Source organism: Amblyraja radiata, chromosome 1, assembly GCF_010909765.2.
Source record: "Amblyraja radiata isolate CabotCenter1 chromosome 1, sAmbRad1.1.pri, whole genome shotgun sequence".
In the NCBI taxonomy this organism is placed as follows: Eukaryota; Metazoa; Chordata; class Chondrichthyes; order Rajiformes; family Rajidae; genus Amblyraja; species Amblyraja radiata.
Genome location: NC_045956.1, coordinates 76490509 through 76625118, shown reverse-complemented (window position 1 = coordinate 76625118; position 134610 = coordinate 76490509). Strand labels below are relative to the sequence as shown.

The 134610-nt window shown below is 42.0% G+C and overlaps 2 protein-coding genes across 11 annotated transcripts; one reads left to right on the top strand and one right to left on the bottom strand.

Moving 5' to 3' along the window:
• The first annotated feature begins 17620 nt into the window (after positions 1-17620).
• Positions 17621-51712, top strand: ccni (cyclin I). Its single transcript, XM_033024903.1, has 7 exons — positions 17621-18071; positions 31590-31746; positions 35152-35286; positions 40135-40209; positions 41887-42027; positions 47936-48166; positions 50074-51712. The coding sequence occupies exons 2-7, from the start codon at positions 31633-31635 to the stop codon at positions 50521-50523; spliced, it is 1146 nt and encodes a 381-aa protein (XP_032880794.1). The 5' UTR covers positions 17621-18071; positions 31590-31632; the 3' UTR covers positions 50524-51712.
• Positions 51713-54689: 2977 nt separating this feature from the next.
• septin11 (septin 11) lies at positions 54690-129999 on the bottom strand. 10 transcript variants are annotated; one of them, XR_004412661.1, is made up of 12 exons: positions 129921-129997; positions 95726-95846; positions 85114-85309; positions 83979-84165; positions 77348-77509; positions 76729-76825; positions 73982-74150; positions 73055-73187; positions 70327-70505; positions 58692-59521; positions 57816-57886; positions 54693-55906 (listed from the first exon to the last, which is right to left on the bottom strand). XR_004412661.1 is itself a non-coding variant. In XM_033024844.1 (11 exons), exons 1-10 carry the CDS (start codon positions 129978-129980, stop codon positions 57862-57864), a joined length of 1329 nt encoding a protein of 442 aa, XP_032880735.1. In that variant the 5' UTR covers positions 129981-129999; the 3' UTR covers positions 54690-55906; positions 57816-57861. The 10 variants fall into 10 exon arrangements, 7 of the variants coding, with proteins under 7 accessions (XP_032880735.1, XP_032880772.1, XP_032880759.1 ...); XR_004412671.1 differs by lacking the exon at positions 129921-129997 and adding an exon at positions 129260-129574; XM_033024844.1 differs by lacking the exon at positions 58692-59521 and having other exon boundaries at positions 54690-55906; positions 129921-129999.
• Between the last annotated feature and the right edge of the window lie 4611 nt (positions 130000-134610).

Genomic DNA, 134610 nt, shown 5'->3' with positions numbered 1-134610 from the left:
CAGTATTTCTGCTTCTCTGTGTCCACCATTCTCTCAGGCTGTGCATTACAGGTACTCGCCTCTCTCTGGGTGAAAGAAGCCCTTGGGTCTCAATAGTCATTTTGTGAAAGGGACCCACTGTCTGGTTAGGATGAACATCTTTGTTACAACAGTGAAAGTCATTGGAGGTCTGCCCTCAACACCTTCAGAATGGGTAGCTTATGTGACAGATTTTAACTATTAGGTTATTGTTGAAGAAGCTAAAACGTATACACTTTGTACAAAGAAAATGTTTCATTTTCGGACTGCCACAACCTCACCAATAAAGTTCACAAACAAATAAAATATACACACAAGAATGCAAGAGGCTGCACAAAGTGGTGGATTCAGTCCGGTCTATCACCGCCACAGCCCACTCCACCATCAAAAGCATCTACATGAGATACTACCTCAAGAAGACAGCATCTATCTTGAAGGATTCCCCAACTGGGCCATACCTCTTCTCATTCCTACCATTGATAACAAACAGTATTTTGGCTTCCCTGGCCTGGTGTCCACCATGGGATGAGTGATAGCAGTGTTCCCACATGGTCTTCACTCATTCCTTTATGGTCAATTCCTGTTTTAAATAGCTTGGGACAAACTCACCAAGTCCAATCCAGCAGAGCCCTATTTAAATATTTAAGTAGGAACAAGATAGCATTGAGAACCGATGTACCATTTTCATTTGCACGCTCAAAGTACGTTTATAATTTTTTTTTGTTTCCTTGAGGATGAGGATGAGGATTAGAAATGCTATTCTGGATTTCTTAAGGAAACCATTGGGCTCTTCCTGCCCCACCCCAAATTAACAAGAATTCCCCACTTGACGGTTTCCAGACCAGAGATGAATTGACAGATCGTAAATGTTACTATCCAAATGTTGGTGAAGTTAAAATCCTGTTAGGTTTGGACATGAGTCTGATCTTGAGTACCCAAATTACAACATCCAAGAGTTAAAATCTTTCAGGCCTCTGCTTACAAGCTTGTCATTGTCTGGCTTTGGGGTGGGAGATTGCAACCTTCACGTGGTCCGCCCTGTTTGGACTAATGCAGTCAATCCGACGTGCACAATCAAATAAGATCAAGTAGAACAAGTCCTACAACTTTAAGCTATGCATGCCATACGCAAGAACAAGAAGAACAAGAAGAAGAAGATTGTCTGGTTTCATCCCCCAACAACCTCCCACCCTCACCATCCACCAACCCCCCTCTTCCCCCATAACCAACGTACACCTCACTCTGAGTTAATCTGTCCTTCATGTTACACAGGCCACTGACCTGAGCTTGATCAATGTGTTGTATCACTGTTTCATTGATCCTGCTCTGTGTAGTTACACATACAATGATTCTGCTGTCCCGGAAAGGGATGATATTTTCATGGTGTGCACGTAGGGAAAATATTTGTGATCTCATACACACACACACATTGTTTCTCTTTCCACAGATACTATTTGGTATTATAGCAGCATTTAAAAGATAACTTGGACAGGTACATGAATAGGAAAGGTTTAGAGGAATATGGGCTAAATGCGGGCAACTGGGACTAGCTTAGATGGGGCATCTCAGTCAGCATGGACGAGTTGGGCTGAATGGCCTGTTTCTGTGCTGCATGACACTCTGGCTCTATGACTCTAGAGGCTGCCTGAGTTGTTGAGTGCTTCCGGCATATTTTGCTTTTAACAAATTTTATTTTCCATTCTGAGAATGGAAGTCTGATGAAGTTATTTAAGAGCAGTCTGAAGAAGGGTCCTGACCCTGAAAGGTCACCTATTCATGTTCCCCAGAGATGCTGCCTGATCCATTGAGTTATTCCAGCACTTTGTGTCCTTTTATTTTCCATAATTTTGCCAGCTGACTTGAAAGGCAGACCTTTTTTTAAAGCACATGCTTTTAGATGCAAGATTGAAACTAAAAGCATTCAGTAAAAGTCGACAAATTGCAGTAGAATTGATAGAAAGGAGTAGGTAAAATGCTGAAACAATCATAATCACACTGAGGGCAGGATACCTATCATGCTTGTGAATACATCTTAGACATTCTTCACGATGCTGGACAAATCCTCTGGAAACTCACCAACTTTACTGTCAGGGTTCAGCATTTATCTTGGGGGAAATCCTAGCTTTCAATGGTGATGCAGTATAAATTGGCAGTGGGAATTTTTACACTGGTTATCATGTGCTATTCCAGTAAATTCCTCATAAAGACCAACTAAAGAAAATTATCTTCTACAGATTTCTCAACTTTGTACGCTGCAGATCTGCTCCAGATTCTTTGCCGGGTTAAATCTAGCACAAGTAAGTACAAGTGCATATTCAAATGAATAGGAGATGTCAGCTCCTGGAAGGAAGATGACTACATCGGAGAAGCCAAATGCAGATTGGCTGACCGCTTTACAGGACATTCCTCTTCAGACTGCAGAGAAAATAGAGAGCTTGAAATTGCCAGTCCATTTAATTCTCCATCCCACTCCCCATTACGTTCTCTATCTTTGGCTATAAAAACTGTTGGAATGAAGGCAAACGTAAGTGTGTGGAACAGCATCTTATCTTTCATTTCAGATAGACACAAAATGCTGGAGTAACTCAGTGGGTCATGCAGCATCTCTCTAGGTCATGTTTTGGCTCAAGACCTTTCTCCAGACTGAGAATTAGGGGAGAGAGAAACCAGAGGTATGGAAAGATACAGAACAGATCAGAGCCGGCACTGATGACCAAATAGTTCATTGTTGGCTGTGGAGGAGGTGACAAGAAGATACAAAAAATGAAACTAGCAGGATGACTGGGGTGGGGGAGGGTTACTTGAAATTGGAGAAGTCAATATTCATGCTGCTGGGTTGTAAGCTTCTCAAGCGAAATATGAGGTGCTGTTTATTCAATTTGCATGTGGCCTCACTCCGACAATAGAGGAGGCCCAGGACAGAATGGGAAGGGGAGTTAAAATGTTTGGCAACCGGGAGATCACATAGGCCAAGGCAGCCTAAGTGTAGGTGTTCAGCAAAACGATCACTGAGTCTGCGCTGGGTCTCGCCGATATATAGACCACACTGAGAACACCAGATACAGTAGATGAGGTTGGAGGAGGTGCAAGTGAACCTCTGCCTCACCTGAAAGGACTGTTGGGGTCCCTAGATGGTCCCTAGATGGTCGGGGGAGGGGGTATAGGGACAGGTATTACATCGCCTGCGGTTTCAGGGGAAAGTACCTGGGGAGGGCTGGTTTGCGTGGGAAGGGATGAGTGAACCAGGGTGTGCAGAGCGAACAGTCTTTGTGGTCTCACTTGATACGTTACAGCCCTCGGAGCCAACAATGAATTATACATTTCTGTTAACTAGTCCTTCCCAGGGCCGGATTTACGTATAAGCTTCACAAGTTTAAGCTTAGGGCCTCGAGATCTAGGGGGCCTCGGCAGAGCTGGATTTACCTACAGGTTGAAACCTAGGGCCTCAAAATCTAGGGGGCCTCTGGCCAAGGTGTTTTTTTCTCAGAGGAAAAAAAATCCAGAGGAAAAAAAAATTGGAGGACTATCCACTTTGACGGAAATTACCCGAAATTCTGGTACCGGCCGCTGGAATTTTTGGGGACCATCCGCGCCTGCGCAGTTGGGGGAAGCTGGTGACGCAGTAGCGACGCAAAATAACGCTGTCTCTCCACACGTGTGCAGTGGGCCCGGGCGTGTTCAGATCTCCATTTGCACTCCACACAATCACCTCGATGCCGCGTGTCTACTCCAGGTAAGTAGTGGAATATTGCATTACGGGAGTACCCGATTCTCCGGGCCGGGGGGGGGCTGTGGTGTCTGCGGCGCGGAGTCGGAGCCTCGCTGTGTGGGAGGGAGAGAGAGGGGGAGGGAGGGAGAGAGAGGGGGAAAGGGTGGGTTGAGCCAGAGTGCAGAGAGAAAGGGAGGGAGGGGAGGAGAGAGAGAGGGGGGAGGGGGAGGGGGAGAGAGAGATGGGGAGGAGGAGGGGGGAGAGGGAAAGGGGGATTATCTTTAGTGAGATTGCAAAATTAAGGTAGGTTTTAGAGCAATTATATTTTCTCCTCCATATGAATAATATCAAACAATTGGAACTGCTTTCTTTTCCTTGACTTTCATTTTGCATCATTTTTTTTATGTGCACACACTAACACAGTCGAATAGTAACAAGCAATCAAATCAACACACAAAACATTTTCTAAAAAAAGGTTATATTTACTGTAAAAACTTACAGTATTTTATTTGCAGTGTTTGCATGCTCCTTTATAACATTTTACAGTACAACTTGATTATTAAAACAAGGACAGCTTCAATTCTTGACTTTAAAAAATGTATACAATCACCCCAATCAATTCATTCCAACCACTCATTACTCTTGGCTCAACCAAAATTATTTCTGAAATATTGGTCATATATTTGGTGCAAAATGATCCAAAATAAGGCTCAGAATGCACCAGAGAGCATCTAAAACCCAAGAGCTTCCAGGGCCCTTAAGCAGGCCCTGGACCCCGGCCGCAAGGGTCTTTCAGCTTCACGCTTGTGATATGCGCTGCATGCACTTATTTCACATAACATTTTTGTAATCCTGCCATGCCACCCCCCTTTGTGAAAAGCTTCGTACGGGCCTGGTGTATAATATTTTTGACACTATCATAGGCCTTTCTTACATATGCTGTCACAACGCACTATAGTCTCTAAACAACACTTCAATAATTTTCCTTGCCCTCCATTTCAGAATAATATTGTTTTAAGCTGATAACTCGACACTAGATCTGGCAATAAATAAAAAGCACAACTTTCCAACCCTTATCTCATTGGCCACGCTCGGCTGCACATCGGTGTCAATCTTGTGGACTCTTCCATCATCCTCTCGTCGTGGGGGTGTGGGATTGGGAGGGGCCTCACAAGTGAAATAGCCTAGGCCCTCTCTTCATCTAAATCCGGCCCTGGTCCTTCCAGTCAGTTTTGATGAAAAATCAGCAGCCTATAACAGTTTTTCTCTTTCCACTGTCACTGCTTGAACTGATGGGTATTTCCAGCTTTCCCATCTATTGAGCATTATTACTTTCCTTTCCCTCTTTTTTTATTTGCATGTTTTCCAGACGGACCATGTGCATGCAATATACCATCAGCACTGTCTCTTAGCTGGCACCATCAGACCATTTGTCATTCAGTCTCTCTCCACCCTGACACAGACATTCCCATTGTTTTCTTCAACTCTCCCTTCTCTCTGCAACATAAAACATGTTTGATAGTGTTTCCATTAGTGTGAGAGTCTAGGACTAAATGTCATAGCCTCAGAATTAAAGGACGTTCTTTTAGGAAGGAGACGAGGATACATTTATTTAGTCAGAGGGTGTGAATCTGTGGAATTCTTTGTCCCACACAGCTGTGGAGGACAAGTCAGTGGATATTTTTAAGGCAGAGATAGATAGATTCTTGATTAGTACGGGTGTTAAAGATAATGGGGAGAAGGCAGCAGAATGGGGTTAGGAGAGATAGATCACCCATGATTGAATGGCGGAATAGACTAGATGGGCTGACTGGCCTAATTCTACTCCTATCACTTATGACATGATCGTATATCTAACTGTTTCTGCATTTTTGCAATAACACTGCATTTCGTTGTTACTGCATTTCGTTGTCTCTGTACTGTACACTGCACAATGACAATAAAGTTGAATCTGAATCTGAATCTGATCTTCTGGTTTTGTTGAAACATCGTCAATATAAGATGTTAGATCTGTTTCTCCTGATTCAGATGCAACCTGACTGCTGTGTATTTCTAGCACTTCCTGCTTTTATTTCAGGTTTCAAGCGTCTGTAGGTATGAAGCATAGTTTTCATCAAAACATTAGGTGAAATGTAACAATTTTAATTATTTTTCAGTGCATGGCAGTGCTTAGAGCATTTTAACTGTAAATAATGTTTACTACTAATTATTCTTTTTGAACTTTGGGTGTTCTGAGTTTCAATGAATTGTTTGTGAATGTTAAAGATGTTCACAAATATTCAAAGGGAGAGATCACGCTGAAAACGTTGACACCTGTGAACCTCCTTGCTCACCGGCTGTCAGTGGTGTCTGCGAGTTCAGCTGGTTGATAATGCTGAGAAAGCCCCTGTGGTGCATTTAGCTGTGGCATGGTACTGGGAACCAAGCCCACAGGCAGATTAATTTCAGACACATAAGATCTGCCCTACTATTTCCCTCTCATAACTCAGATGACTTTCATACGTGAATGCCATTTACTTTGCTTGCAACAAGTCTTTTTTGAGTAGGGCAGGATTAGTTGCGGTTGGGGTTGGGAGTGTAGGGATTAAGGCAAGGAAACGTTCAATTTCGGTGGCCTCAATGGGCCTGACTTTGGGGTGAACATGGGGTGGGGACTGGACATTGTGCCTTCCTCCACAGTGCTACCCACTGTGGGGGGATGATTTTTTTGTCTAATTGTAGTCTTGTAGGTCTGTGTCCAAGATGGCTGCCGTGAAGAGAGAGTGAACGCTGGCGCGCTTTGGCTGCCGCTGCTCCCTCTTCACACTGTTTTTGATTTTCTGTTTTTGGATTGAATCCTGTTTTTAATTTGTGTCTCTGTGATGTCTTTGTTACTTGTTTTATTCCGATTATATGTTATTCCGATATACTATGTAAGGTGTCCTTGAGATGTTTGAAAGGCGCCCATTAAATAAAATTTATTATTATTATTAATTTATACGAATTTATGGCACAGAAAGAGACTATTCGGCCCATCCAGTCCATGTCAGTGACCAATAGATTTATTTTGTTTAAAAAGCAAAAACCTGCAGATGCTAGAAACATGAAATAAAAACAGAAAATATCAGATACTCAGCAGTCTGAAGAAGGGTCTCGATCCGAAACGTTGCCTATTTCCTTAGCTCCATGCTTCCTCACCCGCTGAGTTTCTCCAGCATTTTTGTCTACCTCAGCAGGTCAGACACCTTCTTATGGCCTTTCTTCAAAAAGGATTATTTGGATCCCATTTTACTGCAGTCAGTGGCCTGTGGGTCACAGCTCTTCAGCTGCTCATCCAAAAGTTACATGTGATGAGAGTTTCTGCTTTCACCATCCTGTTCAGGCAGCAGGTTCTTGCCCCTCACTACCTCTTGTGTAATTTTTTTATCTTTCTGAGCTTTCCTCTAATCCTTCTACCAATTAACTGTAAAAGACACAAACTGCTGGAGTAACTCAGCAGGTCAGGCAATAACTCTGGAGAACATTGATAGGTGACGTTTCAGATCGGGGCCCTTCTTCAGATGTCACCTATCTAATTTCTCCAGAGATGCTGCCTGCCCGCTGGGTTACTCCAGTACTTTGCATCTTTTTTTGGGTAAATCAGTACCTGCAGTTCCTTGTATCCACCAATTAACTTAAATCTGTATCCCCAGCACAATAGGAAGCATTGATTAAGCTAGAGGCAATGCATAAAATGTTCGTAAGGATGTTGCTGGAACTGGAGGTTTTGTGTTATCAGGAGAATTTGGATTGGCTTGTTTTCCCTGGAGCAAATGAGGTTGAGGGATTACCTTAATGAAGACTTATAAAATCATGATAAGGTAAGTGGTCACAGTCTTTATCCACAGGGGAGTAGAATCTGAAACACAAGGGTGTAGATTTTGGTATGGGGGGGAAAGTTTTAAGGGGATCTGAGGAGTAAGTTATTTTACATCGAATGTGGTTGGTATATAGAACAAGCTACAAAAGAGGTGGTGGAATAGGTACTGTATGTAATAACTATATTATAAGTAACTATAATGTTTAAAATACATTTACTCAGGTACATAGATCTGACCATACATATGGACCAAACACAAGCAAATAGGAGTTGTGTACAATAGGAATCTTGGTTGGCAAGGAAGGGTCTGCATTTGTGCTGCATAACTCTATGAATTTAATTCACATCCTCACTGCTGAGGGATATAATTCCTTCTCCATCACTCTATCCAGACCTCTCATAATTTTATAATTCTCAATTCAATCAGCTCACCAGTCACTTTTGTTAACAATAATTCTCCAGTGCTGATAACAACCTGTGCTGTCACATCCTTGTAATATTAAATGTGCACAGTACTCTAATTGTGGCTTAACTAATGTTTTGTAAAGTTCTAGAATGACGCCCTTTCTCATATATTCCATAACTTCGCTGACAAAGGTCTTTGAACAATCTTTTATAACTTGCCCTGCTGAACACACACCTACAGTACTTCTTCCTTACTATCCTGACAATTATTATGTATTCCCTTGCCTGATTTGCCATCCCCAGGTGCTTAACCTCACTCACACATACTGCACACATTTCTACAATCACTAAAATGTTTCCCACAATCCTTAATCCAATTTGCCACTTTTTTCTGGATTTCATGAGCTTTTATTTTCCTGTTTCATTCATCATATATGATTTTGTCAAATGTTTTGCTAAATTCTATATATTACGTCAAATGCACTGCCTTTACTGAATATTTTGTGGGATCAAAAACGGTCGTCAAGAGCCTTTAATCGTCATATGTACTGACAACAGAAGAATAAAATTCTTACGCTGTAGCTCAACAGGCCAATAAATACCATAACACACAGGTAGTAATAATAAATATTAATCAAAAATATAATAAATTATTATTATGATGACGAGCTCAAGGGGCTAGTTCAAGAAGCTGATGGTTTAAGAGGGTGGTTGCTCGGATGAAGCTTCTCTTGAACCTGGTGTTCACCGATGGTAGTAATGAAATGAGAGTGTGGCCAGGGCGGTGTGGGTCTTTGATGATATTGGCTGCCTTTATGGAGCGGCACCTCCTTTAGTTCCCTTCGAAGGTGGGGAGGTTAGTACACGTGATGGATTGGGCATTGTCTGCTACCCTCTGCAGTCTACTTTGTTCCTGGGCCTTTGATTTGCCGAACCAGGCTGTGATGCAACCAGTTAGTATGTTCTCTACCGTACCCCTGTATAAGTTCAATAGAGTATTCGTCGACATATCAAATCTCCTCAGTTTTTTAAGGAATCTTTTAAGGTCAATTAAGGGCGACACAGTGATGTAGTGGGTAGATCTGCTGCCTCACATCGACAGAAACCTGGGTTCAATCCTGACCTCCGGTGCTGTCCGTTTGGAGTTTGATCGTTCTCCCTGTAACCGTAGGTTTGCTCTGGGTGCTCCGGTTTCTACCCACATCCCAAAGATGTGAGGGTTTGTAGTTTAATTGATCTCAATAAATAGGGCCTGTTTCAAGTTCAAGTTTACATTTATTGTCACAGTACCAATTGGTACAGCGAGATTTAGGTTGCCATACTGCCTACCAAATAAAAATAACACAATGCACGATAGAATTTAATATGAACATCCCCACACAGCGGAATCAACGTTTCCCACTGTGGGGGAAGGCAACAAAAGTTCAGTTATCTGCCTCCATGTTCACCTGTGGTCGGGGCCTATTGAGGCCTCCGCAGTCGCCGCAATGGCGGCCCGATGTTTCAGGCCCTCTCACCGGATGATGGAAGAACACTCTCAGCGGCTTGGAGTTCTGAATCGGCCGCTTCCTACTGGAGGCCGCGGCTTCCGAAGTCCACAGGCCGAGTTGGGCGGAGCTCCACATTGCAATCCTCGGCGAAGGATCCCAGGGCCTTGCGTTGTTAAAGTCAGCGCCGCTCCGCAGACCACAGCTCCACGGTGTTAAAAGTCGGCAGTCCCAGCACTCCGGAGCTCCAACACGGCGACTCGGGCATCGGCCCGCTTCGCGATGGTAATTCAGTGCTGCACCGCTGCTTAAGCTGAAGCTCTGGCCGGTCTCCGGCAGGAAGGGATGCGCCAATCCAGATGGTAGGCCGTGAGGAGGGGGGCAAAGATGCGGCTTGGAGTACAGACGCATTCCTCGACCAGTGACTAAGTGACTAAGAAAACAGTTTCCTCCTTCCATCTCCCAATCCCCCACATAAAAAGCTTTTTGACGGACTAAAAATAAAAATATAGGATGAAAGGATGAGCAGCTGTAGGCGGGGCAGCCATACTCAATGGCACCACTCTCAGCGTCCCTGCCGTACCTCTAAACTAAGCCAAATAAGATCAATCTTCCAACGTCAATTAAGTTAATCAGACATAAACTTCCCCAAAGAAATCCATATTTTCTATTCTTAATCAATCTCTTCATCTGCTCATATATGCTGTACCTCACAATTTTTTCTACAATCTATCTGATATTAGGCGGCTGGCCTTTGGTTACCTGGCCTTTCCACATATGTAAGCATATTGTTCCTTGGCTGTCTTACACTCCTCCCACACAGAAGAACAGATAACTATGTTCCAGCAAAGATGCCCCAATTTAAATACTGAATTCAAACTTTTCAATATTGTTTTTGTTAATGTTTCATATATTTTGCAATTTTTATTTGCAATTGCATAGTTTTAAGAAACTTATGTTAAACACATTTTTATCACTGCGCACCATTTCCAAATATGATTTTATTGTGGAGCGGTCGACAAAATAAGTTATCATGTTAAATATTTTTTGAGACTAACATGATGTCACACATTTCACGGACAAGGAAATTATTGGCATTATGAGTATTCAGATATACACCCCCCCCAAAAGATTCTTGAAGAAGACGAATTCAGTATTTTTTTACCACTGCGTGGCACCAGCAATGGCTGCCTCGCCAACAGTCTGTCTGTTCCTTCCTTCTTTGTTGTTTTATAGTACGTGTTAACTGTATTTTTTAGTGTTCTTTAGCTTGTTTTACGTGGGGGGTGGGGGGTAGGGGTTGGGGGAAACTTTAATCTCTTACCTAGGCGGAGATGCAAATTTTTTTCCCATATCGTATCTCCGTCCGCACTGCGACCTAACATGGAGGAGCTGGTGGCCTTTGCTGGAGACCTCTGAGCTCCAATCGCGGGAGCCTGTGGACTTAACATTATGGATCTTTGGTTAGAGACTGACTTCTGGAGCTCCAAGCCGCAAGAGCTTCGACCACCCCGATGCGGGAGCTTCAATCGCCCCGACACGGGGGCTTCGACCTCCGGCTGCAGGAGCTTCGATTGCCCCAACTGATAGTTTGAAAGTCCCGACCGCGGGAGAAAAATGAGGGAAGATTAGACTTTATTGCCTTCCATCACAGTGAGGAATGTGGGGAATCCACTGTGGTGGATGTTTATGTTGACTTTTATGTAGTTGTGTGCCTTGTTGCTTTTTTTAAGATGGCTGTATGGTAATACGAATATCATTGGTTTCAGGGTCAAGGTCAGGTTATTGTCACATGTACCAATTAAGGTACAGTGAAATTTGAATTATCATTTGCATACACGTGACAATAAAAGACCTTTGAAACCTTTGACTATTATATAACAGAAAAGGCCCATTAAGAGATGATGACAGCATGTCTATCTGTGCAGGCAGTGTTGACTTAATCACATCGTTGCCAGGTGTTTAATGTCTGTGAAAGTTCCAGTTTTGATGATAGGTTGTAGCAATTCTGATGGCACAGTAACAAGCAAATGTCATTTTAAATGATTTTCTGGGAAACAACCCAAGATAAGATGCTTTACAGACTTGGTTTGTCATCTGTCTGCAAAAATTAAGATTATTTATTTTATCTCTTTATCTCCTTATCTCACAGTCTTTACTATTATTTATTTTATTTCTTTATCTCCGTACTTCAGTCTTTTCATCTCTGGCCTTTGTCCAACCACCTGTCAATCAACCCCCGCCCCCTAACCTGTATCCACCTATCACTTAAAATAATACAAAGTACTGGAGTAACTCAACGGGTCAGGCAGAATCTCTGGAGAACATAGATGGGTAACGCTTCAGATACTGCTCCCATCTCTCTTCCAGCTTACTCCCCTCTACTACAATCAATCGGAAGAAGGCCCTGACCTCAAAAGTTGCCTATTCATGTTCTCCAGAGATGCTGACTGACTCGCTGAGTTACTCCAGCAGATTATGTCTTTTTTTTTGTCAACCAGCATCTGCAGTCCCTTGTGTCTACAAGATCATTTATATCATGCCCGTAGGCATTGGTTTGTCTGGTGTGATAATAACTGAGGAGGATGATCTTTACAGAGTTTGTGTGGACAGAAAATCTGTTGCAGAACTGTAGCTATGATACATTAGGTTACAATATAAACTACTGAGCTTGTGTCATGAAATGGTACAAAGGATAATTTTGAAATTTCACAACAATTATGCACAATGTCAGCACATTTGAAATGGGTTCACATGTTGAGCTTTTATATCACTTATTCCTATCAATCATTTCGAAAAATCCCACATGAATTTCTCAAGACAGCTCTCAGTTGAGATGCTTTTTAAGTAATCTAAAAATATATAAAGATCATTATCATTTAGTGATATATTTCAGTCAGTCTGCAGGAAACATACAACACCTAAACTCCGAGTCTTGTTAAAATTAAACATTATTTATACTCCTACTTTTATTTCATTTACTTTCAAAAACAAAAAAACAACAGCAATCCAGACAGCTTTAGAGCAGAATATCAGCAATTCCAAATAGGACCCTTTTATATATTTAGAACAGTGCAGCACACTGTGAACAGGCACTTCCCTGCCGGACATAATGCCTACTTAAACAAATCGCTTCTGCCTGAACATGCGCCAAATCCCTCGATTCCTGGCATAATGGTTCTTGGTTTCCTGGTCCTCCAAAAATATTCCAAATGGAATTTAAACTGGAGGTGGCGGAGGGTGGATTTAAGCAAAAAAGGGCTCTTGGAGAAGAAGAGCTGCCTTAAATTTAGTTGCGTCTGGTTGTGTAACTATGGTAGGGTGAAGACTATTCCATGCTCTAATTGTGCGGGGGAAGAATGAATTGCTGTACACATCTGGCCTGGTAGCTGGTATCTCAAATTAGATCGAGTGCCCTCGTCTGCTCCTAATAGGTTTGGGTTTGGTGTAGGTTTGGTAATCTATGTCGAGCTGGCCATTTAACATTTCATTTTAATATTCATACGTCTAAAAGTTTCTAAAACACGTCTATTGTATCTGCTTCCATTACCACCCCTGGCAGCGTGTTCCAAGAACCTTCCGCTATCTGTGTAAAAGATTTGCCCTACACATCTCCTTTAAACTTTCTCTCCCTGACCTTGTAGTTATGTCTTTTAGAATTTGACATTTTCACCCTCAGAGAAAGTTTCTGATTATCTCCCTATCTATACCTTTCATAATTTTCTAAACTTTTATTAATCGCCCCTCGGCCCCTTGATAGGCAGAAGAATGAAATATGAATGGAGACTCAAGAGACTGCAGATGCTGGAAGCTGATCAAACTTACTAATGAGTTTACATGACAGCCATTGATCATTGGATATAAAAATAAATAATACAATTGCTGTTAAGCACATGAATTACTGAATATTAATTAAATATGAATATCTTATCATAATGAAACAGGAAAGGCTCTTCAGCTCCTGCTAATGGAGCAATTCTATTAATTTAATTCTTCATCTCCCATAGACCCTGGCTATTTATTCTGTCTCACATATGTCTATGGATCCCTCTTTGATAACTTTTGTCACTAATCTACTCTAACAGATAATTTATAGTAGCCAAATAAACTGTCGGCATCTCTGAGGACATGGAGGAAAATCTTAACAGTCACAGAAAGTGCAAACTCTGGAATGACAACCCTCAAGGTCAGGATGAAACCCAGGTTTGGAGGTGTGAAGTAGCAGCATTAGCTGCTGCATCACTATTTCACCTGGTATAGTTTGCATAATATTCTTTCTTTCTTTGGCTTTTTTAAATTCCCAGCAATTGTGGGCGGGTGGGCGGTGCGACTCGCGTCGCAGCGGCCTCTGCAGTTCGTCTGTCGTTTTTTTTTGTTTTGTTTTTTGTCGCGTTTGAATGTTTGAATGTAGTTTAAGTGCTTTTTTTAAACTGGGTATTTGTGTGGGGGGCGGGGGGTGGGGAAACTTTTAAAATCTTTCCCCTGCACGGAGAACCCTACCTTTTCTCTGTCGGGTCTCCGTTGTCGTTGGGGCCTAGCACCCTTGAGCGGCCTCCAACCGGAACGACCTGGGGCTCCAGTCGCGGAGCTGCGGACTTACCCACCATCGCGGAGTTGGCTGAGTTCGGAGCGGGTGGAGCTGTGGTGGCGCGCGGCTGTGACCCGACCCCGGCAATTCGGAGGCTCCAACCGCAGGTCTGGTGGACGGTGACACCGGGAGCCCGTGGGTCCCTGCTGGGAGACCGCTTTTCGGGGCTTCTGCAACGGCGACTTCTCCCGCCCGAGTTGCGGGGTTGAAAATTACCTGGAATGGGGCCTTACATCATCGCCCGGCGCGGCTTTAAATGGCCGTGGGACTTGTTAGCGCCCGCCGAGGGTTCCAACACCAAGACCCGGAGCGTGGCCTTGCATCACCCTGCGCGGCTTTAATGGCTGCGGGACTTATTTACCATCGCCCGCCGGGGGCTTTTACTCTGACATCGGGAGGAGAATGAGTGCAGGGGAGAGATAAGACTTTGCCTTCCATCACAGTGAGGAGGAGATTCACTGTGATGGATGTTTGTGTAAATTGTGTTGTGTCTTGGTTCTTTTTCTTGTGTGTATGACTGCAGAAACCAAATTTCGTTTGAACCTCAATGAGGTTCAAATGACACAAATAAATTGTATTGTATTGTAATTTATTGCCTCACTTTTCTAATTGTGACAGGCAAGTGACTGAAAAACACTAGCAATGTACAACATATATCTACAATTTCCATGATTACTCTAAGTATATCCTTTGAGCTAGAAGTGAACATTAAACATAATCTATAGAATCTCTCCAACTAGTCCCTTCCCCACTCTGAACACCATCCACATAGTTAATGATTCTCCAATTCTTAAGTAATGAAGCAAAAAAAACATAAAATGCTGGAAATATCCAGTAGATCAGGTGGGAATTATGGGGACGTGTAGAAGTTCAGGTCATATAATAATAATGGATGGGATTTATATAGCGCCTTTCTAATACTCAAGGCGCTTTACATCGCATTATTCATTCACTCCTCAGTCACACTTGGTGGTGGTAAGCTACTTCTGTAGCCACAGCTGCCCTGGGGCAGACTGACGGAAGCGTGGCTGCCAATCTGCGCCTACGGCCCCTCCGACCACCACCAATCACTCACACACATTCACACACAGGCAAAGGTGGGTGAAGTGTCTTGCCCAAGGACACAACGACAGTATGCACTCCAAGCGGGATTCGAACCGGCATGGTTGTGCAGTAGTTAGCATTGTGCCTTACAGCTCCAGGGACCTGGGTTAAATCTAGACCTCGGGTACATAGAAACATAGAGAAATAGATGCAGGAGTAGGCCATTTGGCCCTTCGAGTAGCCATTCAATATGATCATGGCTGATCATCTAAAATGAGTACGTAGTTCCTGCTTTTCCCCCCATATCTCTTGATTCCTTTAGCCCCAAGAGCTAAATCTAAATCTCTCTTGAAAATATCCATGGAATTGGCCACCACTGCCTTCTGCGGCAGAAAATTCCACAGATCCACAACTCTCTGGGTGAAGACGTTTTTCCTCATCTCAGTCCTAAATGGCCTACTCCTTATTCTTAAACTGTGACCCCTGGTTTTGGACTCCCCCAACATCAGGAACATTTTCCCTGCATCTAGCCTGTCCAATCCTTTAAGAATTTTATATGTTTCTATAAGATTTCCTCTCATCCTTCTAAATTCCAGTGAATATAAGCCCAGTCAACCCATTCTTTCATCATATGTCAGTCCCGCTATCCCAGGAATTAACCTGGTGAACCTTCCCTCAATAGCAATAATGTCCTTCCTCTAATTAGTAGACCAAAATTGCACACAATACTCCAGATGTGGTCTCACCAGGGCCCTGTACAACTGCAGTAGGACCTCCTTGATCCTAAATTCATCTTCTCGCAATGAAGGCCAACATGCCATTAGCTTTCTTCAGTCTACTGTACCTGCATGCCTACTTTCAATGACATGTACAAGCACACCCAGGTCTCATTGCACCTCCCCTGTTCCTAATCTGCCTTCCTGATCTTGCCACCAAAGTGCATAAACTCACATTTATCCACATTACACTGCATCTGCCATGCATGTGCCCACTCACCCAACCTATCCAAGTCACCCTGTGGCCTCATAGCATCCTCCTCGCAGTTCACACTGCCACCCAGCTTTGTGTCATCCCTTTGGCTGCTTATGTTTCTTCTGGGCGCTCTCAATGTTTCCTCTCACATCCCAAAGATTAATTGGTTACTATAAGTTCCCCCTAAGTGTAAGCAAGTCGCAAATGAAAATGACGTTGTTGAGTAGGTAAGAACAGGGTAAATATTGCAGGGCGACAGGGTAGTAAGAAGTGGGTGAATGGAACAGATGGTTTCTTCTGCATGGAGTTTGAATGGATTTGATGGGCAAAAATGGCTTTCTGCACTGTAATCAATAAGAAGCAAGATATTAACGAATTCTTTCCTAAAAATATATATTTTGACCGAGATCCGCTTTTCATTCTGACAAGACTTTTGTCTTTCACTTTCTGTTAGTGTGCCTCTTGTCCGGGAACATTACCATCTGGTTTGGGAATTGCTCTGAAAAGGACAAGGCTCTGCAGAGAGTAGTGCGTTCGGCCGAACGCACTATGGGAACTTCACTTGCCCCCCTACAGGAACTATACATCAGGAGGTGCAACTCCAGAGCCAACAATATCATGAGAGACCCCTTCCACCCCTGCAACGGACTGTTCCAGCTGCTACGGTCAGGCAAACGCCTCCGTTGCCATGCGGTGAGAACGGAGAGGTTGAGAAGGAGTTTCTTCCCAGAGGCCATTCGGACTGTAAATGCCTATCTCACCAGGGACTAACTCTACTGAACGTTTTTCCTTCCATTATTTATTATGTAAAAGAATATGTGTGTTATGATTGTGTTTATAGTTTTGTCTTTTGCACAAAAGTCCGCGAGCATTGCCACTTTCATTTCACTGCACATCTCGTATGTGTATGTGACAAATAAACTTGACTTGACTTTATTTTGTTCACTTGCACGGCCTTGTTACTCCACGTCTTCGGACACTGATTGATTCTCTGCCTCAGGTCAATTCTCTGGATGCTTTCAAGAGAGTTAGATAGAGCTTTTAAAGATAGCGGAGTCAGGGGATATGGGGAGAAGGCAGGATTGGGGTACTGAGTGTGGATGATCAGCCATGGTCAGTGAATGGCGGTGCTGGCTCGAAGGGCCGAATGGCCTACTCCTGCATCTATTGTCTATTGATTCTGGACTGAAAATACTGTTTCATTTCGCAAAAATACGAAGTTCTGGAACAACTTAGCGAGTCAGGCAGTGTATGTAGAGGAAATGGACAGGCAACGTTTCGGATCGGGGCCCTTCATTCAGTTCCTCTCTCTTCACCGATGCTGCTAACCCTAGTGACTTTAAATAACAGCATTTGGAATATTTCAAATGCATTGCGTGAGATAGTTTGATGATCATCGGGATGTTTCCCCTCTGCCCAGCAGATGCAGAGACACCTTGTCCTTCCTCCTCCTCCAGCAGCAGCAGCTCCTCTGCTCTGGACCAAAGTTCTTGCTCCAGTATCTTAGCCCTGGACCTTGTTTACATCAGCACCGCGGAGCTTCCTGGGACCGTCAACCACCCTCCGCCGCCACAAACGAGTGCGGCGGCCATCGCTCGCTTCTGCCCGCTGCTCCCCCCGTCCCACCCCGCCGCGGCTACAGGGGCTTGTGCTGGGCTGAGGCGGGTTGTAGAGGCGGACAGCTGGGCGAGGAGGAAGGGGCTATGTCCGGCGGCGGCGGCGGCGCTGCTGCGCTGTGAGGCGGGATCCGTGCGCCGGCAGAGGGAGGGAGGGAGGGAGGGAGGAGCAGCGACACTGGGCCCAGCCTCAGCCCCACACACAGCCAGGCCAGGCCCGGCGCCGAGCGGCCGCGCTCCCCCCTCCCCAACCACGGCCGCCAGGCCTCCGTTTCTCCAGCACACTGACCGCCCGCCCGGCCGCCGACATGGAGCAGTGAGGCGAGCGGCTGTCAGCGGGTTCATGGACCGGGGGATCCAGGCCGACGGTCAAGAGCGCAGCTTCGCGGGGGAGGTGAGAGGATCGCAGCGCTCACAGGGAGGAGGAGGAGGAGGAGGATGAGAGTGGGTGGTGGGAGAGGAGAGAAGGGGGCCGGGGATGAGGAGAGGGTGATGGGGGGGGGAGAAGGGGGGTTCAAGAGGAGAGGGAGAAGGGTTGGGGGTCAAGAGGGGAAGGGGGGGTTAGTGGAAGGGGAGAGAAGGAGAGGGTGAGGGAGAGGAGGGAGAGAATGAGGGGGAGGTGAAGGAGAGGGTGAGAAGGAGAGGGTGAGAAGGAGAGGGTGAGAAGGAGAGGGAGGTGAAGGAGAGGGAGAGGGAAGTGAAGGAAAGGGAGAGGAGAAAAGGAGAGGGGGAGAAGGAGAGGGGGAGGTGAAGGAGAGGGTAAAGGAGAGATGGAAGGGGGGAGATGAGAGTGGGGAGAGGGAGAACAAGGGAGGGGTGGAAGGGGAGCGGGAGGGATGGGAAGAAGACGAGAAGGGGAGTGGGAACAAGGGATGGGGGGTGGGGGCGAAGGGAAATGGGAGAAGGAGGAGGGAGGGAAAGGATGAGTAGAGTGGAGGCGAATGGGGGGGGGGGGGGCGAGTGGGGGAAGAGGGTGATGGGGGGGGGGGAAGAAGGTGAAATAGTGGCTACTATAATGGAGGGAAACTGATTTTGTGCGTTAGTTATGGGGAGAAGGTTGTAAAATGGGCCTTGAGAAGAGGTAGGAATTGGGGAAATGAATTTTGAGACGTTGTATAGGCTGCAATGAGGAATGAATTTGAGCTAGGTAGGCTATGATTAAACTGACACCTACTTGTAATTTACAGATAATATTTTTATCCAATAGCTAGGAATAGCCAGCATTCATACACAGAGCAGTTGGAGGCCCTAGCTACATTATCTGTACACAATACTGATATTTCTGTTAAAAACTGTATGCTGTAAAATAAGTTAAAATGTATTTCAAATGTCCTGATCTTTGTATACTTGTTAATTGTTAAATTCAATTGGCCTTTCTTATTTTTATTTCCATTTCCTTGTTCTTGCCCTTATGTTTTGTTTTCCTGTTTGTTATTTTCATTTTTATTAACCAAACAAATTAGTGAATTGGACATACAGATTTTTTAAAAGTTCATTGTATGATAATTTATACCACGGTTATTTTGTGGAACTTGCTGCATCAAACATTTGTTTAGATATTCTGTTTAGTAAAAACGGCAGCTGCAGACCGCTGATTTTTTTAAATTATATTTTTTTAGAATAACCGTGTTATTGCAAGTGTTCCCTCTACAAGGCAGAGTATGAGAGAACTCTTCCTTTAAGTTTAAAAAAAACAAGATGGTTGGTAAGATTTGCAGACATAGTTATTGCAGTTATGTGTTGAACATTGGGAACACTGTTAACCGTCCAGTGGGCCTGTTTTTAAAATAAAACTATAAACGGAAATTGAGTCACAAGTTTGTCAAAGGGATTTCTTGCATATCTGTGCCAAATGATCCTTTTAAAATTGATTATTGTAGAGCATTGAACTAGATTCAAGAATGAAGGCAGTGCAATCAATTGTTCTATGATTCATAAAGCCTTCAACACCTATGGTAATAAGATTTTAGGAGCTGGAGTTGAGCATTTCATTCCTGTTCAATGCAGTATTGAGAACTTTGCAGCTATATATACAAACATTTTAGTTTGCAATAGTTTTTATTCTGTTCAATTGGAATTAGTTCAGTAAAGAGAATAAAGAATGTTAGTTTAAGTTAGTTTAAAGGTACAGCATGGAAACGAGACCGACCTAGTAGGTCCATGCTGACGATCCATATAAAGTAGTACTATGTTATTCCACTTTCTAATCTGCTCATTGCACATAAGGGGCAATTTTACAGACAATTAACCGACAGACATGCACCTGTTCGGGACTAGTTCACAAGTTATAGGAGTAGAATTCGGTCATTCGGCCGATCGAGTCCACTCTGCCATTCAATCATGGCTGATCTACATCAATGTTGTCATCTACATCAATGATTTTGTCATCTACAACAATGATTTGGATGAGAATATACAGGGAAAGATTAGCAAGTTTGCTGATGATACAAAAGTTAGTGAAGGTTTTGCAGATAGTGAAGGTTGTGAACGATTGCAGCAGGATCTGGATCAATTGCCCAGGTAGGCGGCGGAATGGTTGATGGAATTTAATACAGTGGCCGATTAGGAAAAGGGGAGATGCAACGAGACCTGGGTGTCATGGTACGCCAGTCATTAAAAGTAGGCATGCAGGTGCAGCAGGCAGTGAAGAAGGCGAATGGTATGTTAGCATTCATAGCAAAAGGATTTGAGTATAGGAGCAGGGAGGTTCTACTGCAGTTGTACAGTTGGTGAGACCACACCTGGAGTATTGCGTACAGTTTTGGTCTCCTAATCTGGGGAAAGACATTCTTGCCATAGAGGGAGTACAGACTGATTCCTGGGATGTCAGGACTTTCATTTGAAGAAAGACTGGATAGACTCGGCTCGTACTCGCTAGAATTTAGAAGATTGAGGGGGGATCTTATAGAAACTTACAAAATTCTTAAGGGGTCGGACAGGCTAGATGCAGGAAGATTATTCCCGATGTTGGAACAAGGGGGTCACAGTTTAAGGATAAGGGGGAAATCTTTTAGGACCGAGATGAGGAAAACATTTTTCACACAGAGTGTTGAATCTCTGGAACTCTGCCACAGAAGGTAGTTGAGGCCAGTTCATTGGCTATATTTAAGAGGGAGTTAGATGTGGCCCTTGTGGCTAAATGGATCAGGGGGTATGGAGAGAAGGCAGGTACAGGATACTGAGTTGGATGATCAGGCATGATCACATTGAATGGCGGTGCAGGCTTGAAGGGCCGAATGGCCTACTCCTGTACCTATTTTCTATGTTTCTATGTTAATGTTGCACTTTGGGATGTCAAACAAAGGTACGACCTACACTGTAAATGGTAGGCCTCTGGGTAGTGTAGAGCAGAGGGATCTAGAAGTATAAGTGCATGGTTCCTTGAAGGTCGAGTCGCAGGTAGATAAGGTTGTCAAAAAGGCTTTTGGCACTTTGGCCTTCATCAGGCAGAGTATAGAAGTTGGGAGGTCATGTTGCAGTTGTATAAGACGTTGGTGAGACCGCATTTAGAATATCATGTTCAGTTCTGGGCACCATATTATAGGAAAGATATTGTCAAGCTTGAAAGGGTTCAGAAAAGATTTACGAGGATGTTGCCAGGACTAGAGGGTGTGAGCTATAGGGAGAGGTTGAGTAGGCTGGGTCTCTATTCCATGGAACATAGGAGGATGAGGGGAGATCTTATAGAGGTATACAAAATCATGAGTGGAATAGATCGGGTAGATGCACAGTCTTTTACCCAGAGTTGGGAAATTTAGGACCAGAGGACATAGGTTCAAGGTGAAGAGGAATAGATTTAATAGGAATCCGAGGGGTAACTTTTTCACACAGAGGATGGGGGCGGGGGGGGGGGGGGGGGGGGGGAGGTGTGTATGGAACAAGCTGCCAGAGGAGGTAGTTGAGGCTGGGATTATCCCATTGTTTAAGAAACACTTGGACAGGTGCATGGATAGGACAGGTTTAGAAGGTTATGGACCAAGCGCAGGCAAGTGGGACTAGGGTAGTTGGGACATTGTTGGCTGGTGTGAGCGAGTTGGGCCGGAGGGCCTGTTTCCACACTGTATCACTCTATGACTCTATCTCTGTCTCCTAATCCCATTTTCCTGCCTTCTCCCCATAACCTTTGACACCCGTTCTAATCAAGAATTTTGTCTATCTCTGCCTTAAAAATATTCACTGTCTTGGCCTCCACAGCTTTCTGTGCCAATGAGTCCCACGCATTTACTACCCTCTGACTAACGAAGATCCTCCTCACCTCCTTTCTAAAAGAGCGCCCTTTAATTCTGAGGATATGACCTCTGGTCCTAGACTCCAACCAGTGGAAACATCCTTTCCATATCCACTCTATGCTTTTCATTATTCAGTAAGTTTCAATGAGGTCCCCCCTCAACCTTCTAAACTCCAGCGAGTAGAGGCCCTGTACTCCAGCGAGTAGAGTGAGCTTTCAAACACTCATCATATGCTAACCCATCATTCATTGAATCATTCCTGTAAGCTTCCTCTGGACCCTCTCCAGAGCCAGCACATCCTTCCTCAGATATGGGGCCCAAATTTTCTCACAGTACTCCAAATGCGACCTGACAGCTCCTGATAGAGCCTCAGCATCACATCTGGATGTGAGAGGAAACTGGAGCACCCGGAAGAAACCTATGTGATCACTGGGAGAAAATGCCAACTCCACACAGACAGCATCCAAGGTCTGGTTGAACCCGGATTTATGGCACTGTGAGGTGGCAGTGCTACCAAATGCACCACTGGGCCACCCAGAATTTTTAATCAGAACTCTGTATATATATTTTATATAGACATTGGAACATTGTCCTAATTATTTTAAAAAAACGTTTCTGATAGCCAAATTAAAAGATCTGGGCTGGCATTGCCACATTTAAATGTGCATCTCTTGATTTCCTGTAGGTCCATAGATAAAGCTATATGAAATTTTAAGCATGGAGCTAAGATATTCTGTTCAATAACTTTATGCTCAGCAAGAGCTTCCTCCTCCAACTTCATCTTTTTCTCACCCTTTCAACATCCAGTTGTTTTTTTCCCTATTTGGTAAATATATCAGTGAATTGGGGCGGCACAGTGGCGCAGCGATAGAGTTGCTGCCTTACAGCACTTGCAATGCCAGAGACCTGGGTTCGATCCCGACTACGGGTGCTGTCTGTATGGAATTTGTACATTCTGCCCGTGATCATGTGGGTCTTCTCCGAGATCTTCGGTTTCCTCCCACACTCCAAACTTGTACAGGTTTGTAGGTTAATTGGCTTAGTATATATGTAAATTGTGCCGTGTGTGTAGGATAGCATTACTGTGCGGAGATTACTGGTCAGTGCAGACGTGGTTGGCCAAAGGGCATGTTTCTGTGCTGTATCTCTAAACTAAACTACCGTATTTCCCGGCAATGAAGACGCACCCCCATTTTGAATTGCTAAATTTTGAAAAAAGGCTGGCGGGACATAGAATTTCTCACGCTCAAAAAAACCCCAAAAAGAAAGAAAGAAAGTAACAATTCAATTTGCCCAAGGCTTCCAGATCTCCTCCATTCTGAAGGATTGAATGGGTGGGGGGGGGGGAGGGGGTGGAGGGTGACGGCAGGTGGAGAGATGGTGGGTAAAATGGGAGCACACCGGGACAAGTTGAATCAGTTGTGATCTTATTGAATGACAATACTAGTTCAAGGGACCAATCAAGGCTACTCGCGCTGACACAGGAGTAATCTCCACCGCCCGCTGTCCTGTTATTCATCACCGGCTGACCCGCTCCCCTCTATGATCTTTGCTCTTGAGCTGGTCTCCGAGCCTGTCTGGTCTCCGAGCCAGGTCAAAAATAGGGATAACGGGTATTTCAAAAGTAATACCAACTGCTTTTGTGCACGTCTGTTGACAAGGCAGCAGCATTCTTATTCTCTCTGTTATTCTCACTTGACCGACAACCGCCACACACCTCCATAGCATGTCCCCTTGCAATTTTACATTGAAAGACACGAACCGGGCAGTGAATGCCATGCAGTGTCACCTAGTGCAGCAAGTGAGGCCATGTCCTGCTTCCAGCGGCAGTCAGAATTTAAGGATTTGAAGGAAGCAGCTGACATGAGCGAGCGGCAGGAGGGAGGTGTTTATTGGCGGCGCGACTCACCCGTTGCAGCGGCCCCTACAGCCTGTCTGTCTTTTTTAAATTTTTTGTCTAGTTAATGTAGTGTTTGGTGTTTTTTAACACTGGTTTTAAATGTGTATATGCGGGGGGGGGGGGGGGGGGGTGCAGGGGGAAACCGTTTAAAATCTCTTCCCTGTCTGGGAGACCCGACCTTTTCCCTGTCGGGTCTCCGTTGTCGTTGGGGCCTAGCACCGTGGAGCGGCCTCCAACCTGAACGACCCGGGGGCTCGGGAGACTGCGGAGCTGCGGACTACTCACCATCGTGGGGCTTGCCGGCCTCGGAGCGTGGGGAGCGGTGGTGACTCGCTGCTGCGACTCGACTCCTGGGGCTCGGAGGCTCCAGCAACGCAGCCGCAGGTCCGGTGGACTGGGACATTGGGAGCTCGCGGGTCCGGGGGGAGAGAGAGACCGCTTCCCGGAGCTCCCGCAACGCGACTTCTCCAGCCCGTGTCGTGGGGTTGGAACGACCCGGAGCGGGGGTCATACATCGCCCGGCACGGCTTCATGGCCGTGGGATATTCCAGCGCCCGCCGGGGGCTCCAACTTCGAGACTTTTAGACTGGGAGTGGGGCCGTAAATCGCCCGGCACGGCCTAAAATGGCCGTGGGACTTATCATCGCCCGCCTGGGGCTTCGACATCGGGAGAGACATGGAGAACAGGGGAGAGAAAAGACTTTGCCTTCCATCACAGTGGGCCCACTGTGATGGATGTTTGTGTGAACTAAATTGTGTGTATGTCTAGGAATTGTCTTTGTTTGTATGGCTGTGGAAACAGAATTTCGTTTGAGCCTCACTGAGGCTCAAACGACAATAAATTGTATTGTATTGTATTCAGATGGAGAGCACTGCCAGAGGTGAGTGGGCCGGCAAAAGGTGCTGTGGTTGCGGCCGGTTCCGCTGTCAAATCCCGGCGGCCGTTTGCAGCCACACGAGCTACTTCCCTCCCCGGCCACAATGCGGTGGCTCCGCGCCCGGAGCGCCACGGCAGCGGTGAGTGAGTGAATTGCTGGCATGATCCCCAACCCCCTCCTTCTCAACGCTCCTGCCCTCCCCGCAACTTTACCCCTGGCGGCCCAGCCAATTTGTGCAACAGGGGCCTTGCTGACCCGGGCCAGACTCCCCACACGCTGTGAAGTCTGGCCCTCCCGACCTGTCCACTAAGCGGAAGTCACAAAATGAGCGGGACTTTTGGACTAAACACAGTCGGACCTAATAAAGCATTTATTCCTTCCAAACACAGTTGGACCTAATAAAGCATTTATTCCTTCCAAACACAGTCAGACCTAATAAAGCATTTATTCCTTCCAAACACAGTCGGACATAATAAAGCATTTATTCCTTCCAAACACAGTCGGACCTAATAAAGCATTTATTCCTTCCAAACACAGTCGGACCTAATAAAGCATTTATTCCTTCCAAACACAGTCGGACCTAATAAAGCATTTATTCCTTCCAAACACAATCGGACCTAATAAAGCATTTATTCCTTCCAAACACAGTCGGACCTAATAAAGCATTTATTCCTTCCAAACACAGTCGGACCTAATAAAGCATTTATTCCTTCCAAACACAGTGGGACCTAATAAAGCATTGCAGTTTCAAGCACAGACAGGGCAGCAGGCCAAACAACTCATGGCATTGTCATTAAGGGCAGACTCACAATTCAGTTGATTCACAGCTTAGAATCACAGTTGTGAACTCTCCCTCGCGATCCTGCAGAGTGACTGACTCGGTCCAGGCATCTGGGGTTTTATAGTCCTGCCCCCTCCGGAAGGGGGCGTTACCTTCATCACGGTGATTGACAGGCAAGAGGACCAATCAGCTGATCTCAAGGTTTTTTAAATACTCATAACTTTTTTATTTTTCATCGATGGGAAAAATCCTCAGGGCTGGCTCAGCGGAGGAGGATTGTGAGTAAGATGTCCAAAAATCACAGCGATACAGGGTAGAGCTTTTTCTAAAATCAATATGCAGCGCAAACAGGAAGTGGTCAAGATGAGACTTTTAATTATGTAGATATTTATTTTAATTTTCAATGACTGTCTTCGGAGTAGTACATTTAAAAAAAATATAGGAAAATTTAATTTGTGTATTTGATATCTAATTCCCCTTGAATGTCCTGTGTGCCTTGAAGATGGTGCCAAGGCTTTGGAATTGCAGAAGCCGAGTCATTTGCTACTGGATACTCAGACTTTGACTGGTTTGTATTTACGGTATTTGTAGAAAAAGCAATGATATTGCATTGAATATCAGAGGTAGGTTGTTAGACATTTTCTTGTTGGTGAGGATTCTTCCAGTCCATGTTTGAATGTATTTTAGGCCTTGATGCAGGCTGGTGTGGTGCCTAATTTTCTGAGCATATGCAAAATGCAAATATTGTACAATCTTATCTGGTTCTAACTTGTGATGTTAGAGCTAAACATGGTTGACACTATCATAAGCAACTGTTGCAGTGAGCTCCTGAGGCTGGGGTAATTGCATTGTAACTTCCATAATCATCATCGTTTGTGGGAGTTATGAATCCATCCATTAGTGTTATAGCCTTGATGCCTATTGTAGACACCAAATGCTGGAGTAACTCTGCGGGTCAGGCAGCATCACTGGACAAAAGGAATAGGCACGTTTCGGGTTTCTATTCTGTAATTGGTGCATACCTGGGCACTCTTTCAAGTTATCAGGTATGTGTAGGAATGAACTGCAGATGCTGGTTTAAACCGAAGATAGACACAAAAAGCTGGAGTAACTCAGCGGGACAGGCAGCATTCCATCTCTCCAGAGATGCTGTCTGTCCCGCTGAGATACTCCAGTTTTTTGTGTCTATCTTCAAGTTATCAGGTAGCTGCTTGCATTGAGAGTGCTGTGGAACAGCCTAGCTAAAGGTGCAGTTCGGTTTGGAGAGCAAGTCTTCAGTGGTGCAGCTGGGATATTGTCTGGTCCCATAATTTTGCTACATCCCATGCTCTCAGATGATTCTTGATGTCTCCTGGAGTGAATGGAATTTGCAGAGGACTGGCTTTTATTTTGTGGAATCCTGGGAGAATGGAAGAACCATCTGCCGGGAAGGAAGGTGTCCTCGGTATGATAACTGCACTTTATCTACAAGAGGACCATGTAGGGCTTACATCTATCAATAAGGACAAGTAGGTTTATCCCTTTTGTTGGTTCACTTAGTGTACCAAGTCCGGCTTCGAGTCCCTCGGGATGCTGCCGTTGATTGAAATGCACTGTACAAGCAAAATAATATCTTATTTCATAGGATACTGACATTTTATCATTCTTAAAGTCATAATATTCATTCATAATTAATTCAGCATTCTAATACATTTATTATCTGCTCAAAAAAATCAATATATAATTTTAAGATGTGGGCTATAGTAGTAGCAAATCCAATCCAACACTTTGTGGCTTTCACCTATTTCAAATGAACTAAACGTAAGGTTCTTTGTGCAAAATTGTTAATTTCAATCATTGAACTAATAATTGTTATGTAATCATGCTTTACAAAAGTTTTACATTTCTTTTGTGGAAAAAATGTTGGACAAATTGTGGAAAATCTCAGATGACAAAGCAGCCTTTTGATAGGCACATAAATCAAGGATACTTGTTAAGGATTTGTCAAGGAAACGTAATTTCTGTTCAAGATAAATGATTTTTTTGAGGAGGTAACAAGGAAGTCAGAGGATAGAGTATTTGATTTAATATACATGGATTATAGCAAGGCATTTGCTCATCCTATATGATCAAGAAAATAAAAGACTGAGAATTAAAATAAAATTGTAAATTGGATTATAAATTAGCTCAGTGGAAGAAAGCAAATGTTCAGCAGGACTGGAGAGTAACAGTGACAGGAATACAGTTCATATTTTGATAGTACCAAGTGCCTTGTTTGTTGTGGTGTATGTACCTGATTTTAAATTAATTATGGGGCACCATAAAGAGTTTTGACAGCAACATTGGCAAGTAGAATAAATGTCTGCACTGCTTTCCATGCTATATCACTAAACATATCAGTGGTCTGTTAGACAGGTATATAAAGGCAAAATGGAATTCAGGTGTATGGCAATAAAGTGAGGAAATACAAGATAAATGGAAGGTGCTTAAAGTGCTGAAAACGGTAAAAAATAGTATGATTGTAGAAAAGGTGGTCAAGAAAAGGGATGGGATTCTTGTCTCTTGACTGAAGCATGGAATATTAAAACAACAAGGTTGTGCTAGATAGATAAGAAGAAGGGTCCCGACCTAAAACACCGCCTATCCATTTTCTCCAGAGATGCTGCCTGACCCGAGCTGAGATACTTAGCATTTTGTGTCTATCCTTAGTATAAACAGGCTTCTGCAGTTCCTTTTTATAGCATAAGGTCTTGATAGAACTGTGTGAATCACTCGTAAGGCCACAACTAACTATTATGTACGTTGTATTCTCTTTGCTAAATAAATGGTGTGATATCACTGGTGAGAGTGAAAACATTTTTTTTTATGTTGCAAGGGCTGAAGGATTATAGTTGAGATTGGCTAGACTTTTTTTTGAACAAAATTAACAGATGGGAGCTTTGAGTATGAGTATATGTATAAAAAAAGACATCTAGGCAGAGTGAACAGGAATGAGCCATTTCACATCAGATCAGTGGCCAACGGATTTGGACAAAGTAATTATTAGAAGCATCAGAGGGGAGTTGAGGGGGAGAAAAATCACTCGGTAGTGGGAGAGGGATTTGCTATTCATTGCCTGAAAAGAGTGAAGGTGTCTTCCCATGTTCAACAAGTATGAAGATGACGTTTGAACCATGATCTACAAGGCAATGGCTTGAGCTTGGAAGTATGATTAACCTAAAAATGTATTTTGCCAGCATGGACACGATGAGGCAAATGATCTCTTGTTGTGCTTTGATTCTAATTCTGATATATCATCTTCTCAACAATGTTAGTGAAGGCAAGGCAGTATAAAAATATTTTTATTTACCTGTAAAACTAGTGGCGTGCTGTTCTATATCCCAGCATGTCACTCTTTGAGATAGCTTGTGACACATTTTGGAATGCCATGCTTAAGGATGCTTGATAAATGCAATATTTTTCATTTTCTGTGACCAGCTACTGGTGGAATAAAATAATCTTTTTATTAGCATGAAGCGAGCGTATTCTGAGAGAAGTGGTAGGAGATTTATCAGCTGGAGCTGAGCTACAATTCAGTCTGCAACATAAAGTTGTCTATCAAGATTTTTTCAGAAATTCATTTGAGAGTATTCTGCCCTGAATTTTATTGTAAACTTGTGTTTCCAGGTTATAAAAACTGCCAGCAGCATCCTGTTAATTGTATTGCGATGCCTGTCATGGTACTACCACGCCTCCATTGCAAAGAGGTTGTATTTGTGTGACTGACTTGTGTAGTTTCCATTATAACTTTGATGTAGAAATTAAAAATGGAAAGAAATAACAAGTTGTGCAGACTTGTAAGATTCTACATTCAGGATATCGCTATGCACTTTCTGTTGTAGAATGTCTTTGAAAAAGGGCTAGATTATTTATATGGCTGAGAGTTCTGGTAATTCTGGAGATTTACTTTGCAACAGACCTGTCGGAATTCAGTCTTCCCAGCTCAGAGTCCATACAGCTGATACAAAACTGCAGATCATTCAAATCCTGAAGCCTTATCCTGGGATACAGCCAGATTCCCAGCATAAGGCTACATTTAATCTATCATTGTCAGTGTTGATCAAGGAGGATAGAGCATCTAGCTATGAAACAAAACTGAGAAGAGTTCTGCATTTGAAAGTTTACTTTCGTGGATGTCAAGGCTTTTCCCACTGCATTTGGTATGCTGGAGATTTAATAACACCAGGAGGTAAAGATTTTGGTTGATGTATTGCTTCCAAAGGGCATTATGCTATCTGATTGTCCATTTGCTTCATTGTAAATAGAAATTACGGCTGAAAACAACACAGTACTTTTGTTCAAATATATTCATGTAATGGAACATGAATGTGTTATTTTTCTAACTGCCAGATATATTTGGATCAAATCTTCAGTCTTAACTAACTGAACTTACTGGTTATGTGAAACTTACTTCAAAAGTATTGGCATTTTTATTGAACGTAATCATATGTTTTTATTGAAGGAGCTTATTTTCTTTGTTCCTTGTGAATGTAGCTGTAATTTGAATACATGATTTATTTAAAGTTCCCATGCCTATTTTTTAATCCTCCTTGTGCTTGTTTGAAAATGAGCTCGTTAGTTCAATGAAAAATTGTAATTTGATTGCAGAATTTTGATATTTTAGAATTGACAGATTAGTGGCTCGTAGCATTGGAACACTTTACAAAAATTACATTTATATAATTTGCTAAATATGTTTTAAATATACATTTGTAATCTGTGCACAAAAACATAATGGTTTAGAGATGCAAATAACTTCCTCGGTGCACTATTCGTTAAAACTATTGTGTCTTGAATGGTGGAATCATGTTTTTGTACAGCTTGTGTCCTTTTTGGAGTCTGCATGCTGTATGAGGCAACAATAGGGTTTTTTCCGGTAGGTAGGGGGTTTCTGGGCTTTATTTCAGAGATTCAACCATTTGTTCCGACTAAGATGCTGGAAAAAGTTTCCAATTTCACTGATAATTTTTGTAAAGAATATAGTGGCCGATTTCAAGATGACTAAGAGGAAAAGGACAACTAATGCCTTTCCAGAATATCTGCCATTTTCCCCTTTTTGGACTTTTAAAATCTGTACTTTCTGTGTAGCTATAACACTATTCTGTCTATTTATTTATTTTCTCTTTCGCACTGATGGTATGATTTGCATGGATAGCATTTCACTGTACCTTAATTGGTACATGTGACAATAAACTGAACTGGAAACCTTGATTTGCATGTAAAACAATGCCAATACATTTGAAGTAAGTTTAACGTTACAAGTAAACTTCTAGCTGTATGGGGGTACACATGTCAATTTGTGTTGCTTTTCGTTTTTTAGCTGTTCTGCACTAGGCTCTTTTGTGATTTCTGGGTGAGGGATGTTAGGCTTTATATCAAAACTAACTATATTGTGTCTGAAGAAGGGTCTCGACCTGAAATGTCACCCATTCCTTCTCTCCAGAGATGCTGCCTTTCCCACTGAGTTACTCCAGCATTCAATTTAAACCAGCATCTGCAGTTCTTTCTTACTAACCATATTGTGTACCTTACCTAAGTGAATATTTTTCATATGAACCTGGATGAACTTGTGTGCTCTGTTTAATGTTGTTGGCTAGCACGATTTTATTATTGTTTCTTGCTGCCTTCTGCTAGCATTAGCGTTTTCTGGAATGGGATCCCTATCTGAATTTTCTTCATATTTTTGACCCTCCTACTGGACTCCCTTTGAAGCACAATCAGGGTGACAAACACCTGTCAGGAAGATTGTAACATTTGTACTGGTGCGCACAAGTCCCAAACTTCATGAATCTTGAACAGCTGCACTCAGGAATATCTGAGTAATTTTGTCATTCTATCCCATCAGTTTTTAACATGCTTATGAATACTATTTTTAAACTAGGTGTCTTTAATCGAAAACCAGTTTTCCAACTAATTCTAAGTACCAAATCCTGTAATGCAGAGTAGTCTTATGAATCTGTGTATTTAAGCAACAGAATGTGGTTATAAATGAAGATGACTAAAGCCATAATGTTTAAGTTTTTAAAATGGGTATACCTGGTGTAGCTAGGCTGACTGAGTCCTTCAGCAGAATTATTGTATTGATATGATGAATTATAATTTACAGGTAGCTGTATACATTTGGGAGGTTGGCATATCCAAGGAGTGTCATGAAGTTTTCAGGACCCTTGGAGAGCCAGAAGCTGCCCATCTTTTTGGAGAAGGCAGTTTCTAGGGAAGAATGGACGTGGAAAGTGTACGTGCCAAAATATCTAACCAATCAGGTAATTAATTTATTGCATCTAATTGTGCGATGCCATAAACTATAAGATGATTCAAATATATTCAGAGGTGTAAGAAGTAAATCTCTACATAATTAATTCTGTTTAATTAGTATAATTTACTTGTCTTTCAATGCAAGACTTGTTAAATTGTTAATTGTAAAATCTAATGGAGGATAAAAAATATTTGTACTGGAGAGTATCGTATCGTAAGAAAGCTGCATGTGTTCAGTCTAATTAATATTCTTTGAAAAGTTGCACAATATTTCACACACTGTTTGTGGGTGTTTATTGTATATTGAAAATATCTGGTTTTACATTCTTCCCAACCTAAATTGATAAATGGATAATATTGTGCTCAATCTAAGATTAATTTGAACTGGCCAGCAAAAATGATCTGATGAAGGCTGTGTTCTGCATGTCAAAAATACCATTCAATTGCACATTAAATAAGATCTGTTATAGACACAAGAGTTTTAAGTTGCTGCATCAATGACATCAAAAAATTAGGTCCAAGGCATTTTGTTGTTTAAACAGTAATAATAATATTTTTGAGGAAAAATGAGGTGTGGAAGAGCAAACTAATGGATATTAGAAATTTGAAAGAAAAATGGAATATGCTGTAGATATTCAGTTGTTATATCCATTGACTTATTTTTAATTGAAATTTCCAGCATCTGCAGTAGTATGTATCTGTAGTATGCAGTAGTAAACTTTCTGGATTCTGTTTACAAGCTGCCTTTGTTAATTAATTTATTAAAACTAAATTCATGAAATGAGAAATATTACCTGACATTTTATTGCTTTCTTTTAGATTAGGTTATTTTTTTTAAAAACACGACCTTCCACGTATGATATCGGATATTAAACCATGAAATTGTAGTTAATAAAAATTTGAATTAAAAAATAATCATGTGATAGGAGTAAAATTAGGCCATTCGGCCCATGAATTCTATTCCGCCATTTAATCATGGGTGCTCTATCTCTCCCTCCTAACCCCATTCTCCTGCCTTCTCCCCATAACCTCTGACACCCGTACTAATCTAGAAATTTGATTTCTAATGTTAGAAATAGAAAATGCAACATTTGTTGAGTGGGAAACTCGACGTAGAGATGATATTAGTTATGAGATAAAGAGGAGGAGTACAAACAAAAAGCAAAGTCATTGATAGGGTGGAAGTCTGAGATTAAATGACAAAAGGAGTATTAGTGTAAAAATAGTATTGGCGGTGTAAATGCAGAATATTTATCTGGTTGATTAAATGAATGTAGAAGGAATAACATCAGGAAATGCTGGAAATACTTGGCAAATAAGGCTATGTCTCGGGAGAAAAGTGGTTAATGTTTCAGTTCAACGACCCTTCATCAAAACTGGCAAAGAAAAGGGAGGGTGGCAGATAATGAGGCATTTCTCCTTTAGTGTGGTCTGACCTGAATATTTCCAGCATTTTTTATTTGCACTTTAGATTTTCATCTTCTGTAGTGTTTTTTTTGTTGCTGCTTGGATGTGCCAGAAATGCTGACTCCCACAGCTTTGACTGTGCTTCCTTCTGTCTTGTTTGTGGCATGGACTATTACATTGTTAATTTCTTTGATGTATCTGTTCTCACAATGCCCTCTATTCTGTCATTACTTTCAATTGCTCCATTTTTCCACTCCACTACAGTTGACAAATGCTAGGCCTTCTCAGTCCCATTTCCTGCACTTCTGTCAGTTCTTCCCCACCCTTCCACAACCACAATGTAGTTCTCCTTGTCCCTTTCCAGACCATCATGCTCAACAAATTAACCTCTGCAGTTTATAATGTCTTCATTCCACCACAAGAAGCTTCTTCCCATCAGCATTGTTCTTTTTGAAGTATCCTTCCATCTCCACCAACATCCATTCCACTACTTGGGTCTCTTCATGCAGCTACAAGTGATAATCTGTTCTTTTACCTCCTGCATTTCCACTGCCTTTGGTCCCTAATTCTTTTCATGTGACACTGATTTATTATGGTTTCATTTTATGATACTGCATTTGCAGCTCACTGTGGGTTCCTGTCTGTTGGTGAGACATGTGCTGGCTAATTTACAGAACACCTTGTCTACCAATGTGATGCTGAGTTTCCCCATGTCTGTCATTTTAATTCACCCACTCTGATCTCTATTTTCAGTTTCCCACACAGTTTCAGTTAAACTCAACATTGATTTTAGGATCAAGTCTTTGTCTTCCACTCTGACACATGAGTCTTTTAGCATTCTAGATAATGAGCATTTCTGGCTTTTCTTTTGGGAATTCCAACATTCCTTCCTCATTCCATTGGTAATTTCAGATGATTATTCTGTGTTTATACCTTTTGTTAGTCTCTTAGTGTCTAGCACTATTTTGTTAGTTAATCTCATGCAAAACACAAAGTGCTGGAGTAACTCAGCGGGTCAGGCAACATGTGTGGGGGTGGGGGGGGGGGGGGGGGGGTGGATAGGCGATGTTTTGGGTCAGGGGCACCAGGTTGATTGTAGTGGGGGGGGGAGACATCTGGAAAAGAGGTGGGATAAGCAAGTGATAGGTGGATATAGGTGAGGGGTGGGGCGTCTTTGGCAGATGGATGGAGAAAGGCTAGAGATGAAAAGGAGATACAAAGGTGTCTAATAAAGAGGAGTGGAGTGAAATATAAAGGCAGAGGGAATGATATGTGGAAGAGTTCAGAGGGAGGGTGAGGAAGAAAGAGGGAAAGATAGTGAGAGAAATGGGTGCCCACCAAGCTGAGGTGTTCACAGGAAAGAACCGGGTGGGAATTACTCTTGATTAATCTTTCCTCCTTTCGCAGCAAATAGAAGGAAAAAAATAAACCTGCTTGTGTTGGTAGGAAATTGTTTGCTCCATGGGAGTTGCCGTTTCTTCACCAACGAGAAACTGTTGCCATGGTTCACTAGGGTAGTATTTTCCCAGCTTAAATCAATAAAAAAAAAAAAAACGAAGATCTTAACAATATTTGTGGATGGAAAGCTTCAAATATTCTGTACCTCAAGAATGCTGCCTCTCCATTTTCCTCGATTCCCACTGTGTCCAAAAGTCTTTCAGTAGCAACGTTCAATACATTTTTAGCATCCATAACTCTCAGATGTAAATCCTTTGAATATTCCAATTCCCTGTGTGGATAAATATTGACAGTACAATTGATGGTAATTGTATTCATGCTGAATTTTACTCCTGTCAAATATTTATTTTCATTTGTGGCATGATTCACTTTCTGGCAATGTGGGTTCATTTCTGGTCTAAGATAGGATTGTGACACGATCCATTGTTACTTATACTTTCTTGTTTTATTTGAAACAATGTTTGGGGAATTTAGTTAAAGTAAAATAAGAATGTGATTTGTGAGCCTGTTGGAAGCCTTTTGACATCCAGTTTCATTTACCTCTGCAGGACACAGATGTCTCTCCAGCACAGCGGGATGAGGTGATTCAATGGCTGACTGAACTGAACAGCATATTTTACTTTTATCCAGAAACCCTTTCTCTTGCCATCACTATTTTGGACAGGTTTTTGGCTCTGATAAAGGTAAAGAACTAGTGTTAAATCTTGGATTTGTCATATAATTTTGTCAACACATGCAATGCTAATTAAAGCATTGATTGGTATCTCTGAGTGATCCAGTGCTAGCCTTGTGCTGCATTACTCTGCGATAGCATTAAGTTCTCTGAGCTCTGACGGACACATCTTTCCAGGGGGAATTGGCATTTCCTGACTTACATAGAGTTCGGTATGGTGGAATGTGGAACTTGGCTACTTGTGAACTAAACCCCCTTAGTAGAATCTTGGTTTGTCCGGGCTGTACTTGGTGTACCTAGTCAATCTCATTCATTGAGCTTAGTTATCCTTGTCAGACAATAAGATATGCCTACTTTTTTGGCCATCAGGGGCAGCATGGTGGCACAGCAGTAGAGTTGCTGCCTTGCAGCGCCAGAAACCCGGGTTCGATCCCGACGACAGGTGCTGTCTGTACAGAGTTTGTACGTTCACCCCGTGACCTGCGTGGGTTTTCTCCGAGATCTTCAGTTTCTTCCCACACTCCAAAGACATACAGGTTTGTAGGTTAATTGGCTTGGATTTGTATACATGGCATCAGTGTAAATTGTCCCTAGTGTGTGTAGGCTTGTGTTAATGTGTGAGGATCGCTGGTCGATGCGGACTTGGTGTGCCGAAGAGCTTGTTTCCACGCTGTATCTCTAAACTAAGCTAAACTAAGCATATAGCAATGATGACTGTTGTGTTGTGTTATCGGGCTTGGCCCATGCCAGCCAGGCAAAGGGAGTATCTGTTCCCACCACTCCAGTATTAAGTAATATTCACAGAATTTGAGGAAGGATTAAAAAAAATACCTGAAATAAATTAATATTTATAGAACTTATTTTGGGATGTCTTGAACGTTACGGCTAAAGTCTGTGTATTGACAGGGCTTCCCTGGCCTGAAAATTGTCAAAAATATAGGAGTTTTATTACTGTTAATAACTATCTAAATAAAACTGATCAGTTGCACCTTTTTATTATTGATAGTCTTAATCAAATTTACATATAAGTGGATTTTGTTTCTGAAAGAAGACAGCTTTTTTGACAGGGCCCCTTTCATTGTTTTCCAGTTGTCATCCATAATGGATATGGCTAATATTTTCCAGTTCATTCTTCCATTGGATTGGAAGCCATAAAATAATGTGCAATAAACATGTCATTCCTTCTGTCTGTTGTGGCAAAAAAATAGATTAAGAAAAACAGTGACCCTGAAATTGCACCAACCCTGTTCACGGGTGAAAGAGGTTTTCCAAGCTCTCATTTGGATGCTTTTGACCTTTTTTGTATGTAATATTGTTCATTTTAATTGTTTTTTTTTGTTTGATTTGAAATTTGTTGTTTGATTTGAAATTTTGTAGTTTTGAAACAGCTTAAATTTTTATACCCTTTTGATCAAGTTTATTTGACAGTCTTGCAAGTAGTGACTTGGAATCTGTGAATATTGTGTCACAAAGAATATTAAAGTAATTTTGTGGTATTTTAGGTTTATTTTTGATAACCATTCACTTTTAACATAAAAGGATTCAATCTGTGACCTTGTTTACTGGTGACAATTATGACATTTTAGGCACTGAGGCTGAAATTAAGTAATGCCAAAGGCTGCACTGAACTCAGAACTCAGTTGAAATATAATCTTAAAACTCTATCCAGACCCTATCCAATTTCAGATTTGGAATAGGTTCATCTATCTGAAATGTAGTTTTTGTAGTTATATCATCCTAGTGGCCATAGCAACAAGTTAATCCATGTTTTCTTCCATATTTTCCTCACAACATAAGTGAACATTTCAGCCATTGAGTTTATGTTAGCTCACATAACGATCCCACTCCTTTAGTTTCCCCTAGAACCTATTTACTCCACATTTGCATCAACATTTTCTAGAAATTCCATTTGCCTGTATTCTAGGGACAATTTACCATAGCCAAATATATTGGCAATTTACTTGGGTTTAACAATCCCATGGAGAATAGTTGTAGATTTAAACCAACTTGATTTTAGTTAGGGCTGCACCACAGTAAGGAATGTAGAAGAAGCAAAATATTCAGGTTTGGTATGTAACAAAACCAACAGAGATGACATGGTACTAAACATGGGGGCACAGTAAATAATGCTTCTCCCTCACAGGTTTGCCACTGCTCTTCGATGCTGTCTGTGTGGGGATTTCACATCTCTCTCTGGGTCATCTTAGATTTCCACCCACATTCAAAGACTCATGGGTTGGTTAGGTGGTTGTTCTAAATTGCCCTGATATTTTATGTGAGTGGTAAAATCTCAAGGGAGTTGATGGGAATGTGCGAAGAATAAAATTGGATTGGTGTAAAATAGGTGCTTGATGGTTAGCATGGACTTGGTGATCCGAAGGGCCCATTTACCTGATGTATGTCTGTAAGACTCTAAGATCTCTCACCATGGCTTTGAGCATTAACCTGGGCAAGTGGAAATGGTGGCAGTGGGATAGCGTATTGGGCAGCAGAGTTTTGATTGAGTGCAGTTTGGTGAAAGGACAAAAATGGACAGCAGTAAAAGTTCTAAATTGGTGCAAGGCTGATTGTTACTAAACTGAGAAGATTCAGAGTGATTCGGTACTCTTGAAAGGAAAAGGCAGATCCCCTATAGGGAGATAAAGAGTGGCTGTTATTTACGATCAAAATAACAATCTGAGACTGGAATGAGAAAATGTGTAAAAGTCTGGCTGAAGAGGGTGAAGATACGTGAATAGTCAAGAAAGATTTGTTGAGGGAAGGTTATGCCTGACAAATGTAATAGATTTTTTTGAATGTGAATAGGAGTGATGTTAAAGGTAGGGTGTTAGATGTCTTTTGGATGTTCGTAATGTGTTTCACAAAAATATACATTGGTGATTGATTAAGAAAATAAAAATCAAGGAAAGCTGCCAAGTTGAATTGAAAGTTGCAGAATGCAGAAGGTAATTTTTGCCTGGAATTTCAGTGACTGGAGGGCAATGAATGGTGGAGTTCTACACCATATTTAGGGCATAACAGTATATATATATATATATATATAAATAGACAAATAAATGGATGACCGACATATAATCTGGAAACTGAAAAACTGACCAGTAAAAAGTAAGTTTAAGAGATAGCACCTCAGATTGGCACAATGTGAGTGGTATGTTCTATGAGGATTATGCTGAAGTTAACAATTTACATAATTGGCCTCCTCCACTCAAATCATACCTAATTTCAGATAACTTCAAAGGGAGAGTTACTGAGTTTCATAGTTGGAAAAATGAAAATGTTTTCTGCTTAGATAATTGTGTAAATGGATAAAAGAGAACTGGGATTTCGGTGCACGAAAAGCAAAAGGTGTGTGCATTAATAAAAATGATGCTCATTATTAAGGACACTTCGGGGAAAGTACAAACCAAGCACTAGGTTTTTTTGAAAGGGAAAGAATTGAAAAGCACAGTTAATGTTGGACTACAGTTGCATTTCTTTGAATAGTTTTAATTTATAAAAATAGCTTGAGTGTGAGTAGGTGTTCATGTATGTATCCTTGCATGTGTGTTACATCTGTTCAGCAAAATCTGGTCTCCAATTATTCTGGACCTTCTTGATATTGAATCAAGATCTTGGAGGTGGAATCTGTGTGAAGGCTGATGTGCCACAACCCGTATTAAAAACAAAGTACGCAAGCATCTTCCAGTTTCCAACTGTAAAGGAGTTTTAAATTATTTGATGTGACAGACATATTATTTCTCCCAATTTGCACTGTAGTAAGTATCCAAATTCTTGGTCACTAACTGCAGTAGTTTGTATTTTTTGACATGTATTTCAGAAATAGACCTTTGGGCTTAGTGAGTCTGCACTGATTGTCATCCACGGACTCATTTGCACTAAACTAAGCATACATTAATCCCATGTTTTTCATTCTCCATGTTCAAGCCAGGAGAAACAATTTTCAACTGATCATTATGGGAGAAATAAACATATGGGACACTATGTTTTCAAAAAGGAACTGCAGATGCTGGAAAATCGAAGGTACACAAAAATGCAGGAGAAACTCAGCGGGTGCAGCAGCAGCATCTATGGAGCGAAGGAAATAGGTGAAGTTTCGGGCCGAAACCCTTCTTCAGTCCGAAGAAGGGTTTCGGCCCGAAACGTCACCTATTTCCTTCGCTCCATAGATGCTGCTGCTGCACCCGCTGAGTTTCTCCTGCATTTTTGTGTACCTTCGATTTTCCAGCATCTGCAGTTCCTGTTTTCAAAAAGGAACTGCAGATGCTGGAAAATCGAAGGTACACAAAAATGCAGGAGAAACTCAGCGGGTGCAGCAGCAGCATCTATGGAGCGAAGGAAATAGGTGAAGTTTCGGGCCGAAACCCTTCTTCAGTCCGAAGAAGGGTTTCGGCCCGAAACGTCACCTATTTCCTTCGCTCCATAGATGCTGCTGCTGCACCCGCTGAGTTTCTCCTGCATTTTTGTGTACCTTCGATTTTCCAGCATCTGCAGTTCCTTTTTGAAAACATAGTGTCCCATATGTTTATTTCTCCCATAATGATCAGTTGAAAATTGTTTCTCCTGGCTTGAACATGGAGAATGAAAAACATGGGATTAATGTATGCTTAGTTTAGTGCAAATGAGTCCGTGGATGACAATCAGTGCAGACTCACTAAGCCCAAAGGTCTATTTCTGAAATACATGTCAAAAAATACACCTATTTCCTTCGCTCCATAGATGCTGCTGTACCCGCTGAGTTTCTCCAGCATTTTTGTGTACCATATGGCACACTATGGTAGTTTGCTTGGAATTAAACTACTTAAATATGTTTCTTAATTTACTACTATGAATAATTAACTTTACACTATCTTATTTTTAGGCCCGTCCAAAATATCTGCGGTGCATAGCCATCAGTTGTTTCTTCTTGGCAGCTAAAACTAATGAAGAAGACGAGGTAGGTAAATAACTTTTTATAAGAGTAGAAAAAATGATGTTTGCTTTTGAGAACTTTTGAAAAGGAATCTTCCCATCAAAGCCTGACACCGTTTAAACAAATAATTGAACCATTAATTAATAACCATCTGAGGTGCACTGTAGTTGCCTTAGCTCTAGGAACCAGATTTGATCCTGAATTTGGGTGCTGTCAGCATAGAGTTTGTGTAATCTCCCCATGGACTTGTGGATTTTTGCGTCTTCCAAAGATGTGCTTGTAGATAAATTGGTGAAGGTAAATTGTCACAGTATAGGTAAGTTGCAAGACAATCGAAAAGGGAGTTGATGGCCATGTAAGAGAAAATGTATTGCAAAACTATAGGGAATGGAGGAGAAAGCAAATGGGACCGATGGGATTACTCTGGTAGTTACCATGTATCTGATGGGGATGGGTCACGTAAGTAATCTGTAACATGAAAACCAGTTTATTACATATTTGTGGTTTTATTTTTGATTTCTGTTCCGGTGACTATAACCTATTTAATCAATCAATCAATCAATCAAAACTTTATTGTCATTCAGAAGTACATCAATAAATGCAAATCTGTACGAAATTTCGTTGCATCTGGCTCCCCGTTCAACATAAAATAGCAAAAGGATAAAATGGATAAAAAGATAAAATAGATAATAATGGCGGCACATTACATGGCATTCAAGAGTCTGATGGCTTGGGGGAAGAAGCTGTTGCAAAACCTGGCCGTTCTACTCCTTGTACTACGATATATTTTGCCCAAGGGCAGCAGAGTGAACAGTCCATGATGGAGATGTGTGGGGTCCTTTATAATACTGTTGGCCTTAGACAAGCAACGTTTGCACACAATGTCCCCGATTGACAAAAGAGAAGTCCCGATGATTTTCCTCACCACTCTCTGCACGGACTTCCAGTCGGAGGCTTTACAGTCCCCAAACCAGACAGAGATGCAGCTGGTCAAAATGCTCTCTATGGTGCCCCTGTAGAAAGTGGTGAGGACGGGATGGGGGAGGTGAGCTCTTCTCATCCGGCGCAGAAAGTGCAACCGCTGCTGCGCTCTCTTAACTAGTGATACGATGTTCTGTGACCAGGTCAGACTGTTAGTGATCTACACCCCCAGGAACTTAGTGCTTCTGACCAACTCCACATCAATGTCATTAATGTGTAGTGGTGTGTGACTGTGCCGGTTTTTCCTGAAGTCAACGATGACCTCCTTTGTTTTGTCAACATTCAGGATCAGATTGTTCGTGTTGCACCAGTCCACCAGTTGTTTCATCTCCTCCCTGTAAGCCAGTTCATTGTCGTCCTGGATAAGGCCCACCACTGTTGTGTCATCTGCGTACTTCATGATGTGGTTTGTACTAAACCTGGCACAACAGTCGTGGGTCATCAGGGTAAACAGCAGTGGACTCGGGACGCAGCCCTAAGGGGAGCCGGTGCTCAGAGAGATGATGTTGGAGGTATTAAATGTAAGATGGTTCATTAAATTATATTTGGGCTTTTCGATAGACACGTGGAATTTACATTTCTGAAGTGGCTCAGATGTATAAGAACATGTTAAATGCTCGAATAGAATAGGAAAGTGGATTACAGATGCATCTGAGGAGTGGGTTGATGCAAATATTTTAACTTTTATTAGGGGTATATTCATGTATTTCTCCTTTACAGATCATTCCATCTTTGAAGGATATGGTAAAGAATAGCAACTGTGGTTGTTCGTCTGCAGATATTTTGCGAATGGAAAGGATTATACTGGATAAACTGAACTGGGATCTGCATACAGCAACACCTTTGGATTTCCTTCACATTGTAAATATATTTTTCTTAGAATTTCCTGTGGTTTTAGCAAACAGCATTAGAATATATACTCAAAACTCACATAGCTAAAGCATTGTGAGTTTTCTTAAAATATTTTGTGGTTGATTAGTGCTAGGTTTATTCATAAGGTCACCATTTTAATTTTTAGCTGATGTGGATATCACTGGGAAGGCAACATTTATTGGACCTCACTAATTGCTCTCGAGAAAGTAGTGGTAAATCACTGCTGCAGCTGGTCTGAATGTAATGCTAAAGGAAGTTCCAAGTTCCACTGAGCAGGGAAGGAACAATGTCATCCACAACAAAAAATCCCCATTTTGCACTTGTTTGAGGGGAAGGACATTAATGGAGTAGCTGAAGATGGCACTTCCCTGAGAAGCTGCAGCTGTGATATCTTGGGCTGGAGATGGTTAGGGTCCTACAAAATTATCTGATTAGGTATAGTAGGTGAAATTAAGAAACAGAGGACAGGTTTCAGGTGAAAGGGACTAGATTTAATAGGAACCTAAGGGGCAACTTGGAGAATCATGGGTATATGTAACAAGCTGTCAGACGAGGTAGTTGAGGCAGGTACTATAACAGCATTGAAAAGACACTAAGACAAGTACATGGATTATGGTTTCGATGAATATGGGACAAATGCATGCAATGGGACTAGCTTGCCTTAGATGGGGCATTGCCGTCGGCATGGATGGGTTAGGCCGAAGAGCCTATTTCCGTGGTGTATGGCTTTGACATAAATGTAATTTTTATGAAGTGAAAATCGTATTTGATAAAAACTTGAGTGTTTTGCGGCAGTGCTTAACAGGAAAGATGAGATAAAAAATAAAAAATGCAGGTGCTGGAAATCTAAAATATTTTTTAAAATGCTGGAAATACATGACGAAGCATCAACTGTTTATCTTACCATAGAAGCGGCCTGACTTGCTGAGTATTTCCTGCATTTTCTGATTTATTTTAGGAAATGGGGCTAAATTGTTGAAAGTAGTTTAAGTATATTTTTAAAAGGCAGTATATATGTACCACAAGAAAGGTTGTTGCATACAATGTGACTCGTGGGGTTGAGGCTGGGGTATTAGAATAGATAGATGATCGGTTAAAGGACAAGAAACAAGGATAAATGACAGTGTTCTGATTGGCAGTCTGTCATATTGGGTTACCCAGACTGCACTGCATCATTGGACATTCACAATCTGTATTAAATAATAAATGGAAGACCTACATGTTTGATGGTAGAAGGGTAGGTGGGCAAATGAGCAATAGGTAGATTTGTGAATGGACACAAGAACCAGATGCAAAAATTGAAAGTCATCTGTTTTAGTAGGAAGACAGAAAAATGAAATACTTTTAATGATGAAGAACTGATAAATAGAATCACAGAACAAGTGTAGCGTAGGTGGTCATTCAACCTATTTTGACTGTGCTAACAGATCAATTTACAATTCCCCCCACCCCCCACTAGCCATTTAACCTCGCACATTTTTCCTTGCCATGTATTTATACAATTTCCTTGAAGGCCACAATAGAACCTTCGTATAGAACCGCGCATTCCTGATTCTAACCACATTTTGCATTAAAATATTTTCTTCATGCCATTAGCAATTTAGTTCTCCTTCATTATTTCCATGGCGTCTAGTCCTCAATCCCTTCACCAACAGCTGCCATTTATATTAATTTGCATTTATACCAGTGACCTCTATCCAGACCCCTGTATTATTTTATATATTTCTCTATGGTCCCCTCAGTCTTTTCCAAAAAGAGTCAAAGCTTCTTCAATCTATCCTTGTAATTATAGTCCCTCGTCCCAGGAGCCACTCTTTTAAATCCCAAGTATGATCAAGTCCTTTAGAAAATGAGGTGATTAGAACTGAGAATAATAGTCAAATTGAGCACAGTGTTGTAGTGCAGAGGGATCATGGTTTTCTGGTTCATGAAACAGAAAAAATAAACAAAGGTAGTACTGCAACCAATTTTATAGACAAATCATAAGTTACCAGTTAATGCAAGGGGTAAGGAAATCTGGCTGGCATTATGCTAATTTGGGTGAGGTTGATTTCAGGTGAATGAGCAGTGATCTTTTGAAAGGAATTGCTATAATGAATGACTAGAGTCTACAAAGAATCTAGATCTAGGAAGCAAAATTGCAGAATATGGTCGCCTGGAATTTAGAATGTAAGAGCAGAAATTTAGTCATGCCATGTGGAACGTTTTTTAGGATGCTATGGCATTGAATTCATTGCTCCGATAAGGGGTGGCACCCTAGAGGAATCGAAAGATGTGGAGATCAAATAGGAAAAATAAATTTAATTTAGGAAGTTTGTTTTGTTAGTCAATCTTGGGAATCATTAGAAACCTCACTATCCAGGAGTAAAGATAATGGAACTTGAGCTGACTCCCAGAAATAACAGAACTATTGGGTGAATGAATGAGAGCCTGAAAGAAATGAGTGTATTGAAGTAATGAATGAGACTGAAAGCCCAGGGCCTTGTGATTGCATATTAGGGCTTGAAAGGGGTGAATTTGGAGAGTGGTTAATTTTGTTGTCATCAACCAAAACGCCACAGATCTTAAAATGGTCCCCACAGATTGGACGATAGCAAATATAAACTCTACTATTATATGGGAGGGAGAGAGAATGCAAGAATCAATAGCAGGAAAATAACAGAGTCTATTATTAAAGAAATGGTAACTGGACACAAAAATGATTGGATTGGACAGAGTAAACATGGCTTTGTGGAAGGGAAATCGGATTTCAGAAATCTGTTGGTTTTGTTTTTGAGGTGGTAATTAGCAGGATTAGGGGAAACCAGTAGTGGCTAGTATACTTTGGATTTTCAGATAGCGTCCCGGCACCTCTTAAGAAGTTAAACATCATTGTTTTGTGTTCTGGCCACATGATACACGTTTATCAAAGGTCGTCTTCTTATCGAGTCCACACACAAGATTAGAAGTTGTGCAGCCAGAGCATCGGCATCTCAGCATCTACATACAATGGTGTCTGTCTTGTCACTTCTTGTGCGGGGTGGTGGAAAGGTTGGTGGAAATAGGTCGCTCTTTCCTTGACCCCATTTATCATACCAGCACCTTTTTGTCCACAAAAGAGCACTGGTCCCCAATAATATGCCACACTATCTCAACAGTACAAATTTAGAACACATGAGAATGGGGATAGTATCCTGACACTTATTGATTAAGTATTGATTAATAGACAGTACAAATGAGTGGGTTATTTTTGGTTGGGATGCTTTGATCGGCAGGGTGCTGCAGGATAAAGTGCTGAGGCCCCAGCTAATCAGACTATAATAATTTGGATAAGGCGGACTAAATGTAGTTTGGGTATGAGGAGAATGTGAATAGCCTAAGTGCATGGCCAAGGACACGACAGATGGGATATAGTGCAGCAAGGAAAGGTGGTTTGAAGAAATACGTTGTCAGGAAAAAAAAGTTTATTAATAGGTGAAAGATTAAAAAATATTGGTATTCACAGACACCAGTATGTTCTTGCTCAAAAAAGGCTGCGGGGAAAATCTGGCAATAACAGCCTTGAACCTAATTTAAGTATTGGAAAAAATCTGAGAGACAGGATTAGAGATCACTTGAAAAGGCAAGGACTAATTGGAGATACCCAGCATGGTTTTGTCATGGGCAGATCTTGGTTTGACTAACGTGATTTAGCTTTCTGAGGAGATAACAAAGTGTATTGATAAGGATAATGGAGTAGACATGGTTTACTTGGCAATAAGGATTTTGAGACCTGTCCTCTTATGTGAGACTAGTTCAAAAGAGTCGGGCCCCATGGGATCGGGGGCACATTGGTAAATTAGGTCCAAACTTGGCTGGGCAATAGGAGACGAAGATAGTAGAAGGTTGTTTTTGTGATTGGATGCCTGTCACTGGTGGGGTTCCACGTGACCAGTGCTATTTATGATATATTTGTGTATGTAAATGATTTGGATGTGGATATAGGAGGTGTGATCAGTAAATTTGCAGATGTCTTGAAGATTGGTGAAGTATGCAGGGTAGTCTTGAGCTACAGTGTGATAATGATGTGTTAATGAGATGTGTTGAGAAATAGATGGAATTTAATCCAGATAAGTATGAGGTAATGCACTTTGGGAGTACTAATAAGTCTGAGGCATAACCATGCACAGTAGAACACGGAGTGATTTAAGGATCATTAAGTCCAAAATCTTTGAAGGTGGCAGCAGCACAGGTCGATAAGGTGGTTTTTGATTAAATGGGTACAAGCCTTCATTAATCAGGGCATTCAATACAAGAACAGGGAGGTTATGCTCTAACTTTGTAAAACATTGGTCAGACCTCAGGTGGGGTATTGTGTGCATTTCTGGTCACCACCCTATAGGAAGCGTATGTAGTGTTGGAGAGGTTACAGAAAAGTCATCAGGACATTTTATTTTTAGTCCAGGAAGGAGTGTTTTAGTTATGAGAGGGAAGGTGAGTTTTCCTTGATGCATGTGGTTAAAACAGAACATGATAAAGCTATGCAAAATTGAGAGGTATAGACAGGGTAGATGAAAGAAAACTTAAAGGTGAATAAAACAAGAGGATGTGGAATTAAGGTAAGGGGTAAGAGATTTGGAAGGATTTGAGGGGGACCTTTTTCACTCAGAGTGATTAGCATGTATTGAGGAAGAGAGTGGAAGCAGAGTCACTGAGAGTGTTTAAGAGGTGTCTAGATGGCAACTTGAATCGCCATGGCATTGAAGGCCATGGGCTAAGTGCTGGAAAATGGGATTAACGCGGGTGCTTGAATTTAGTGGTCAAATAATTAGTTTCAATGCTGTATAGCTATGACTAAGAATCACCAGAAGTTTAACATGCAAGTACAGCAACCAATAGGAAGGTGAATAATATGTCAGCATGTATTGCAAGAGGATTTGTGTGCAAGAGCCATGTTTAGACTGCAGCTGTAATATAATGTACACACCTGGTTCCCCTACCGGTCGGTGTACACATACAATAAAATGACTGCATCAGAGGATCATGAGAATTATTCCTTGGATGGGGAAATTTGTGCTTTGAGGAGAAATTATGGATACCGGGTTTAATCTCTAGATTTCTGAAGGATGATAATGATCTGATTGAAATATACACAATTCTTGCAGTACTTGCAGGGTTGATGCGGGGATATTTCTCCTGGCTGGAGTCATGGCTTCAGTTGGCCCATTCAGGACTGTAACGTGTCTCGTTATTCATACGGAGGAGAACCTAAAGAACCCCTCCACCCAATGTGCTGCAGAGGCACACTGCACTGGGATATTCAAGGCAGCTCAGTTGATTTTTGGTCATTAATGGAATCGACCAATTGAGGTTAATGCAGGACTGTTACATAGTTGAAAGAACAGTCATGATTTTATGGCAAAGCTTTGACAAGGGACTGAATGGCCTATTCCTGCTTCTGTTTCCTCATGTAGGAAAATATGTAATTGGATACCTTCATGACAGTGAAGTGACTTCTGGTTAAAGTCTGCATGGATATCGGGTGAAAATAAATTTAGTTTACTGCAGACATCTATAATGAAGCTTTCTGACCAACCAGCTTGCTAGCATTTGGCTAGGCTTACACAAGGTGCTAATTTAATCAAGACTCACTGTGATAGAAGACCAGTACATGAAGAAGTCGGTGCTTTCAGGAGAGGTGAATGGAAGATTTGCAAAGCACTGAGGAAACAAAATGTAATTAACAGAAGTTGGGCATGACTGTTAACCAAAGATGCAAGAATGGGCATTACAGATAGCAAGATGGAAAACAATTGCATAGTAAGGATTGAAATGTTTATTTGAAACCTGGGAATCTTTAAAGTTTTTATTTTTGATCATCTTCGTTAAAACATTTTCATTAATTAAAATGAATCGTGATTCTTTTGAATTTTTGTAGTTTCATGCTATGCTGATGTCCAGCCGTCCTCAGTTGCTCAACAACCAGCTGAAGATGAACCCAACCCGACATATTGCACTCCTTACCAGGCAGCTACAGCAATGTGTGGCCTGTCACCAGCTTCTGCAATTCAAGGGCTCTACACTTGCACTGGCCATCATCAGCCTCAAGCTGGAAACATCAATTCCTGATTGGCTAGCTCTCACTATTGATCTGATGAAAAAAGCAAAGGTATGATATACCAGCTATGTTTATTTTGGGGATGTCCAGTTTAAAAAAAAATAGCATGTGTGCATAATGTAAACATGTTTTTTATGTTATTTAGACTGATAATCAATAACTGCACATTCCTGGTTGATTTATAAATTTGTCTCAGTAGCTGCAGCAATATTTTGCTCTGTAGCTGCAGTCAGCATCGGTAGAAAATGAGGATGAACATAAGTTGTTCGCAGCAGGCTCATAATGTAGAAAAAAAAACACATTTTTATATTAACATTGCATATTATGGCTGCTGAGAACATTTCAAATACCCATTGAACAACTTTGGATTTTATGTTTTGATTTTCTTCGAACAACAAAGAAGAACAGGTCCACCAACGATTTTCCGGCACCAGGAGTTCAGAGTCTTGCCAGATTATCCATTTTGCTGGACCAACAGTACTAATTCAGGCATTGGACCCTCTTCATGAAGCTGTGGGGGGAAGAGCATCCGTGGAAAACTTTGGGGAGGGCGGTGTCATCAGCCATGAACTGGACTCTGCCAACTTGCATTCATTTTCCAGACACATGTTATTTACTTGTGCATAAGGAGAGCAGCAAAGTCCCAGTACTACTCTGAAATTCTCCTTGGAAAGGTCAAATTTTTATACAGATTTTGACCTTTGAGATTGTGCATAATTTCTTAATATCAATAATACCTTCTCAAAACATAGTAGTTATGATGAATGGATTAGTGGAATAATCATGCAAACATTAAGATATCCAAATTGTGGGCTGGACATAGCAGTTTGGGTGAATGTTCCTGACCCCTGGGAAGTAACATTGGCAGTGACAAAGCACAGACTGCTAGTTTCCTCTCCTGGGCGATGATGAAGGGGGAGAATGGTGTGTGTATATCGTGGGTTAGACGTGGCTGCAGGTGAGGAAGCTTGCATGGAATGACTTGGCCATGGTTGACAAGGTCTGAGACTGAATGGTGTCAAGATCCTGAGTTGGAATGGCTGACAAAAGGCGACCCAGTGCCACCCGAGAATGTAGGGCTTACTTCTTCCGTTTGCTCCCATTGATTCATGTCCAGATCATCGCTTGTGTTTGGCTCCGTCGCAGCAAATTGTGCCATGGATAGTCACATCATTACCCACAAACTGGTTTAGTGCATGTTTGTGACTTTTATTCTAACATCCCTTTCCAGTCCAGAAAAAAATCACCCATCCAAGAGGGTTTATCAGTACTGATAACCTACTTACACCAGACTTACTCTGCATTCGCAAGAGGATATCGACTTTTTAGAGATACAAGGAACTAATAAAAGATTTTATTAATATGAATCCTCGGCTATTCATTCGGAATAGTTTGTGTTTACTTGTGCGATCCTTGTTCCCCAAGCTGGGAAAAGCGATGTCTTTATAGGTGTAGAAAGATGGCACCGATGTCAGAGATGTGGAAACGTTCTTCCCTCCACCGACGCAGATTAGCTGAACCTTCCATCTACGATTATACTGAGATGCTCTGTCCGAAGGGAATGGCGCATTTGACCAATGTGATTTGCACTGGAGCTCGGGCTTATCACACAGCATAAATGTACATTTTTAATTACTACTTGTAGAACCAAATTGACCATATAGTATATAATAGTCACATTTTCTCCCGATTAAAGGAGGTGTGTTGGAAAATTGGTGGTGGACTTGTATTTTAGTGTGAAATGTTCATTGCTTCAAATGTCAGGTAGTCTATCTCTTGAACCTATTGGAAGAGAACATTTTGAGAGCTTGAACGCAATTAATCATGTAACAATATTGTAATTTCATTATCTGGGACGGTTTTAAAATACTCAATTAATGATGAGTGTTCAGTACAACTTGCATGTTTTTTCACATATTCGAATCTTTCAGTAACACCACTTTTTTGTACGTTTTCAGATTGATAGCTTACAGTTAATTCGATGTCGAGAGCTTGCGGCGCGACACCTTTCCACACTTCTGCCTTCTCAACCACCCAACGCAGTGTACATCTACAACCCCTGCAAGCAAACCGTGGTCTCGTGTGGTAGGGGAGTGCTTAAGCTTTATTCCTCCCCTACCACAGAGCCAGAGATTATCAAGGACACCACCAAAAGAATTGGCAGTACAGCAGCACCGCACCGACGCCTGCCTGCTTCATCCAACTGCAAGCAAGCCTCGGCAAAACGTAAAGTGGAGGAAATGGATGTAGATGACTTCTATGATGGGATAAAACGTTTGTATAATGAGGAGAGCAGTCAAGAAGTTGTGGGTATGGATGCTGTAACCTCTAGTTGTAGCACAAATCTGCAGATTAAAGAGGGTAGTATCTCCCCATGTCCTCCACTTCATCCTGTTACAGTCATTTAACTGGGCAGCGATAAAAGTTTACGTCTGAAACTGCCGTAACACGAAGCAGATTTATTGAAGGGCATACCTTACCAGGCTGAAATGAAGTGAGCCAAACATTTTCATGCTGCTAATTTTAGTCTAACCATTTATTCAAGCACTCGTTAAAAGTATTAAAAAAATGATATTAAAAAAATTAAAAGACCCAAAAACTGGAACAAAAAAAGTTGTAGCAATTTTAAACTGTTTTATCTCTTGTGTTGTCAGTATAATTGCATCCATTTCCAAATCTTGAAATCTGTTGTGTCATCTGTTCCCTCTGCAAGTCCACAATTAACTGTGTGACATTCAATTTCATAAATTGTTGCTTACTGTCTCATTTTGACTTGTAGTTCCTTGTGCTTATAGATATGTTTGATGTGCATGTTGTCTTCTACATCCTGAGCCTTTTTGGAAAGGAGAGCTTACGGAGCTTTTCTGAGATATAATGTTAAACAAAATTTGTCAAGCAAATACATATTCTTGGGTGGCTAACAAACTGCAAACTTCCCAAAGAGCTGAATTGTGCGGAAGTTTTGGTTATGCACAAGAACTTTTAATACTGAAAGGCCGTGCTAATTTGTTTTATAATGGAACCAGCACTTTTGAGAGTTTTATTTCTGATGATTTGGAAGATGTACTGTTCTTTTGGATCTGAAGTCAGTTTTTTAAAGGAGGATGTCATTGATTTTATGTGAATTCTGTATTTTATAAATTAATGCTAGAATCAGATAACTGAAGTGGTGTACCACTGTTTAGAATATGCCTATTTATTTGTATTTTAATTGAGTTGTACCATTTTAGGGAAACCATGAACTTGCCATAGATGTGCATCAGTTTTGCTTACACACAATTCTGAGCTTTATAAGTTTTATATTGAAAAATGCAAACAGTTCACATCACAGTGGATTGATTGGATTACCAGGAATTCACATAAGATCAATAATGATTCTATAGGGGCAGTTACTTAAAGTTACACTTTCTTTAGCTCCACCATGCATTAATTGATCCTGGAAACTGTTGTTTATTTTTCATACTTATCTCTTAAATCATCTGACCTGATGGGCACAGTGCTCTCTCCACAGTCTGAAAAAGGTATTGCATACTTTGAAGAACTGCAGTTGTACTGCTGAGGTGCTTCTGGCAGCAATAAAATTTGTCCTTGACCAAATCTAGTGTTTTAGATTGCTCCTTCTTGCATACAGAAAATAGTTTACAGATCGTTCACAACTGTTAGGCAAATGCTTTATATTATGCAGGTTGTTTTTAGAGGAAATGCACCAAGCTGTTAAACTATTTGTCATAGCAACTGGATTGTAAACTTGCAAGAATGGCACCTGTAACTTGCTACTGTATTTTCTTGAGTCCTGGCAACATCCTACACTTTTCTATCGCAGGGTCATAACTGAACATAATACCACCAGTATGGGAGCACCAACATATTTTACAATTGTCACATAATATCGTAACTTCTTTACATCTTGACTGATGAGGGCCACATTGCCAAAGACTGTCTTCACCACCCTATCTGTGACGCCACTTTTAGGAAACAATGTACTCGTATTCCCAGATCCCTCTGCTCTACAATACTCCCTGGGGCCCTGGTTTGACTTCCTGAAATGTCATATCTCTCACTTATCTGAATTAAATTTCACTTGCCAATCCTTGGCCCACCTGATCCAGATCTTGCTGTAATTCTTAAACTATCTTCACAGTCTATGATGCCCAACTATTTCAGTGCCATCTACAAACTTACTAATCATGCCTTGTGCCTTTTTATCAAAAATCATTGATATAGATGACAAACAGCAATGGGCCGAGTACCAATTCCTGAGGTACACTACAGGCCTCCAGTTCAAAAAACTTTCACCTCTGCTTCTTACAGTGAAGCCAACTGTATCAAGTTAGCTGGATCTCAAGTGATTCAACCTTTAAGAGTAGCCTACTGTGCAGACCTTGAAATAGATTACAATCCTGCTTAATCAACTTCATCTTCACATGGTTACAACTTCAAACGCCAAAATCAAATTTGTGAGACACGATCTCCAGTGCAAAATTATACTGACTATTCCTAATGAATCCCTGTACCCAAACATGCCATGCCTTATCCCTCAATATTCTCTCCAGGAACTTTACTATCACAGATGTTAAGGTTACCTACATACATAGCGATATGTTGCAACATAATGTGTTGAGCTTGCGCAAAGCTTCCTTGGAAATGGGCTCAGAGATGTCAACCATTCTTAAACAGCTCCTTTAAGGAGCTGATACACCTTTTAGGTAAGAACATTTACTTCAACACAGGAGTAAAAAAAAATAGGGATAGAGCAAAAGCTTCAGTGCCACCTATAAGATGAAGGTCCTGTGTCTGAAAAATGTAAATGTGTCTTTTTACAATACTGCACACAAAAATGTGATATATGGGGTCAAATTTCAAATTCCTTCAAAAAAGTTGACAAGCACTTTATTCGGTTCGTGGCTAACATAGTATCAACAACAAATATAAGAAAAGATAGCATATTGATGGCAAGTTTCCGAAAATAGCATCAGAAGACACAAATACATTATGTGTAACGGTTGTTGCGTGGTGTCCACCAGTGACCTGGTAGGCGCAGTAAGTACACGTATTTCTTATTCCTTTCTATGTTTATGCACACCATATGGAACAATAAAATTGCAAACACCGTCTCTACTTCATTCACCTGATCATGTCGTAGAATACTGCATCCATCTGAGTGGACACTGCAACACGCGTTACACATCATACAGACAAACGTGCGGTGGACATTAAAAGGTTTGGTCCCAGAAAACGAACGCTACATTATTAGCAAAAACCAAACATTTTCACCAATGTGATCTAAACAGTACATTACCTTGGGATTTGAGCTATATCGATGGCCGATGTTTCGTCAGATCGTTTGATTTGGGCTGATTTTTTAGTAAGTTAAATGTCTCTGTAACTGTCGTTGTGGAGCTTCCCGAAGTTGACACGAAGGAATGAAGTTAGCGACTTGGTCCGTATGACAGGTAAACAACAGACAGTGTGCTGCCAAATTGAAGATTGGCTCAGTTTCTTAGGTTTGATGACCGATTTATGTCCACATATTTTTAAATTGATTTTAAGAAGTCGGAAAATATATCGTAAACGGTCTTTGCGTTTTTGACACGACGATGTTTGTGATATAATAAATTGGAAAATAAGAAAAAATAATGAACTCGCCCAAAAATCGCTACTACCATAGGGTAAGGGTTTTTGAAAAGCATTAGAGGTTTGGAGCCTCTGTGATTTAACTTACGGACGTACCGACCCCGATAATTGTCGTGACAATGGACACCAAGCACAACGACTGTTACGGGATCTTTACTGTACTGTATTATCTTTATTACTGTATTTTTCTCCTAGTATTGATGAAGATATTTCCCTAGATCATTATCAAAATGTATATGTATGAGGGGCCACATGAAGTTTATTTATGAATTAAATATTCATGACTAAATGTGCCAGTTTTTAATGTCACATTTTTAGTGTCCAAATTGGTGGGAAACAGATGAAACATTTTTTGACTTTTGATCTTGAAGTTATCTCATTTATATCTGTTATAAGGTTTCACACAATTTTTTGTTGAGAACAGTGTATTGGTGTAAAAAAAAAGAATAATAATCTTGTTCCTCAAAATCTCTCCAGTATTGTAAAAAGACACAGATGTTTAAAAACTGGATGTTAATGCAAGTAATTTGCATTTTAAGTTTTCATGAAATTGAAATTGCTGTAAACCAGCACGAATAATCAGCAGTAGCCTCAGTCCAGAGTCTGTTTTCCAATGAGCCAGGCCAGGCAGGAGAATCCAAGCTACCTCACCAGGTGAGACTAATGTCTGTCTTTTCTGTTAATGTATAAGCTGCGTAAACGTCATATCACTGGGTGGACAAATGTACCTCGAGTTATGGATGTAATGGGGAAGGTGGCGGCGATTTGTTGAAAAATCGAACAATTCAAAACTGTAGCTATACTGAACTTAATTTATTCAGCTTTCATTAACTTCAAAATAAAAATACATAAGAATTCAATTTTTTAGTTAAAACATCAGTGCAGATGGAAGAAAATGAGGAAGAACCTAGAATATGTTTATCACGTGGATAATCGGGTAAAATTATGGTTTTAAATTCACTTTATTTTGTTGTAAAATTTCACTTCACAGTCTCCAAACAAGTCTTTATACAATTGTCTGTTACAGGAAAGCATACTTAACAGAGTCAGAACACTGCACACCTGAAAAGCCAGTGTGGTTATACTGAAGACAATTTTTCATCCAGGACCACATCAGGATTGCAGCCTTCACTTCCTCAATATATTTACACTAAACTAGAATATGTTATTTGCACTTTAACTGTTAGAAAATATTTCACCCTTACTGTTTTAAAGTAGAAAGGTACATTTGAAGAGCAGTGATCTGCAGAGCTTCACACCCAAGTGTTAGAAGGTGGGATTTAAGCTGGGTAGCTCTATTTGTACACAGAAAATACTCCCTCTGTCCACCTTAAAGTGATCTTTTGAAATGCTTTCAATTACTGACCACTGTTACATGAGTAAACAAATATAACTGCAACAATGATGCCAAGTTCACAAATGTATAAGGTTAGTAATTTGCATTTTAAGTTTTCAAAACGGCAAAATCCAGAGATGGTAAAGGTGATGCATTTTGCAAAAATCTTTAAAAAAACATTAGTTGGATGCAATATTGATTAAAATGGTCTTGGTTTAACATTAAAACTTAAGCAAAAAAAAATCCATGTAATTTTATTTTAAATCCTCTATTTCCCCTCTGAAAACTATGTGACAATAATATCACGCGTCAACATTTTAAGAACACATTTGAGAGTTGATTTGTTTTAACCCACTAATTCAATTTGCAGATGTTCGTCAGAATTCTGATCAACCCAAAAGCACATGCAATCTGAATAAGTGGGTTTAGGCATATTTGAAAAGCAAAAAAGCACAATGCTATAAAAACAGACCTAAACAATATGATTAGAGCAAGTTACCAGAAGCACCACCATTAAATTTTACATTAGACAGACCTTAAACTTAGAGAAGGTCAGGTGTTTATAAATAATGCATCGTCTGATCTTGGTCCGTTCACATAGAATAGTTTTGGATATTTTTCCATATGAAATGTATAAAATACTTACATATCTAACATGCTACAGTACAAGAATTGTAACCAGCAAGGAGCAAAGAGATAAAATGATGAACAAAGAAATAATTCTTCTGCGTGGTGTGTGAATATATTGTAGCTCTTCAAAAGCTTTGGGAATCTTGTCCAGTGGAGAAGGGAACAGGCAGCAGGACAATTAGATAAAGAAGCTATAGAGGAAAGTTAAAGAAAGAATATTGGTTAAACAGTGAAGAGAGGGGGGGGGGGGGGGGGGGGGGGGGGCAGGGAGGAGAATTTTAAAAAGTGCAGAATCTAATAAAAACAACTGCACTTCCAAAGCCTGGGATGAAACTGCAAAATCTGTGCACAAATTAAATTATTTGAAAAGACAGATTAGTGGAATAAGACCAAAGTCATGCGAGTCAATCTTTCAGCTCACTGTTGTCTTTTGCGTGTGTAGTTCCCTGGTGCTAACTACCTTCTGATTATTTCACCACCAGAAGCAGAATATTAACCTGCAGCGGGCATCACAAGTCCCAATACCGCCCCAGATTTTTTCCTTCAAGAAGTAGCAGATTGCACCCTGCCAAAAATAATTGCAGTACCTCTACCACGATGCCAACTGACATTTATCTACAGAGCATGGGAAACTTATGGGCCTGCCCCGCTTACGCAACTTTTTCGGCGACTGCTGGTACCCATCATAGGTCGTCGAAAATTTTCAACATGTTGGAAATCCAGCAGCGACCAGAAAGACCAGGTGACTGAGGAGACTACTCACGACCATACAGGAGACACCCCGGCGACATGTTGAAATTTTTCAGCAACCTGCAACAACCTATGATGGGTGCCGGCAGTCGCCGAAAAAGTTGTGTAAGTGGGACAGGCCCATTAAATTATTTTTAACCAAAAAATTAAACAATTGACCGTAAACCATCCTTACGATTTTTGAGCCATAAATTGGAATTGGCATGTTGATTTCCTTATCCTGTGAAGAGAAAAAAACGTTTCCTTCCCACTAATAATCATGTAGAATAGTGAATAAATGGTCAAAACCAGAAATCCACAAGTGACAATTTCAATCAAAAGCATGATGAGAATGCAGGTTTACCGAAAGAGCACATTGACACGATAAAACATTTTTTGTAAGCATACAATAGTACACCAACAAGGAAAAAAGGACACAGCAGTTTAACAAAGAAAAAGTAAGACCACAATAAAATGTTACAATGTAAAGAAAACACGTACAAGCACAAAAAAAGTCAGAGGATGCAAGATATTTGGGTCTGGGATCCCATTTCTGAGGCCAATTGGATTAGTGTCACAAGCGGCTTTGGTACAATCTCCAAATGCATAATGTTTGGTGGAACATTAAAAAAAAAAACACTTCACACACCACACAGAAGTCAAACAAAACATATATTTGAATAAAATGCATCAGTGCTGTCACCATTATATCAATGTGCTCTAGAATACTCAAAATATGGATATAACTAATAGCTTAGTATTTTCAAATAATAATCAAAATGTACCACTGTAACTTCATGATTATTCCAATAGTGATAAAACTATAAGCTAAAAATACACAACTTAAGTATAGCTTTTGAGATCTGTGAAATATATTCAAGGATTTACTAATTTCCTCTCCTGATGAAAATACTCAAATAGAAAGTAGGAAGTCTACAAATGCATAGATTGTGTATGCATACTTCATCTCTTTAGAAATGCACATAAGCAATTTAGAAACACCTGGACGAGGTAAACATATGTATGTAATGGTGCATTTTAAAGAAATAACAATCATATTTAACGACAGGCTCATTTAAAAGGCTGGAATTCATACAAAAATGCATTAGAAGTTTATATACTGAAAATTATCAGCATTTACCTCATGAAAGTGGTGGAGCACAGCGAATGCAAAACAAAATGTGGCAGGTCTTAAAGGCACTATACAGAGCGCAACAAAAGAGGAGTGAGAGGAAGCTGGTGGAAGATATTAGTTTGCTCTGGGAATGTTCTGAACCAATCCAGTAAGAATAGCTCAGAGCACAGACCAGCAAATCTTTTCAGCTATGTTTCATTGCCAAAAATACGAGCAACTTCAACTCCCATACTTACATGCAAGGGTGAAAGTATAATCCAACTAGATTTGTGGGGGTATTAGTTATTCCGTGCAGAGCCAAGGATTACTGTGAAAACAAGGCAGAAGACTTACAGAAACAAAATAAAACAGATGCCAGGGTAATCAGCCAATATGCTCCAGGAAAGCTATATAGTTAAATGCATTCTCACTTGACGAACATGTCTTCAAAAATATAGTTGAATTAATATATATATATTTTTTCCTGGCATAAAGTCATTAGGAAAACCTGTAGTTAGGGATTTAATTACTCTAATATTGTTTATCCCCCCCCATATTTATTTGGAATGGGGGTGCTTTAGAGAGTTATAAGAAATGATGGGCTTTAATACTATGTGATAATATACTTGGAAAATATTCTGGAGGGACAATGGGTTAAGTTATTCTTCCTTTCTCCATGGTTGAATAATGAACACCATTTTCATAGCTCGGAGCTGACATGGGGAAAGACTGTTAAACTGAGGCTGACTGAAGGACATGCTGCTTCTGAATTTGAAGTAAAGAGCTACTGAGTTAATGGGCATTCTACCATCTAACTATGTTAAGTTTTTATCAGTATGTATGTTTAAAAGGAAATATCACAGGGAAAACACAAGAATCCACTGATAAGAATTCAACCCCAAGAAGAAATTTGATACCAGTTTAAATGGTACACTATGGTAACAATCTATTTTTAAATAGTTTCTCCAAATTAGATTTCTGCTAAAAGATGAGAGTTTCATTCAATAGATTAGGTCCAATTTTGCATCTTTTAATGTGTAAAGTTTTAGAGTGACTGTTGATCAGCTATCAGCTCTTGTGACTGGAATGCTCAAGTGTAAATGTAGGCTGTTGTTAGGATTGTCCATGCATACCTCAAGGTGGGTATCACCTCTCCTTCCCAGAGCCACGTGGTTGGTAAGATTATCTGAAACCTGCCACTGAAAATTCCGAATCTGTGAAAACTTGTTTTAAAAGCAGTGGAGGAGAGGCATCACCAAGCCAGAAAACAGATCAGCATCAAAAACAGAAGCATAATGCACACCAGCAGAAGGGATTAATCATCAACATATCTGAGGAGAGGGATCCATGAGGGAGAATTTGCCCAAATAGAAATACAGCATCAAGTTAAACAGCTTTAGTGTACATATACTAAGAGTACAAATAATATTTTAAACGCCACCTTATTGACAGAAAAACACAAATTACAAAAATATGCCCCATGGAACTAAGAAGCACCAGATGACATAAAATATACTTTTTCCACTTGCTAGCACATTTCTTATAGTAAAAACAGTAAAGTTCACATTGTACTACTGATAAAGTAGGGAGCTGGAAATTATTTCATCGGATATGGTTTCCCGAATACTCCACATGGGAAAGGATCTATATGCATTGTTTCATCCCTGCTCAATGCCTTCCAAAGCCCTGCATACAATGTTGAAGATAATAATTATTGCATAAACTACGGTTTGTGTTAGACTTTACTTCCCACTATGCCCTCTCAAAAACAAAGTGCACCCCTTCTTCACCTCATGGAATGCACACTAAAGGAATTTCCTATTAAAAGACAATTGTTAATGATCTGTCAGTGTTATTTCTTTTTTTAAATGGATGGACATTTTGATGAAAGATGCATTACAGCTAAGCAGATGTATAGGATGGCATCCTTGACTTGGCCAGGGTTGCTTATGTGAAGCTTGAACTGCAATTAAAAAAGGGGGGGAAAAACAAACAAATCACAATTAGAAATCATATGCTATGAATTAATTTGTAGCATTCCAATACAATTCCATAAGCAGTGATTAAAAAATACAAACCATATTTATGAACAGCTGCATTTAATCACTGCAAATAAATAGCTTGTGGATTATAGCAAATTATGAGTTTAAAAAAAAAAAAAAAAAATCAGCCACTTGAACCAAAATTTACATATCTAACAAATTGATGGAATTAAATAATTAAGCACGAGTGCCATCAAAATGCCCACAATATCTACCAGACTAATCAAAATATCTTAAATTTCCAAACCACAATAATGTAACGACCTTCATGCAGTTTCAAATTAATCTTTACAACATTTATGAGTGATTTTAAAAAAAAGTATTGCAAAGTTTTTCCTCCTTTAGAATCATTTAGGGGCGACACAGTAGCACAACTAGTGGAGCTGCTGCCTCACAGTGCCAGATGCCTGGGTTTGATCCTAACCTCAGGTGCTGTCTGTGTGGAAGTTGCACCCTCTCCCTGTGACTGCGTAGATTTCCTCTGGGTGCTCTGGTTTCTTCCCACATCCCAAAAATATGCAGGTTTGTAGGTTAATTGACCTCTGTAAATTGTTCCTTCATGTGTAAGGAGTGGATAATGCCCGTCCCACATAGGAAACCTGAACGGAAACCTCTGGCGACTTTGTGCCCCACCCAAGGTTTCCGTGCGGTTCCCGGAGGTTGCAGGTAGTGGAAGCAGGTAGGGAGACTGACAAAAACCTCCGGGAACCGCACGGAAACCTTGGGTGGGGCACAAAGTCTGCAGAGGTTTCCTAAGTGGGACAAGGGCATTAAAACACAATAACATAGAATTAGAGTGAACAGGTGACCGAGCGTGCTCAGTAGGCCAAAGGGCCTAAACTAAAGGAACTACTCAATGCTCTACTCTCCATTATCTTAAGCCTTAATATGTCAGCTCAACAAGTTCTAATTCCACAATCTTCATGGCAACGTCAGTTGTCAAGTTTGCTGGGTCTTTAGCCTTAATTTAACAAGACTTGCGGGGATGAATTGATTGCTCCTATTTCTTTGTATAAGGTCAGGCACTAGCATTGCAAAATGCTTGGCTAATATTTTAGGTTATGTCCTTTCCTATCAGGTATCTATGGGTACGTATGAAGTTTCTAAAATAATTTGTCCCATCTGTTAAGACGGATATCCAGAAACGTGATTCGACTCCCAGAGACAGCTAAAAATACTTTTTGGATATTTTGGTTCTATCAGCTTTTGTTTTCAAGAGGGGACATCAATGGCCTAAATGTCACTCCCACCCCATGTACGGCTTGGATTCAGGTAGAACTGCAAGCATCTTGTGATCCATGCTAGGCTTATGAAGTTCACTCAGTGCCCTCGAGTTGTAAATTACTTTATAACCTGAAAGAGCAGCGGATGCATCGAAGGAATTTTGCTGATAATTTAGCATGTGGATTTAGTCCCCTGAAATGTAGTGCAAACAAAAGCATTGTACGAAAACAAGCCTATGAAACTCAATCTTCATTGTCACAACACAAATCATAAATTCAATGTTCAATCGTGCGCCAAATTTCAAATGTGGCCTCTAGAAAAATTATTTACGTAACAGTTGTTTGTATCACTGCCTTAATGCGATCTCTTAGGGCTCTTCATCCCCACTACACTTCAACCAATTGGCCTCACATCCTAAATCAAATTGTGCAGGTTGTGCAAGCAAAGAATTTCACTGTGACTTGTCTGTCACATGTGACAATAAAGTATTCATTCACCCTTAATTGATTGGGAGAGATGGGATTTGCCAGCTGCTGTGGGGCTGCAGGTATCTTCTAACGGGTGGGAAATCGGATCGTGGCCACATTTCTGACTTGTGATCTCTCTCCCAATCATTTAATGACACATGTGACAAGTCACAGTGAAATTCTTTGCTTGCACTGTTAACCTGCACGATGGAACCATGCCATAACCTGGGGAGAAACTGTGCCTTATAGAAAACCACAGCAATGATCAAAAAAAATATCCATAATCTGGACCTGGAAAGGTGACACATATTTATATGTTAAAAATTGACAAAATAATTGTTCTAGAAGTGAGCCTGCTCTCCGACATGAAGAAAATTTTTGAGTTCATCAGAGGAAAATTACAATGGGCAAAAGAAAATCAAGCAAATTATCAAAGGGGGAAAAAAATCAATGCTATCTCATAGGGAGAATGCTTTTACCGAAAGAGCTCTTCATATACTGACTTGGTAGTGAAGCTTGTGAACTGAGAGGACTTCCTGGAGATTATCTATCCAGACGTATGGAAATTTTTGATTTAGTGCCACATGGAAGGTCAGTGCACAAGGTAGAAATACCAGAAATCAGTGAACAGTTAAAGAACTCGATCAAAAACTAGTTCCATCAAAGGCAGAGAATTATCGTGGTGCAGCTGATGACCCTTGTTTTCTCCAGGTTTCGGTGCTGGCATCTGTGCCACTTGTGCTGCACAGCAACTTTTCAGACATGTCTTTATGTACAGAATTGTCCGCATTTATTAATGGCACTGAAGTGGGGACAGTAAGGCTACAACCAATCAAGAACAGTGAGATGAAGTACAAAGGAACCTGGATGAATTTGGAGGCTGGGTTGAGAATTAACACAAAATTCAATTCTTTGTGAAAGCAGATTATGAATCCAAGAGAGCAGACCAAAGAATGAGCTGTAAATTATAGGGTGCAGCACCATAAAGGGATCATATTTGTGATCAGATCACTAAAGCAAAGCCCACTGTGCACGCTAGTAATAAAAATAATCTTGCACTGTGCAACATGTAATGGAACACAAATGTGCAACTCAGTGCTGGGACCCCATTGTTTACAATATATATTAACGATTTAGACAAGGTAATTAAATGTAACATCTCTATATTTGCAGATGACACAGAGCTGGGTGGCAGTGTGAGCTGCAAGGAGTATGCTATGAGGCTGCAGGGTGACGGATAGATTGGGTGAGTGAGCAGAAGCATGGCAGATGCAGTATAATGTGGATAAATGTGAGGTTATCCACTTTGGTGGCAAGAACAGGAAGGTAATAATAATGGATGGGATTTATATAGCGCCTTTCTAATACTCAAGGCGCTTTACATCGCATTATTCATTCACTCCTCAGTCACACTCGGTGGTGGTAAGCTACTTCTGTAGCCACAGCTGCCCTGGGGCAGACTGACGGAAGCGTGGCTGCAAATCTGCGCCTACGGCCCCTCCGACCACCACCAATCACTCACACACATTCACACACAGGCAAAGGTGGGTGAAGTGTCTTGCCCAAGGACACAACGACAGTATGCACTCCAAGCGGGATTCGAACCGGCTACCTTCCGGTCGCCAGCCGAACACTTAGCCCATTGTGCCATCTGTCGTCCCAAGGTAGATTATTATCTGAATGGTGTCAGATTAGGAGAAGGGGATGTGCAACGAGACCTGGGTGTGCTTGTACATCAGGCACTGAAAACAAGCATGCAGGTACAGCAGGCAGTGAGAAAAGCCAATGGCATGTTGGCCTTCACTGCGAGAGGATTTGGGTTTAGGAGCAAGGAGTTCCTACTGCAGCTGTACAAGGCCCTGGTGAGACTGCACCTGGAGTATTGTGTGCAATTTTGGTCTCCTAATTTGAAGAAGGATATTATTGCTATTGAGGGAGTGCAGCGTTGGTTTACCAGCTTAATTCCCAGGATGGCGGGACTGATGTATGATTAAAGAATGGGTCGACTGGGCTTGTATTCGCGAGAATTTAGAAGGATTAGAGGATTGGACAGGGTAGATGCAGGAAAAATGTTCCCTATGTTGGGGAGTCCAGAACCAGGAGTCACAATTTAAGAATAAGGGGTAGGCCATTTAGGACTGAGATGAGGAAAAACTTCTTCACCCAGAGAGTTGTGAATCTGTGGAATTCTCTGCCACAGAAGACAGTGGAGGCCGATTCACTGGATGTTTTCAAGAGAGATTTCAATTTAGCTCTTGGGGTTAAAGGAATCAAGGGATATGGGGAAAAAGCAGGAACGGGGTACTGATTTTAGATGATCAACCATGATCATATTGAATGGTGGTACTGGCTCGAAGGAAATGGCCTACTATTTTTCTGTTTCTATGATCGATATGAACATGTTGTGAGATAGACCCCGATGAAAGCATACAGCACATTGCACTTAAGTGATTTGCTACTTCATTGCAGTGCAAGCCACACCATTCTACCAATCTTCAATACTATGTTAAATTAAGAGGTGAATAGTGAAATAACTCAAGCTGCAAAAAAGTGTGATTTTTTTAACTCACAAAAAAACTGTAGCAACTCAGTCTGGTTAATGATACATAGCTAATACGGTTGCTACATACCATTGTTTGTGCACTGTTAACCCACTCTACCAATTAGATGAAATATAATTTATCCCCATCACTTTTCCCTTGTGTGAACTCTGTGAATGGGTTGTGCAGCCAAATCAACAAAAAATGCTTCAAGAATGGAAAGTCCAGATTATTCATTTTGTCAATGACTCCAGCCATAAACGTTAGCAAAATTAACTGCACCCACAACATTCAAGTTCATGATATTCCTGTCCCAACATACTCTAGATTTCTTGTTAGTAAACACCAAAGTTATTCAAAAATCATGTTAATTTCGCCTACAATATATGTGGACAACATTTCAACATTTAATAATTTCAGTGGAAAATGAAAACCCTTTTGGTGCCATGCAATGCAGTTGGCCGTTTTTGGTAATTACTGATATATTTCATATTCAAAAACTCAAATGAGTTCCTGTTCAGCAATAGTCAATATGTTTTTAAATATGGGAATATTTTGTACTTTATCACAAACAGTTTCTTACACGATTTAAAGCTTTCAACACAGCTATTAACATTGCCATCATCCAACATCTAAATATTTACTCCTATTCTTTAAGAGACCTGGCAAAAACATTCTCAGAAACTGCATCAATGCAAGGACTTCCTTCCTTCTCAAAGACAATGAGAAGGAACAGTAACCGAAGGGCCTGTTTCCGCGCTGTATATCTAAACTAAACTAAACGAAACCCCCGTGTCTCTAAAGCATCATGGACTGCTAGAAACATAAATAATTAACAATTAACAAAGTAGTAAACAATTAACTCTTTCAGGACAAAGGCACACACCCTGAAAGAGCATGCACCACATGCAATGCTCTCGAAATTTTGTCTGGGTTAAAGGTGACGGACCATTTTTTATATGGTTTTTAGTGAGTCCTGTTTTTTGTTTGTTGGGGATATGGTCTTTTTAATGTGGGGGGTAGGTGTTAACTTTATTTCTAGGTCCCTACCTGGTCGGTGTGGCAGCCTTTTCTCCGGGCTGCCCGTCGACCCGTCCTCGTGGCCTACCAGCGGGCTTGGAGCACCGTTTCCTGGCAGGGACCGCCCAGCACCTCGGCCTCGGCGGCGGCACAGCGTTGTAGCGCTGGAGCGGAGCAGGCGATGCCTTGCCTGGGTCGCCACGCTGGAGCGACGCGCTGGACCGCCGAGAGCAACATCTCCGGGATGCGGGTCTGCAGAGCGGAGAGGCGGCAGTCCGGCGAGGTGGCAGTGCGGAGAGGCGGCGCCGACTTTTTCATCGGGAGCCTGGGAGCTCCAAACCGGCGCGGCCTTGTCGGCTTCGGCAGCCGCGGGCTCCAACCAGGAAGCGGCCGTTCCAGGTGGCCCAGCCGCCGAAAGGACTCTCCCGACGCCGGGGCAAGACCACCCGGTGAGAACGGCCAGGGACATCGGGCCTCCGTAGAGGCAATTGCGGTGGCCTCAATAGGCCTGACTTTGGGGTGAACATGGGGTGGGGACTGGACACTGTGCCTTCCCCCACAGTGGTATCCATTGTGGGGGGATGATTTTTTTGTCTAATTTGTAGTCCTGTAGGTCTGTGTCCAAGATGGCTGCCGTGAAGAGAGAGTGAACGCTGGTGCGCTTTGGGTGCCGCTGCTCTCTCTTCACACTGTGTTTTTGATTTTCTGTTTTTGGATTGAATTCTGTTTTTAATTTGTGTCTCTGTGATGTCTTTATTACTTGTTATATTCCGATTATATGTTATTCCGATTACTATGTAAGGTGTCCTTGAGATGTCTGAAAGGCTCCCATTAAATAAAATGTATTATTATTATTATTATACATTACTGGAGAATTTGTGGTGTACCTGCATCAGCAAGACAAGCAAATTTGGATTTCCAAAACAATTCAGCACAGCCTCTGTATTTGGATTAATGTTCTTTATCTACTACTAAATAGTGCATGAGACGACACTTGGGAGTACTGTGTGCAGTTCTGGTCAGCGAATTTATAGAAAGGATGTCATTAGTTGGAAAGGGTGCAGAAGAGATTCACCAGGATGTTGAAACAATAAACTGCAAATGCTGGTTTACAAAAATGCACTGAAGTAACTCAACGGATCAGGCAGCATCTCTGGAAAATGTGGTTAGGTGACGTTTCGGTTCGGGATCCTTCTCCAGACACGAGGATGTTACCTGGTTGATGTGGACAATATGGGCCGAAGGGCCTGTTTCCGTGCTGAATGGCTCCGACTCTTCGTTAATTTTGAAAACGTTACACTTGGAGCTAGTCATCTGCCTCGCTTGCTCTCAATTTTTTTTTTTACCAATCTTTCTCAAATTTTCCTTCTGACCCGACTGGAGTATTACTCATTTTGAGCATTGTATTGAAACCAATTTCATTCTGTACAGTTAAACAATTTGTTCGAGAATCAAATCTCAACTCCAGTACCTCTCAAAAACCTGCATTTGACAACCTTATTTTCTGTACAAAATATTGTATATCCAAAGATAACAACTATAATCTTCAAAAGAATTTAAAGATCCGCAGAAAACAAAGATCAAACACGCAGATAATACATCAGCCTATTAGAATGATCACAAAGAAACCTCTCCTGCAACATGCACTGTAAAAACATCAGACCAAAGAGAATTTATCAAAGGCTGAATCTTCAAGGAACAGTCAGTCAGGCATTTAAGAACACGTTAGACGGGAGATGATTCTGATTGGAGACAAAACAGAATTGCGGAACTGTTTATTTTCACTGGGCTCTAAACAAATAGCTTAAACTGCGCTCCGGAATAATGACAGATAAATTGTCATGTAATCTCACAGGATACGGAGTACCAACAGTAATGGAGTGGCAAGTCCAATCCAGTCCTCAGTTGATATCATATATATGTTTTAGTTCTACACTGGGCGTGTCTGAAGAGCTCTAATGCAGGGGTCGGCAACCTACGCAGCCTGGGGGCTGTAAATCATCTGGCCCGCGGTAGTGTCTTTTTTCCCCCACACCTATGATCTAAAAGTGAAGTTGCATTTGCAGCGGCTGCGGTGCCTGCTGCTCAGCGCGCTCCAGAACCATTCCGGCCAGTAGGCGTATTTTGTTCCCTGCACCTAATTGGATTGGAGGGCGCAGTTCCACTATTTTTTTGTATCAACAAAAGGCGGACCTAGAACAAGCGCAGACAGTGAGCGCGCACACCAAAACTATGCTTAGCTGTGGCAGAAAGCGACTCTCTCGCTCGCCAATGGCTACAAACACAGGAAGGTGGATGCTGAGTCTTCCAAGACACTTGGACAGATAAGTACCTTTTTATACAGCAGTTCGGCATGCAATGTTTTTGCAATGTTGATTCCACTCTAGTGGATGCTTATTTTAAATTGTGTTAATGGTTGTGTTAAATTAAATCGCTGTTTTTGCACATGCAAAATAATGCATTTATGCAAAAATAATTGCACTTATGCAAAAAAAACACACGTGGTTGTATGGTCCGTACTTATCTGCATCTTGGAGGCCGAAGGCCAGATTATTAGCCAAGAAAGATAGACTTGACTATCCCTCAATACAGCAACATTAAGAACGATGTTGCTGTATTGAGGGATGGCCAAGTCTATCCCTCATTGCTGGCAGCTGATTCACATTCTCTGGCTGGGTGGCTAGGTCCAGTTTGCCGATGGCGACATTCTACCAGGTCCAGTCCCCAGGGCGGGAAAACGGAGCAGCTTTCCGCTGGGGCAGCAGGTACAGTGGCCGTCCACTGGAGTGGAGTTGGCCGAGCAACGCCACTCTCGTAACGACTAGCCCCGCGGAACCTGGCACGCCTTCAACACTGGAACTGTGTGAGATGAGAATCAGCTGTAAAAGGACAGCGCCGTTGGGGGAGGGGGGGGAAAGAGTTCCTTTCCAAAATGAGTGGGGAATCTGGCCCGGGTCAGCACGGCCTGGGCTGCACAAAGTAGCAAACTTGGCTGGGTCACCAGGAGTAAAGCTGCGGGGAGGACAGGAGCGTTGAGAAGGAGGGGGTCGAAGGAGTCAGCCAAGGTGTCCTTCGGCACAGGCACAACCGGCAGGGGTGGTGGGTAGCTACTGGGCGGAAGGCTGGCTGCTCCGTCACAGGCTCTCTCTCTCTCTCTGTCCTCTCCCCGTTATGTGATCTCCCTGAGCCAGGAAGTCCCCGTCCCTCAGACCTGAACCACACAGAATAGTATAGTACAGGTTTGTGCATAGTAAGCTACCAATTCAAATGGCAAGACAACCAAGGCCACACCTGTAAATAGTATTTCCGTGGCACTGGGCAATAATTGTAGCTCGATACTCATCCAGTTCCCCAAATACTTCAAACACAGGCCGTATCGATTCAATCAACGTGAAGAGGAAATACAAACTGCATGGTCCCCAATTTGTGTGTCGGGGCGGCTTTCATTCACACGTCAACTTTAAACATACGGTCCACTCAGGGAAAGAGAACCAGATAAAAATGAAACTAAGGTTTTCTAATAAAATAAAATAATTTTAAAAGTAAACCAAGCCAAATAAATTATTTAAAAAAACATACAAATTCGGCAGTACAACAGATGTTAAATTCATTATCCAATTCAGGAAGGGACAATTATTTTGAAGTCATTTTGCACCATCTCAGTGGTGTTCTGGCACCTCACTGCCCAACATCTGCTCTATTTACTAGACTATGTTTTTGTGTTTATAAATGGTAAAAATTCTGGGTCAAATATTGAGCTGCTTGGTAGCCAGTAATTCCATGGAGAATCTTTGGATTACTTAAATTGTGTTAAAATGCCATCGGGGACAATGCCATCAGTCCCAAAGGGTTTTTGGCAATAATAGATCCAAGTGGAAAGATCATCAGCATGGCCTGGGTTCAAAACATCAGGACCTACTACCTGGGCTTCGTTACCATTTGTGGACGACTTTGCCTTGTGGATGCAGGGTCACAAAGCCTGGAACTTGATTTCTATGATCCTGCAGGCCCAAACAAATGTGCTCATTGCAACAGCAGGGGAGGAGCAGATGAGCATGGTCCAATTTCATTCAACAATATAAAACGGGCAATAGACAACCACGTCTATTCTATGGAAGAATTTTGAAGGTTGAAAATGGATGTTAATTTGCTATAAATGAACTTGCACTATCGCACACAAAAAAAGAGCCTTGTTTTATTGGAATTCAAATAGAAGTTCTTAAGGGGTTGAACAGGCTAGATGCAGGAAGATTGTTCCCGATGTTGGGGAAGTCCAGAACAAGTGGTCACAGTTTAAGGATAAGGGGGAAATCTTTTAGGACAGAGATGAGAAAAACATTTTTCACACAGAGAGTGGTGAATCTCTGGAATTCTCTGCCACAGAAGGTAGTTGAGGCCAGTTCATTGGCTATATTTAAGAGGGGGTTAGATGTGGCCCTTGTGGCTAAAGGGATCAGGGGGTATGGAGAGAAGGCAGGTACAGGATATTGAGTTGGATGATCAGCCATGATCATATTGAATGGCGGTGCAGGCTCGTAGGGCCGAATGGCCTACTCCTGCACCTATTTTCTATGTTTCTAAGTTCCTGCCTTGTATCTGGAAACTTGATCATGAACACACTGAGAAAGTCAATCATTACACCTAGATAATTTCCAGAAGGTATTTATACAACTTCATATATCCAGCAGGCCCATATAATATTTTTTTCTACAGCCAACCGCAGAAAGAATTTGATGATGGTACAGGTAGTACTAACATCATAAATTGTAAGACTTTCCTGAAAACACTCTTCTACTCCAGAGAGACTGTGCAGACCAGCTTTACAAATGCCACAAAACCAGCAATAGTACATTTCAAACACGCAAATGTATGGTCAAATTTAATTAATTCCACTATTTCTCTTAAGGCAAAACATTCAAACTTAATTTTCAGTTATTTAGAATGTTTGAAGGAAACAAAACATAATACAATTTCTGCAATGACTTTGCTTTCGCTCTAGCTCTTGTTAATATGTTGATAATTTACAATTTAGAAATGAACTTTATTCTTGCAAACATTATCATACTTGGGTACACACAAAAATCTGGAGTAACTCAACGGGTCAGGCAGCATCTCTGGAGAGAAGGAATGGGTGACGTTTCAGATCGAGACCCTTCTTCAGACCAGCTTTTTGTGTCTATCTTCGGTTTAAACCAGCACCTGCAGTTCCTTCTTACACATCATACTCGGGTAGTTTGGCCTCTTCTCATATAACAAGGTATGATCAAAAGACATGACTACTGGAGGGAAAGTGTTATCACAATTCTCTCATGAGTAAATATTACTGCTGTTAACCACTCGATAGCTGCTGTGCTTTGCTTTCACCTCCACCCTCTCCCTCACCCCATGCTTCCTCAAGCTTTAAAGTCAGTTCAGGAGACCTTTGCAGCAATATGAAACTAGAAAAGTTTGTAAATACAATGAAAATTGACATACTTTTTCTTGTCCTTTTTGCTTGTCTGGGAAGATTGCTGAGCCTGTGATTGCAGCCACTGAGTTGCTGCTTTCCTTTTGTTGAAAGCGTTCATTTCATCCTCCAGCTCCTTCTTCTTATCCTCGAGTTTCTTCTTCTCATCCTGATGCGTCTTCTTCAGGTGATCAAATTTTGCATGAAGCTGTGGATAGTAATTAAATCGCAAGGCTCAAATGCAGATCTATCTCAGGCATACAGGAAAATGAATCAAAATCCACAAGGCATAAACAAGAAATGGATTGAGACCAAATGTGAAATAATGTAAGCTACAACCCAGTTTGTCTTGTGACAGCCAGGTCTCCGGTGGGGCTACAAATACAGCCGCAGGAAATGCACACGCAACAGTCTAGAAGTAAAATTAGAAACATTTTCCTCACGGATGTATTTCATGCAAACGATGGTGACGTGTTTAGATACCTGCACTCTACAGTTGATATTTGGTGTCTGTAACCCAGTACCGAAAATTCCAGTGCTTGTTAGCTATGTTTAAAATTCCATTTAGCAATCCCCAGATATATTTCAAAGTAAACATCACAAAAGAGGCATTTTGCTCACTACCATCCCATGCGTCCCACCCTCTTTCTCATACCGCCTCCCTCCCTGCCATCTCATATTATCTGCCATCCAATTTCTTCTTCCACCAATATCCCTTTTATTGTTGCTGTTTCCATCTAGTCTTTCCCCATCATTGATTATCCAGTTATTAGAACATAGAACAGTACAAGTGAGGGAGGAAAGATTGAAAAGCAACCTAAGGGGTGACCTTTTTTTTTTACACTAAAGGTGGTGGTTGTATGGAATGAGCTGCCGAAGGAGGTAGTTAAGACAGGTACTATCATAATGTTTAAGAGACAATTTGGACAGATACATAGATAGGTTAGGCTTAGGGGGTTATGGCCAAGCATAGGCAGGTGGGACAAGTGTAGATGGGGCATGTTGGTCGGCCTGGGCAAGTTGGGCCGAAGGGCCTGTTTCCACGCTGCATAACTATATATCTCTACAGCTGAGGAACAAGCCCTCCGGCCCAAGACGTGTGTGCCGAATACGATGCCTACTTAAAATAATCTCCTCTGCCTGCATGTGCTCCATATCCTTCCAGGCCCTGGCATATCTATGTGCCTTTTTAAAAGCTCCTAAGTGCCACTATTGCATCTGCCTCCTCCACCATCCCAGGCAGCGTATCCCAGGCACCCATTATGTACTAGCTCTGCTCTCTGAACCACTGGTCTTCAATTGTGCCTTTAGCTGCATCTCTTAATTTTAACAGCAATAAAGACCAAAAATTAGACTTCCAGGCCAGAAAAATGTCAATGCAGCGGCAGCACAATTGTCGGACAAGTAAAGATGACGGTAATTTCTCAATCCTGGAGACTTCACGTCTTAGTTCTACGTGTGTTGTTGGCTCAAATCACTACAGATTTTTGGAGAAGTTTTCTTATTCTCATTGGAAACAGTTGCTGTAATAGTTCAGACTCTGAAGAGTAAATTCAGGCACTTACTGAACAGGTTGCTCATTGCCCAGCCACACATCCGATTGCTCAGTGTTTTTCAACAACACTGACAGCCAATGAGGAAAATTGCCCCCTGTTTTTCCCACTTTATTCACATTTTTATTTCCTTCAGAAATAGTTGCAGATTCAAGTCTGTACAACAGAATCTGCAATAAACATCACTGGGGTGGCAGAGTGGTGCAGTTTGTGGAGCTACTGCCTCACAGCTCCAACAATCCCATCTTCCACTGCTGCCCATGTGCAGTCTGCTCCATGACCATGTTCACTTCCTCAAATGTACTCTGTTTTCCTCCCACATTTTTAGTTCAGCGATACAGTGCAGAAACAGGCCTTTTAACCCACTGATTCCGCACTCACCAGCGATCCCTGCACACTAGCACTATCCTACACACTAGGTACAATTTACAATCTTTACCAAAGTCAATTAATCTACAAACCTGTGTCTTTGGAGTGTGGGAGGGCACCGAGGGAAAACTCACGTAAACAGAAAATAGGTGCAGGAGTAGGCCAATCGGCCCTTCGAGCCAGCACCGCCATTCAAAATGGCTGATCATCTAAAATCAGTACCCCGTCCCTGCTTTTTCCCCATATCCTTAAATTTGGTTAGCCCCAAGAACTAAATCTAACTCTCTTGAAAACAGCCAGTGAATTGGCCTCCACTGCCTTCTGTGATAGAGAATTCCACAGATTTACAACTCTCCGGGTGAAATCGTTTTTCCTCATCTCAGTCGTCAATGGCCTACCCCTTATTCTTAAACTGTGACCACTGGTTCTAGACTTCCCAAAATGGGGAACATTTTTCCTGCATCTCGCCCGTCCAATCCCTTAAGAATTTTATATGTTGCTATAAGATCCCCTCTCATCTAAATTCCTAGTCAGGGGGACGACGTACGAACTCCGTACAGGCAGCAACTGTAGTCAGGATCGAACCCAGATCTCTGACGCTGTATAGCAGCAATGCTACTGCTGTGTCACCCCTAAAGCCATGGAGGTAGCCATTGCAAATTGCTCCAAATGTGAAGGTGAATAGCAGAATCTGGGAGAGATAAAGGGAGAATAATCCGAGATTAGAGTAGGATTAGTGTGAATGGCTAATTTGTTGCAGACTGAATGGCCTGTGTTCATACTGTGTGACTGTAGAATTTCATGTTAACATTGAATTCAGCAGATAGAGTTATACCTCTTTCTCAGCCTCCTTTAGCTCAGACTCCTTTTCTTTTACCCTCATGACGAACATTTGTCTCATCTCTTCCTCCTTTTTCTGCAGCTCAGTTAAGAATTCATTTCTCTTTGCCTCGTAGGTCTCCTGCAGACTACAGCACAAATACAGGCAATTAAAAGGGACGCAATTTCAATTCTACACCATACATGCATCCATGTTCTTCAATTTAAAAAAATCTACAAGGTCGTTTTACCTAACTCATCCCATATTTGGGAATTAAAACATTACTATTGTCCATCATGAAAATGAATAGGCCCGGTAACTAAATTTAATACATTCCACAGTTTTAAAAATAACAAGTACATAAATACAGTTTAATGGAATAATCAGACGGACACTGCAGAAGCATAAAGCATATTAGCAAAAGATGTTGGATTGTATTCAATTATCTAACCAAGAAATTAATTTGAATTTAAGAAAGATAGAAACACTGTGCTATGTATGACCCCACATCTCCAAGGTTAAAAAACTTTAATTGGCAACTTTATTATGAATATAATCCAGTATGTAAAACGTGCTACACACAACCATGCACATACACAAGGTAGAATCATATATTACATTCTCCTATACAAGGGTTCTGGAGGTGAGGTACTTCTTGCCATTTGATTGCATTGATTCAGCAGGGACTTTCCTTGTTATTTTTCTAGTAAATGGACAGTTCTGCATAATATTCTTCACGAGAATTACAACTTTAAAATTCACCCTTTAAACAGGGACCACAATTGTATAAAGCTCTTATTCTGATTATTCCAGTTCACCGTCTATTTGTATAAACTACAATATGACTGTACTAACAACTATAACCAAATGTCTTGCTATTATGCCACATGATCTCATGCTCGAACAACCAAACCTCAACAATTTGATAGACTGGTTTTGTACCTGAATGGTTTGCTGTCAGGATCGGTGTCTTTAAATCCCATTTCCTCCAGCTTACATCGTCTGTACAGTTCATAATGACGAGCATGTGTCTGCTCCCTCAGATCCTCCATATTTACACGAATCAACATTTCACGAAGCTTCACAAAGTCACAGTGGTTTTCGTTTTCCACTGCAAATTAGTTATTTATATTTCCCCAAAAAAGAACCAAAAGGAAGAACATAAGACTTTATTTTGGCAGCAACTGTTCCCGTATAACAATTTCTGAAGCAAATCAATGTTCCAACGCGTTTTCATAAATCAGTGAAGCCTAGACAGTGAGAAACCAAACATAAGATGGAGCATAGAATACACGAGTTGGGGCTATACGTTGTAACTTTACACATCGTTGGTTAGGCTGCACTTTGTATCGTATGCAGTTCTGGTCCCCACACTATAGGAAGGAGGTCACTGTGCTGCAGAGAGTCAAAGGAGATTCACCAAGATGTTGCCTGGATGGAGGATATTAGTTATGGGGAAAGGATGAATAGACTGGTGTTGTTTTTCTTGAAGAGAAGGAGACCAAGGGTGACCTGGTGGAAGAGATATAGATAGTCCCATGGTGGGCTAATAAAAGCAAGAGTGCATTGGTTTAATGTAAGGAGTTTTAAAGGGGATCTGGACATGCTACCAGAGGAATATAGAACAGTATAGCACAGGAACAAGTCCTTCACTCCAATGTCCATGCCTAATGTGATGCCAGATTAAACTAATTTCCTCTTCCTGCATATAATCCACATCCCTCCATTTCCGACAGGAGGTGGTGCAGTCAGATACAATTACTATATTTAAGAAGTATTTAGACAAACTCTTAAACAGGTAAGGTATAGGAGGAGAAGGCTCTAATGTAAACAAATGAGGTTAGTGTAGATGGGCAAAGAGGTGGTTGTGCTGTAGATCTTATGATCATTATATTTGACATTATATGTCAAAATCCAGTACTGGTCCACCAACTTTAAGACATACATAATGGGCATTATTGATTTTTAAAAGATAGTTTACATGTAACGGTTGGGAATCCAATCTCAAATTAAAATTTTATTTTTATATATGAATCCTTTTACATAATTGGATGTCATTAACTGTCTATCCCTTACTGTCCTCACGGTGGCAGTGCAGAGCCACCACCTCAAACCATTTGCAGGCCTGGTGTTGATACACCAAGTGTTGAGGAGCAGAGTGTGAAGTTCTAGATGCAGCAATAAATATATTGCCATTACTTCCAAGACACTCAGCAGGATGCCAAATTCTAGCTCTTTCTTGCAATTAATGTTGTCTGACCAGCAGAGTTTCTGACATTTTCTTTTTAAATTTCAGATTTCTAGCATCTGCAGATTTTTGGTTTTAGATTTCCTGGCGTGCATTTGAAAAGGGAGTCTGCAGATGGTTATGTCCCCTTACGCCTGCGGAAAGGTGCAGGCAAGTAATGGTATTGTGTTCTTTGTCCACATTGCAGCCACAATGTGCTGGAGGTGGAGTGGATGTTATGTGTGATCAGTAGGGTGCCAATCAAAACACGACTTTGACCTGGACGGTGTAGAACCACACAAGTGAAGAATAATCCATCATATTTCTCCCCCGCTTGTGGCCTGTACATGATTGAAAGACTTGGGGGAGGGGGGGGGGGGGGGGGGGGGGGGGGAGAATCAGCCTCTGACCTGCTTTTGTGGACCTGGTATTTGTGCAGCTGTTCCATGCATGGGTGAATAGGGTACTACTTTTCAAATGCTATCTCACAAAGCAAACAAAAAAATGTGCAGTTAGGCACTTGGCTGAAATATACCAGATTTTTTCCCACTTGGGTTTTGCAAAAATGTTTTAATTCCTCGTGTTTCACTGCTGTATTTTGAAGCTGCCCAAGGGTTAACCTGGAGGATACCAACTTTGAAGCCTGCTACAACCACAGACAGTTTCAGACACATTTTAAGGCTAGTTCATCAAGCTCAATGAAGGTGAAGGTTGTTTAATTATGAACTTTGCGGGACTACTAGATAAAAAATGATCTGCCGTTAAATAATCACTGAAACTTTGTTTCACTAGCTGCTTGTTATATGTTCCAGTTCAGAAGAGGAAGGCAGTTTGTCCCAGTACTCTGGGCATTATTTAATGTTATAGACTATCATTTGACAATATAGTGGAAAATATGTCTGAAAAACTGGTTCAAAACTCTCTCCTAAACAAAATTTAAAAATTTGACACTATCACCAACTTGAACTCTGTATAATTTGCAGGTAAAGATGTAAGCAATAGTTTTTGGGCTCTTGAACAGAAGGTCTGAGTTCTTGCTCCAACAACGTCCCTGGAACATGACATATAAAAGTGGGGAACCCAACCCAGTAGATATTCACATGTGTAATCACGTGCTTCCTCTCCTTACATTTACACTATTTCTATGTGCATTCAGGGGAATGAGGAAAACAGTGGTCCAACTGATACAAGTCTCATGATGCTCCACCAAACCCATTCCACTGGATCTGGAACTTGTATATTTCTAACAGAAAAAAAGGTGGTAATTCTTTTTAAACAGATCAAATGCAACTTCTAAAGTATTCACCTGATTACCAATAAAAGGATGTTAAAGATGATAGCAAGAGTTCACTTTGATGCAAGTCCTACAAAGAAAATTACTCAATTTTGCAATGATCCCTCCTCTTGTTAATGAATTGAAAACAAAGGCAAATGAAAAATGCATCTTCCTCATCAGACGTACCCTGAACAATTCCCCAAGGATATTGTCGAGCTTTCGCCATTTTATTTCCAATCTTAATTTCTTCAGTGCTGCCAACAACAGCAAATGGAAGATGACCCTGCAGAGAACAAAAATAGAAGTGAGGTTTTCCCAAATCCTCTTACAAGAGAACGAATGACAGAAACACACTCCACTGCCATTGCCCTTGGTGGATATACTTTCTTTGAAATTGGGTTGTTTTCAAGCAAAATAAATGGTTTGGGAAAAATATAATCCAGAAAAATACCACAATGCCCGATTCTGATGTGTAAAATTTATAAATGAATCCTTAGAGATACTTAACAATTACAAAATTATTTAGAGAACAGACAAAGAAATGTTCGTCTCAACCAGACAACCACACCCAAATTATTGAAAATATATATGCCCTCAGGTTTTGGTAATGAAGAGATATCACTAGGATGTCTCATTACAGACTATATTAAAACTGACAGGTCAAACAGGCAAAGACAGAAGTTGCAGCAGAGTAAAATATAGCTAACAATTTCTTCAGATCATATTAGGTGCAAAAATTATGGCTCATATAAAGTCAAAAACTCTTAAATGCTGGAAGCATTCTATTAAAGTAATTACAACCTACATTCATTGTTGAATTGATTTCCGCAACAGTTTCATCATCCGTTGGGAACTGGTAAATCTGCACGCCATTACTGACTAATTCACTCATGATTTTGATCTTGAATTTATGTAGTTCGCTCTTTGAGATTGTGTCGGCTTTGGCAATTATAGGGACTATATTCACCTGCAAAAATAAAGAAATCTATTAGTTCTTACAACTACATTACACCCTTTTCCATGTTTTAAATGCAACTTAAGTTGCTGCAAAGTTAAAGAACCAGATTAAAAATACACCAATTTCTGATGTACGATTCAGGTGCTCTCACTCATGCACGTTAATAGCACATTACTATATAATCTATCCATGGAAAAAGCAGCCGTATGTAAAGGACCTCTTCCGCCATTGCATGGCTTTCTTTCTCAACAGTTTCTTTATTAGCTGTGAACATATACTCAAAAAAAAAGTTTATTCTTGAACCTAACTCACTTCTGATGAAGGCACCCGCCGATGAAAAGCAGGTAGTTCCTAAAAAAGAGACAAAAGACTACAGATGCTGGAATCTGGAGCAAATAACAAAGAGCTGAAGGAACTCCAACAGGTCAGACAACACCTGTGTGGGGAAATAGACAATGTTTCCGGTCAGGATTATTCTTCTGATGTTCCTCAAATGTCTTTCTGATCACTGTAAATCTTATTTTGAAATTGGCTATTGCTACACTTAACAAGGATGAGGAATGAAGTTTATCAGTAAAGAACTGAATACCAGCTAAATTCACAAGGTCCAAGAACACCAACATGAGCCAAAATTGGTGTATGTGCTATTTCCTTCTGTTTCCCCCATTCTTGACAAAAGCATGATATGAACGCCAGATGTGGCTTTATAAAACAACCTTTCCAATGTACTTCCAAACCCACACAAGCTTTTCTCAGAAATGTATGGCTCTACAGACAGAATATCGGGGCAGGCAGCAAGAGTTCTGGCACTGGTTGAAATCCACTGTAAATGGATCCATACAGTGGTAAATGGCTCGACTGTAATCATGTAATGTCTTTCTACTGACTGGATCGCACGCAACAAAAGCTTTTCATTGTACCCTGGTGCACGTGACAATGTACGATACTGACTGACTGGTTTGAGATTTCCCAAACAGTGGAGCAATCCAGATAAATCGTTTCCATTCTAAATAATGTGTAGATTCAGAGTGAAACAAGACCCAAAACTGACAGACATATGCACAATTCAAACAATACAAGTTTGCAAAAATTATTCACAAGCAAAACAAAAAAAATGTTGCTGCTTCCTGTCAAGCACTTAAAGGGAATCTTTTATAGCCAGCAACCTATTCAATAATCCATGCAAGGAAATAGAAGGAGCTACAATGCAGCATTCACAAGAGTTACAACAGGAAGTGAGTTATTCCGTTACATTAAGCGTGTTCCTAATTTGAATCTACAGTTCCAGAAAATAAGCTCCCATAGGAGAGAGCCATTTGGATCAATTTACTTACACGAGGATGGTGCAAACATTACTTTTTGAATATTTTAGAATCAGAGTCATACTGCACACAAGATAGATACAAAAAGCTGGAGTAACAGCAGGACAGGCAGCATCTCTGGAGACGAAGAATGGGTGACGTTTCGGGTTGAGACCCTTCTTCAGACTGATGAGGGAAATGAGAGATATAGGCGATGATGTAGAGGGATAAAGAACAATGAATGAAAGATATGCAAAAAAGTAACGAAAATAAAGGAAACAGGCCATTGTTAGCTGTTTGTTAGGTGAAAACGAGAAGCTAGTGCGACTTGGATGGGGGAGGGATAGAGAGAGAGGGAATGCCAGGGCTACCTGAAGTTAGAGAAACCAATATGTTATACCAATGGGGTTGTAAGCTGCCCAAGCGAAATACGAGATGCTGTTCAGCCTCATTCTGACAATGGAGGAGACCTAGGCCAGAAAGGTCTGTGCGGAAAAGGGAAGGAGAATTAAAGTATTTAGCAACCGGGAGATCACATAGGTTCAGGCGGGCTGAGCAAAGGTGTTCCGCGAAACGAGAACGTTTGGTCTCACCGATGTATAAAAGTCCACATCTTGAATGATGGATACAGTAGATGAGGTTGGAGGAGGTAAAAGTGAACCTCTGCCTAATCTGAAAGGACTGTCTTGGTCTCTGGACAGAGTTGAGGGAGGAGATATCGGAACAGGTGTTGCATCTTCTATGGTTGCAGGGGAAGATACCTGGGGAGGGGGTGGTTTGGGTGGGAAAGGATGAGTTAACCAGGGAGTTCCAGAGAGAACGGTCTCTGCGGGAGACGGAAAGGGGTGGAGATGGGAAAATGTGGCTAGTGGTGGGATCCCGTTGGAGGTGGCGGAAATATTGGAGGATTATGCGTTGCATGCGACAGCTGATGGGAAGAAAGGTAAGGACTAGGGGGACTCGGTCTCTGTTGCGGCTAGGGGGAGGGGGAGCATGGGCGGAGCTGTGGGGTACCGAGAAGATACGAGTGAGGGTCTCATCTATGATGGAAGAGGGAAACCCCCGTTCCCTAAAGAATGAGGACATCTCGGATGTTCTAGTATGGAACACTTCATCTTGGGCGCAGATGTGGTGTAGACGGAGGAATTGGGAGTAGGAGATGGAGTCTTTGTAGGAAGCAGGCTGGGAAGAAGTGTAGTCGAGATAGTTGTGGGAGTCAGTGGGTTTATAATAGACGTCAATCAATAGTCTATTTCCTGCGATGGAGACTGCGAGATCAAGAAAGGGGAGGGAGGTGTCGGAGATGGTCCAAGTAAATTTGAGTTCTGGATGGAAATTGGTGGTGAAGTTCATGACGTCCATGAGTTCTGCATGGGTGCAGGAGGTAGCACCGATGCAGTCATCAATGTAACGGAGATATAGAGTTCGGGGATAAGGCCAGTGTACGCCTGGAACAGGGATTGATCAACGTACCCTACAAAGAGGCAGGCATAGCTGGGGCCCATGCAGGTGCCATAGCTACACATTGGATGGAGGAAGTGGGAGGAGTCGAAGGAGAAAACTTGGACCAAACGTAGACTAGGCGATCGTTTCGCGGAACACCTTCACTCAGTTCGCCTGAACCTACCTAGCGCCTGGTTGCTAAACACTTTAATTCTCCTTCCCATTCCCACATAGATCTTTCTGTCCTAGGTCTCCTCCATTGTCACAGTGAGGCTAAACGCAAATTGGAGGAACAGCATCTCATATTTCGCTTGGGAAGCTTACAGCTCAGTGGTATGAATATTAATTTCTCTAACTTCAGGTAGCCCTGGCATTCCCTCTCTCTCTATCCCTCCCCCACCCAAGTCGCACTAGCTTCTCGTTTTCACCCTGCAAACAGTTTACAATGGCGTTCCCTTTATCATCGTTACTTTTTATCATATATTTCATTCATTGCTCTTTATCTCTCTACATCATCACCAATATCTCTCTTTTCCCTAATCCCTAACCAATCTGAAGAAGGGTCTCGACTCGAAACGTCACGCATTCTTTCTCTCCAGAAATGCTGCCTGTCCCACTGAGTTACTCCAGCTTTTTGTATCTATTTTCGGTTTAAACCAGCATCTGCAGTTCCTTGCTACTCATACTGCATACAAACAGGTTGTTCAGCCCACTTGTCCAAGATGACCATCATCGCCCATTTATACTATCCCTCCACTAATCTCATTTTATTCTCCCCACATTTTCCCTAACTCCCCCCCGATTCTACCACTCACGTGATTCTAGGGATAATTTATAGTGAACACAGAACATATTGCCGTAGGCCACAGGAACAGACTTTGCCAAAGCTGAACACGATGCCAAATGAAACAAATCATTTCTGCCTGCATGTGATCCATATTCCTCCATTCCCTGCATATTGAAAAACCTCTTAAACACACATTCTTCAATGGGCCACTGAACCTTAATATGAATCCTGTGAAACCTGTAAAATTCTTCAACAGCTTTGCATTTATATGGCATCTTCAGCACAGCAAAACCTTCAACATGCTTCATAGGAGGACCAACAAAAGTTGACACCTAGCCACAAAGGTAGATACTGGGGGTTGCATGATCTGACCTGCTGTATCTACTGACACTTGGTGCCAAATGTCAGCTGTTCCCTCAGGGAGCTTGATGTTTTGCCAGGTATAATAATAATAATAGATGGGATTTATATAGCGCCTTTCTAATACTCAAGGCGCTTTACATCGCATTATTCATTCACTCCTCAGTCACACTCGGTGGTGGTAAGCTACTTCTGTAGCCACAGCTGCCCTGGGGCAGACTGACGGAAGCGTGGCTGCCAATCTGCGCCTACGGCCCCTCCGACCACCACCAATCACTCACACACATTCACACACAGGCAAAGGTGCGTGAAGTGTCTTGCCCAAGGACACAACGACAGTATGCACTCCAAGCGGGATTCGAACCGGCTACCTTCCGGTTGCCAGCCGAACACTTAGCCCATTGTGCCATCTGTCTACCCCTCATTTTGTTACCGAGCCCAACATGGCAGCGGAATCTAGCTTGTGTCTGTGCAGTCCCCCTTTCCAGTGGTCCAGGCCAGGCCAGCAATGAAGAAGCATGATGCATCACCCAAGGATCACAATGTGGTGAAGACCTAAAGACTTGTTTTTTCCCCTGCTTCTGAACACTCTAATTTACATTATGTACAGGTATTAATGATTAGCTCCGTATCACAGATTCTACCTTTGAGTCTGACAATAAGGAACACATCTGAATGGTACTTTGTTCTCCAATCCTGCCTCAAGAACAGTGCAGGAGTAAACCTTGGCTTCTTTCAACACCCCTGGCACAAAGCCCAAGTAAAACTCTTCACAGCTGTGCCAACTCAGTTTCCAGATTCCTGACTATTTTATTTCTTGCTGGATTGCACAAGTGTACCTTGAGACACACCACTGCTTTCATATGTTTCTAGTCAGTTAGAGAATTGTAAAGATAAGGTTTCACAGGGATATAGTTACGAGTATGCAACAACACTATTGAAATGTAGTTCTACTAATGCCTAAAAATCTGCAGCAAATAAGAATGACATTGTTTTAGTTCATATCTGGTGAATGTGCCAAATAAACACACTTGATCCCTGGACTATGGTTTGGCAGAGCTTGTAGCACTGTTAGGATGTGGTTGTAGATCCATTATTAATGGGTGTGGCTCGACTGAGGCATATCATTTGGTGTATACTCCACTGAAATTTAACACTCGAGGCAGGTTCCTGATCGCGTTTGTAAGAAAGAATGTTCCAAACTAACCCATGGCAAATTCTGCTTGAAGTGCACTTTGTACACCTCAAACCTTTATTCACAGTCCTACCCATAATGTTTTACTTTTACTTGCTAAGGCCATATAATGTAATGAATGGGAATTAGAATTTTATTTCAGTAGTGCGTCTGTCATTCACTTGGGAGTAAACGTTTCAAGCTGAAGTCCGTGGGAGGTTGGCAAAGACGATCGAGGGCCAAAGAGATGGCACTTGATTGACTGCAAGATTGACTGGCATTTCAGGACATCTGGTTATTAGCACGGTTTCCAAAAAGTAGATGAGAAATAGATGTTTTAAGGAACATCCCAAAGCATTATTTCGGGAGGGAATGACACAACTCGGGTCTAGTCAGCAGAATGACTTGTATTGGGGCGCATAGGTATTTGAAAAGCTGTAGGGTTACAGATGTAGTGAGGACCATGGAAAGCCTTTGCAATGTGGATATAACCAGAGTAGGGACCAATATTACTCATTGAGTTAGGCAGAAATCTCAGTGAGCTTGTGGGTGAAAGATTGGTGATAAACTGTACGAGGTAAACCAATCTAGGAAGATAACGAAGGTTGGGATGATGGCACAGGAGTAAATGAGTTGGTGAAAACCTAAAATGTATTTTATCAATATTTGTACAATTTTTTTTAAGGATCTTAACACTAAAATGATCTAAACGGCCATTTTTTTGATTCGATTATATAATTTGTCTTCTTTTAATTTAGAGATACAGCGTGGAAACGAGCCCTTCGGCCACCAAGTCTGAAGAAGGGTTTCGGCCCGAAATGTTGCTATATTTCCTTCGCTCCATAGATGCTGCTGCACCCGCTGAGTTTCTCCTGCATTTTTGTGTACCTTCGATTTTCCAGCATCTGCAGTTCCTTCTTAAACCTACAAACCTGTACGTCTTTGGAATTTACCCGAACACCCGAAGAAAACCCACGCAGTCACAGGGAGAATGTACAAACTCTGTACAGACAGCACCCGTAGTCAGGATCGAACACTAGTCTGTGGCGCTGTAAGGCTGCAACTCTACCGCTGCGCCGCTGTGCCACCCATTAAACTGATATTTAATGATAAACACCTGAAGCAGTGGACATAGTTTTACTTTGAATTATTTTTATTGAAGGGCTAGGTCATGTGAATGAATTAAAAGGAAGTAGACTAAAAGGTTATAACAGCATAATAGGAGTCAAGCATTTAAAGTACAAATGTTTAAGATATAAACAATATATTTTTTAGTCAGGAATAAACCAGGAATCAAGATCATGTCAGCATAGCCAATACATGAAGGGCAATTTCAACAATTCTTGGTACTTTCAAAAACTGCCACATTTTATCTGGAGATTTGACAATCTTGAATAAAAAGAAAACAATTACCTTGCTGTCTAATTTTTTCATGGTAACAAGATCAAGAGATTTTAGTGAGTGTCCTGTGGGCGCAATGAAGTATAGGCAGGTGTGAATTCTGGAGTCATTATAGTTGTAGAACGAACGCTTGATTTTCAATTCTTCCTGAAGGTATACTTCAAACTGTGCATCAATGTATTCAACAATAGGCTTGTAGCTGTGTGTAAAAAAAAAAGTATATTAGAGATATAGGAAAATATTTTAAATATGTAATTACCTGAAAAACATACCAAGCTGAACTGTCACCTAAAAAAAAGACACAGAGTCTCTTGCTCAAAGTAGAGGAATCGAGAACCAGAAGATATAGGTAGGTGTAAGATGAGGGGGGAAAGATTTAATAGGAACCTGAGGGATAACTTTTTCACACGAAGGGTGGTGGGTGAATGAAACAAGCTGCTGGAGGAGGTAATTGAGGCAGGTACCATCGCAACGTTTAAGAAACATTTAGACAGGTTTAGAGGGATATGGGCCAAATGCAGGCAGGTGGGACTGGTGTAGATGGGACATGTTGGTCGGTGTGGGCAAGTTGGGGTGAAGGTGCTGTTTCCACACTGTAAGATTCCATGACTCTATTACAGTGATACCTGTTAATACCACAATAAGGGGTGGGTGGGGGGAGGGGATGAAGAACAAGCCTGAATGGATTGCACCATAACTCCACAAATTAGGGATGCTAAATTCCCTAGTAAAACACATCAAGCTGTTAGAGTGCGATGTTGGAATTGCCTTAACCCTAGTTCCTTCCTTTTCTCCCAACAATGATGTAATATTACAACAACTTTCCAATATGTCACTGTCGTTAACATCACAGCTTTAACGTGGGGTTTTGATAAAGAGACTGGGATTTAATCAGGCTCATTAATTCTACATACGACCATTTCACCTGCTAACATCTCAATTCCACTGCTAACATCCGAAAAGCAAGCAGCAGCACTAGAGCTGACAATACTGGGGATCACTACTTTGCTGTTGATCCTTATTATGTGCATTCACTGCAGAATAGACACATGGATTAAGTACAGGAGAGGTGTTACCATCAGTACAACCAGGCTGTACATCCGAGGTTTCATTTTCAAGTACAATGATTCATGTGCAAAATTCTTACCTGTCTTCCTTGTTTATCTGATCCCCAAAGCCCACTGTATCTACAATGGTCAGCTTTAGCCGTACATTGCTCTCCTGCAATTCGTAACTGCGAGACTTTAACCGGACACCAGGCTCGTTGTGCGATGCTTGTGCATTTTCAAATTTAGTATTGAACAATGTGTCCATTAACGTTGATTTACCAATACCAGTTTCACCTAAAAGATGTAAAGACATAAAACACTCTAAGCATGCAATATTTTTTAGTTAATCCCTCCATTTATTGGACCTATTATTGGTGAAATAGCAAGACATGGAATACTTTCAACAAAATATTAATATGTGAAAATGGATGCCTCCATTCCCTTGAAAACAGATGATAATAATACATTGAAACAGATGCCATATTAGTTTCATTAGTTCCAAACATTCCAATATTTATTCTTTTGCTTGACAGTACATCATGGTATAACACATGGCGTATATTTTTTTAATGTGTATTAGCTGTATTTCCAATTTGTTTCCAAGTGCACGTGAACCATCCGGCAACTTCTGCATATGTTTTACTCCTCTTTTCAAGGATTTAAAACCAAATATATCGTGGCCAATGAACAATTGGAATACTCGTGCGATTTACTGAATTTCTAAATCGGAAAACGCCATTAGGCTGCAATACAAATACTTACTGCATTTTATTAATTCACTCAAGTTATTTTTTGTGTTTTCAGCAAATTCTCCCCCATATTTACTACAGAATTCTGAATAATGATAACCTCTGAGTGCGAGGGGAAATATAGCATGAAACGGATGTGTACACATTAAAGACAAAAACATACAATACATAATTAAACAGGAATTATAGTTTCCCAACTATGTCTTCATCTTTATACTGACAATTTAATCTCTTTAATCTTCTTCAGTCTAAATGGCATGCACTGTTCTTCTCTTGCTTGGTACCCTGTATAAATTCATCTGTACTTTTATGCACTTCTTTGGAATAAAGACAGACAATTAACCTAATTTTGACTTGGTTCAGCAAGCAGTTGGCCCACAACGATGAGGTGAGTGAATTCTTCCTGTGCCACAAACATTAATCATTTTGAGAGCAGACTCTCCAAACCTTTTGACAGGAAGAAGTTTCCTCATAATTGCTTTCACGTGAAATTGTTTTATTGTCCTGACATTTCTTCACTGCCATTTTCAAAACGTAACCTTTTTCCTTAGCAATAAAATTGTTTAATACATTTAAAGAGATAGCATTCATTCATAAAAATGATGCCCAACAATTTTATTAACGTCACATTTCCCAAAACTCCCTTTGCACGGAATAGTAAGCACATTAATACACAAAATAATTTTGTTGTTTGCTTAAAGTGGTTTGACGTCTCAAAATAAGAATATAACTAATTGAAACCCCAAGCATCTCTCTCTTTAATCCAAATGACATTTTAAAGTTCTCTCAATCATGCCAAGAATTTATTTGCAGCCTATTATGAGATAAATCATAAATATGTTAAGACAAATACAAAATGCTGAGGGAAGGACTAGTCAATCACTGGTCCTTGAATCTATGTGCTACCAGACCGTCACCCCTCCACAAATAGAGGCTTCTTTCCTCCCACAAAAGAAACAAGTGAAGACATTCACAGTCCCTACGTCAGCACATCACTGACAATGTGTCTACTGTATTCACACAGAGCTTGTGACCAGATGCGACACAAGCAATTTAAAAAAAAACTATTTGTTTCCATATCACAGAACCATGCTGCATTCATATCTATCTTTTATAATTTTTGCAAGGCAATTCCTACATTTACTTTATGAATCAAGAGATCTGTATTCTATGCGAATTCCAATACTAAAGTGACCACAAAGAATTAATGATCATGTAGTAAACAGGATTGCAAAATCGGATAAAGGCAAGATGAATTTTGTTTCCAGTGAAATACACTATAAACCATGTCAGTACTTGCTAAATAAAACACAATTAATTAACCCTCCAGAAATCTTATAAAAATGTTTTATAGAGACGCTGGAAATATGAAAATTCTGATGAAAAATGTTTCACTTGAAAAGTTAACTCTCATTTCTAAATATGAAAGCAGAGAAATTAAATTTAATTATTTGCAAGATTAAAGGCCTCCTCTATATGAATTATTAAGGCACTCAATTTTTTTTCTCTTCAGAATATTTTACGGCAGTTAAAATGCAGTTAAAATCATGCAATTAAGGGAGATGTCAATTCTTGACAACAAAAAACTGGAGAGATGAAATTTAGAAAGCTAGAGAAAACGATCAAATCTATTGGGCAGGGTAGCAAAATAATAACTAGAACCCACTTGGAAAGTATATAACACACAAAAATAAGTGTACCCATGCAATTAAAGTCAGAGCAAGGAAAAAATGTGTAAAAGAAAATTGAACACAGTTTCTATGAACGCGCACAGCATTTGTAAAAATGTCAGTGAATTAATGGCACAAATAGAAATGAATGGGTATGGTCTAAAAGCCGTTGCAGAGAAATAGATGCAGAGTACCCAAGGTTAGGACATACACCACATACAACCTTTGGCTGATAAGCAAAATGGAAAACAAGGTGGGTGGCTGATATTAACAAACAAGTTAAATATGGTAGAGGGATGGTTGTTAGTTCCAATAATCAAGAGAGCTAGTATGGGTGGAACCAAGCAGCAGCAAGGGCCAGAACATGGCTTCTCAAGCAGTAGTGGTAGTGCGGGGCATAATATTTAACAAGAAATTATAAGTGTATGCAACAGGGTAATAATCAAAGGGTAATTTAATCTATATATAAAGTGAGCAAACCCAATTAGCAGTTAAAAATATGAAGGTTAAATTCAAGCTCATGCTTAAAAGCCAACCCTAATGCATCAACATGTTGAGTAATTCATGAAGGAAACTGCGCACAAAGGTCATTCATAATTCTGGTGCCCAAGAAGATGAAGGTGACATGCCTCAATGACTATTGATCAGTGACACGGACGTCTGTAGTGAAGAAGTGCTTTAAGAGGTTGGTTGTGACGCATATCAACTGAACTGGACCCACTACAATTCATCTATTGCCACAACAGATCATCAGGATTGCAATCTTGCTGGCTCTTCACTCTGCACAGGACCACAAGACAATAACCAAACCTAACCAAAGTCCTATAGAGCTGTATCATGACTTCCTGACTTTACACACAATGGCCTGACCTATAGAAGAGTAGGAGTAAACGGGTCCTTTTCACAATGGCGGGCAGTGACTAGTGGGGTACCGCAAGGCTCAGTGCTGGGACCCCAGCTATTTACAATATATATTAATGATCTGGATGAGGGAATTGAAGGCAATATCTCCAAGTTTGCGGATGACACTAAGCTGGGGGGCAGTGTTAGCTGTGAGGAGGATGCTAGGAGACTGCAAGGTGACTTGGATAGGCTGGGTGAGTGGGCAAATGTTTGGCAGATGCAGTATAATGTGGATAAATGTGAGGTTATCCATTTTGGTGGCAAAAACAAGAAAGCAGACTTTTATCTAAATGGCGGCCGATTAGGAAAAGGGGAGATGCAGTGAGACCTGGGCGTCATGGTACACCAGTCATTGAAAGTAGGCATGCAGGTGCAGCAGGCAGTGAAGAAAGCGAATGGTATGTTAGCTTTCATAGCAAAATGATTTGAGTATAGGAGCAGGGAGGTTCGACTGCAGTTGTACAGGGTCTTGGTGAGACCACACCTGGAGTATTGCGTACAGTTTTGGTCTCCAAATCTGAGGAAGGACATTATTGCCATAGAGGGAGTGCAGAGAAGGTTCACCAGACTGATTCCTGGGATGTCAGGAGTGTCTTATGAAGAAAGACTGGATAGACTTGGTTTATACTCTCTAGAATTTAGGAGATAGAGAGGGGATCTTATAGAAACTTACAAAATTCTTAAGGGGTTGGACAGGCTAGATGCAGGAAGATTGTTCCCGATGTTGGGGAAGTCCAGGACAAGGGGTCACAGCTTAAGGATAAGGGGGAAATCCTTTAAAACAGAGATGAGAAAAACTTTTTTCACACAGAGAGTGGTGAATCTCTGGAACTCTCTGCCACAGAGGGTAGTTGAGGCCAGTTCATTGGGAGTTAGATGTGGCCCTTGTGGCTAAGGGGATCAGAGGGTATGGAGAGAAGGCAGGTACGGGATACTGAGTTGGATGATCAGCCATGATATTGAATGGCGGTGCATGCTCGAAGGGCCGAATGGCCTACTCCTGCACCTAATTTCTATGTTTCTATAAAAGCAAATGCTTTTACCACATGCCTTCTTTACCACCCTAACTAATTGTATTGCTACTTTCAGGGAGCTATGGAGTTGGATGCCAAGATCCCACAGTACATCAATGTTGTTGAAGGTCTTGCCATTAATCATATACTTTGCCCTTACATTCAACCTCCCAAAGTGCAACACCTCACATCTGCTCGGAATAATCTCCAGTTGCCATTTCTCCGCTCGTTTCTGTAGCTGATCTATATCGTGGTGTATATTTTGGCAGTTTTCCTCGCTATCTGGCACTCCAGTGATTTTAGTGTTGTCTACAAACTTACTAGCCAACCCTTCTGCAATTATATCCAAGCCATTTGTATACATCACAAACAACAGAGGTCAGAGCAAAGATCAATGCAGAACTCTACTGGTCATGGACCTCCAGCCAGAATGAATGAATGAATGAATGAATGAATGAATGAATAATTGAATAATATTATTGGCCAAGTATTCACATACAAGGAATTTGCCTTAGTGCTCCAACCGCAAGTGACAACATGACATACAGTGACAGTTAGGAATGGCACATAAAACATTAATAATAAAACATTAGTGATTAAACATGTGAATTAAATAAAAGACAGAGCAAAAGCAGGCTACAGATTTTCGGTTATTGAGTAGAGCTCCTACTCGTGGTAAAAAGCTGTTTTTATGTCTGGCTGCGGCAGCTTTGACAATCCGGAGTTGCCTTCCAGAAGGAAGTCATTCAAAGAGTTTGTGGCCAGGGTGAGAGGGGTCAGAGATGATCTTGCCCGCTTGCTTCCTGGCCCTTGCAGTGTACAGTTCATCAATGGAAGGAAGGTTGCAGCCAATAACTTTCTCAGCTGATCGAACGATTCGCAGCCTCCAGGTGTCGTGCTTGGTGGCTGAGCCAAACCAGGCGATGATGGAGAAGGTGAGGACAGACTCTACGATGGCCGTGTAGAATTGGACGGCGAGTTGGGTGAGAGGAGTGGGAGCTCTCCTAAAGTCTACAATCAATTCCACTGTGTAAGAGCATTGAGCTCCAGGTTGTTGCGATGGCACCTGGACGCCAGCTGTGTCACTTCCTGTCTGTAACACCATTCCACCACAATCCTGTCTTCTATGAGTAAGTCAGTTCTGAAACCAAACGATCAAGTCACCATGGATCCCATGTATTTTAATCTTCTAGATCAGCTCACCATGAGGGACTTTTATCAAATACTTGTCTAAAATCCATGTAGACAACATCCACTGCTCTATCCTCATTGATCACCTTCTTCACTTAAAAAAAAACCCCTCAAAATGGTTTGCAATAAGGTGCCAAAAACATTGAAACAAAATGCTATGGGGGGGGGGGGGGGGGCATGGATTGGGGATTAGTTACTGGATAGAAAACATAGTAGAAATAAACAGGCAATTTGTGGGGTGACGGTATGTGGCAGGGTTGAGGTGTGGCATGAGTCACATATGAAGTCACATGAAACTGCACCTAAAAAGGTATACAGGTCCGATCTCTCCATATAATGGAGAACAAATTTTGGAAAGAGGTAACAAAGGCTCATCAGATTAATTATTGGATGATGGGTTTATTAAACGAGCTGAGGTTATACAGTTTAAAATCTCAAATATTGAGGAAACAGTGGTGATCTCACTAAAATACAAAATCATTACTGACTTGAAAAGGGCAAATGGTAGAGTATTTCCACTGGCTTGATGTCTATAATCAAGACTCGGTCACTAAATAAGGGGTTCAGGCAGAGATGTGAAGGTATTTCTTCACCACAAATGTTGTAAAATCCTTGATTGTCTAATCCAAAGGGCACTGGAGGTTCAGTCACCAAGTAGGTTCAAGACAAAGAGCAATAAGACATTTAGATATTCAAAGAATCAAGGGTTATCAGATTAATGTGGAAAAGTGGCACCAAGGTAAAAGATGAGCTTAAATCTGATTGCATAGTACGGCAAAAAGCCAAATAAATGCCTAATCATGCCATTCTAAAAAATGTGAAGAAATATGTGTTTAAATTAAAATACCTCATAAGAAATGCAAGACATAAGGCCCTGTCCCACTTTCCCGAGTTACTCACAAACTCTCCCGAGTTTTCCCCTTGATTCGAACTCGGAAAATTACGGTAATAGCCGTTCGTAGGTACTCGGGGCTACGGCTGGCATTACGAGCCGCTACGAAACATCTACGGGCTCCTACGAGCTTGCTACCGACATTACCCGACATTCCCCGAGTTCGAATCAAGGGGAAAACTCGGGAGAGTTTGTGAGTAACTCGGGAAAGTGGGACAGGGCCTTAACATTGTGCTATAAAAGGCTGAAGATGCTCGTATCCCCAATATAAAGTCTTCAAACCAATGACTATTGAAAAATACATTTTGTGTTCATTAAAAAATGGGTTTCCAAAAACCAATGCCATAAGGTTCTTGAACCAAAAAGTTCCATCAACTGATCATATCTGAAGTACAAAATTTGGAAAGTACATGTTTTATGTCATATGTTCTGCTGTTTAACATCGACACCACTCGAGGATTGTTTAAATCCTGGCTGAATTTTCCATCCTGTATAAACAACATTCAACTACAACAGAGAGCAGTCAGGCCATCCCCAAGCATTGATTTATGAATACAACACATCACAGATGGATGGACCAACTAATGCATTTGGAGAGAGAGGATTATTCTGAAATAGAGGGGAAAATCAACCTTGCTTGCCCTTGAGTATGTATCAGCTATTAAGCAGGTCTAGCGGATGCTACAGGAGTAGGTTTCTGAGGCCACTGGTATCTTTTTATTTTAATTCCCTTTTAAACAATAAAGTAGTTTCCTGATCAATTTCTTCAATTGCTGGTTTAGATTAAAATTTATCTTAATACAAGAGCACTGTAGATTCAAGTTGAACGATTTGCACACCATATTTAAAACTGCTTCACAAACAGCACAGCAAATCATGTGGCTGGCTTCAGGCTATTTTTCCATTCACTGCTGGGACCACGATGAAAGTCAATGCAGTGGGAAGATATTTTATCGTGGAGCCTTTGTGATCTTCAACTTGCACTGCACCACCAATGAACAGAAACAAATCTTAAAGGCCCTACATTTAAAATATTTTAAAACTTTTTTTTCTTCTAGAGACATAGCATTAATACTTTAATTGTATTCTATCTGCATTTGTCGGTTTGATGAACTCAATAAGTAAAATCAATATGTGGTACTCAATGCCAAAATATAATGCACCCTTTTTAACTATAATTATGCTTCAGTTGGGACGGCTCAAATTCTGTGCAGGACAATGAAAATGTTTTAAGCATGGAGTAGTTTAGCACTTTTCATGTTCTCAGGATTTTGAACAACAGTTTGAAGCTGAGCTGTATTTGAAAAATCAACAATATTTTCACAAAAGGAAACAATAGCTCTATGTATATGGAAAGGTCCTAAAACGTAAAAAATAATGCCATCAAATCACTTTTTACCATAGATGGGTGATGAATGTTCTCTTGGATGCCAGGAATAAACCATACTTTTCTCATTAAAAAAACACCAAGATTCTCAATATTAATTTAACAGGATGGATGTGATCCAAAGTTCAATCTAAAGACAACAGTGACCTGTTCCTTATAAGTTTAACGTATCAGATAAACTATCCAATTAATTTCTGACAGGACCCAAACTCCATATCCTTAATGAATATTGAACGCATGCACCAAAAAATGCTTTGTGATCTGTATGTACCAAAAGGAACTATAATGACAAAGGGAATTCCACACTTGCATGGAACACTACTAACCAAGTGGGTTTGTGGTTACAAAAACAAACATGTTAACAAAATGAGAGTTTATAAATAAGTTTCAATACAGTGGCAGACACTTTGACAAGTTGGACTGAGCAATTACACATTCATGTCACACATTGCTACAGTTTTCAGACTCATTTAACAGAAGGTTAAGTGTAACAGTAGCTTAAGACGTCTTTGGAACATACTGTTTCTCCACTTTTAGTGCCTGGGCTATATTTGGGACCACTCCACAAGTTCTTTCATTTCCTTCCAAACAAAGGGATTTGTTAAATACTACTCAAATTGAGAAATACCCAAGTCAAAAAACCTTGTAATCAGTCTGCCAGATAGCTCACCATGCAACAAAATGCGTGCAATAGGAGAAAAAAAAATTCTAAATTGGGTGGGGCATGACCAATTTTAGTTCGTCAGGAAGTGGAACACGATGGCACGGGCGGCACGGTGGCGCAGCGGTAGAGTTGCTGCCTACAGTGCTTGCAACGCCAGAGACCCGGGTTCGATTCCGACTACGGGTGCTGTCTGTATGGAGTTCCTCCCGTGGGTTTTCCCTGAGATCTTCGGTTTCCTCCCACACTCCAAAGACGTACAGGTTTGTAGGTTAATTGGCTTGCTATAAGTGTAAATTGTCCCTAGTGTGTGTAGGATAGTGTTAATGTGCTTGGTTCGCTGGTCGGTGCAGACTCGGTGCGCTGAAGGGCCTGTTTCCGCGCTGTATCTCTAAACTAGACAAGTAAACTATGCAAAACAGAGAACCTCAAGGTGAAAATCAGACTTTTAAGAGCATTTCAGGTTTGCTTAAGTACATAAAATGTTGCAGCATTGAGCCAACAGTCCGTTTGTCCTTTCCTTCTTTGTGTTTTAATTGTATGTGTTAAATGGATGTATTTAGTGTTCTTTAGTTTGTTCTATGTGGGGTGTGTATCGTATCTCCGTCCGCATTGCGGCCTAACATCGAGGAGTTGGCGGCCTTTGCTGGAGACCGATTTTGTGAGCTCTACCGCGGGAGCCTGCGGACTTACCATCACGGAGCCCGCGGTCTCTGGTCAGAGACCAACTTCGGGAACACCAAGCCGCGGGAGATTCGATCACCCCGATGTGGGAGTTTCGATCACCCCAATGTGGGAGTTTTGATTGACCCGACGCGAGGGCTTCGACCGCCCCCGACGGATGGTACGACTGCCCCGACCGTGGGAGAAAAAAAAGAGGAAGATGATTGGACTTTATTTTGCCTTTCATCACATAGAGGAATGTGTGGAATCCGGTGTGGTGGTTGTATATGTTAACTTTTATGTAGTTGTGTGTTTTGTTGCTTTTTTGCCCCCATAAGGCTGTATGGTAATTCGCATATCACTGTACCTTAATTATCACTGTACCTTGAGAATCAAATTAGGGTTTATTTTAAACAATCCCCTTTGGTTTTCCCATCTTTTAATCTCATGGTTCATTATCAGAAACATAACATGAACATTTCATACACATGACCTGCACAGCTTAGTTACACTGTTAAATTGCCTTTAATAGCATCCACGTCTTTCTGTGGAAACTATTACTCCAGTACAGCTGTAAAATAGTGCTACATCTTCAATAAAACTAACCTTTGGACTGTCAGTTGCAAGATATAATTTATCGAAGAACGATGTATGACTTGAGTAACTGGAGTGGATAAGTGTTTGGCCCTATTTGACAAAACAAATTATCCTCTTTAAGACACAAGAGACTGCAGACGCAGGAATCTGGAGCTAGAAATAAACTACTGGAGGAACTCAATAGGTCAAGCAACATCTGTGGAGGCAGCGACAGTCGATGTTTTGACTCCTGACCATGCATTAGGATTGTGACACTGTTATTCTCATACATATTAATGAAACTCATTGGATTTCCTTCAATTTCAATTGCCAGTATTTTTCATGGCCCATGTTGGCTTTCCAAATTTACTTTTTAATTGTCTTGTGTACCATATGCTCTTCTTGACCTTCTCCTGTACTTCATTTCCCTCCTTTTGTCTCATTTTACACTTTAATGCACTTTGGTGTACAGGCCTCTAGATTTGGCAGCACTTCTCCCTCAAGGCCTTTCTATTGTTCATATCTTCAAGTGGCCATTTCTAGTTCATTTGCAGACCATTTAGTTGTCCATGTTTCACTTCCCAGCAAAGTAAAATTGGTCTTACCTCAATTTATAACTTTTTGCTCCTATTGCACATATTATTTCCCTTACCCATGCCACATTTAACTGAATTATGATATCAGTTACAATAATCATCCTCCAATCTGCTAAAAGTTCTTTATGATTCACTGTTACTTGCATTAAGGTATTCCATTTCCAGTTCTGCTTCCTTCCTCCTAAATACCTGTTCAGCTTCTCTCCTTCAAGCCATCTTAAACCAAACTCTCACTGCTCTAACAAACCTTCCCTTAATATATTGGTTTATTCAAGTGCAACCCATCAGCACTGTTCACTCCTCAACCAACACTACAAGAATTGCATGTTTAACCCCGTGATATTTGCATAACATGAAAAACTCATAAAATCAAAGTTCTCTCCTCTTACTATTTCAAAATATTACTCACCTACACAAAGAATATTGAAACAAAACCCATGAGTTGTGGACTTGTTGACCAACTGATCTGGAAGGCTATCAAATCCCACATGACCAGAAAGATTCACGTTTCGTAGGTCTTCACACTGAGACTGCAAAAGGAATAAAAGGACAATCAAAAAAAATAGGAACATTAAAAAACTAATGCTAGTAAATCACTTTCATGAGCTCTTACGACTCTTTACCACCCTAAAGACACCAACACTTCACTTTTACCTGGCCTATCTGCAACTGAGGGGTTTACCCAAGGGAAGCGTGATCTGATACTCCACAGATCAATGTGCACATCAAGCAAAAGGATGATTGACAAAATAATTTTCCTTTTAGAAAACAGATTCAAATTAAAATCAATAACTGCATGCAAATTCTACCTGTAAATGAATTGAAAATTATCATTTAAAAATCTCCAAGAGAGACAGAAAATGATTTCAAATCTCTTAAAGCACACTAGTTATATCTGCATGTGGTTGTACAAATGGCTCCCCCCACCCTCATCCAAACCCAAATGTGGGGAACATTCAGCTCCAGCATCTCCTGGGCCAATTTAATAAAATGGTCCTTCCGCTGCTGGACATTGAGGGACACCTTTCAAATAAGCGAAGGGAACGACACGACTGGTAATAGTGATTTCTTTAAAGATTGATGTGAATATTGCAGCGTATTACACTATTGAATGTAGGAAGAGAATGCAGGAAGATTCTTTGCATTTTTTATTTTGTATATATTTTTTATTCTGAATAAAGTTCATATTTAAATGTTCTTAAATCTGTATTTAACTCCATTGACCTGCTTTAATGATCACCACTTCATGCCAAATAACATTTTATCTTTCTCAATCTTGAAAGTGGTCTTTATTTTTACATACACAGACTTGAGCAATAGAATGCCAAATTTGAACCCCTCACCCACACAGGGAGTGGTAAGTGCCTGGAATGTGCTGCCAGGGGTGATAGTGGAAGCAGACATGACAGTGGCATTCAAGAGGCTTTTAGATAGGCAATGGAAATGCAGGTTTTGGAGGGATATGCAGGAAGAAGGGATTAGTTTAAAATGACATCATGTTCAGCACAAGCATCATGGGCCGAAAGAGGGATCATGACAGAAGCCTCCTCGTGGCGATCCCTGGAAGCGACGACGCGATGCACTCTGTGACGCGTCGGGCGACAATTCTGTCAACATGTTGGACGACGACAGAAGCCAACAGCGAGCTACATCGTCTGATACACGAGCGAACGATGGGCCGAAGGGACTGTTCCAGGGCTATAATGTTCTTATGATCTACGTCACAACACGTTTAAGATTCTAATGTTGACAGCACAGTTGACTGTCTTGGCAAAGCTCTAATGTAGGCACACACGCACTTGGATACAACACCGAAGAGCAGGTCAATGGGAGGCAAAGGGTTTGACAAGGGAGATAATCTGGAAGAAAGGTTGCATGCTGACTCCATCTTAATGTTTGCTGTGAAATAGTAAACACAAGGACACATATTATATTGCATATAACATAATTAATCATTAAGAAACCAAATCTAATCACAGCATTTCTAAACTAGTTCGACTGGTGAACTGTGCGACCTGCAATAATAAATACTGTGCTTTTCACCACCTCAATTTGTCCCAAGCAATTTATAAAAATACTTCAGGGAAGTGCAGTCATGGCTGTAATGTAGGAAGCATGGTGACTGATTTGCTACCTACTGAGCTACAACAGACACCCAATTGTGTAAAATAACACATTGTGCAGGAGTACCTCAGCGGATCAGGAAGCATCACCGGAGAACATAGATAGTTGAAGTTTTGCGTCGCTGGATGAGAGGTGTGGGGCGGGACAAAGTCTGGCTAGTGATAGGTGAATACAGGTGCTGGGTGGGGGTTATTGGCAGATGGGTGGACACAGGCCAGAGATGAAAAGGCAAAGTGTGAGCTATGGGGATGAGGATAGAAGAGGTGCAGATTGTGAAGACAGAAGGAGGAATATAGGTTGAAGGGGGCAATTATTTAACTTTTCCGCTTAAACATTTAAAATGTGACTCTCTTTGGAACAGAGGACAGCTGTGATGTGAATAATTGCATCCTCTTTGCCTTATGCAATCCAAATCTTTTTGGTTATTGTGCGTTGCAAAGCCAAATTCTCCTCTAGACAACATACTTATCCCACAACATTTAGTTTAGTTTAGTTATACATCGTGGAAACAGGCCCTTTGGCCCACACCGACCAGCGATCCCTGCACACTAACACTATCCTACATACACTAGGGACAATTTACATTTATAACAAAGCCAATTAATCTACAACCCTGTAGGTCTTTGGAGTGTGGGTGGAAACTGAAGATCTTGGAGAAAACCCACATTGCTGCAAAGGATGAGAAAGGTTGGAAATATGCTTGTTTCTCAGTGTCTGAAATGTAAAGGCTAACAGCGGTTTCTTTAATCACAGAATGTTTATACACAGAATGAAACAATTGGGACTTGGATGGAAATTGCAGAGACCCTACCACTTGTTTGCATGAAGACCTTTTGCAGTCAGCTGCAAGTTAAATATAAAGAAGCCTGGACTCAATAAGAACAGCAGGCAGGAAAATGTACTTCCTGACAGGCACTGTAGATCTAAGTTTTATATTCCACTTGCAGCTGTACAAAACCCTCTAGATAGAGAAAAATATATACTTCTTGAGTAGGCACCAATATCTTTTTATTACAACCATCTCCAACTCCTCTGGGGAAGGATGTGGGATGAGAGAGGCAGGAAAATGTTCTAAATTGAAGCATTATCCAGGGAACTGTGCAGCAAAAACAAAAAAAAGACTCATGCTGCCACATCATCTGCACAACCTCATCTGCTCCTGTCGATATTCAAATACGACTCATTCTTTCTAAAATCATAAATTATCTAACTTTCTGTTCAGCAATCTCTTTTGGAATGTCATTGAGGACACATAGAAATCAGAATGAGGAGCAATGATCAGTTAGTTTAAAATGCAAGGCCAAGACTGGGGCTGTTTGCAATCATTGAGTTCCTGCTGATAATGATTGTTCGAGCCTGGACACAGTAACAGTGGAGATATCAGAAGATGCTTATGACAGCATGATCCAAGAGACTCAATTCACAAGAGCTTCAAGTCTCAATCACCCTGCTCCTGATGGAAACCAAATTCTACTTGCAATTCACTAGTTGGATTTCTTTGGTCAAAAGGTCCAAAGTTCCAAATTGGATCTTAAAATGTGCAAATTAATTGCAGCTTAATACATGACAGTGGTGCAGTGGTAGAGTTGCTGCCTTACAGCACCGGAGACCCGGGATTGATCCTGACTACGTGCACTGATGTGTACGGAGTTTGTACGTTCTTCTCGTGACCTCGTGGGTTTTCTCCGAGATCTTCGGTTTCCTCCCACACTCCAAAGACATACAAGTATGTAAGTTAATTGGCTTGGAGTGTAATACACCTAATACGTGTAAATTGTTCCTAGTGTGTGTAGGATAGTGTTATTGTGATGGGATCGCTGGTCCGCGCTGACTCGGTGGACCAAAGGGTTTGTTTCCGCACTCTATCTTTAAAACTAAAACATGACCTCCAGGTCTCCACATTACTACATATTTCACTAACATTCAAAACGCCCTTGTAATAGACAGAGGAATAGGAGGAATGTGGCTATCCTACCAATTTGAGATAGGAAAACCAGAAGGGCAAGAGAGGATAAGATAACAAGATTCTATCCCCCCCACCAAAAAACCCAAAGCAAGTTCACTAAAGACATCTAATGCTTAAACAATTAACACCAGATAACCGTTTCAAATTACTACATGCCATCCATTAGCATTGTTTGGGCTACAACGAGGGAACATCAGCAAAAGTAAATGAAGAACAGATGTGCATTCCACAGCTGACATGCAGATTTCATTTAATGACTCCGATGTGACAAACAAGCCTGAAAGAATTTGTTCAGAGCCAGAATGAAACTGCAGAAGGGTCATGTATGTTGTACATTTTACTGCCAAATCCAATCTTCAGAGGCTTCCAAAAAAAAGGTTTAAGTGCTTTTACAGTACCTCTTGAAAAGCAGAATTTCATACATTTGGTGTGCAGCATGAGAAACACAAAAACTGATCACATTCAAGAGCATTGCAACGATCCTGACAGATTTACATTATTATGGAAATTCAGAACAAGAATGTTGCTGGAAATTCAGAACAAGAATGTTTTTGGAAATTCTAGATAGCGGTATTAATTTAACTAAAAGTGGCCACTTTTGTCCGCTGCAGAACTAAAATGTTATACAGCTTAGTGCGTCAACACACTTCAACGAATTGGATGAAATTAGTTTTCAGTCATTCTAAAAAGATAATTGTTGCTAAAATCCAAAACAAGTTTCTTTCCTTCCAGTCATGCTGCACATTTGTTTTCATGTGCAGGAGTTCCATTTAACTTCCATTATACTACAATTTCTACTGAAGCATGAAATCAGAGTTGAATTCTATTGACCTTAAAGCGAGTGACGTAATTAAACTATGAACGGATATTCTGAAATGTTAAAAATTCTTAAAACATCTATTCACTATATTCTGCTTTTTGGCAAGCTCTGTAAATAACAGAAGCGCCCTAGCATCCAATAATTCATTCTTCATCAGCACCTAATGCAGTGAAGTGTTATCAGGCTAGTCATAGATGGAAGATAGTGGAGTTTTATCAGTTCCATGTTGCTCCCTCACTGCTGTGCAAGGCCTGTGTAAATTCTACCTCCCGACTTTCAATTCTTGGCTGTACTTGAAAGAGAAAGGAAATCAGGAACGGTGCATGAGAAAGTGGATATAAACCTTTACTTCCGAGAAAAATAATTCCAATACAAGTTTCTTTGTATTAACTAAACCACCTGGGGCATTTCCATTCACAGTTTGCTGCACTGTGACTTGAGTCAGGGAGCTAGAGGTTTCTGAAAGCTTGGCTGAATAGTTGGCTTTAGGTGGCTTTGGGTAACCTATGAAACCTTTCCTCTGTTAACTTGGTAATCAGAACAACAGAGATGTTTGGTATGGGGAAGAACTACAGAACGATGAGCACCCAAGCAGTTCAAATGTCTACCACCAAATTTGGAGATGCGCTTGGGGTATGAAGTTGAAGAATAGGGCCTGTCCCACTTAGGAGACCTAAACAGCAACCTCTGGTGACGTTGGCCGCCACCCAAAAAAAAAAATCAAGGTCGAGGTGATCTGTAACCTCCTACCGCTTCCCATGCATATGTTGAAAACATTCCTCGACTATGAAGAAAACCGGCTTCGACTAGACCTGCGACTAGAAAATTATCGATTTTTAAAACGACAACCTATTTTCAGTGGAGGTCGGTTTTAATCATGATGAAAAAATAGCAGCAACCTAGATGAAGCCTCGACCACGCGGAAACCACTTTCGACCATTAGGGAGAGTGACCAAAACCTGCTGTGAACTCATGGAAACCTTGGGTGGCGGGCAAGGTCACCAGGGGTTGCTGTTTAGGTCTCCTAAGTGGGACAGGCCCGTTAAGGAACAAGAGGTTATATAAAAATGGGAGAAAGCTACCATGGGCTGCTGCAGTAGTGGGATTTGATACATGGCCTAGCCTTTACTAAATGGAACATGGTGCAGTGCAAGTGGACGTTAGGACAGAATCTTAGCATACATAAGTGCTGCATATGGACCCGAGTTAATGAAAGGTAGAAAATGGGAGGCATGCCAGCCAGGAATGGTCCACTTTCATAAGTCAAGCAAAAGCAATCAAACATTAGAAAAGCCATTACAGCAATTCAGAAATAATAAAAGCACTGTGGATGCTATGCATAACTTTAAGTAAAAAAAACAGCAAGGTGGCCAGAAGAAAATGCCAAAAATGGGATCAGTGATAAGCACAAGATAGTTAACCAAATTAATGTTTCAATGGCAAATATTCCCAACTGAATGTAAGAGCAACATGTTCTCTTGTACGGTTATTGTCGGCTGGAAGTGCCGGGAGGGCAAAAAGAGCTGAAGAAATAGTCATGCTTTCAATTCAAACATGTGCGCAATGTTCTTAACTACCCTCAGGAAGAAGGGGATGACAAATCACCTTCTTGAAATGCTGCCATCCATGCAGTCAAGAGCTCCACGATGGCAGATAGGGGAGGCACCGCAACTTAGATTTTAGTAATGATGCACGTACACAATATCTTCCAGTTGGGGTTGTGAGAGACTGGAGTTTTTTTGCAGAAAATAGCCATCTCGTATATCTGCTACCAGTCAGTGTTCTTCCTGTGGTAACGGTTGTAGTTTAGAGAGATCCAATCTAAGTAGCAGTGGGATTTTTTTGCAATGCATTTTATAGATGGTACACACTGTCATTGTGAACTACTGGGTAATGGAAGGGATGAATGTTAATAGTGTGCATCAACCACATTGCCTTGCTGTGCCTTGCTGCCATTCCTTCAGCTTCATTCATCCAGGCGGATAGAGGGCGTTTCATCACTCTCCTAACATGTTTTGTGAATAGTAGAGAGGGACTCTGGGGAATCAGGAGTTGAGTCATTCAGCAGAAGCTTGATTTTACAGTCAAGGTAACTATGAGCCTGATCCAATTAGGTTTCTGATCATGATTTATAGTTTAAATTGCATTTAGGGAGGAGATTTGTGAAGAGTTCACATTCATCATGAGAGAATCAATAGAAATATCAGTAGATTTAAAAATACACAAAGTTAATGTTACATGTTCAAAAATGGCAATAAGTACAGGTCGATTTCACCTCTGCATTCCACTCCCCCTCCTCTTCCATGTAGACTCACGGAGATCGTTTATTGACTATGACCTTGAGGATTTCTGGACAACAATACAATTAGCAGATATCAAATTAGAAAGGAAATCTCTGCCGGAACAATCACCTCTGATCCTTTGAGGAAGTAATAACTTTAGCAAATTGCAGAAGGCCCCGTGTCTAGGATTGAAAAACCAGGGAACACACAGGATCCATGCAATGAACCAGCTAAACTGCATGATGAAAGGTATCTACAATTCTACAGACAAGCTGAGCAAAGGAGATATGGGGAAAAAAAGATACAAAGTGCTGGAGTAACTTAGCGGATCAGGCAGCACGTCCGGAGAACATGAACAGGTGACGTTTCAAGTCGGGACCCTTCTTCAGATTGATTGTCAGAAGTTACTGCAGTACTGAGTTACTCCAGCATTTTGTGTCTTTATTTTGGTAAAGCAGATTTGGCATGGATGGTTAAACCATTTGAGCACCAGACAAGCTTGAGTGTGCACTCCTCCTAAAGAATAAATGTTTGGTTGGGGCAGGTGAGCAGATTATGAAAACAAGGATACATTTGAGTCTGGATATACAAGTTCTGCACAGAACAAAAACAAAAATGAAGTGAAATAGTCGGACAAACCAATTAAAGAAAATCAAGGTTTTAGCAATACATTGTAATCGAAGAATAGTTGCTCAGGATGGAAGAGGACAATTTTAAATACGAGCAAAACAGAAAGTGCTGGAGTAAATTAGTGTGCCTGGCAGCATCTGTAGAGGCAATAGATAGATGGCGTTTCGGGCCTTCAAACTATTTAAATACAGGAACCAGTTTCACTGTAACCTTTATGGAAAATCTTTTCTTCGATTGTATTTAAAATTTCAAAAAAAAATCATTACTTTAAATTATAAAGCTCTGCCAAGCGCAATCAATTGTTATATCCAGTCCCTGTGCTAATCCCAGGCTTGCCACTGTTGATTACTTACAGGAATTTGCAGCTTCTACAGACAAATTCCAGCAACAGGATTTAATTCTAGCTCTGCTTTCCAGTTGTGGGAAAGTGGTTGAAATGTGGTCGGGATGGAGAGAGTGGACATTCCTATCAGTATTTTTACAGCTGTATTAGGTAGGCTTGTCACAATACTTCCATTTCCCTGTGTATATTCTGTCACATCCATTGAAGAATTTCCAAGTGACAAGTAAAATAATATACAGGCTTTCTGAATCAGTATCAGTATCAGTATTTGTTTAATATGATTTTCACTGAGTACTCGCATACACAGAGGAAACGAAAAAACGTTGCTCGATCAGTTTCCATTCAGTGTATAAATAAAAAAAAGAATACATAGAGGTTTAAAAACAAATTAAAATTACCATGGTTAAAACAGAAAGTAGGCCTAAAATTAACAATATAATAAAAACAGACATTCCGATCGACAGTGGCTTTACAGTGGCTTTACTTTGACAGGTGCCTAACTGTCAAAGTATGGGCGGGGTTGGATGTGTTGGTGAGCGATATTTTGGGAGGGGACAAAGTCCGTTAATCAGTCTTATTGCCTGTGGGAAGAAGCTGTGGAGCATCCTGCTGGTTTTGCAGCTGATGCTCCTGTACCTCTTCCCAGATGGCAGAATGGAGAAGATGTGGTGTGATGGGTGGTAGGGGTCCTGGATGATGGGGATGGCTCTACTGATACACCTCTTCTTGTATATCTCCAGCAGGAAAGGGAGTGGGGCACCAATAATCCTGCTGGCGGTCTTCACTATCCTGTTTAGTTGATATTGTTCGTAAGCCTTGCAGCTCCCGAACCAGGAAGTGATGCCGTAGGTCATTATGCTTTCGATTGTGCCCCTGTAGAAGGTTCTTAGATGGGCAGTGGGGAGACCTGCTTTCCTTAGTCTCCGGAGAGGGTGGAGTCGCTGTTGGGCTCTTTTATCCACTGCTGTGGTGTTGGTCATAGAGGTCAGGTCATCCGACAGGTAGAGTCCTAGGAACTTCACACTGCTGACCCTCTCCACAGCAGCTCCATCAATGTACAGCGGTGTGTGGTGTTGTTTTCCCGCCCTCCTGAAGTCGACCACCATCTCCTTAGTTTTTTCCACATTAAGAGTGAGGTTGTGGGATCTGCACCATCCTGTGAGCAGCTCCACCTCCATCCTGCACGCCGACTCATTATTGTCGCTGATGAGACCCACCACTGTTGTGTCATCAGCGAACTTGTTGATAAAGTTGTTACTGAGTATAGCAGTACAATCCTGTGTAAGCAGACTAAACAGCAGGGGGCTTAGGACACAGCCTTGGGCTTGGTTCCTGCCCACCCTGACTGTCTGCTGCCGTTGTGATAAAAAGTTAAGGACCCAGTTGCAAGTGCCAGTATCCACCCTTAACAGCTTCAGCTTCTCCACCAGCTGCTGTGGAATGATTGTATTAAAAGCGGAGCTGAAGTCTATAAAGAGGATCCTGGCATAGGTATTTTTCCGGTCGAGATGTGACAGTGCGAGGTTGAGTGTCGTGGAGACTGCATCCTCTGTGGACCGGTTGGCTCTATAAGCGAACTGCAGTGGGTCTAGGTCGGCAGGGAGACAATTTTTAATATGCTGCATAACCAGCCGCTCAAAACACTTCATTAATATGGGTGCGAGAGCCACTGGGCGAAAGTCATTGAGACAGGCTGGGTTGGGTTTCTTCGGGACATGCTGCCAGAGCTGTAAATAGTTATAGTTGATAACTATGTAAAATGTTGTGGCTTAACTAAATTATACTAAATTACTTGCTCTACAAGTGCAAGTTCTATGCATTTTCTAATTTGTACAACATGATTATAAATCCAAATCAAAATTATCATTGCAGCACTTTCGAATCTCTTCCACTGTTCATTCGTTCACAATGTGCAGCAAAGTTAAAGGCTCTGAATTTTGGTCCCATACAGACTGGAAATCAGAAAAGGATTCAATATAATTGCTGGTTGGAACTAAGTTAGCAAATTGGAGGTGGAAGAATAGGAAACACATCATGGTCAATTTATTGGTTTTGCACTCTATTGCACACAGTGAACACACGCACAGAGGAACAGATTACAGGTGATCATTTTTGCTGCATCGATAACAAAAATGAGTTTGAAAACATTAGTGAGCTAGGGAAAGGAAATTAAAAAGGAAAAAAATAATCAATCTTGCCACAAATTGTTATTCTCAATGCGTAGAGCTCACCAGCATCTAGGCTGACAAAGAGGACAACTTCATTCGTACGCCACATTTTGGCAACTGTCAGTTTTTATACAATTATAGAACATGAGACCAAGTGCCAGTGGGCTATTCCATTGTAATAGACTTCAGCTCAGAGGTTATGGGAAGAAGGCAGGAGAATGTGGTTAGGAAGGAGAGATAGATCAGCCATGATTGAATGGCAGAAGTATGTGCATAGAGTTGATGGGCCAAATGCCTAATTCTACTCCTATTCCTCATGACCTTAGAAGTTGATTTGCTGTTCATCCAACAGTTAAGACAAAAAATAGACACAAAATGCTGGAGTAACTCAGTGGGACAGGGAGCATTTCTGGAGAGAAGGAATGGTTGACGTTTTGGGTTGAGACCCTTCTTCAGCCCTGTTACTCCAGCAATTTGTGTCTATAGCATCTGCAGTTCCTTCCAACACATCCAGACAACTACAGTAAACTAGATCCAAAGTGTCCAATCTCGGAGTCACATTACAGGGTCACTTTCAGCACCCTTACCAATTCAGTCATAAAAATCATAAAACAGGTAACAGTTTTTGTTCATTGCTTCCCTTTATACACACCTAATTGTTAATTGTCTGTGTTTTGTTGTAAAAAATAAATATGTACAGTATAGGCAAAGTCGCATAAGAAAATAAAATTAGAGTTAACACTTTACAAGTATTTAGTGCCTCCGGAAGCATTTCACAATTTATAGTAAACCAGATTTAAACCTGATTTCCAGGTATCTATATTTTATAGGGTCCCTGACACTCAAAAGAGATTTAATTTATAAGATATAATTAGAAAATTGACTGGTCATCCAAAAGGTTCAGTATGCTCAAGCTCTGAATGACCACAGCCAAGGAGAGCTGCATAATTAATCCCCAGCCTATGATAAGGTAGTTAATGTCAATGTCAATGTCACTGGGAGTGGTGCTAATTACCTTCGCATCTCCTGTCTTGGGGAGGAAGGTATTTGTCTGGTTTCCTTTTATTAATGATACCAGTTGAAAACAGGAAGCACCTACTGATGCTTGGAAGAGACATAGAAACAAAGCGTTAGAAACACTCAACAGGTCAACAAAAGACAGAGTTTTATGGACGAAGAGGAAATCGAGTTTTACAGTGAATCCCATTGTAGCGGAATACTTTGCAAACATTTGTTTACATCATCTATATTGTATAAAATCTGCTCATTGTCAAAGGGTGCTTGGATCTTGCGCAAAAGGCAAAAAAGGAGGTAGTTGGTGGGCAAGGCAGCGGTGTGGAGGAAATGGACAGATTATGTTTCGGGATGGAATGTGGCTTTTAAGTCAAAAGACTTTTCAATAGTTTCCAGAGATTTTTGTTTTATTTTAATTTCAGATTTCCAGCATTAGCAGCTTTTTCTTTATGTTCACAAAGTGCATAGATAGGTCCAGCACGGCACGGTGGTGCAGCGGTAGAGTTGTTGCCTGACAGCGCTGACAACACTTGTAGCGCCAGAGACCCGTGTTCAATCCCAACTACGGGTGCTTGTCTGTACGGAGTTTGTACGTTCTCCCCATGATCATGTGGGTTTTCTCCAAGATCTTCAGTTTCCTCCCACACTCCAAAGACGTACATGTTTGTAAGTTAATTGTCTTTGTATAAGTGTAAATTCTCCCTAGTGTGTGTACGATAGTGTTAATGTGCAGGGATCACTGGTCGGTGTGGACTCGGTGGGCCGAAGAGTCTGTTTTCACACTATCTCTAAACTACACTAAACTAAGATTTAAAAAAAGATAAAGTGCTGGAGTAACTCAGCAGGTTAGGCAGCATCTCTGGAGAGCAATATTTCGAGTTGGGACCCTTCTTTTGAAGAAGCACCTTGTCTTTTTTTAAATCTTAGTTTAGTGTAGTTTAGAAACGTCACCTATGCGCCCAGATTCGAAAAGTCTTCTATCCACTTTTAAGTATGCAAATTCGCATGCTACAACTATATACCATTGTCCACAGAACATGGGCATACATCTACTGTGGATCTTTGAGCAACTTGCCATGTACACTAAGAAACAAAATGTCACAGTTATGATGGATACTGATCATGTGACAGAATAGGGACAGGACTGGGAAGCCTTTGTTAATGCACATTGCGATTTAAATAATAGTAACTAGAACAAACCAGAAATAAATCAAAAATGTTAACAAAAGTGGATCAATTCGATGCTGATCCCACAGTTATGAGCACAAACTCAAGACTTTGTCAGTTTGCCTCTCACTGAAACCTAGTGAAAAATCAGCCTGAGTTTCTTGTTTGCAGTTTCAACAATAGGGGAAAATAAAAAATCACAGGTAGAATGTATTTAAATTTACTCGGGAGCGCCTCTGATAGCTACAGGATCTAACATGGGGAAGAATTTCAGACACTGCATTTATCCAGAGCCAACTTCTTCATACTATCTGAACTTCCCATTACAGAGAGCTCTCTGGAATGCAAGTCTTTGACAGTGTTTACACATCATGTAGGTCAAGAGGAACTAGACAACCAAGAATTTAAACTTACATTACTTCAAATTCCCATAGATTGTTCACATGGATGGCTGCTTGTTAGGCTGTTCTAAGCAGCAAGAAACCCCTACCAACATGAGAAATACTTGGAGATCATATAAAAACAAGCAATAGCAGACAAATTAAACTTTATGGAAATATGTATACAGACACACACACACACACACAAGCTAAGAAAAAAATAAATCCTGATACTATTATAACTTCTGTTCTTGTACCACCCTCAGTATAAGCAAAACAGGGAACTTTATTCAGGCCAGTAAGGATACAAAGACAAATAAACCAAAGCTGAGTCAAGGACTCAATGTTAAGGAACATTCTAAAAAGGAGAGAGGAAAAAAGGTTTAGGAAGGCAATTCCAGAATCTATAATTTACCTACAGACTGCTCATCCGAAAGCTTGGTCAGCTAGTTCACCATATTTAATATCCAACAAATTCATGTTTAATTCATGACAACTAATGCGTGCACAGACTGTGATAGAGGCAACAAAATAATTCCAAGCTGGTGAGAAAGGGGACAAAAATAAAGATGGCAAAAAACGCCAAGGTAATTAACACAAATATAAAACTGAGTTTACAAGATATCAAGAGGTTAATAAAGTTCAGAGTAAAGTAGCATAAAATACAATGAAGTAAAACAGGCACATTCTTATAACAACTGATATTCCTTGCAATTATTATTTTGAGGGACAAGGTGAGAGGGGAACGATTTAATAGGAATCTAAAGGGCAACCTTTTTACACAGTGAGTATATGCAACAAACTGCCAGAAGAAGTGGATGGGGGCACATTGAATAACAGCACCTAGAAGATATTTGTTTAGGCGTGAATAGGACACATGGGTAGGATAGGTTTAGACTCTAATCTTTAGAGGGACATGCATCAAATACAGGTAAATGGGACTAAATTAACTGGGCATCTTGGTCAGCTAAGTTGGGCCTGAGGGCTGTCTCTACGAGAGGCAAGAAATCAATGTGAAATACAGTCCACCAACAATGAACAGAAATAAGCTAAGATTACGATAGATACACACTTGTACATTCATTTCAATCTCCGCAGTTATTGCAGCATATTTTTCTGCAGCTGGTCCTTACTTTGAGTATTTATCACAAAATTATTCAATATGCCAAGTCAGTGGATATTTTTAAGGCAGTGATAGACACGTTCTTGATTAGAATGGGTGTCAAGGGTTAAGGGGAGGAGGCAGGAAAATGTGATTAGGTGGCAGAGATCAACCATGATTGAATGGCGGAGTAGACTCGATGGGTCGAATGGCCTAATTCTACTCCTATAACTTGAGACTAGTCAAAGGCCAAATATTTTCGGATGGCTTTGCATCGATTTAAGGAACCTTCAACAATTTCAATCAAATTCGTAAGCAAGGATCTCTCTCAAGTAAACCCAGATCTCTTACACCACTCTTTGCTGAGTGTTTGATCGAGTACTCACTTTTTTTAAATGACAATACTCTAACCACCCAATGCCAACAACACATACCACACATAGTTGTGGTTACAGTGGTCTGCCTGACTGCACAAGTCTGAAGTCTAATTGTTTGGAGATAAATCTGTGGAAACCTTTGAAAAGATCTTCATCACAAACCACAACAGATATTTTGGACAATTATCAAAAAGACTTCACCTAAAATGAGATTTTTAAATTTTTTTTTTTTAAACAAAACAAAGGATTTCTTATACCTGCTTCTCATTTATTTCTCTTCATCAAAGCAAGTTGTGTAAGTAAATGGGAAAGATTGATAACAACATATTTAGAAAGGCAAGAATATTAAAGTGCAGATGGAGTCTTTTCTATTTGTGACCGTTCTTCTAACAACTATGCCTGCTTTGTGAAGGTAGAAGTCTTGTTCTAGATCTAGTGTTATACGCTTTTTGTAGAATTATGCTTGGATTCATTCCTAGTGTTTGTATGAGCTGTTAGCATGGTAAATCGCCTCTGCACCACCCCCACCGTTATTTGTACTGGATGAGGGGTTCATAATATTACTACTGAAAAAAGTTCCAAACATGCAAACTCCACCATTGCTGCAGTAGCTATTATTATTTTTATGTTTGCAGTAGTGGCTTTCTCTGATGGCAAAATCTAAATGTGAATGGTTTACACCCCCTGCCTCACCATTTAGACTTTATTTGCAGATGCCATGGAAATGAAGTCAAGATCCACCTCTGGCAGGGTGTCTCCTGTTAATACAAGCAAGTTTCTTTATTTTGCCCTGCATTAAAGCTGTCCTCACCTCCACAAATTCTGAGAGTGTCTACTCTTCTCTTAAGCACAGTTGCCACTGAAATCGATAACAAATCTCCATGTCCAAATCTAGCATGGGTACCTTACAGGTGAACTGAATCCTGTGCAAAGCCAGTTAGCACAGAGGCTGCAGGGGAAACATGGGCCACCTAAGAAAAAATGAGATAGACACAAAATGCTGGAGTAACTCAGCAAGCCAGCATCTCTGAAGAAAATGGATAGGTGACATTGTGGGCCTGAAGATGGGTCCCGACCCAAAACGTCACCTATTAATTTTCTCCATAGATGATGCCTGACCTATTGAGTTACTCCAGCACTTTGTGTCTACCTTTGGTATAAACCAGCATCTGCAGCTCATTTTTATTACATTAAGAAAAAAAGATTTACAAATTTATAAAAATAAATTATCCAGATTTTTTTTTTTTTAATGGTGTGAGGTAAAAAAGTGTTGATGTTTGGAGGAGCCTGGATTGCACGAATGAACTATGTATGCCTATGAATGCTATTTAAATGTAAAATAATATGCCAGCAGTAACATTATTATGGTTCTTCTAATGTATCCATTCATACTTTCCCTCTGCTGTTTTCACACTACAACATTTAGGCCATATGAAGCAATTGGGCCAACCACTCTGGTCTAACTCTGAACAACATGCTTTTCCAAATGCAAGTTCATTGCATAGCTGCTTAACTTGCAGATAGATCCAAAATGTATACCCCAATCACAATAACAACTTAAACTTTAGGCAACAAAAACAGACCAGGTAGAACTCGGGCAGACAAGCATCATCAGTGGAAATCAATAGACAATAGGTGCAGGAGTAGGCTATTCAGCCCTTCGAGCCAGCACAGCCATTCAATATGATCATGGCTGATCATCCGTAATCAGTACCCCGTTCCTGCCTTCTCCCTATATCCCATGACTCCACTATCTTTGAGAGCAAAATCTAAACCAGTTTAAGTTTCAGGTCAATGACCCTTCCTACATACTGGGGTTGATGAGTTGAGGGTGTACAGTTTCCAAAAAAAGGGGGGAGGGGGAGGGGACACAGCAAGGTGTGAGACAGAAGACCAAAAGGAGATTAAGGGAGATCAAGTGGTAAGGAGTTAAAACAAGAAGTTACAAAAAAAAAGTTGCAAAGTGCTGGAGTAACTCAGCAAGTCAGGCAGCATCTCTGGAGAACACGGACAGGCAACATTTTGGGTCAGGACCAGAGCTGCCAAGTTTTGTCAGAGCATTTCAGTACCTGAAAATCAGTATTTTGCTGAGGAAATCAGTATATTTATGCGGTATATTTGTTTGTTTTTTTAATGTACGGTCATACCCACGTGAGAGTACAAGAATGCATAACTTTGCTACCAATTGACATGTCTTCTTCTAAGTTATGCATTCATTGCCATCTCTTTGTATACTGCTGTTTGAACGGCTGCTTCCTGCTTTTAGCACCAGATGATGATGTAGAAGTCATTTTGGAAGCATCCCTCTCCCTCCCTCGCTCCCTCACTCTCTCCCTCCTTCCTCTCTCTCCCTCCCTCTCTCCCGCCATCCCTCCCTCTCTCTCCCCCTCCCTATTTCTCTCCCTCCCCCTCACTCTTTCTCTCCCTCCCTCCCCATTTCCCTCCCACCCTTCCTCTCCTTCCTTTTTTCTCCCTCCCTTTCTTATTCCCTCCCTCCCTCTCCCTCTCTCATTCTCCCTCTCTCCCCCTTGAGACCACCCACCATTCTGTAAAATCATGGCCAATCCCAATGTAACTGCAACCCCCCTGGAAACCTTTCACCACTAGGATTATCCAGAACTCTGCCACTGCCCGAAAAATAAGCAAAAGCTCAACTTCCACTGAGAAAGAGAATTCCAAAGACTCATTGTTATACGAGAATTTTCCTGAACAGTCTGTGACCCATCGCGCTGTGGCCGTAGTGCTATGTGGAAAGCCCATAACGCTCCAGCCGGTAGCGCTATATTGAGAACCCATAGCGCTGTAACTGACAGCTCTTCGTTTAAATTCCCACGCATTGAACTGACAGCGTTCTGTTTAAACCTGGAGCGGGACAGGCAGATCAAAGCTTACAAAAATAATCATCCAGATCTTGAAATTTAAAATACTAATAGATTTTATCAGCTATAATGTTTAGAGGTACAGTATGACTTTTTAATCCTTGCATTTTGTAAGCAGCAAGATCTCACCAGGGTTATTACTTTTATTGGTGTGTTAATGAAACAGGAAACCGGGCCGATTAAAAAAAAAAATCATATTTAACAACGCAAAATCGTATATAAAATACGGAAAATCCATACTACTTGGCAGCTTTGCAGGTTCCTTCTTCAGACTTGACTGTAGTGGGGGAGGGAGGAAAGAGAGGAAGGGCATGACAAAGTCTGCAAGGTAAAGGTGAATACAGATGGGGGGGGGAGGGGGGAGTTGATATGTAGATGTTTGGACAGCCAGAGATTAAAAGGTATGAAGGATTGAAGAGTTGAGAATTGTGGAGAAAGAAATGTAGGTACAAGGTGGAGGGGGGGAAATAGGTACGTCAAGGTGGGGCACAGAGAGGACGGGGGAGGGGGGGGGGGGGGAAGAAGAGGGTTAAATTACTGAAAATTGGTGAATTCATTGTTCATCGTTGGGCTGTAAACTGCTCAGGTGCTGTTCCTCCAGTTTGTGCAATGTTGGAGGCCCGGGACAGAAAGGTCAGTGTAGGAATAGAAGAGTTAAAATGGTTAGTTAGTGGAAAATCTAGTAGGCCTGTTTTTCTCCCTCCCTCTCTTGGTCTCTTAGGCAGACCAAGTGCAAATGTTTGACAAAATGGTCGCCGAGTTTATGCTTGTCCCCCTGATGTACAGGAGGTCACAACAGGAACACCGGATGCAGTAGGACCCTGGATGGAGGCGAGGGAGGAGATAATGGGACAGGTGTCATATCTCCTGCGGTTGCAGGGGAAGGTAGCTAGTGAGCAGAGGGTATAGGGGGGAGTGGGGGAAGAGGGATGAGTGAAGCAAGGAGTTGCAGCTGGTGCAGTCTCTGTGGAAGGCGTAAAGGGGTGGGGAGGGGAAAATGTAATTGATCACGTTGGAGGTGACAGAAATGGCAGAGGTTGATGGGATGATGTGTTAGATGCAGAGGTTCGTGGGGTGAAAGGTGAGGACCAGGGGAACGATCCTTGTTGCACCTCGGGAGAGGGGGGGGGGGGGGGGGGGGAAGGGGAAGCAAAACCAGAACTACAGACCACAGAGGGTGAGGGAACTAGAACAGCACGTTTATTAAGAAAGAAGACATCTAGGATGTCCTAGAATGGAAAGCACCAACTTGGGAGCAGATGTCTTTGCAAGAGGCAGGGTGGGAGGAGGTGTAGTCCAGATAACTGTGGGGAGTCGATAGGTTTGCAGTAAATGTCGGTCAAGAGCCTATCCTCTGTGATGGAGACAGAGATCAAGAAGGGGGAGAGAAGTGTTAAAGATAGTCCATGGATTTGAGAGCAAGGTGCACGGTAAAGTTAATGGAATCGTGAGTTCTGCATGGATGCAGGAGACAGTCCTCCAGATAAGAAGCACTAGTACTAACCCTCAGCAAGGCATTTTAAAGAAACAGGGAATGAAAGGGACACAGGCACGATAAGGAAAGCAATGAGGCTAGTTTACCCAAGTTCTAGCCTCATTTCCAGAACATTACAAAGTGCTAAAGTGAAGATGTCGTTCTTCTGACAGGTCAGAATGGGAGTGCATTTGAAAATTTAAAATTGTACGTAACTGCAATCTTCGGATCAACCCAGCAGAATGTGCATGATGCCCCACAAAGTAATCACCCAAGGTACACAAAAAAGCTGGAGAAACTCAGCGGGTGCAGCAGCATCTATGGAGCGAAGGAAATAGGCAACGTTTCGGGCCGAAACCAATCACCCAAGATGTGTTTGGATCACCCAGTGTGGAAGAGGCCAAATTGTGAGCACCCAAAGCAGTAGACTAGAAATGTAAGTGAATCACTGCTTCACCTGGAAGGATTATGTGGGCAATTTTACAAAGACAATTTATACATAGCAATGAATTTCCAAAATATTAATTGAAGTTTCTATTGGCAATTTCAGACCATTCAGGGAGGTACACAATTTTCAACTATTTATAGAAACATAGAAAATAGGTGCAGTAGTAGGCCATTCGGCCCTTCGAGCCTGCACCGCCATTCAATATGATCATGGCTAATCATCCAACTCAGTATCCTGTACAACCTTCTCTCCATACCCCCTGATTCCTTTAGCCACAAGGGCCACATCTAACTCCCTCTTAAATATAGCCAATGAACTGGCCTCAACTACTTTCTGTGGCAGAGATTTCCAGAGATTCACCACTCTGTGTGAAAAATGTTTTTCTCATCTCGGGATCTCGGTCCTAAAAGATTTCCCCCTTATCCTTAAACTGTGACCCCTTGTTCTGGACTTCCCCAACATCGGGAACAATCTTCCTACATCTAGCCTGTCCAACCCCTTAAGAATTTTGTAAGTTTCTATAAGATCCCCCCTCAATCTTCTAAATTCTAGCGAGTACAAGCCGAGTCTATCCAGTCTTTCTTCATATGAAAGTCCTAACATCCCAGGAATCAGTCTGGTGAACCTTCTCTGTACTCCCTCTATGGCATTTCTACAGGGATTTTGCTAATTACTCTGTAGATTTGATAGATCGATGTCCATAAAATAAATATCAGAAGCCTCTATGTAGTCAATCGTCCTCACGTCCAACAGGTTTTCATCATCTCCTACATTGGCAACCCATGTTTTGTTATTTCTGAAGAAAAAAACCCCAAAACCTTCTTTTTTAACCACTTGGAAATAATTTGCTTGCTCTTAATATTTAACTAAAAGCTCAAATTACTGTGTCCTCAACCCATATTTCAAACACATTCCAAACTCAGCATACCATTTTACAAGCCAAACACTCACTGATATTGGTGCAAGAGTATTGTGCAAGACTACTCTGATAGTTGTCCCCAAGAGCCAGAATTCCCTTTAAAAGGTGATGGAAGAAAGCAATCAAAGCAAACATGCAATTATCACCGAGCACAAGAACATTCCCACAAGGGCTATTTCAATGGAGAAACAAGAGGACCCCCATTCATCTCCCTTGTTTAAATAAAGCAGCCAGCTATGCCAAGCCAGTGCAGTTGCCACTTTAAATTAAAAGCATTCAACTGGAATCTTCAATTCTAAAATGAGAAACTAATCACGGTGCTTGTTCATCCAGCACCAGAATGAATGTATTGAAACAAAAAGCATCATTTTAATCCTGTGGAAAAGCAGGTCAATTGTCTATTGTCTACAAACTGAGTCCACAGTTATTCTGAACAGTCCACATGCAATACAAGTTAGGCTTGAATTCCAATGGTTTGAGTAATAGCCCAAGAGAAGTTACTAATCACCAAAATATTTTATCTCTGAAATAAGCGCTGCCTGGCTGACTGGTTCAGGATTTAGAGAAGAATTTCAGCTATTAAACAGTTTCCCAACAGGCCATCAGTCACATTTCCATTTCAATCCACCCCCCAAAAAATCAAAATATTAAGTGTTGAAACAGTTAAATGAAGTATTACTCGACTTTTAAGTCTAAAACAAAATAGTTACACCAGGGTTTAACAATACTTACACTGCAGTGTGGTACTCAGACCTCAAGAAACCACGAAACAAGGGCAAGAAATTCACACCCCATGCCACTGAAGACCATTGCTGTCCAGTAGCACCTTGTTTTTCTTCATTAAAATGTGTTTAAATGAATTAGACATAGGTGCAGTACAGGAACACATCTAATAGAGCTGTTGTCTCACATTTTCTGTGATATGGATTCAATTCTGACATTCGGTGCCGTCACTATGGAGTTTACATGGTCTCCCCTAACCATGTGGCTTTACTCTGGGTGCTTCTATTTCCTGCCATATTTGTAATAGGTGCTGGTTGGTAGGTTAACTGGCTACTGTAAATACTGCATAAGACATAGTTGAATGGTAGAATCTAGGGGAGTTAATGGTAACGTGGGGAGAATACATGGGATTAGAGCAAATGTATTGCTGAAGGTTGTAGTGGAGGCAGGTACAATAGTACTACATGCAAGAGACTTTTAGATAGGCATGTGGAAGTGCAAGGAATATAGAAATATGAATCACGTGCAGGCAGATGAGATCAGTTTAACTAGGCATCATGCTCAGTGCAAACATTGTGGGCTGAAATGTGCTGTACTGTTCTATGTTCTACTTTTCATCAGACCATATCACAGCTACAATGAAAGTCACCTTCTGCCTCAGTTCGGAGATGACATATCTGGGGAGGAACAGGTTCATCTGGGGCGGAGGGGTGGAAGGAAGGCTGGAAGTGGTTGATGATGACAACTCCTCCACACATTACACAGTGCCTCTGACTCGCCAGGATGCAAAGAGACAAAAACTGAAACCAAGCCAAGAGAGAAACTAAAGGAGAACTGAAAAGATGGATCAGTGATGAAGGTTTCAAGAAACATATTAAAAGGGGCTTGAAGAGGCCCAAAGGGGAGAATTCCCCAGCTCAGAACCTAGTCTGAAGTGGTGGGATGAAAATCACAGTTCACAAGAGGCTGCAACTAAAGCAGCACATTGAACTTAAAAAGGGACTTGAGCACTGTACTAGGATTTTAAAACTGAAGCATTTGGCAATCAGGAGCTGATGTAGAGCCATACTTGCAGTACTGATGTGTGGATGGGATTCGTGCATGTTAGGATACAAAATGCTGCATCAAACTGTATGGATGAGAGACAGCAGCATAGTATTTAGCTGCTTTATTGTGCTCCATCCAACATTCATTAACAATGATGACACACAAAATGCTGGAGTAACTCAGCCGGGACAGGCAGCATCTCTGGAGAGAAGGAATGGGTGACATTTCAGGTCGAGAGTCAGGGGAGAGGGAATCAATCTTTGTGACCAAATCTTGGATTTCATTGCTGGGAAGGTCAGTGCTTATTTGTCCATTTACATTTGCCCCGTGGAAGATCTTGGTGAACTGCTTTCTTGAACTACAGTCGTTCTGATGAAAATGCTCCATTGACTGCTTGGGGAAGGAGCTTTGTGATTTAACGCCAGCAGCGATTAAGCATATGGGACGATTGACTTCCGACAACCATCATCCTTAATGTCATATATAACTACAATTGCTCAAGGATTTTCCCTTTCACCCCCATTGCACCAGAGATTATTAACCAAGAAAGATAGACTTGGCTATCCCCCAGTACAGTGGCTGTAAAATGATAGCACCGTTGGGGGGGGGGGGGGGTGGAAAGAGTTCCTTCCACAGCATGTGGGGAGTCTGGCCAGGGGTAAAGTTGCGGGGAGGGCAGGAGCATTGAGAAGGGGGTCGGGGATGGTGCCAGCAACTCACTCAGTAGCCCGAGTGGCTGCGAGCGGCCGCCGGGACCGGACAGCAGAACTGCAGCTAGTCCTGGGGCACGCAGGCAACCTGGGCGCTACAGCCAGTCTCAGGGCAGACAACCTGGGAACTGCAGCTAGTCCAGGGCCTCGCAGGCGACTTGGGCGCTACAGCCAGTCCCAGCCAGGGGTAAAATTGCGGGGTGGGCAGGAGCATTGAGAAGGAGAGGGTCAGGGATCGTGCCAGCAACTCACTCAGTAGCTCAGGTGGCTGCGAGCAGCCTCAGGGACCGGACAGCGGAATTGCAGCTAGTCCCGGGGTACGCAGGCGACCTGGGAACTGCAGCCAGTCCCGGGGCTCGCAGGCGACCTGGGCGCTATAGCCAATCCCAGGGCTCGCAGGCGACTTGGGGACTGTAGCCAGTCCAGGGGCTCGCAGGCGACCTGGGCGCTGCAGCCAGTCCCGGGGATGCGAGGGATCTGGGAACTGCAGAAAACTCTTGATCCTGTCTACACGACTAAACCAAACCCACGATCCTGTCCCGCAAGCCTTTTTTCAAAATTTAGCAACTCAAAATAGGGATGCGTCTTCATTGCCGGGAAATACGGTAGTCTTTTCTTGAGCACTCACATGCTGGCCCTGCCTTCATTAAAAATAGGGATAAGAGATCCAAAGGGTTAAATTGCATGCACAAACCTGAATAAATCCCACACCTCTGAATGCAGAGTTGGGACATGATCTGGCTTAATCCTCCATTGCAATAGAGAGGGTGAACTGCCAAATCAGAGTCACAGTCACCCTCAGCTGCACAATCACATTTCCAAGAAGTGTTTTATTGATTCTAAAGTACTATGTTCAACTTAAATGCAAGTGACTCCTTCCGATCTCTATTTCTGAAATCAATTCAGAAAAGACATTACATTTCCTTGATAGACAAAAATGCTAGAGAAACTCAGCAGGTGAGGTAGCATCTATGGAGCGAAGGAATAGGTGACGTTTCGGGTCCAGACCCTTCTTCACGTTTCCTAGAAAATGCAGCACCATCAATACAAAAACCACAACATGTTGGAGGAGCTCAGCGTGTCAGGCAGCATCTGGAGAGGGAATGGACAAACAATGTTTCCAGTCAGAACCATTCCAGACTGATTGTCGTGGGTGGGGCGGGGGTGGGGGGCGGGGGGTGGTAAGCTTAAAAAAAAAAAAGTGGGGGCAGGACAATGCCAAACAAGTGATAGATGGATACTGATGGGTGGGGGAGGGGGGTTTGAGAGGTATATGGGGCGAGGGGAGAATACGTGTTCGGCACGGACAAGAAGGGTCGAGATGGCCTGTTTCTGTGCTGTAATTGTTATATGGTTATATGAGAGATGGATGGAGGAAGTTACAAAGGCTCGAGGTGAAAAGGAAAGGGGTGTCAAGTAACGAGAGGAAGTAAATATAAAGCTGGAGGGAGGGATTTGAGTGGAGAAGGAAAGGGGGAAGAGGGGAAGTGGGCGATGGGTTAAAGGGAAATAGGGGACTCGTAAATGGGAAATGGATGTACAAGGTAGAGGAAAGGAGCAGGGTGACTGGGAGGAGGGAGAGGTGGGGTGGGAGATGGTGGGACAAATGGGAGCAAGTGTCAAGGGAAACAAAGAGGAGGTAGGGTCCACTGAACTTGTTGCTCCTAATGTGGCCTCCTTTACATCGCTGAGACCGTTTGCCGAACACTTACACTCTGTCCACCAATGCCTGCTGGATCTTAACTCCACTTCCCATTCCCATCTGACCTTTCTGTCCTTGGGCTCCTCCATTACCAAAACGAGGCCACAAGCAAACTGGAAGGACAAAACCTTATATTCCGCTTGGTTAGCTTACAACCCAACGGTATGAACATTGAATTCTCCAACCTCAAGTGATATCCCCCACCCACCCCCCCATCCCCTCTAAACCCAGATGATGCCTGACTGGGTTCTGCTCAAGAAACACATTTGCAGTCATTGTCAACACCAATACCAGGTGTTCTTGTGGAAGACAGGAAAAAAAACCCTTCATTACAGAAGTGCACAAGCAGTTACTTTAATCCATAACCTGCATGCACAGAGTGAAATACTGTAGTTCTCCAACGACACTGGATAGCTCCTGACCCAGGCCGACCAGGAAGAATCGCCGCTGAAACCCGGGCCATGTAGAGCTAGTGAAGCTTCCTAGAGGAAGCATCAGATGGATCTTGGCAGTCATCTGAAGAGGACAAACCAACGTAGGATCCATCAGTTAAGACGGTGAAAGTCAGCCAATGTTGTCGTATTTGATCATTATCAAACTGCCTAGAGCAGGCGAGTTGATTTTGGTCAATATTTACCTTTCAAACAACACTATTCAAACGCTAAACTGATTCATTATTCATCACAGTGATGTTTTGCCGGAGCTTTCCTGTCACCAGTCCTACACAACATCAATAATGGCATGTCACAAGTATCGGCTGTGAAGAACCCCGGGCATAGAGAGCACTTATAAATCCAAATAATTTCTTCCTAATGACAAGAATATGATAGGAGAATTATGGTGGAGTCAATGTGAAGAAAGAATAAGTTACGAAGAAATAAGTGGGTTTGATGGAATTGCTTTGAGAAACTACTCTGAGAACCAGCATCGATTCAAGGTGCCAAACATCATCCTCATGTCATAGTGAAATATGACCAACCTATGCGTGAAAGGATACAGTAAGTCCCACCATTTATAAATCCAAAAAGCACCGATGCGTTAAACACAAGAATGTTCCTCATCGACCATCACCACCATTTAGAGGAGACACCAGTAATTTATTAAAAGCGCCTCCATTTAAAAAAAAGTAATGAATGCAGTAAGATGGGAGGAGACAGCATTACAAGATTCTGCTTAGGAATGGCCCATGTTAATAAGTACGGTGCTCAGCTGGTAGTGTGACGTAATAACAGACAATAGATTGGATGAATTATTGTATTCCAAAGTGTGAAATGCAATAAAGGAACACGTTAATTAAGTGGTAGTGGCAAATAGGAGGGATTTGATGGAAATATTGTGTGGGCATGTTTTTTTTCTTGCAAGAATCTTACCTTTATTTTGGGTTCAGTTTGAATCTTTGAACCAAAATACAATATGGAAAGTTATACAACTAAATTATTATTATCACCATTTTTGTTCAATTCTCTCCACCTCCTCCTCTATAACCAAAAAACAGCACAATGTGCTGGAGAACTCAGTAGGTCAGGCAGTATACACAGAGAACATGGATAGGTGACGTTTCGGGTTGAGACCCTTCTTCAGACTGATTGTGGTGGTTGGAGGGGGAGAAAAGGGGAGAGAAGATTGCTGGAAAAGAGGAGATGCAGGAACTGTGCAGCGGTCCTTTCACTGAACACCTACATTTAGTCCATCCTGGTCTATGCGATCTCCCAGTTCCCAAACATTCTAACTCCTTCCCACTCCCATAGTGCCTCTGTCCTGGGCCTCCTCCATTGTCAAAGTGTGACGCCACATGCAAATTGGAGAAACAGCATCTCATATTTGGCCTATGCAATTTACAACCCAGCGGTATGAATATTGATTTCTCTAATTTCAAGTAACCCTTGCATCTTCTCTCTCTCTGTCCCTGCCTCACCCTAGTAATCCTGCTAGTTTCACTGTTTGTATCCCATTATCACCTCTTCCACGGCCAACAATGGATCAGTGTGGGCCCCACCTTTCCTTGGTCATTGGAGTCGGCTCTGATTTGTTCTGAGCCTTTTCATACCTCTAGTTTCCCGCTTCTCTGAATTTATGGTCTCGACCGTAAACGTCACCTATTCCTTCTCTTCATCGATGCTGCCTGACCCACTGCCTGTTACTCCAACATTTTGTGTCTATCTACGGCAGGTAATAGGACATCACAGACGGGAGAGGGGGGTTTGATAGGCAGCTGGTTGGAAGTTCTACAAAAAACAGTGACCCCTTTACTTGGTGGGACTGCTTATACACTCTTATTTTCAGTGTGGGTATAGTCAACGCCCACAAAACGCAAACCAGCATTCGGTTTGCCACTGTTAACAGTATCAACTTCAGCAGCAGTGCAAAGCAACAAGTCAACTGGCATGTTGCCTCTGGCACGACGGAACCCTCAGGAAATGCCTCCCAGAACCAATGAAAATAAAAACGCCCAGAGCAGAAACAATGGGCAAGGTCTGAAGACAAAGAAAAATTAGATGACCAATTTAAAAGTAAAAGATCATCTTCCCCTGGAAGTGACTGTGCAATAACTCAGTTCTCTAGACATCATTTCAACAGGAAGGATTCTGTGACAGTGGGCAACTGCAAGCATAAAGATAAAAAACTTGCATCTGTAAAATACAATTTTGTGACTTCAGCACTTTTACAGACAACTACTGAAGTATAATTCTTGGTGTAGCCAGCCTGTGATCAAGCTGCTAACGCAGAAAGCTGAAGGCACACAGATGGCCTGAACATAAGCTCCAATATTGCAGTCCACCTCAAAATGCTGAAGCACAAACAAATTTATTTAGGCCGGCCCCAATATCAATACAGATTTAATACTGGAAAATTAAAACAAATACAGAACAATACTTCAAAATAAGGAAGGAATTTCATACGAGTATCTGGCCAGCATCTTACTCATATGCAAGTGCTCCCTCTTCGCCTGGTTACCAAAATACTACATTTCCTTTTACTCTTCACACACATCACAAGGGTTTGACTGGTTTAAGACATACAGATCTGCTAAACTCGGCCAGTGTTCAATAACATCAGGTGCAACATTCCTCTCACCCAGATGTGTGATGATACAAGTTTCAAGGATTATTGGAGAGGGAAAAGGAAAAAATGCCCATTTTATTTTAGGGGCACTGGGTGTTCAGCTCACATTATCTGGTAGGTTTGGCACGGGACAGATGGAAAACGATATGTCTGACAGCTGCAACTTCATTTCCTGCACTATGTTTAACCACTGTCTCAAAGTCTGCTGGAACAGCAAAGCATTTAAGCTGTGGCTCTAGATGCTGGGATTCAGATTCCAAGCATTCTGCTACTGCTAAGTCAAAGGAAGTTAAATTGAACATATTCAGACATTCAAATAAGTGTCAGTCAGACATCATAGACACTGCTTAATATTCAAATCCAGTGACCCAAACAGAACCAATATCAACTGATTCCACTTGCTGGGTTGTCGAGTGACATTTCCACTCCAAAGCATTAAAAAAAACAGGATAGGCAGCTTACGCCATGATCATTTTCAGCTTAGCAGGGTGGTATCAATAGTGCTGCTTCAAGTGTCGAAAACTATATTCATCCAAGAAATTTTCAGATGCAAAATAAAATTTGAGTGTGGAAGGGGTTTGAGAAGAGCAAATAGTAACAACTGCATTAGGATTACATCATTAACTACATTCTATATTCCAAATATTTTAAATAGCAGATCAGTTACATAGCTACACTGTGCTCCAACATCAAACGTAGAGGACAAAAACTTCAGTCATCAAATGAAAGTCAATATTATACATTCATTACAAGCCCATCTATAGCCCACATTTCTTTGATCACCTCAACAAGTTGGCAAATATTTGATAAAGGATTATCATGTAAACATTACTTTAAAATTTCACTTTAGATACATGTGTCTAAGAACATGTCCAACTCTTGTACAGTTCCATTTGACCTGAATAATTTGCAGCATCTGTAAACAAATCTGCTAAAAAAAAATGTAAACCACTTGTAACGTAGAAATTTGGGAATTTGTATAGAATTACATAAATTTAGTTTCTCAGGCTGAAAGGCCTCGTATTCCATAATATCGGTAAGTGATTTATCAATCAATCAAAACTTTATTGTCATTTAGAAATACATCGATATATGCAATTCTAAATGAAATTCCATTGCATTTGGCTCCCCGTGCAACACAAAATTAAACAGAAGGATAAAATGGGTAAAAAGACAAAATGGATAAAAAGATAAAATAGATAATGGTGGCGGCTCATTACATGGCATTCAGGTCTGATGGCTCGTGGGAAGAAGCTGTTGCAAACCCTTGACGTTCTGCTCCTTCTGCTACGATATCTTTTGCCCGAGGGCAGCAGTGAACAGTCCATGATGGAGATGTGTGGGGTCCTTTATAATACTGCTGGCCTTAGACAAGCAACGTTTGCTCGCAATGTCCCTGATTGAGGGAGAGAAGTCCCAATGATTTTTTTCAGCCGTCCTCACCACTCTCTGCACGGACTCTATACAACTTATGCTTTATTTTAGTCAATATTCAGCTCCAGAAATGTTACAATTCTTATCTTCAAGAGGCGCTACTACTTCTCTTAAGCTAAAGTTATAAATTTTCTCCAATTACCAAAAAGTCAATTTATTAGATAATTTACACTGGGATTGGACAATCATTCATAATTCTGCTTGCCTACATTAAATGCGATTACATTTAATCTATTAATACTGTGCAAGATGGTATGGGATGTCCTGAGAACATGATGAGGTAGGCATAAAATACAGGATTAATATAGAGTAAACTAAACAGCTGCAAGTATGAGAGAAGTTCCCATAAGAGACTTACTCCAGAGTGCTTATAAAATGTGGTTAATATAGATATAGGTTCAAATTAGAACGACAGCTGCAGCAAGATGGTGTGAAGCAGGTATGGGCTGGAATGCGAAAGATCACGGGCATGAAGCAGAACGGTGGTACACTGCCTGATGGTGAACAGGGTCTGGCTGATGATCTGAATAGATTCTTCAACAAATTCGACGGCTCCACACCACCCCAGCCTCCCCCACCTGGTCTGCTGACCATTGCTGCTTCCTCTCCACCTCCCATCCCTCTCTCCATCACTCCTGAGATGTCACCTGTACGGAGTCCCCTCTTTCCACCTCCCACTCCACCGGCAGCCCCACCCATGACTCTTTATACTGCTCAGGTCAAGGTGATGCTGGACAGACTGAAGCCAGGGAAGGCAGTGGGGCCTGATGACACCAGCCCAAGGCTACTGAAGACTTGCTCTTCAGAGCTGTGTGGTATTTTAACACACCTGTTCAACCTGAGCTTACGTCTACAGAGGGTTCCAAGGCTGTGGAAAACATCTTGCCTGGTACCTGTTCCAAAGAAGACCCATCCCACTCTCTACAATGACTACAGACCAGTAGCGCTCACTTCTCACATAATGAAGACATTTGAGAGACTTGTCCTTTCCTACATCAGGACTAGTGTGTCAAATCACATGGATCCTTTGCAGTTTGCATATCAGCCTAACATCAGTGTCGATGATGCCCTCATTTACATGCTGCAGAGGGTGTACACACATTTGGACACTGCTGATGCATCTGTAAGGATTACTTTTTTTGACTTTTCAAGTGCCTTCAACACTATTCAGCCCCGACTGCTAGGGGAGAAGATGGAGAAGATGAAAGTGGATCCATCACTGGTACTGTGGTGTTTGGATTACCTTTCCCTCAGACCACAGTACGTGCGCCTACAGAACAGTGTCTCGGGCACCATCTTGAGCAGCACAGGGGCTCCACAAGGAACTGTGCTGGCTCCGTTCCTGTTTACCATCTACACAGCGGATCTCCAATGGAACACCAACAGCTGCTTTTTGCAGAAGTTTTCGGATGATACAGCTGTTGTCGGCCTCATTAAAGGGGGCAATGAGGAGGAATACAGAGACATTATAAGTAACTTTGTGGAGTGGAGCGCACACAATAATCTCCATCTCAACACCAAAAAAACAAAGGAGATAGTGGTGGACTTTAGGAGGGGGAGGAGGAGGACTCAAGCAACGCCGATCACCATTAAGGGCACTGAGGTGGAGGTGGTTGCTAATCACAGGTACCTTGGGGTGCAGCTTGACAGTGAGCTGAACTGGAAGTGTCATATGGAGGCGGTGTACAGGAGGGGACAAAGCCGACTGTATTTTTTAAGGAGGCTGAGGTCTTTTAATATCTGCCAACCCCTACTGTGCAGTGTCTACCATTCAGTGGTGGCCAGTGCTCTGTTCTTTGCTGTGGCCTGTTGGGGAGATGGCGCCCGTATAGCGGATAAAAACAGATTGGACAAACTAATCAGGAAGGCCGGCTCAGTGGTCGGGGCTGAGCAACGAACGGTCCAGCAGGTGGCAGAGGCCAGAACTCTAAATAAACTAGGTTCCATAATGACAAACCCCACTCACCCACTCCATGCCCTGAAGGTGATCAAGAGCAGCATCTTCAGCCAGAGGCTGATTGCACCAATGTGCAAAACGGAGAGATACAGGAAGTCCTGTTTACCAGCTGCTATAAGACTTTTTAATGAGCATAAATAACTGCACTTTTTTTAAATTAATTGTATTTTAACTTGTATTTTAACTTGTTATGTATGAAAGCGTGGTGTTATGTTTGTCTTGAAGCTGTCGTGGCACTGTAATTTCCTGAAAAGGATTATTAAAGGAATAATAAAAAAATAAAAAAATTTATTGCAAATACTATCACACAGAATTGTCTGGAATGTGACGGGTCCCTGTCGGCTCCAGTAGTGATAGAAATCATCTTCTTCCATTGAAATAGCTTATTGTTCCTTTAGTGTAGTAAAGTGTCAAAAGATATTTCATAGGAGCGTTATTGAACAAAATTTCTACCTAGCCAATGAAGCAGTTATACAAGAAGATGACCGACAGTCAAAAAGGCAGAGTTTTGGACATGTCTTGAAAAGGAGGAAAGAGAAGTTTACAATCACGATTTCTGAGTTCAGGACATGTGCAGTTGGAGACACTGCTGCCAATGTTGAGGCGATTAAACTTGGCGATAATCAGTCAGAACTGCACTGAGGGGCAGTAGGAATAAAGGAGTTTACAGAGACTGGGAGAGACCTGCCCCGTTGGAGTGCAAACACTAGGCTGGTGAGAAAACAAAACAAGTATTTATAAACCAGAAGCCAGTGTAGGTCAATAATTTCATACAATAATAAGAAATAGAGAGTTGGGACTCGAGCTGTAGTTTTGGTTCAGGGAAGTCAACCAGCTGTGTTGAAATAGTCAATGTCGGAAGGTAGCAAAGGCAGAGATAGTTTTAACAGCTGTTGAGCTGAGCTAAGAGCAGTCAAGACAAAGTAAATTGGTCTTTATGATCATGTGGATGTGTACTGTGAACCTCAATTGGGATTAAATATGACACCATGAATTTAAATGTAAATTATTTCAAGAATTTGAAGAAGGGTCTTGACCTGAAACATCACCCATTCCTTCTCTCCAGAGATGCTGCCCGTCCCAATGAGATACTCCAGCATTTTGTGTCTAACCATGAATTTAAAGTCCGGTTCAACTATAAAGCCAGCGGCTATGGTGTTTGTGGCATCATAGCCTTTCCAAGATTTGAAGGAAAATTCTGTTCTGTTCTTACAAGTTCAAGAGAAGTAACTGTGAAGCATGTAGCTGGATCTATCATTTACACAGCAAAACTGATGGCTGCATTGTGGATTCAAAAGGAATATAGAGTGGATGTGGAGAGGATGTTTCCATTAGTGGAAGAGTCTAGGACTAGAGGTCATAGCCTCAGAATTAAAGGACGTTCTTTTACGAAAGAGATGAGGAGGAATTTCTTTAGTCAGAGGGTGGTGAATCTGTGGAATTCTTTGCCACAGAAAGCTGTGGAAGCCGTTAGTGGATATGTTTAAGGCAGAGATAGATTCTTGATTAGTACAGGTGTCAGAGGTTATGAGGAAAAGGCAGGAGAAAGGGGTTAGGAGGGAGAGATAGATCAGCCATGATTGAATGGTGGAGTAGGCTTGATGGGCCGAATAGCCTAATTCTACTCCTATCACTGATGACCTTATACACAAGCCACCTTTTTAGGTTCCTAATCAACAAGTCCTGACTGAAGTCCCTGCTGAAAATAAACCTCAGAATATAATGAGAACGGCAAGTTTAAAAAAAATAATCAGAAAAGGTCCATTATCAACATTATCTTCTTTACATTACTTTTACAGTTCTTATCCCTTTCTGCTGTTCAAACCCTACTTCACATTGAGGATAAACTTTGCCAACTCTTTTGCATGCCTCTTCCACTTTCTTCACAAACAACAACTAGAACAACACAGCCCTTGATCTTTCTTGCACACTTTCCAAAACATCCCAGCTGCCCCAACTGCTGCAAAATGTTTAACTTATTTTCATATCTATTGCACTATATCTAACTGACATTCCACTTTATCTTAGTGATCTTTAACTCCACATTCCTGGCTGCATCTTCCATTTATCTCAGTCCACACAATTCCTCATTCTGCACTCGCTTTACTCAACTATGTACTCCTATCGCTCCACCCCCACTCCCATCCTGCTCCATCATTTCCTTCTGCGTTTCCTGCTGGATTTGTTTTTTACTATTAATCTATTGGGAGCGTTTTATCTTCCACTCACAGCATACGTGCAAGCTGTTGGTGAATGTTAAATTAATGTCAGCGTAATTCAAATCATGATTTTTTTCATCCATCATATAGCTTTATTCTACTGAAGGCATTGTGGCATTATTTTTCTAAATTAATAAATATAGCACATTATCCAACTTTTAATGAGGCCCCACCCCATCTCTGCTAAACCCCACATGATACTGACAGTGTCATGTGCCACATGTCAAATGGGGAGGAAAAAAAATTAGATTCCTCCTGTCAAATGGGGAGAAAAAGTAGATCAAGATGTTTTCCTTTTAATCCTGTTTGCGCCCCTATACATTTGTTCATTTAAAAAATATATTTCTATAATAATGGAGGTGGTTTTTACATCAGTCAATAATCGGAAACGTTCTAACTGTAGATTTTTTGTTAGTTACAAAATTAAAATTACATAAAGTAAAGTGCCCAGCTGATTAGCAAGTTTAAGAGCTGTAGATGGCGAGTACAGGCCCTCGATTTTACAGTTCCCTCTGACCGTAGGAAGTCTATGGAGCCAAATGCTGCCAGGAGGGGCGAGGCTGACAGGCATCCGATCCTGTCCCATCCACCACAACGATGCCCTTAACAGAAAACTCATCCCCTTTGTCGGAGATCTTCCACGCATGAAGTAACGATATAAAATCCCAACATAATAGCGACGCCATAACACTAGTTAACGGGAAGCAGACCGGGCACATGTCAACCTCGGCCACCTAGTTGCTAATAGATGGAAATTCCATGCTCTCTTCGTTGAAACGCATAAAATGCAATGTTTCTGACTGAAGCAATTGATCAGGCTGCTAATTTTTAACCCTTTCGTTCGCTATCTTGGTTAACAACCCATCCAGCTGGTAGCTGCGCGACTTAACGGTATTTCAAATTGCAGAAAAAGAGAAGTCAAGTCACGTTCTGTAGTGAAAGTGGGGAGAAATGCATTACATCTGTAATGGATATAAAACAGAAAGCGCACTCACTGGCTTCCTTCCGACGAGCGCAGCCATCCCGCTTGCTGCTGGCGTTTACCGCGGCCGCTGCGTTGTTTGGTTTGCACGGATCTCCGCTCCTGTCTGTCCCGGGACTGGCGGCCCGGAGCTCGCGCAATATGGCAGCCCGGAGCGGCGCGCGGAGGGTGCGGCCAAGTCTGCAGCCGCCGCCTGCAACCGCTGCTCCGCCTCATGCAACCACGCACACTTGTCCACTCACCGAGGACCGTTCACCCCCAACAAACCCCACGGCGAACGGCCACGCCGAGCGCCCCTGAGAGCTGCAATTGAAACGCAAAAGGGAATGCACACCCCTACCCACAGCATCGACTTGCTGTAGTCCACAGGAGGAGGAGATAAACAGATACTCGCACGCCTCTCCTGGAAGTTTAGTGTCGATGCTTATTTCTCTGCAGTATTTGTTTGGAATATTAAGTAAAACGTTTTTAATAGCAGAATATTTAACAGGCCACCGCTTAATGTACCATAGACCACAAATTTGGAGATTCTGATCATTTTGCTTCGCGTTGTGAGTGTGTATGCGTTAAGTACATGGGACACATGCCAAATCGTTCATTCCGCCAATGTCATTATAATCGACAACGAAACCAAACCGACGACGGAATAAATATAAAACAAAAACAGGAAATACCATGTGCGAATCACACCGAGTCCATCCGCACACTTCAAGCCTTTCCCGACCGGCGGACATCACAAGATTTTCGTCGTGTCATCGACCATGCGCATGAAATATTAATTGAACTGGCGTAGAGTTTTAGTTCGAATGGACCACTCGCAGTCATGATGCCTTCCTCATGCAGGCAGGGTGCGTTTTAATTTAGTGGCCTGATTAAGGGTTTCCTTAATCAGTTTGAAATGGCCCAAGAAGAGCAACTAGTTTCAGATAAACGTGTATGTCTAAACATCAAAATACATTTGTGTAGGAAAGAACTTCAGATGCAGCGGACAAAATGTGCAGGAAAGAACTGCAGATGCAGCGGACAGAATGTCTGAAGAAGGGTCTCGACCCGAAACGTCACCCATTCCTTCTCTCCAGAGATGCTGCCTGTCCCGCTGTAACTCCAACATTTTGTGTCTACCACCAAAATATATTTTATGATTTAAAAATTAATTAGAGCAGAAGTTAATGTAATCAATAAACATTTATTAATTGGTGTGCCAAGTTTAATTTTAAAGGAGAAAGAACTCCAGGATTGGTTAAAAACAAAGCAATAAATTTAGTCAAGGCTGTTGCCCCCGAACGCCTTTTTGTAAAAATGTACAATCATTTTTAGCTGATGAACCTCATTGTTAAATACCTCATTGGCGCTTACACATGACTAATGAGGATTTGGTTGAGGTGCAAAAAGAGAACTTAATATTCACTGTCCTACGTGATAATCGGAAATTGTAGCGGCACCTGCTGGTGCGCGCCAGTGTCGAACCATGCGGTCGGAAGCCGCGCGCACGTGACTCTGGGAGGGGTCGGGTTTTCGCGCGGTTTCCGGGCTCAGCCCGCCAGTCGGTTGAGGACCACCATTGTGGTCAGTTGTGTGTTAGGACTTGTGATACCAGAGAACCTTGATTCAGAATAAATCTTGTTTCAAACCACTGGTCGTTGTCTCTGATCCACTAAATTGGTGACCCCGACGAGTCTGACCGTCGTTGGACTGAGAAGCATGCAGGAAGAATATTTCCCCGCTGAAGCGGCAGGCACCCAGAAGGACTTTCCCAGCCTCCGGCTGCCCCCTTATTGGCCCGATCAGCCGCAGATATGGTCCGCTCATGTGGAGGCACAGTTCCACCTGCACCACTATGTCGCCGACGAGACCAGGTACTTCCACGTGGTGGGAATCCTGCCGCAGGAGTAGGCCTCGAGGTTGCCGAGAGATCCACCGGTGGCAGCTTTTCAAACAGGCCTTCCTAGAGCAGATGCCCAACGACGTACGTCTGATGCTCGCGGGAGCCGACTTCAGCGACCCCCAACAGCTCGCTGAGAGAGCCGACGAGCTATGGACCACGGGGCGACGGGACGTTTGTGCTTTCTCCCGCCCGGCTGCCACAGCCAGAGTGCAGCCGAGGAGGCATCGCGAGGAAGGCCTGTCACCGGCCATTTTGAGGATCAACCGCAGCAGCCCGAGCAGTATGTGAGACGCCGTTGGTGCTATTACCATCTCCGTTTCGGTGCGGAGGATCGACGCTGTCGAGTCCCCTGCACGTTTCAGGGAAATGCCTCGGCCGATCGCCCTTAGAGGCGACCACGATCGGCCCGAACGAACGGTTCTACGTCCGGGACCTTAACTCGTCAGCATCATGCCCGCGATACCCGCGGTAAGGTAGTACCCGTCCTCTCGGTGGTTAACGGGAGTGACATTCGAACGTATGGTACGTGGACCCTTAACCTAACCTTCTACTCCCACCCGTAGGGGTGGAAGTTTATCGTTGCTAACATCGCCCAGCCGGTCTTGAGGGCGGATTTCTTGCTCGCGTGGCGGTCGTATGGTCCCATTGTCAGACCTCCGCCCCGCCGAACCGCGCAGCACGCCTCCGCTCAAACAGCAACCCAACGACATTGCAGAGGTCCAGGAGCCTTTCTGCTGTCCGAGTTCCCTGAACTACTCACACCCCGTTTCGACGGGGCTGCGCCTCGTCATGGTGTGGTGCACCATATCCCTACCGAGTGTCCGCCGGTGCACGCTCGCGCGCCACCTCCCACCGGACAAGCTGCGCATTGCCCGCGATTAATTCCAATTGATGGAGGACATGGGCATTGTGCGGCGGTCCGCTAGCCCTTGGGCTTCCCCGCTCCATATGGTTCCCAAAGCGTCCGGGGGTTGGAGGCCTTGCGGTGATTACAGGCGGCTTAACGCGGTAACCACGGCTGACCGGTACCCGATGCCCAATATTCAGGATTTTCGGCGCACCTGGAGGGCGAGACCTTTGTCTTCATTTATTTGGATGACATCCTGGTGGCCAGCAGTTCGCAGATGGAGCACGTTAGTCACCTTTACCTTTTGTTCGAGCGGTTGCGCGAACACGCCTTGGTGATTAACCCTGAGAAGTGCCAGTTCGGCTTGCGCTCCATCTCCTTCCTAGGGCACAGGGTTACCCCTCAAGGCACTGAGCCGCTGCCTGAGAAGGTCAATGCCATTCGCCAGTTCCCTCGGCCGCTCACTGTCAAGGGTCTTCAGGAGTTTATAGGGAAGATTAGATAGATTAGATTAGATATAATTTATTGCCACACAGCCAGGCTGGTGGAAATTTGGGTTGTCTGCAGCGATACAATAATAAAGAACACACAACCACAATAAAACTGTAACACAAACATCCACCACAGCATTCATCACTGTGGTGGAAGGCACAAAATTTGGCCAGTCCTCCTCCATTTCCCCCCCGTGGTCAGGACCAGAGTCCAGAGTCAGTCCAGGATCGGCTCTTCCTCACCGGAGACCGCGGCTTTAAGTTGTTGTAGGCCGCAGGGAAGGTGATTTTTTTACCACCGGTTCGTGCCGTCGGCCGCCGCGGTCATGCGCCCACTATTCCAGTGCCTCACGGGTACGCCGTGGGACCTGGTGTGGTCGGACAAGGCTGGCACGACGTTCGAAGGTGCTAAGGCTGTGCTGGCTAATGCCACCATGCTGGTGCACCTGAGGGCATCTGCTCCCACAGCACTCACGGTTGACGCCTTGGACGTCGCTGTAGGTGCTGTCCTGGAGCAGCAGGTCGGTGACCGCTGGCTGCCACTGGCGATTTTCAGCCGGCAGCTTCGGCCTCCGGAGTGCAAGTACAGTGCATTCGACAGGGAACTCCTCGCGCTCTACCTGGCGATCAGGCATTTCCGTTACTTCCTCGAGGGCCGAGCTTTCTCTGCTTTCACGGACTACAAACTGCTTGCTTTCGCGTTGAGCAAGATTGCCGATCCATGGTCCGCCAGGCAGCAGCGGCACCTCGCCTACATATCCGAATTCATGACTGACATTCGGCATGTAGCTGGGGTCAAAGTCCTCTGTGATGTCTCCACGGGTAGAGCCCGTCCGGTTATACCGGCCAGTTGGAGACGACGTATTTTCGACACAGTCCATAGCTTAGCCCACCCGTCCATTCGAGCCACATCTGCCGTGGTAGCGTCCAAGTTTGTTTGGCACGGGTTGCGGAAGCAGGTGGCCACATGGGTCCATGCTTGCATTCCATGTCAGACCGCGAAAGTTCAGCGTCATGTGCGGCCGCCCGTGCAGGATTTTGCTGTGCATGATGGCAGGTTCCTACATATTCATGTAGACATTGTCGGACCCTTACCTTGTTCGTGCTGTGCCACGCACCTGCTTACTATAGTGGACAGGTTCACTAGGTGGCCGGAGGTAATCCCGTTGTCGGATACCTCCACGGAGGCTTGCACTCGGGCTATCATGTCCAACTGGATAGCTCGTTTCGGGGTCCCGTCTGACATCACCACAGACCATGAGGCACAGTTTACCTCGTGTCTGTGGTCCGGCTTAGCGCAGCTTTATGGCGCCCACTTGCACCAGACGGCCGCTTATCACCCGGAGGCGAATGGGTTGGTCGAGTGGTTCCATAGACTCCTTAAATCAGCGTTGAAGGCCTGGCTCACCGGCCCCGATTGGGTTGACCTTTTGCCCTGGATCGTTCTGGACTTCAGAACTACGCCAAAGGAGGGCCTGGACGCCTCCTCAGTTGAGCTAGTCTATGGCTCGGCTTTACGGGTACCAAGGGATTTCCTGCTCGCCAGCCGTGATCAGGAGGTTTCGGCTTTGGCAGTGCTAGCTGACCTTCGTGAACGGGTGCGTGCGTTAGTCCCCGTCCCCACCTCCAGACATTGGTCGGTTTCGGTGCATGTGCCGGTGTCATTACAGGATTGTGCTTATGTTTTACTTCGTAGGGACGCTCACCACTCGCTGCTGCAGCAAGTTTATGAGGGGCTGTACAGGGTGCTGAGGACTGGAGTCTCCATGTTCACGTTGGATGTGGGCGGCCGGGAGGAGTTCGTCTCCATCAGCCGCCTCAAGACCGCGCACATGGACGAGGACAGCCCAGTGGAGGTGGCCACACCGAGGCGTAGAGGCTGTCCACCGGCTGTTCAGTCGTCTCCTGCCCCTGTTGTTCCCGGCCCTGTTTCGCATCTCCCCATTGTTACGCCTGCCCCTCCTTCGTGGTTTTCGCGTCCCACCGGTTCTGTTCTGCCGGTCCCTAATATTACGCCCGTCCCGCGTTCGAGGACTACGCGTTTAGGTCGTACTATTCGGTTCCCTTTGCGTTTCCGTACCTCGGTTTCTGGGGGGGGGGCCATGTAGCTGCACCTGCTGGTGCGCGCCAGCGTCGAACCC

Bases quoted from the DNA above. Each gene is read 5' to 3' on its own strand.
- ccni (XM_033024903.1), top strand. From the start codon at position 31,633: ATGAAGTTTTCAGGACCCTTGGAGAGCCAGAAGCTGCCCATCTTTTTG. The intron at 31,747-35,151 runs GTAATTAATTTA...TTACCTCTGCAG, and splicing joins CAAAATATCTAACCAATCAG to GACACAGATGTCTCTCCAGC. The intron at 48,167-50,073 runs GTATGATATACC...GTACGTTTTCAG, and splicing joins ATCTGATGAAAAAAGCAAAG to ATTGATAGCTTACAGTTAAT.
- septin11 (XM_033024844.1), bottom strand. From the start codon at position 129,980: ATGTCCGCCGGTCGGGAAAGGCTTGAAGTGTGCGGATGGACTCGGTGT. The intron at 77,510-83,978 runs GTAATTGTTTTC...TTATTTTTGCAG, and splicing joins TGAAAAAATTAGACAGCAAG to GTGAATATAGTCCCTATAAT. The intron at 76,826-77,347 runs GTAGGTTGTAAT...TGTTCTCTGCAG, and splicing joins AAATCAATTCAACAATGAAT to GGTCATCTTCCATTTGCTGT.